Source organism: Colletes latitarsis, chromosome 4, assembly GCF_051014445.1.
Source record: "Colletes latitarsis isolate SP2378_abdomen chromosome 4, iyColLati1, whole genome shotgun sequence".
Lineage (NCBI taxonomy): Eukaryota > Metazoa > Arthropoda > Insecta > Hymenoptera > Colletidae > Colletes > Colletes latitarsis.
The window spans coordinates 35,868,017-36,012,195 of NC_135137.1; the positions used below are offsets into that span (position 1 = coordinate 35,868,017).

General features: G+C 41.6%; 1 protein-coding gene across 4 annotated transcripts; it reads right to left on the minus strand.

Moving 5' to 3' along the window:
• Positions 1–26,401: 26,401 nt before the first annotated feature.
• Positions 26,402–73,758, minus strand: LOC143341014 (uncharacterized). 4 transcript variants are annotated; one of them, XM_076763517.1, is made up of 4 exons: positions 73,687–73,758; positions 68,686–68,913; positions 46,815–47,239; positions 26,402–30,642 (listed from the first exon to the last, which is right to left on the minus strand). In XM_076763517.1, the coding sequence occupies exons 2-4, from the start codon at positions 68,822–68,824 to the stop codon at positions 30,463–30,465; spliced, it is 744 nt and encodes a 247-aa protein (XP_076619632.1). In that variant the 5' UTR covers positions 68,825–68,913; positions 73,687–73,758; the 3' UTR covers positions 26,402–30,462. The 4 variants fall into 4 exon arrangements, with proteins under 4 accessions (XP_076619632.1, XP_076619631.1, XP_076619633.1 ...); XM_076763516.1 differs by lacking the exon at positions 73,687–73,758 and adding an exon at positions 69,662–69,931; XM_076763518.1 differs by lacking the exon at positions 73,687–73,758 and adding an exon at positions 67,759–67,902 and having other exon boundaries at positions 68,686–68,821.
• Between the last annotated feature and the right edge of the window lie 70,421 nt (positions 73,759–144,179).

The window sequence follows — 144,179 nt, forward strand, 5'->3', positions numbered from 1 at the left end:
GGAGTAAATGTAGGCTCGCGTGGGCCCCGGGGGTGTCCGCGTGCCCCGGGACGCCCCGGCAGATCAGAAACGTCCGTTCCGCATCGCCGAGGGCTAATTCGTTCGCGGGGACGAGCCGAGTACAGCTACGTTTCGTCCATTTTCTTGCGTCGCGATGCGATCGTTTCTTTACGCGCGGTTTACGGTACGAGTCGCTCGTTTCTGCTCGCCACCACGCCGGGAAAAACCTGATACCCGCCACTTACCGGGCGCGGAGGCAACGCGGAATACGCTAGGAAGCGGCCGGTTTTGCCACGACGCACGGAATCGTCGCCGGTTTTTTGGGGGAATTACGGCGATTATGTAAAGCGCGCCAGCTCGATGGTTTTGTCGTTCCCTCGCGGTTTGCTACTCCGCGAGTCGGTTTCTTGCCGGCGACGATACCCGCGCTGCGATTAGGAGATCGGACTCGCAAAGAAATCGGTGCGTTCCTCGTGTTTATTTAATTTAGTAGCATCGAGCGTTTCTGGCGCGAAAAACTGTCGTTCGGTTCTTTGGCTCGCTACGACTCGTTTCTGACTTGGTTCGTTCCGGAGCTTTTTGTGGGGAGATTATGATCAGCTAACAGGTTCAAAGAAATTAGATTTTTACGATAAATTCCATTTGCACACCTTGTACCTCATACGTAGTGTCTCGTAGCATGAAAACGATAAGAAAAGTTCATATCAACGTTGTTCTTTTCGAGCTGTATATTGGTGTAATTATTTCGAAAAATATTCAGGAATGCTTATATGCTTGTCTCACTGTTTTTGCAAATAGTAGAAACTTTTTTTTATTGTTTTCACGTGTAGAATCTAGCCCTGAAGTTAGTTCTTTGCAATTTTATTTTGCGATACGTTTTCCCTTCTTTCAAGTACGACATAAATAATATCACCATTTTTCTTAATATATTATCAAGCTCGTTTTAAGATAGATGTCAGTTTTAACAAAATCGTCCTTCGTGGAGCATTTGCACGAAAAATGTGCCTAGAAGTAAATGTTTCTAAAGATCATTCAGAAGACACTCTCCTTTCCGTAGTTGTAATTACATCGCTCTTCTCGTAGCAAGATCGCAATCCAATTCGCAGCAATCAACACGGAATTTTGACGTGAGATTCTATCGTCTCCTACAGCAGTTTAGTTTAGAGTAGTTTGCTTTACTCACAGTTGTTTACGTTGCTTTCAGGTATAGAAGTAATTGCGTACACTCGATGTTTACCAAATTTGCATCACTTCGGGCCGTGCAACCATTGTGAATTTTACTATTGTAGCGTACTTCGCTAATGAAACACGCTGTCTGAAGGACAGCCAACGAGTATCTCTGTTTATCGATGCACAGAGTACACTCGTCTTTCGTAACAGCATTATGCAATTCGACGGAACAATATTTGATATTTTAATTAGTCGTGTTTGCACGTTCGGTCGTGCAGTCTTTGGAAATTGACACATCGATAAAACCTGATTGCGCGTCTTGATATTTCAACCGTATAGCAGTAGATCTTGCTCGAAATTTTATTCGAATAAAACGATATTTTTTAGGGGAGTGACAGAAACGTTTAACTTTCCCTTAACCGTTCGATTATTCGGTTAACCTGGACTAATAGCGGGGGTGAACCGAAAATTTCGATAACACACCCGTCAGACGTCGAAACGAAACTCATCCGAATGTGCATTTCGCATTACCGCCCTTCTGCCATTATTTTGAAGTCGGACTTCCTGTGGATTTCTTCGTCGCCCGTGGGTTTCCACCCTTCGCGGACAGTTCGTCACGGAGAATTCAACGAAAAACGTGCAATTATCGACGTTTCCGCGGCCTCCCCCGGCGCTCGACGACCGTTTGCCCCGTTTCCCAGTATTTGTTGTACGTAACGCGTATGAATCATGGCTGCAAGGTATGCCGAAATGTGATTATACGGTGTCAGCGGCGTGTACGGGCGCAAGGAGTCCCGACACTTTGCACGACGGTGTATCATTAAGCCCACAATACGAACTGGCTTGGGGTCGTTGTGGCTGCCCAATGGGGGTCGAAATTCAACTCCCATGCATCACAATAGAGAGACGCGTGCGACGCGGTACCTGCATGTTTTAAAAAAGTGCTATAATTATACGCCTCTCGTTGTCAATGGCTCGACGAGAATCAGCTTCGTCGCGTCCCTCGTTGCCCATTCGAATCAAACGGGCGCCACGCGAGCCACGATTACGCGCAATCTTGTTCAAACAATAGCAAACCGGATAAGACCAATTCGACAATTTATTCGTCAACTTTACTTTCTCGATAAAATATTTTTTTTATTTTTAATTCGTCTTTTTAATTCGTACGTCGACTTGGAACTGGATTCTCTTCTTTCGATGTGGTAGATGTTGGTTTCTTTTAGATATTTCAGGATATTATACAAGGTGTTCGACTGACCCTGGCAAAAATTTTAATGGGGGATTCTAGAGGCCAAAATAAGACGAAAATCAAGAATACCAATTTGTTGATGGAGGCTTCGTTAAAAAGTTATTAACGTTTAAAGTTCCGACCGTACTGAATTTTTTTCTCGAAAATGCGCAAGATTTCGGGGGTATATCTATTCACCAAAAATGATTATAATTACCTCCTACAACCAAAAGTAATTTTTCTAAGACGATTTCAAATTTTCTTTTTTCGTTGAAAAATTTCACACCTCGAATTTTTTTCTAGAAAGTGGGTAGAATTTCGGGGGTATGTGTATTCACCAAAAATGGTTGTACTTACCCCCAGAATCCAGAAATAATTTTTTTAGAACGATTCGAAATTTTTGTTTTTCGTCGAAAAATTTCAGCAGCTACCCCCCTGTCGATTTTTCTTAAAAATTCATTTTTCATTTTTAATAATTTTGTTTGGTGCCCTACAGAAAAGTTGTCCAATACTTTTTTGTAGGTATCCATGAGCACTACTTCAGAAGAAAGTTTCATTGAAATATATTCACAATTGTAGGAGTTATGGCTGTTTGAAAATTTTACCACTTTTATGAGGTTTTTCTCATTTTACCGGGTCAAGGACCAACTTTTCGAATATTTTTGCGATTTGTACATATTCTCCATCAAAATACGCGTAGTTTGCTTTTTTAAACATCAAAATCCGTTCAGGAGTTATGACGTTTTAAAGATACGCGTGAAATTTTGGAGTGTCATTTCTGGCTTGAAATTATATTTTCGGTAATGAATTTTTTTCTCAAAAATGGTTCGGATTTCGAGGGTATGTCTAATGACCAAAAGTGATTGTAATTGACCTTCGCAACCGAAAATAATTTTTCTAGAACGATTTGAAATTTCTTTTTTTCGTCAAAAGACAGGCACCTATCCGAATTTTTTTCTCGAAAGTGGATAGGATTTCGAGGGTATGTGTATTCACCAAAAATGGTTGTATTTACCCCCAAAATCTAGAAATAATTTTTTTAGAACGATTCGAAATTTTTGTTTTTTGCAAAAAAATTTGCCCGCCTTCCTGAATTTTTTTCTCGAAAGTGGGTAGGATTTCGGGGGTACGTGTAATGACCAAAAATGATTGTAATTGCCCCACGCAACCAAAAGTAATTTTTTTAGAATTATTTGAAATTTTTTTTTTTGCCGAAAAATTTCAACAGCTACTCGAATTTTTTTCTCGAAAATGTGTAGGATTTTGGGGGTACGTCTATTCACAAAAAATGATTGTAATTAACCCCCACATCCGAAAATAATTTTTCCAGAACGATTTGAAATTTTTGAATTTAATTGTTAACAACTTTTCAACGAAGCCTCAATCAAAAGATTGATATTCAAGGCTACAGGTGGTGTTATCTTGTATTTTGTTCTTCTGCATTCATACAGTAGATGGTTGGTCGTTATGATTTTGTTGCATTACAGGTGGGTGGTTCGATTTTTCCCATTAGGTACTCCTGCCTGAGTTTACAGTGTCCTGTTAGTAGTCACGATTATTCTGTCTTTCCTTTTCATATTACTGGCGAGTAATGGTTGTTAAAAATCTTGTGTTTTGCTTTTCTGAACGAGATCCACAATGTGTTCCATCCTTGTCGACGAAATATTTTTAAAATCGAATATAATTCCAGGAAAATTCTCCGCGACAACGTTATCAGCCTTTTCCAATTTTGTTCGCTTTTGGCCTCGTACGAAGGCAGGTTTGCTTGACATTTTTGCCGTTTCATGTGGGTGGGAACATAATTGCAGCGTTTGTACGGCGACACCTGGGCTTGAGGTGTGACGCGGCCAGTTACCGACTTTGCAAACGCGAGAGTTCGAACGGGTGTTTCGCGAGTTAAACAACGAGGTCCAGCCCTTTGAACCGTCTGTACGGGGCAGGTTGGCATTAGATACGCCGGTGTTTGTTGTTTCACTCGATAGTTTGTCGCACGGAAGCCTTGCCTATTGTTACAAAATACGACACGTCGGCCGGAACAGGGCGACGATCTAAACCCAGGCGTGTCAAGCTCATTTTTTCCCCCGTGGGGGCAACTTGCACTTTGTTACTATGTCGCGGATGTATAATTATTCTACAACAGCCAACCGTTGTAGTTTATCCTTCAGTCCACAAACGTTAGTCATTACGTCGTTACATAGCTGGTTGCCATTTTCATAGAAATGGGGTGCTTTTAACCAAAGAAAGATACACAAAAACTGTCACGGTAATCACTACTGAAAAGGAACTGATTCTACCAGAAAAAATTGATTCTAGATGCCGAAATCAAGTGTTTTCTCAAAGACGATTGCGTTGTGAGATCAATGTAATCGTAGCTAACATCGTTACGATCAAAAGATTGCGGTACGTAGCGGATAAGCACGATCGCCTGGGCGTCAAACATGGACAATTGGTGGCGGTGGCTAATTAAGCGTCACTATCGATGGATAATGCGTTGCACTGGATGAAAAGGAACGAAGAGGAGCGAAAAACTGTCGCCGCGAGCCCAGCGAACCGCGAAGGATAATCGGCTTATTTGTTCGAGCCGAATACGAGTCGAGCGTTTGTCATTCGCGCCACGTGCTATCGTGTGTCCTGGTTCTATTCGGTTCGCGCGATTATCCGCTATTTAACCGTCCGCCTGTAAACCCATGCCAATTTTAACACGTACCATTTTGATCAGAATTAAAATTCAGGAGCTTTCCGAAAAAGACGCACAAAATAAAATAACTAAATAGCTACGTTTAGTTTAGTTTGAATTGATAATTAAACCCTCGAGCAATTTTATTTTTATCATGAATTGTAACTTATATATTTCAACAGTCGTATGTCAGAATACGAGTTTAATATTTGTCACATAAAACCGAAGGAACGTACGTATTTTGTTCGCGTATGTTCTACACGCAACCATCGAACGAAACATTATTTACGTTAGAGTTTCACGCGTATGTTCTGTTCCCCTTGGCGTAGTAACAAGCAATAAGTCGATGAAAATCGCGTATCAGATTGAAAACGAGGTCGAGCGTGCGAGGAGGAAACGATAAACATGTTGGGAGCCGGAGAAGAGTATCGATATTTTTGCGCTTCGTATTTTAATTGGACCGGTAGCAATCGGCGATCTTGTTAACCGAGTAATTGCGACGAGCTGCCCCTTTTCTGTCGATTTTCATGCGATGGCTTTCGAGGGAAACGCGTCCGCGAGTGAAAACTGCCGAGTAAACGGGGAACACGGTAATAAGGAATCCGAAGGAACGTCTCCTTCGAAGCTTTTTTACGATAAGTTACGAGTACACGTTCGCGCGGATATTTCAGCGAATATATGGATATTTTAATACCCCCCTTTCGTCTTAATAATTGCACTCATCCAATCGAACACTTAATAATTGTGCAAAGTGTGGGTCCTGAATTTCTATTAACGTTCGCGGAGTTCCACTGGACGCGAAGAAATATCGCACACCTGTTGAGGATGGAACCTCTTATATCGAAGGATAAGTTATTCGCTGAAAACCCCATAAGTTTCGCAACCGTATGGCCGTTGATCGATAAAAGACCATTGCCCTTTTCACTTCTGGAAAATTACCGAAGACAAATTCTTAACGTACAACCGAGCGATCACTTCCTTATCTAATCTAATCTGCATTGCCGCGGGTAATATCGACGTTTATTATTTGTCTAAAATGCACAGTATCTATCGCGATTGAAATTTTCACGTTTCAACGTTTTGTACCATCGGTTTATTTCGCTCACTGGGAAATTAACAAAGTTGCACTTTCAAAATTAATTCAGACAAGTCATTCTTGTACAGGGTGTTCGACCACTCCTAGAAAAAATTTTAATGGAAGATTCTTAGATAGAGGCCAAAATAAGACGAAAATTAAGAATATCAATTTCTCGATCGAGGCTTCGTTAAAAAGTTACTAAAAAATTAATTTAAAAAATTTCAAATCATTCTGAAAAAATTATTTTTGGTTCCGGGGGTCAATTACAATCATTTCTGGTGGATAGACATACCCCCGAAATTCTACGCACTTTCGAGAAAAAAATTCCTTACCGAAGATACAATGTCTGACCATGAATGACGATTCCCCTGAAATTCGGCGAAATTGAAAAGTTTCAAATCGTTCTGAAAAAATTATTTCTAGCTAGAGGGGTCAATGACAATCATTTTTGGTCGATAGACATACCCCCGAAATCCTACCGATTTTCTAGAAAAAAATTCGAGAAGGTGTGAAACTTTTCAATGAAAGTATGATCGGGTGTCAACCCTTTGCGAAAGATGATTTCCCCGCTTGGAAGAGAATCCGTGAAGCGTCTATTGCACGCGAACGTCACGCATAATTGCTCCGGGCAACAGGACGAACAAATCACCCCTCGCCCCTCTCCTATTCGCGCTTTTTATCACGGCAATTAATATCACTTCATATCCCCCGCCAAGTCGCGGCCATCGCGCATAAATTCGACGCTCGAATAATTTCGTACATAATTCAACCCTTTCCGTCGTAACTCATCGGGTCGGGACGAGTCGTTTTACGGTGACTCGCAGCTATGCTAACGACAACCACCGATGCAAATTCGGGGCGTGAAACTTTCGAGAGAGAAACGAAGGTCTATTTATTGTTCCAGAATCAACTCTCACTTTCATGTCACTAGCTAGCCTTGAGCAGCTAGTCTATTACCCTTCGACTCTTTAGTTTTAATATTTATCTTGCAAAATTTATTTTATTACACCTATCCCTTCGTGAGACATCTCGGATAAAACTACAATTTGCTCCAAAACAGCGATTGCAATGAAACGAAATACCTCGTCAGGAAAGAACAAAATTAAAGATAAGATTCTCGAAAACTTTAAGTTTGAATTTCCTCGACGGATTTATCTTTCGTAGGAATTTACAACCGCTTGGATCTTCGTCGTGTACTCGTGCGCGAGATAAACGACGCGCGATCCGAATCACGTCTCCGCTCTATTTCTACAAAGATTTCGAACTTCTCGCCGTGGCCACCTGGGATACGAGCCGCGTTTTATCGATAACTCTAAGCAGAACGAACAAAGCAGGCAATATTTTCCACGGAGTTTCCACGGGCATTTGTCCCGAATCTGGTCGCGGCGACATTGGCGCAGCTGTTAAACCTCTACCAAATCCCCAGCGATTTTTCCATCGGCCGGGAGAACTCTTGGCAACGTCCTTGGCCGACGATGAGCAAACACAGAGCACTGTGCACTGGGTTATTCATGCTACTCCGTCTTTACAGCTGTGCCAATGTTCCCTGGGTAGACCGTGAAGAGTTATATCCGCGGCGTTATGCAACGATTATTGCGCGACGCGATTATTGCATCTTCGTTTCGTTCCTTTTCGATCGAACGGGGACGCGTCGAGCCCGGATTCTGGATAGTTTCGATGAAAAATTGTTGATATTTGCCCCAAACTCATCCATGTCTCGCGTTCTTCCGCCTATTTTTCTTCATGGATAATTCGTCCTATTTAATTTATTTCTCTCTGGTTGATATCGTTTCTCACCGCGCTAAAATTGTTTTGATTTTCCGAGAAACTAGATGTATTTCGGGCTGGAAAACCGGAACGCGCAGTCACCGCGAGATTTATGGTACGGGAGCGCGAGCAATAATACGTCAAGTGTCATCAGGATAGCGAAAGTAATGAAGTTGTTCTTGCGTGTAGCGACGCTGGGTGTATGAATCTCTGTTTGTACAAGTGTGCTATTGAAATGCATTTCTTTGCTCGCGAGGCAGCGCGTATGATGTAATTCCCGTGGAAATAAATTCTTCAATGGGTTCTTCGAGAATGATGCTCGAGTTTGTACAAACGTTCGTTAGATCTGGTTCAAATTTTGACATAGACTTTCCAGAAATAGTATAACTTTCATTTGAAGAATGCTTGAATAAATATTTAAACAGAATGAGAGGCCAAGAGGGTTTATTTTCCCTTGAAAGTAAAAAAATAGCAAGAACCAATTATGATTAAATTCTTAGTTAAGGTTTTAAGCTTCGTAGAAACCGGGGAACCTTATCAATAACATTCTAGAGATAAACTGAGCTATTATAACTGAATAAGCGGTTGATATCTCATGTACAACTTGACTGACTACTTTATACGCCTCTTCAGAGTGTTGCATGAATCATTCTTTGCCCCGATAAACGCAATACGCGCAGAAACTTCTCATTACAGTCTATAAAACGTAAAACTAAACACACGAGGCTTTCAACTATTTTCCTATCCACAGTTTTAATCATGCACCCACGCTCTCATTCGCAGATACATATATCTTTCATTATTCTCAGCTATTCACCTGACAAAAGAAATCATGTAGATACGAAAACCTCACGAAATGGTTCGTAGTATACTTCAGAAGCGATTTATCAGGAAATACGTTTATGCATAAGACATTATTAAATATTTCCAAGTACGTGTATGTATATGTTTGCCTCTGTTTTCCTTCATATCTCAGTTTTTTCAAAGGAATCTACAGGATCAAACGTCTGTTGCAACAGGTTTGAACCGCTCTGAAATCTGCCAATTTTTAATCGATGGTCGAGAACCTTTTCTCATTAATAAACGTGTTTGGAGACGTGTCTTTCCGTGTGAAAGGGGTTACAGAAATTTTTGTCGATCGTGAATATGTATTTTTGGTCGCAATTTAAAGTTTTATCGAGCAGTCGATGGGTCGATCGACGGGTTCGAGTCGGTTGGGAGCTTCTGGTTCGACAGGAGTGGCTGAACGATTCGAGGGCACGGGCACACACAGGTGTAACTCGGTTACACACCGGTGACACGCGCTAGCATGATCGCTCGCTCGCGCGCGTTAACAGAGACGTACGAGCCGTTTACTCGCGTGTCTCGGTGTGCGGCGTACGGTATCGCGCTAGACTGCCTGTCGCCGTGGCTTTATCGCCTTTTTCTCTGTCCCCTGCTACCTCGCGACGATAGTCGCGGCAGCCGGCCGGCCGATAATGTGATTCATTCCTCACGGCGTGCGGTAAATCAGCCGCAACCGAGACAGGTCGCGACGTCACGACCCGCGAAAAAGTTCGGCTAACCGACGGGAACGACACCGACCTACTGAATTTTTTAACGCCAGACCTTTCGATAGGCCTTTCCCCGCCGAAACGACACACGAGAACAGCAGCGACGAACTTTTTAACTCCGAGTGCTTCCCGAAAAACTTGGAACAAATATGCAAAACATGGGAGACACCCCATTTTTTTAAATTAAATTTCAGATAGACACTTGACACAATTTTTTATATTTTCAATATCTCCTATGCCATCAGATTTACCACCATGGGATTTTGTTTTAAGAGAATATGAGAAACACCTCATTTTTTTTAAATTAAATTTCAGATACAATTTTTTATATTTTTAATATTTCCTATGCCATTAGATTTGCCATTGGATTTCGTTTTAAGAGAATGTGAGACACACCTCATTTTTTTTATATTAAATTTCAGATACAATTTTTTACATTTTCAATATCTCCTATGCCATCAGATTTACCACCATGGGATTTTGTTTTAAGAGAATATGAGAAACATCTCATTTTTTTTATATTAAATTTCAGATACAATTTTTTACATTTTCAATATCTCCTATGCCAGAAGAGTCACCATTGGATTTTGTTTTAAGAGAATATGAGACACACCTCATTTTTTTAAATTAAATTTCAGATACAATTTTTTATATTTTCAATATCTCCTATGCCATTAGATTTGCCATTGGATTTTGTTTTAAGAGAATGTGAGACACACCTCATTTTTTTTATATTAAATTTCAGATACAATTTTTTACATTTTCAATATCTCCTATGCCATCAGATTTACCACCATGGGATTTTGTTTTAAGAGAATATGAGAAACAACTCATTTTTTTTAAATTAAATTTCAGATACAATTTTTTACATTTTCAATATCTCCTATGCCAGAAGAGTCACCATTGGATTTTGTTTTAAGAGAATATGAGACACACCTCATTTTTTTTAAATTAAATTTCAGATACAATTTTTTATATTTTTAATATTTCCTATGCCATCAGATTTACAATTGGATTTTGTTTTAAGAGAATATTAGAGCCGAGTGACGACGTTACTGTAAAATTTAATTTATAGAATAAAGTGTATAATTTTTGTAACTCGATGCTAATAAATACACAGGGGCTGGCTACGACAATGAGACCATAATTTCGCTGTTACGGATTGAGTAACGCTGCAGTCGGTCTCCGAAACCGAGCAGGTGGTGGATCGAGAAAGTTTGGGAACTATTGAAACGGACAGTAATTACGAACCACTGGAACGTACCTCGAGAGTGCATAACCTAGAAAGATTTCCCTCTTTCGCCACACTCTCGGGATATACCGCTTTGACACACAATAAACTTCAAGACTCTGACTCAGACCCTCGATATCACGCTAACTGGGTCAGCTATGCGTCGAAACGGATTTTTGACTCGGTGGTTTGCGGTATCGAGATTTGTATACTCAAAGATTTACAACGAATGCGTAACATACTCTAGAATATAAGGTATAACGATAATCTTCAGATATTTTGGGGGCTCTATCTAAAATTTATAGCAATCTATCACTAAATCAGACTACTATCCAAACCCTCAGAAGATTGAATTTTTCTACCAGCGGTATCCAAATTTGTGTACTCAAAGATTTACAACGAATGCGTAGCATACTCTAGAATACAAGGTATAACGATAATCTCCAGATATTTTTGGGGGCTCTATCTAAAATTTATAGCAATCTATCACTAAATCAGACTACTATTCAAACCCTCAGAAGATTGAATTTTTCTACCAGCGGTATCCAAATTTGTGCACTCAAAGCTTCATACAGCGAATGCGTAACATACTCTAGAATATAAGGTATAACGATAATCTCCAGATATTTTGGGGGGCTCTATCTAAAATTTATAGCAATCTATCACTAAATCAGACTACTACTCAAACCCTCAGACGATTGAATTTTTCTACCAGCGGTATCCAAATTTGTGCACTCAAAGCTTCATACAGCGAATGCGTAACATACTCTAGAATATAAGGTATAACGATAATCTCCAGATATTTTGGGGGGCTCTATCTAAAATTTATAGCAATCTATCACTAAATCAGACTACTACTCAAACCCTCAGACGATTGAATTTTTCTACCAGCGGTATCCAAATTTGTGCACTCAAAGCTTCATACAGCGAATGCGTAACATACTCTAGAATACAAGGTATAACGATAATCTTCAGATATTTTGGGGGGCTCTATCTAAAATTTATAGCAATCTATCACTAAATCAGACTACTATTCAAACCCTCAGAAGATTGAATTTTTCTACCAGCAGTATCCAAATATGTGCACTCAAAGCTTTATACAGCGAATGCGTAACATATTCTGGAATACAAGGTATAACGATAATCTTTAAAGATACTTTTGAGGGCTCTATCTAAAATTTATAGCAATCTATCACTAAATCAGACTACTATTCAAACCCTCAGAAGATTGAATTTTTCTACCAGCGGAATCCAAATTTGTGCACTCAAAGATTTACAACGAATGCGTAACATACTCTAGAATATAAGGTATAACGATAATCCTCAAAGATATTTTTGGGGACTCTATGCAAAATTTATAGCAATCTATCACTAAATCCGACTACTATTCAAACCCTCAGAAGATTGAATTTTTCTACCAGCGGTATCCAAATTTGTGCATTCAAAGATTTACAACGAATGCGTAACATATTCTGGAATACACGGTATAACGATAATCTTCAGATATTTTTGGGGGCTCTATCTAAAATTTATAGCAATCTATCACTAAATCAGACTACTATTCAAACCCTCAGAAGATTGAATTTTTCTACCAGCAGTATCCAAATTTGTGCACTCAAAGCTTTATACAGCGAATGCGTAACATACTCTAGAATATAAGGTATAACGATCTTCAGATATTTTTGGGGGCTTTATCTAAAATTTATAGCAATCTATCACTAAATCAGACTACTATTTAAACCCACAGAAGATCGAATTTTTCCACCATCAAGATCGCAATAAACCCGCGTGAGTCAGCCAATGCTTTCAGACGGATTTCCGCGGAAAACCCTCCAGCCAAGAGGGAAATTTGACATTATCGAGGCTGTCTCGATAAACGCTGCAACGGCGCTTCGGTATTGTTTGCGATGTCAAAGATACGCACGTGTACGTGTTCGAGAAACGACGTGACTCATAAACGCGGCTTTATCGCGTTCACGGAAGCCATTTGCGCGTTCCTTCGATATTTAATAAACGTACGAACTAACTACCCCGTTTCGGTTCGCCCGTTCCACGGAAAGTTTCGACGTTTCTAAACACCGACGATGACGGATTTCCACCGCGAGAATATTCCCGCGCAATTAAACTTTTCCACGTGGCACAAAGGCCGAGATCAAAGGTCGACCAAAAGTGCCTTTATCGGCGCACGTTACTCACTATATTTTAATGTTACGGCACGTACAGCCACTTTGAATCATTGCCCGAGCCTCGTCGACGCGGCCAACTTCTCTGCTTCTCGAACGACGACGCAAAACGTTTCCACCTGACGTCCGCGGGAAACACGTAACCACGCGAGTGTACTATAAACAGTTTATGCCAGGGATTTCCGAGCTGTGCTCCACTAGCCGCGAGTTAAATAGAACATTCTTCCTTCCACTTTTAACATAGACAAACCGTTTTTCTTTATTCTTTGACAAATGTCTACTTACGTAATTTACAGGGGTGGAATTCTCGATCTCCAAATTTTTTATCTCGATTTTCTGCGAGGTTGATACGTATGAAATTGTTACTATGAGAAGATTAACATCAGTACATTTTATTTAATACAAATTTCCTGAAGATAGCTTTAATTTTCCTTCATAAAATTTGACCAACCCCCCCCGACAGCGAGGGAGAATGCAAATCAAGTACGAGATTTTTTTTCTCGTTTCGCCGTTTCGCTAGAGGCAAAAATACATACGCCGGGGTATATTAAAACCGCTCGTACGTGTGCAGGATTGTTTTTATTTGGAAACGAGACTCTCGAGAGGCGCGTGTAGCCCCGCGATATTCGTTATACGTTATTAAACGTCAAGTTGCATTAAACGAACTGTGTTTAACGATGTCCTGCTTTGCCCCCGTACGAAAACAATGTACGGCGAGTCGTGTATCTTTGTTCTATTAATATTCGACGGACAATACGCTCGCAAAAAATGAGACTCGATCCACGGTTCGTTTGACACACGCGCTCGACTGTTTCACGCCCCCGGAACGTCGCTCACACATTTCGCAGCCATTCCCGGAGTCGATTCGAACCCCCGATCGCTATTCACGGCCACTTGGCGCATTCCCTCCGACAAAGACGAAACAAAAAAAGGAAAAAAGAGAAAGAAAAACACACGCGCGGAACGCTCATCGACGAACAAAAAGCGAATCTCCCACGCGAGCCAACGAGCCGCGAGTTCTCGCAACCAAGGAACAATTAACGCAAACCCGGGCCCCATTCTTAAATTCCGAACCGTCGAACCGAGAACGAGACTCATTTTCCAGCTGGTCAGTTTCACCGTTTTCACGAAACTCATTGTATACATTCCTAACACGATATTTTTACAATTAACGCGAGTATTCTCGTTTCACAAGTGTATATTGTTTTAGTAACCTCTCTGATAACGATATTAATTATGACAGTGGTGCATTTTTACATTTATTCTACGCATTGTAATACGTGTATATTTATTAGTATTTTTCAGTAGTTAATTTAAAAGTTTTTTGGTTTAAATATATTCACGTCGTATAGGAAAATTTTAATAAAAATGTCCCGTCGTTCGTGCGTCAACATCGATTCTTGAACAAAACTCGTACATCGTGATAGAGAAATGGTACATTGATTTTTAATAAAATCGTCGACTAAAAGCACTCACTTTTGATTGTAAATACCAACTGACACTAGTTCGTTATCTTGTATATAAAAACTATGATGTACGTCAATGTTTCGATGACATTCTTTGCATCGATTAAATTTAGGTATCGATTAGGACCAACATAATATTATTTTTATTCAACGTGAAGTAACATGAATTTCGATAATAAAAACTTTCTAATGGATTACGACGTATACATTATGCTGTAGCGTACAGAGAAAGAACAGTGCCTCCAGTAAGGGGAATATGGACAGACAGCAGTCAGACAGAGAACTGTCTGACGCAATATGCCCAACAATTCCTGCCACAGCTAATATTCCCCGCTCCCTATTATACATTTATAATACTCTCATAGAAATATTAATAATCAACATAACCAAATGAAAAATAGAAAAAAATAAATTTGCTTAGACTATGCTCAAAATGAAAGAATTTCTATATAGAAATAGTCACGACGAAGAAATTACAGATCACCATAGTATTTCGAAGCCTTTTACTTTTATTACTCTCACAGAAATATTAACCCTTAAGTAGTTTAAACTAATATTCTATAATATATATCAACCTAATTATTTGAAAATTTGTGTAATCCTCCATTACTTCACTATTATTTAAATGCTTCAAAGAAATTTACAAATTTCGTAAGAATAATTAAGATTGAGAGTCCACTTAAGGGTCAAAAAGAAAACTGATGATCGACAACTACAGGAGCACATAGATTTTCCAGAGAAAGCAGGCCCTCTCTCGTACAGTGCCTTTCAAACTAATTGTTCCCGCCCTTAGTCTCCCACGCGAATCAACAATTAACTCGAGCGTTGGGGCCCGCGCCTAAATTCCGGAGTCGTCGAACCGAGGCCGTGGCTCATTTTCCAGCTGGACGACGCGATTCGCGGGCTGAATTTCGCCTTTCCCCGCTGAATATCCGCGGCCGGGTTCGTTCGCGGACAATGGCGGTGCGTGCGTCCATAATTCACGGGCCAGAGGGTCGCCGATAAAGGGCCAACCGAGCCCGCTAACGCTCGACACGCGCCCCCAATTTCGCGCACGCCCGCTCATTGTTTCTTCCGCGGAGCGAAAGAAACCGCGAACAACCGTGCCCCGTTTCATTTCGCGGCGGATTTCCGCGCGCTGGAACCGCGCGAGTGAAAGCGTCGCGACGCGTGCGCTCAATGGGGGGACTCTCGATTTAATTTCTGTCGCCCGATGGATCCTCCACCGACACGGATTACGCGTTATTGCGCGCTCTATTTACACCGACCATTATATCACGGGAGTTTTAAATGCCCCGCGCCTCGGGGTCGCGTATTAATAACCGCGAGGATTATTGCCAACGATCGCGCTTCGATGCTTCCCGCGCGAGCCGCCAGGGGGCTACGCTGGACCCTCACCTTTCTCGCTAGTGCTCCATCGACGATTCTTAGAAATACTTTTATGGGTTATTGAACAGCTTAGTGTTTGACGAGACTATTTGCAAGTTACCACAATCCCAGAGAACGTATTGTAACTTACTGTTTGGACTGCGTGATACGAGGGTTGATTTATAACCAAGGGCTTTTCAATATGTGGTTCAGGTGAGAGAAATTAACCCCTTTACGATTTAATGTATTGTGAATGTAAAAATGTGATGTGTAGCCTCATGATTGTGACACTTGACTCGTCACAGACTCGTCATTAACGAAATTGGTCTTCAAATAAAGTAAACTTATCGTACTTCAAACGTTAGTTAAAAAATTCCAGACTCTGCGTTGCAGAAACAATTTTAAACGTCTCTATCGCCTTAATAGCTGCAACTCTGACTCTCGCGAAACGCATCTGTCGAAAACACGTTCGACTCCCCCAAAAACGATCCCCGTTTTTGCGTCGCGCGGAACTAAACCTGTCAGTTCGATGATCGGGTTCCTCGAGAATCGTCGTCTCCTGGCGGATTCAGGCGAGGGGGTGGCAGACGTAAAAACCAGGAGGCAAACAGCGAGGAACGAGGGGGGGTGGACGAGGGACGATCGCGCCGGGATCAAACTGGTCCGCGAATGTATGCAAATAGAAATGTAATCTGGTGTCAGCGGCGCGACCAATAATGTCAATCAAACGCACTGGTGGCCGAAAGCCAACAATGGGGAATTGGCGAGCGAGTATATGGCCCAGAGCGAATATGCAGTATGTAAATGTTGTCATATCAATGGGGATCTGCATATGGATGCACGGCCAGATATACCATGGATGGCGCGGTGACACGCGCACTTTGGCGACATGTGCACTTGGTTTAACCCGCCGCGACGGATCCTTCCTCGTTTCTGCCCGTCCACCTCCACCCACCCGTGCCCAACACCTTTCCCGCCCACTTTCATAGTTCGCGCTAAACGACATTTGCTGGTCGCGCACGGACCCGTTGCGTCCAATCTCGCCAATTTATTTCGCTCTCCAAAAGCATTTATTTCCGCGATACGTCCTCCACTATCGAGATTTTCAGGAGAATTTAGGATATTCCGCGATTCTATCCAGCAGCTACACGTGGACTCTTACCGATTAATTTGTACAAAAGAGTGATGTAGTTTGTGCTAGGTTGAAGAAACTTTTCTTTAGTTTTGGATTCAGACCGTCTGTCTTTTATTTACTCGATCAGGTGTGAAATATAATTACCCTTCGTGAATTGATGTTCTCTGTAGCGAAGAAGCCCCTCAAAATGTGACAATCCAGAACCTTTATTACTGGTATCTAGATTTAAGGAAAGTCACTGGAAAATCATCATCGGGGCTGTAAATATAACTGAACTACTACGTGATTTCTGGATGGATACTCGTAATAGAAAGTTCCCTAAAACTATAGAGGCATTTTTATTTCCAGAAACAGGAGAATTAAAAATATTTCTTCAACTAGACAAACACACAGCTTTTTTATCCCTGATAAATATACAGGGTGTTCGACCACCCCTGGGAAAAATTTTAATGGGAGATTCTAGAGGCCAAAATAAGACGAAAATCAAGAATACTAATTTGTTGACGGAGGCTCTGTTAAAAAGTTATTAACGTTTAAAGTTCCGCCCGTTCTGAATTTTTTTCTCGAAAATGCGCAAGATTTCGGGGGTATGTCTATTCATCAAAAATGATTGTAATTGACTCCTGCAACCGAAAATAATTTTTCCAGAATGATTTGAAATTTTTTTTTCCGTCTAAAAATTTCACACCTCGAATTTTTTCCAAGAGAGTGGGTAGGATTTCGGGGGTATGACTATTCACCAAAAATGATTGTAATTGACCCTCGGAACTAAAAATAATTTTTTTAGAACGATTTGAAATTTTTTTTTTTCGCCGAAAAATTTAGGCACTGTCGATTTTTCTTAAAAATTCTTTTTTCATGTTTAGTAATTTTGTTTGACGTCCTACGGAAAAGTTGTCTAATACTTTTCTGTAGGTACCCATAATCTCTACTTCAGAAAAAAGTTTCATTGAAATATATTCACAATTGTAGAAGTTATGGCTGTTTGAAAATTGGATCATTTTTATGGGGTTTTTCTCATTTTACGGGGTCAAGGACCAACTTTTCGAATATTTTTACGATTTGTACATATTCTCCATCAAAATACGCGTAGTTTGCTTTTTTAAACATTAAAATCGTCCAATCCGTTCAGAAGTTATGACGTTTTAAAGATTCGCATGTAATTTACTGGAAGCATTTTTGGCCTGAAATTATATTTTCGCTAAGGAATTTTTTTCTCGAAAATGGTTAGGATTTCGAGGATATGTTTATTGACCAAAAATAATTATAATTGGACCCTGCAATCAAAAATAATTTTTTTAGAACGATTTGAAATTTTTTAGTTTTGTCGAAAAATTTCACACCTTCTCGAATTTTTTTCTCGAAACTGGGTAGGATTTCGGGGATATATCTATTCATCAAAAATGATTATAATCAACCCTTGCAATCAGAAATAATTTTTTTAGAACGATTTGAAAAATTTTTTTTTCGCCGAGAAACACCACCTACCCGAATTTTTTTCTTGAAGGAGGGTAGGATTTCGGGGATATGTGTACTCATAAAAAATGATTGGAATTCAGCCCCACAACCAAAAATAATTTTTTCAGAATGATTTGAAATTTTTTAATTTAATTTTTTAGTAACTTTTTAACGAAGCCTCGTTCGAGAAATTGATATTCTTGATTTTCGTCTTATTTTGGCCTCTAGAATCCCCCATTAAAATGTTTCCCAGGGGTGGCCAAACACCCTGTATAATTTCGAAGAGTCTTCCCATTCGCTATCAACCCCATGACATACGATTTAATTGCAAGTAATTTTTCAAATGTATGTTATTTATCTTAGTTTAAAGTTCTCTATACATGCAATGCTTGCAAAGAGAACAAATACTCGTAACAGAGGATCCTACAACGAGTCGAATTCGTAATTGCAGTTAATAATTTTTGGAGTCGCGGGCAAGGCAAATGGGGACTCCGGTTATTTGGATGGAATTGGCTGTTTCGGGGTAGATAACCGCGGAGACAATTCGTTCTTATTAACGCGTGGTGATATAGGTATCCTCGCAGACGGTTTGCCAGCATCTAATCTACGAGCCTAGCACGCGACAGCGTCTTACGGCCACCACGAGACTCACAGAGGGCGTCGTGTCGGACAGGCATCGGGGGTTGATTGGTTTGCGGTCGCATCCCTTAGTAATGAGGTCCGCAGATGGCACGTCTCAGGAAACCCATTAGGCCGATTCTAAACACCGGAACCACTCCGCGCTGATCGATACAGATTAACCGGAGCTTGGAGCCTCTGGAGATGCTCGAAGATTATCGAAACAAATTGTCGACGACCATCGATCTTCGTAATCGAATGACAGCGCTCCCCTCCCCCGCGATCCGGGTCGGTTTTATTCAAATTCATAGACGAACCGCGTGAAATTAAATTGATTGAATTTCTACGTGTCAAATGTTTGTTTACTGGAGAATATTTCCTTTTATGATTTCAGTTCTGATATTTGCGACGAGAAATAGATAGACGGTTTATATCTTATCCGTTATTCGATACTTTTACGTAGATAAGAATGTTGATCTTTGCGCGTACGTATGTTTGGTTTGTCAGAGTTACCGTGCCTGTGTGGGTAAACATTTCTAATTAAATTTTTTAGATCGATCAATGTCGAGGCTGATTTAAACTGGCAAGAATGTACTTTTTTAAATTCGACGACCAATAACATTGATAGAAATATGGTTACAGTTGCACGTTTTATTTCAGAGAATACGTAGATTCCTTCAGATTCAACTCGAATCTCCTGTTCTCGTTTGTCACAAATGCTGTTCAAAGTATCACATTTTCTACGTTAACGTTGCGCCTAGCTCACTGTGTTGAGTCGCAGATAACTATAAATTACTATCAAGTGGGATTTTTTACTGACAGCCGCTAATATTACGAGGTGACTCACTTTAAAAGCAGTTTGTCTTCGCTCCTTGAGATTTTAAGATAACGAGAGCAATGTACGTAACGCGAACGTGTCACTCCACTTATCGTAAAACTTTGCCACGTGAATGTGAATCACTCGGAACCATATATCAGCGAACGTTACACAAATCTCCGCAATACTGATTGATTTCACATTCCTGTTACTATGTTTCCTAATCTACACGCGCTTTCGACTCGAATATCGATATTCCAATTACCATACATTCTACCGTAAGATTAAAACATTTTTACGTTTTTAATCCGAGGCATTTCCACTTCTTTGTGTTTTCTTTCGAAAAATTAAAAACCCCATTGGAATCGCGATTATCTCAAAAAATATTCGTTATCCGACCAACGTTCAGAATTTCAATGAAATCTCTATTACGATTATTAAATTAAATATAATTGAATATATACTTACTGAAATCGTTTCGATCGAACGGTACACGCACGGCGGAGCTGTAAATGAGTGAAAGATCGTCGACGGATAGGAAAGAGACAATCGAACTACGCTCGAAGAATCACCCGAACGTCCATTATTATACTTTCGGTGTGTTCACATTTATTCAATAATAAAAAAAATCAAGTACAATTATGGTACGGCGACACATAATGACACCGCCGCAATCAACGTTGCATAACGTTACGATATATCGATAACTATATAAAAGTGAAAAAATCTGTACAATGAAAGACATGCGGGTAGCGAAGAGATGCTCCCGTCCCTTTGCGAACTCCCAATGGTCGACGCCACGCCTAGCGAAGGGCGTCGTTGCGCGAGAACCCGATGGAAAACAAAGATCGAGAGTTCAAGGACAGAAAGGGTGGTGAAAACGTAAGAGCCTAAGGGGTAGAAGAAGTGAGCCAAAGAATGGAGCGCCGCGACGTCTTCGAGGCGCCGCGTCGACCGACGGTCGGGGCAGCGGACGCGAGAACAATTCGTAAAAGTAATCGACCATGGGGAGTGATAATAATTACAGAACGTTAAGATTACAGAATAATAATAATAATATTAATAATAATAATATTCAGATAATAATTCAATTATATAATAGATAATAGATAATAATAATAGATAATAATAATACACGTTCGCGTAGCACTTAAAATCATAATCAATAAAATTAATAACATAAAAAAATTGTCATAAACTAAAATCAAAAAAGTAATCAATAACGTATGATCTGTAGTGACTTAAATAACACAGCATCGTATGATCCGGCGCGTCGTTCTTGCCCGTCGGTCGTTGGATCACGATCGTCGCGATTTCCAATCTCGAACGAACCGATGTTGAAGACGGACCGCAGACGACCGTCGGGCAAACACGCGGCCGTACGTTCGTTTAGAAGTAAAGTAAAGAACCTCGACGGAAACGAAGAAAGGAAGAGCGGAGAGGAATGGAGGGCGGAGAAGGCGCGTGAAAGGAGAGGAAACCAGAGATTAATCGAACCGAAGGGAGCGCGAGACGCCACGGCGGTTCTTCGCGTTTCGGCATTCTTGTCGAAAGAACAGCGAAAACAGTGGAAGAACGCGGGCATCGCGGTCGGGAAGGATCGAGACGAGAATTTCGAGGACGCAAGAACAGAAAAAGAAACGAAGAGAAAAAAAAAAAATTGAACGGTCGAAGAAAGGAGAAAAACAAAAAATAAATTAAACGGGTACCGTTTCATTTCTCGCTTACATTGTGACCTAAGGGCGGGTAGGGGGGGGGCGGGGGGAGGGTCCTGTTACATAATACGATATACGCTTGTAAATAACATATCACGTGACCGCCGTACATCTTCCGTCCTAATCACTCGCATCGGGACAGTCGTCAAACGAAAAACGCAAAACTCTAAAAGGAAAGAGAGAAAGAAGTCTTATTACACACACGTACGATACAGTAGAAAAATTGTTTAAGCACCTCAAGCGTTGTGCAACGGCTCGCATCGTTTCCCTCATCATTTATTTGGTCGCTTCTTTGGATTGGTCAGCTGGACGAAATTTCATTTCAAAATATATGTCTATATACTTGTATTACTTTACCCGCGGTTATCGCGTCGAAATAAACGACGCCCCTAAGCATCGCACGATATAACGTATATATTTATCTCTGTGTGTTTCGTTCGCTGTTCGTTCCTTCCATTTTTTCCCAACGTCGTGTTCGTTTTTCACATGTGTTTGTTTGTTTTTTTTTTTTTTTTTTTTTTTTTGTTCGCTGAAGCGTCGAACGCACGCTGTCTTTTCTTTTCTCGATTGCTCCTCGGGCAGAAAAAAAGAAGGAAAAATATTAAGTGTGAACAAGTTTTCATCTACGTGTCCAGACTCTATCACAAGGTGGCTGCGAGCTTTACAAACGGCTTGAGAGACGTCGCGTTATCCTTTTCTGTCTACTTTTTCGATATATAACTTTTTCTTTCCTTTTCTATTCTCCTTTCGTTTCGTTTCGCGAGATTTCCCCGAACGGCACACACTTCACTCTTCCGTCGCGCTGGGCATCCCAAAAAAGAAAAAAAAAAAATCTTTTCTCTCGCACACACGCTCACGCACACGCTCGCCAGCTTTCTCCGATCCCTCTCTCTCTCTCGCAATTAATGATACGAACAGATCGCGGCGGTCTATATGGTCCACGGGACATTTGGCTACAGGTAACGTATTTTTTTCTGGCTTTTTTTTTTTTGTGTTTTCGTTTAATTACGCATTTTACGGGTTACGAACATCGTATCTTACTTTATAGCGGAGCACATCAAACAGTTACACAGAGTCGAATACGTCGAATATTTCATAGACGGATGCGGCCTCTCGGGCGTGACTCGTCGTTCCTTGACAACGAGCACCAAAAGGGAGGACGCGAAAACCAGGACTGGGATCACTTTTTCGAATTTCCACTATCTACTCGGATATAAACAATAGTAAAATCAAACTATGATATTACATTTTCCAAATCCTACCAGACTCGGTGTTATTTTCTAGTAAAATGAAACAGTCTCGATAAATTTTTCAGAAAATTTGGAATAATTCGAATAGTCCCAGTCCTCCGTGTCTGGCGCGAAAAATAAAAACCGTTTTAAATCCAATTGACTCTTCGATCTCGTTTCGATCTGTCTGGTTTATTTCGAACACAAGGTATACAATAAATAAAACAAAATAAATATTCAACCGCTGTGGCTCGACGGACGAAACTCAGAGTCACTTCGAGAGATACCGGTTCGGAAGCGGAATCGAAATGGAACGTCGACGCAGCTCTGTATCCGGCGACGCGACACGCAAACGATCGTTTCGAGCTGTTCGAGACCCACTTGTTCCGCTCGGACAAACGAAATTCTCGTGTTTTAATTATCGGTTGGCACCTGGAATGCACAATGGCTGTAGCGATGAATAAATCGCAGTTTCTTAAACGTTACGTTTATACTTCACGATCAACGGTAATACACATTCGGAACAAAACGCGCAACGGTCGATCAGCTTTATTCGTTTCTCTGCTGTATATATTTGTTATTTCTTTTCTTTTTTCTCGTCTCTATGGCAAAATTAGACAGTCTGAGCAAATGAAAACACATCTCCCATTGTCTTTCTCTTCCGTTAGGTCTTACGCGACATTTATACGTCAATTATACTTCGATATTAACATTCATGTTGTGTCTCGTATGTTTGTGTGTGTCTGCGTGTGTACGTGTACATTTGTGTAGAATACGCGTGTACGTGTAATCAAGTTTCTTATACGAATTTTTCATATTTTTTCGTTTCGTTAAATACATTCAAATACATTTCATCTTCGTACCGTCTTTTTATTCGAAACCGAGGCTCGATCGTGACCGCGAACGAACAGAAAGACGGATGAATAAAAAAAAAATCACGAAACACGAAGGAGGAAATATAGAAACTCGCTCTCGACGGGACGAGCCCCGGTTTAAATACTGTCGGCAAACATCAAGTTTATCTACGGTGTGGTTACGTTAATTTAATTGCTGAGTGGGTAACAGAAGAAAGTAGAAACGTAAATTCAAGCCAAGCGTCGCCTCGTTCGAGGTCGAAGGTTCCCGCAAGTTTCGACCTCGATCGACGTTCCAACAACTTCATACGCGATTCATCGGAACCGGAACTGCTTCCAGAGACGAGCAGAATTTTAGACGCAACGTTTATTCGATAGGAAAAGCTACCGAATTATTATATGCCTTTACTCGTTCAACGCGAAACAATTTTTCTTATATAATTCAGCTTGTACTTTTCATCGAACGAATAAAAGTTGCGTGTCTTTTAAAGTTTCGAATGAAACTTTCATTCGTTCAACGCGAAATATCCAATTTTGTCTGTAATTACTGCGTTAGAAATATTGTAGATCATGATCCACGTCAGAATTTCGCCCATCTCCGGGCACGATCCAAAAGTAAGAAACGAGTAAATCTCGAGAAAGGTTATCAAAAGAACGAAGAGAAAAAAAATAAGAAATCGATAAAGACTAGCTCGATTATCTCTGTGCAGCGCAACGGGGGTGGTTATATCGAGGACCTCGCGAGCCGACAGATTACGACGACGACGAGATACACGGTTAATAATAATGAATGATCGATAACGATAGGCTCGCGGGCCAATGGAGCGCGTAACGCGCACAGCGACAATCAATCTTCGTTGCCCTAAACCTGGCTTGCGATCGCGTAGTTTTATCCACATCGAACAGTGATTCCACCCTCGTACTTTAACGTCTCATATTCTTCTTTAAAAAAAAAAAATATTCGAGCGGTGACGATCGGGAACGATCGTCGATGGGATCTCTGTTTCCCGAACGAACGACGAGGAAGAACAGGGGAAAAATAGCCGCGAAAGCGAGAAAGTGGAACGAAACGTACGAAAATGAGAAACAGAGATCATCGATCGACTCGTTCCTCGACACCTGCAGAGATCATTTGAAACTTTCGTTACAGCGCGCATGTAACGTACGATTACGAGCTAACGTTTAAAACGGGAAAAAATACCTTGAAAATGGGGAGGGGATTCGAAACGAAACGAGATTAAAAAAAAGAAAAAAAGAACCGAGAGATTCGGGACACCCGATCGACAATCGGGTTTCGTCTCCGCGCGGATGGATCTTTCTCTTTCTTACTCTCGGTGGGAGGGGATAAAGGGGTTTCGGGGATACATTACAATATTCAATACGATTATTCGTTACGATAATCAGATATTTCATTAATAATTACGAGATCACAGTGACGCTTTGACGTGCGGGGATCTCGGACGGGGGGCTTGCTTTTCGTTCGTCATCGGTTTTGGGCAACGTTTCGCCAGCTAGGCTCCTTTCCTTTTCCTTCGATCGCTGGAGACGATTTCGGCTCGCTCTTTGGATTTCGTAACATCCGGATACTGACTCGTTACGGTCAACCATCCGGTGAAAATGATTCTGATCCGTTTGGGAAATTCGGTTAGAACGAAACTTGTATCGGCTTAACTTGGAATGCAATTCAGTCGAATCGAAATCTTTTAGTTGGAAACGTTTGAAATTTTGCCTCTTATAAATTATGTATCTGAAAAAGTAAGGATTTGCAATCGTTTTGTCTGAATGTTTTGAAGTTCTATTGTAAAGGAGAAGTATCAAAAGTCTGTAAAATTTCTCGAGCAAACGTATACAGTAAATTGTTGGTTTCCCGTACAGTCCAGCGGAGGGTTGACAGTAATTTCGCCCGAATCTCAGAATTTTGTTGTTCGCTCAACGGAATGGAAAACTCGCGATACAGTCTGCCCCTCGCGATCCACATAGTCACAGCTACAGCTTTTATGTCCCAGCCTCGGCTGTCGTTCTCCGATCTTCGTGAACCTCATCGATGAAGAAATTATCGTCTCTAATCGAGAAACACATCCTCCGTCATTACTAGTTCGCGTTCTCCAGCCCTAGCCCTTTCGAGATATACGACTACCACTATAATTTTATATCGCACACGGTACGCCTCGAAACAGCATTTCGATAATAATATATATATATATATATTTCCAAATATACCATTTAAAATATATATATAAGTGTTTTCCATTATACATATATATTTTTATTCATATAATACGTTCTCAAATATGGCTGACTACTAGGCTACGTAAAGAATGCTCCTACAGGGATTTTATCGTTTCTAAAGCGTGGTAAAAATTAAACCGAAAACGAAACGAACGGAGGCTACTGAAAAACGAAAAAAAAAAAATCAAAAAAACTGTAAATAGAAAAAAAGAAACACCAAAACAAACGTTGGACCGGGGATTATGGTATTATCGTACGGGTCCACGAAGATACGGCTATATACAATGCACGTTTCTTACGTGGTTCCCGTGTTATCTTAAATTCCGCGCGTAGGCGTCTATTACTTTCGTTCTAATTTACGTTTTAGTGATTTATTTGTTTTAAATCACTAAAGGACGAATGTACAGGGGATAAAATTTGTTTTGTGTCGGTGCTCTATTTTCTTGTTTCCTTAAATATATCTATCTATATATATTCTTATATATATATATATATATATCTCTTTTTTCGTTCGAAATTGAAAAACAAGAAAATGAAAGAGATTATTAAGTAGCCGCGACTACGACCTCACAGGCCGTCCATTTGGGCGCTGGTTTCACCGCGCTGCAGGAAAACAGGAGTTCATTCTTTTCGTTATTTCCTTCTTTCTTTTTTTTTTTTTTTGTTTGTTTCATTCGTTTTTTTTTTTTTTATTACTATTCTCTTTCTCTTTCTACAAAGTCCACACGTCGCGTGTTTTCCCTCCAATTCCTTTGGTCGGAATGCTATTAATAATATATAACTTTTCGTGTACACGTGCCGCCCGTCACCAGGCGACACGTCACGATGCCAATGGCAATTACTATCTTATTAAATCACAATTGTACGACGATCCTGCTCGCTCTCTCGTTTACCCCCTCCTCGAGTAAATAGAGAGGAGTGAAGAAAATTCAATCGAAACTTAAGAGATCCTAAATGACGAAAGCCGGAGACAAGTTGCTGCTGAACCCCATGGAACGATTTTCTGTCTGACGAGGAGGCTAGACTCTCGAGGGAACCCAACAAACGCACAGCGGTATAACCTTTGGAATATCTCTTTAGAATACGACTAAAAGTACGATCATAACCTCTGATTTTTATGTAAACTATACCTAGTAAACGCAACTCGTATAAATCAATGGAAACGCGATGAAAGAAAGTACGAACGATCCCTAAAGCGCTAAACTTATATGTTACCATCGTATCACAAAGCCGATCGGAAACGCAAATAAGAATGGCTCACCGCAGAACTTGTGCTCCCCAGAAATATGTCCTATTTCTGATCAACGAGTACTATCTCGTGAAATAATACACTACTTTCTACTTACTATATTACTACGTGAACATCGAGACTCTAGTGATTCGTCCGTTGATCGTTTTCGATCCGCGAGACGATGAAAATCGGTTCGTAAAAACTTTTCCCCTTGCTTGTTTTGTTAGTTTATTCGAAATTCTCGGTCAACTATGGGTCAGTTTTTATTGATCCTGGATAATCTACGGTTGGACGATCTATTCTGTTTCTAGGGGACTTGGAGCCTCGGCGACGAGGACGCGCGTAACATCGACATTCTGTGGGGGGGGGTAAAACGAAACGGGATGCGCGTCTACTCGATTTTCGCTTATACAGACACACCTTACGCGTTTAGTTTTAAGACGAATGGCAGTATTATATCTCGCGAGAATTAGTCCGCTGGACGACAGACACATGTCTATATACGCCGTCAACTATAAATAAATACTATTACTTTCTACACGTTGAAATATTCTGACGGAGTACGTCACGAATACCTTATCCGTTATTTAAGGTGGAAGAGACAAAAGGCAAACAAACAAAAATAAAAAAGTAATAATGATAATAATCATAGCGATAATAATAAATGATCGATAATAATAATAATAATGATCGTAATAAACAAACAAAAAAGAAAAAAAAAAAAAAAAAAAAAAAAAAGGTAATTAATAATTAAAAGAGAAGTCTTTACTCGGGTAGACAGAGACAGATAGAGAGACAGATAGAACGGTTCACGGGAATATACTATCGTATCGACAGCCTTATGATGATTTTGGTTTCATCCCTCGTCGGGGCCCAGCGCTGACGCCGGGACCCCGGACGGGGACACTAACTATCCTTTATTTATAAATTCCACTTCGAACTTCCAAGAACGTTCTCGGCACGCGAGAATCCCGTTTCGAGTCGCGAACACAAACAACGAGGGACCCTAAAATACGCTAATACACGAGATCAAACGTTTAAATTACAGATTCGCAAGGATCGACGAGTAACGAAAGAAAGAGAAGATAGAGAAGTGAAACGAGAAAATAGAAGTTGTGGAGAGAGAGAAACTGAAGATCCGGAAACGAGGTGCGAATTTTGTTCAAAGGGGGCGAACGTCGAAACAAAGAGAACGGAAGGAATTGGCAGAGAAAGAGAGTGAGAGAGAGAGCATCGATTGAAAAGAAGCAAAAAAAAAAAAAAAAAAAAATAATTCGCAGGCACGAACTGAGGGGGGGTAGAAACAAGCGAAAGAATCGACAGACGGAGGCATTAGAGACAGAGAAAGAGCGACACGCGGGAGAAAGGGTTGAAGTATCCACCCACCTCCGTTTCCGGCGTGCCGTGAAAGGCGTCCTTCGTGGACGAGGGCGCCACTAAGAGCTAAGCTACCGGAGATCATTCGAAAACTGTCCACGGGAGTCGCAGCTAGCCAATTAAGATGCTGCGATCCTCGACCTATCGATTATCTACTTTAATTATAAAAAACGTCGACTTATTACTGAATTTTATTATTTTAGTTTAAATCCTCTATACAATACGGTTACGTCGCTCCTCTCTCAACGTTACGTGTCCTCGCCCGTTTCCCTACCTGCTCATCGACAATCGTGTTTCTCTTCTCGCTTACGTCATTTTTTTTTTCATTTTTTTTTTTTTTTTTTTTTGGAATACACTGTGTGAGAGACTCCCCGCGAAATACTATCTATGTACAAACGACTCTACTATCGGCCAACCAGGGTGTCCAGCGACTCCGATCGCCGTCGAAAGCTGAGATGAACGGACCCCAAACGCTCGAAACTCGTTCCGGACGGGGCCCATGGAAGCAACGATCTCTTCCACGAGTTGCAATAATCGCCGTAACTAGACCGCGTCTTACGACGGATTATACAACTCCATTTTACACTTATCGAACGTACGCGATAGTTGTACAATCGTGGAAGAAACCCTTCCGCCTATGTTCCCCCGTAACACTAATCATCCTTACCGGGTCTGTTCCCATCAGCTTCCCACGGCACGTGTCTCGGACATTCGCTTTTCACCCGGTTGAACGGCTTAACAAATTAGCCTGATCCGCGCCCCCTTCGAAATGCTTTTTTTCCGGACTTCGCGAGACGATATAGCACGGCGTCATTATATCCCAGACAGAGTTCTATGTTTTGCCAGTATCGGCTAGGTAATCGCGTTATCTACAAGCACGTCAATATACTTCCTACCGACGGCAACGGGACAGATAGGTGTACCTGGAGCAAGACTAACGGGCGGGGGGGTAAAAATGAACGATCGAAAACGGAACAAAACACGCAGAGCAGCTGAAACGTAAAGAACGAAAAAAAAAACGAAAATAAAAACGACTACCTATTTGTCCCGTTCCCGCGATCGCACTACTTTATTTAATTCTCTTTATTTTTATATCCATAATGAGATCATCATTTGATTATTCGGTTAAGTCCTCTTTGGATCTCGTCCTTAGCTCCCCGTCACGCTCACCTGGACCCGTGTCGCGATCCGATCGCCGGGCGGCGAGATTTCCCCGGGGAATCGTCGCGCGTCTTACCTTCGCCGCGTGGGCGAAACAGGATGGCGACACGTATCGCGTCGAACTCGTTCGACCGATAAGCATTCAGCCCCCGCGGCCGATAATGCACTTGGACTTCCCCTACGAGACTGCGTCGCGCGTCGATCGATCGTTCGGCGATCCTGAGTATCGCGAATAACTGCGAGCAAGGAGTCTGGACGACGGTCAAGGACGTCGAGGATCGCGCCTGGAACCGTCGCCGGGTCAGAGCCTCCGCGATCGTCGAGGCTGTAGGAAACATCAAATAGTAATTGGCTTCAGGTAACTCTGACTCTGCGACGGGCGAGAAGCCAATGCGCTTTCGTCCTCGTCGTCCTCGTCGTCGATCGTGCCTCTGTCCGAACCATCGCGTTCGTTTCTGGCGCCATCGACGGAACCTTCGCTGCCCTCCTCGTCCTCGTTGCAGACCGTAGGATGCCGGTCGAAGGGCCAGAAACGAAGCGGCCTCGGTGCAATCTCGACCGTGATACGCGTAATACACATAGAAAATACGGAATCGTAATGCAGATCGTGTTGGTTGCTGCGACAGGACGTTCTCCCGCGACGACCGTTCGAACCGAATAGCAGACTCGAAACGGTTAAACGATGATGTTTCGCGCGTGATCTTTCTAACCGCGGCACAGGTCTTGGAAGAACCTCCGAAAGCGTCGTAACCTCGAAGAGAAATCCCCGACGTGCTGGAAGGACCAGTCGCCGGCTCACCGGACGACGCGGCGTCGCGACGGCCGTCCACGGTGCCGTTCCAAGCGTCGATGATCGTTCTTCGTGTACTGGCATCGCCTTCGTCGCCGGTGACGACGACATGACGAAACCGTAACATCTATCGAAGACGGGACACCAGTCTCCAACCGAGGTAAAGAGCCACCGTCGTCCACAAGGTCTCGCGTAGCGGCGCTGGGATCAACAGCGAGAGGAGGCTGTCCGTGGTGCCGCCCGAGTTGTTGGTGTTCGCGAAACCGGAGTTCAACGCCGGCAGTCTTGACTTCTCGATCTCAGCCGCCTGGAACACGCAATATCGACCGATTCGTAAGCACAAATCCGAGAATAACGGGGACTTTTCGATAGCAATCTTATCGTTTTGATGGATAAAACCGCGAAGGAGGGCTTCGAGATAAGAGAAAGTCGGATGATCGGATTATCGAAGATCGTAGAATTTAAAAAATCAGATTTATCGTTCGATTGAAATGAGAGCTGAAATTATTAATCCAACCTCTTGTAATTTTCTGTGAAAATTTTATCTAAACATAAATATAATAAATCTTCAAATTTGGTGTTCCTATAAATTACAATTAGATACGAAATGTATCGCAGGAAGACGGAAAGATTATTTTGTGATTTATTCATGAATTCCAACATTGAAAATTTGTTACTAATTAACATTAGGTTTCCGCGCGAAAATGCAGTGTAAATCAATTTGTAAAGGAATTCTCGCAGGTACTTCTTAGTCTTACGGATGCTCAATATGCACCCCTCGTGGCAAACAGCGTAATGTAATCCTCCCTAATTCGTTCTAGACCCTTCGCAGCTTGTCATAATGCATTCATTCGTTTCTGTCGAGGTACGACTCGATGCTCAATAGGCCAGCCAGAGATCACGCCATAGGGCGTGAACCGCTATTATGATTATTTACTGGATACGCGTATATCTATTGTCGTATCTCGGAAATAAATCTCATTAACGCCTGGAAGTTATATTCCCAGTAATTGCGTCGACTTTCTGGCATAGAAAACCACCATTTGCGAAAAAAATGCACCCTATATACAAATTTAAGCCCATTATCCATTAAATAAATAATCTAGAATCCAGTGTTCATCGTATAACGGTCATATAATCCATAAGAAACTAAAACTAAACTAAAACTTTTTCAAGTACATAGCGTCAAAATAAATGTTAAAATAAACATAGAAGATAGCAAAAATTATAGTAGGTGATGTGATCATTAGATAGAGGATGAAATGCCCTTTAAAATGAGCGTTCGTACGAGCCGATAGCGTAATTAGTTCCGGAGATATGAGGATTTTAGTTTCAAGTCGATGCGGTGGCTAGTTTCGGAGATAGTATGTAGCGTCAAAGTAAATGTCAAAATAAACATAGAAGATAGCAAAAATTATAGTAGGTGATGTGATCATTAGATAGAGGATGAAATGCCCTTTAAAATGAGCGTTCGTACGAGTCGATAGCGTAATTAGTTCCGGAGATATGAGGATTTTAGTTTCAAGTCGATGCGGTGGCTAGTTTCGGAGATAGAAGCGTTTGTTTACGTTCCGCCGTTGCGCTCGCGCGAGTTCATTGATCTCGCGCGCGTAGATAGTAGCGCGTAGTAAATTCTTGGAAATACTACGCGGAACTAGGTCACGAGAGTCACGTTCGTAGGGTAGGTCAGCGCGACGCACGAGCGACTGCGAGGTCCGACGCGTTAGACGGAGACAGAGATAGTCGGAACTTAAAAAATTACCTTTTACATAAATTGCGATATCTCCGAAACGGGAAGTCGGATCGACAAAAACCAAAAACCGTTTTAAAGAGGAAGGTTTGCCGCCGCCAACAATGGCTTAATTATGGCAAAAGCACTAGTAGTTTCGGAACTGCACGCGTCTAAACTTTTAGTATTTTTAATACGCGTCAATAGGCCTTCGTAAGGCGGAGAGAGCGTGGATAGCGGAATCTAAAAAATTACCTTTTACATAAATTGCGATATCTCCGAAACGGGAAGTCGGATCGACAAAAACCAAAAACCGTTTTAAAGAGGAAGGTTTGTCGCCGCTAACAGTGGCTTAATAATTAATAAAACGCTAGTCGTTTCGGAACTGCGCGCGTCTAAACTTTTAGTATTTTTAATGCGGAGAGAGCGTGGATAGCGGAATCTAAAAAATTATCTTTTACATAAATTGCGATATCTCGAAAACGGTAAGTCGGATCGACAAAAACCAAAAACCGTTTTAAAGAGGAAGGTTTGCCGCCGCTAACAGTGGCTTAATAATTAATAAAACGCTAGTAGTTTCGGAACTGCATGTGTTTAAATTTTTACTACTTTTAATTCGCGTTTCTATGTTATCTAGACTGTTTATTAAAATGTTACAACTCCTAAATAAATTATTTGGGTAATTTCACATTTGCAATAAGTCTATTAAATATTATTGACCTTAGTGACAACGTTATCTCATACGATTTCGATTTATTTTTACAGAAAGAATCGATTATTTTATATTTTGTTCCCTGGATAGAAATCTACAATTTCTAAGAGTCTAAGAAGCATATTTGTAAGACCAACATTCGCAGTTTAAGTCGAATTAAATAATATTAAAGTCTGTGGGAGGTTCCTTCGCCTACTGTAAACTACGTTCTCACGTAAGACTTAATTATCGAGTAATATTGATTTCTAAAATCCGAGTCGTATCGCGAATAATTTTCTCCTCGTGGAATCCGATCCGGTTCCCCAGATTCTCGAAGATTTGTCGAAGGCTGTCGTGCTCCTCGAAGCAAGAGTCCGTGACTTCGGGGGGGTGAAATGGGGATCGGAGAAAAAAGAGAACGGGGCTAAGGCTCCTAATTGGGAGTGTCCTAATTGGACGGAATTACCGTCGATTCGACGCTCCTTGTGGCTAAGCCTCGGGCGCGGAGAAAGCATCACGGTCTTTTTATCGAGTTCCCTTATCCCTTCGAATTTACACGAGAAGACGATACGCTCGAGGGGAACAGTGGCGCGATTAAGGTCCAAACCGTCGCTCCCCCGAGAGTCGTGCCACTCGCGCGAAACACAAATCGGAAGCCAGCGCATTAATGCCGGTTAATTGTCAATTAATTTCCACTTTTAAGAATTCCAAGGATCCTAGCCCGCGAACTCTAACCGTCCCTCCAACCTCCCACACCCGTCACAAAAGGCCTCCCATTATAACTTCGACGAACGATTCATTATCCAATTAGTCATTAAGAACGGAATCGGGCTCGATCGTTCCATCGCCGCTGCCTGGAGTTATTAATTCGTCGACGGGCAAATTGAGTCCAGTTCGACTCGTTAAAGTATTTAATCGGCCCCGGATCGGAAATCTTTACCCTCCACCCTATAGACCACTCTCGTTACACATGGTTCTCCGAAAGACTGCAAAAAGCAGCTTCAGAAAAATCCTCATTTACACAAAATTTTGTGAATTTAATTATGTACAATTAAATTAAATTAAATAGGTGAAAGTCAAAGTTCAATGTAAGGCAAGTACAACGACGTACTTCTAACAGAAATGTTTAGCTTCCAATCCATGCTTGACGAAGTTTGAGAAACACTGACACATATATAGCAATATTACTCCAGCGAGGCAATGGTTTCGGTTCCTGACGTATCAGTTCGCGCGTATTTCTCCGATTTCGAGGGTTCCGTTCCCTTTGTTTCCCCGATCGCACCCCCGGCGCTCGGGGCGCGACTTCCGATCCTCGTTTCGTCTTAATCCACTCGTGGTGGCCCGGACGCGCAATAATAAACGGCGAGAAACGGGGAAAGCTCAATCTCCGAGCGGAGGCTTTTACGGGGGGATGGCCATAATATCTGGTCATCGTCGGGTTCGATCCACTCCCGACGGCCTCTCGTCGGTTTCACAGGGGGGGTGGCGCGTGTGTGGACAGAGGAGAGAAAAACACTCGGACGCGAGAAGAGATTACGCGCGGAGAGCACGAGGGCGTCGGGTGAGAGAGCAGAGGAAAGCGTCACATTAAGAAAGAATTATGGTCTATGGACTCTTCTCGTGGGAGTCCTCCTCGTCAATTAATACTGTCCCTTTCTTCTCGCCTCTTCTCGCGGTTCCTCCCTGTTTCTTCCCCCCCTCCGCGACGATCTCTCGCCCCTGTTCGCGTTTTATCCGATCTAGCCTCGAGAGGAGGACCCCGAGAACAGGCCGCGATGATACTTGGATTGCAAGACGAGTTTTATTAAATTTTTGCTTCATCCAAAGTGATCCATGATGAGCTTCATTGGAAAATATTTCACCCTAACCGGAGGACCTCGTTTCGTACAATTTTTACTTATTCTGTATATACAAAAATGTTTAATTGAATAAAACAATGAGATAGTTTGGAAGGACGATTTTAAATATGAGCTATCAAACGTGACTGGAAAATATTTCACCCAGAACTGGAGGACCTCGTCTCATTCAATTTTTACTTATTTTGTATGTACAGAAATTCTTAATTGAGTAAATCAATAAGATTATAGAACAAAATGGTAAGAAGCATTAAGAAAGAATTATGGTCTATGGACTCTTCTCGTGGGAGTCGTCCTCGTCAATTAATACTGTCCCTTTCTTCTCGCCTCTTCTCGCGGTTCCTCCCTGTTTCTTCCCCCCCTCACGCAACGATCTCTCGCCCCTGTTCGCGTTTTATCCGATCTAGCCTCGAGAAGAGGACCCCGGGAACAGGCCGCGATGATACTTGGATTGCAAGACGATTTTTATTAAATTTTTGCTGCATCCAAAGTGATCCACGATGAGCTTGATTGGAGAATATTTCACCCCAACTGGAGGACCTCATTTCGTACAATTTTTACTTATTCTGTATATACAAAAATGTTTAATTGAATAAAACAATGAGATAGTTTGGAAGGACGAATTTAAATATGAGCTATCAAACGTGACTGGAAAATATTTCACCCCAACTGGAGGACCTCGTCTCATTCAATTTTTACTTATTTTGTATGTACAGAAATTCTTAATTGGGTAAATCAATAAGATTATAGAACAAAATGGTAAGAAACATTAAGAAAGAATTATTGTCTATGGACTCTTCTCGTGGGAGTCCTCCTCGTCAATTAATACTGTCCCTTTCTTCTCGCCTCTTCTCGCGGTTCCTCCCTGTTTCTTCCCCCCCTTACGACGATCTCTCGCCCCTGTTCGCGTTTTATCCGATCTAGCCTCGAGAGGAGGACCCCGGGAACAGGCCGCGATGATACTTCTGCTCTCCGTTAACGTTTCGCGCGTCTCGAGGGTTATCGAGCCACCTGCGAGACTTTCTCTCTCGACGCCCAGCCGTATGAAAAGCCGACCGTCGGGTTTTATTGCTCGAGGCCCGGAAGAGAACGCCCGCTTGGGCAACGCAGCGCGGTTTCGCTCGCGCCTCCAACGCCGGTAAACGTGAAATTTATGCGCGACCCGGTCGCGGGAATTACGTTCCCGGAGTTCACTCGGCGAAGGTAAATTTTAATTGTCCGGGACCGGGATTCTTGCGCAAGGTAGCCCGGAACACTCCCCGTCGATTATTTAGGGGCAGTTCCCCAAGTACCGAACACTTACGATCTTTTTTAAATCGTTAAAATATTTTATGCCCTCTGTACTGTTTTATTCATAATTTAGCAATATCAGAAATCAATATAAAGCAACAGAACATACAGGGTGTTCGGCCACCCCTGGGGAAAATTTTAATGGGGGATTTTAGAGGCCAAAATAAGACGAAAATCAAGTGTATCGATTTGTTGATGGAGGCTTCCTTAAAAAGTTATTAGCAATTAAATTCGAAAATTTCAAATCGTTCTAAAAAAATTATTTTTAGTTGCAGGAGTCAATTGGAGTCATTTTTGGTCATTACACATACCCCTGAAATCCTACTCAGTTTCGAGAAAAAAATTCAAGTTGATACTGAAATTTTTAGATGAAATTAAACAATTTCAAATCATACTAAAAAAATTATATTTAGTTACAGGGGTCAATTACAATCATTTTTGGTCATTATACATACACCCGAAATCTTACTCAGTTTCGAGAAAAAAATTCCTTACCAAAAATATCATTTCTGGCCAGAAATGTTACCCCGAAATTTCGTGCGAATCTTTAAAACGTCATAACTTCTGAACGAATTGGACGATTTTAATGTTTAAAAAAGCAAACTACGCGCATTTTAGTGTAGAATATGTAGAAATTACAAAAATATTCGAAAAGTTGCTCCTAAATCCCGTAAAGTGAGAAAAACCACATAAAAATCGTCCAATTTTCAAGCAGCCAATACTCCTACTATAGCGAATATATTTCAATGAAACTTTTTTCTGAAGTAGTGCTCATGGATACCTACAAAAAAGTATTGGACAACTATTCTATAGGGCACCAAACAAAATTATTAAAAATGAAAAATGAATTTTGTAGAAAAATGGACAAGCCTAAATTTTTCGGCGAAAAATAAAAATTTCGAATCGTTCTAAAAAAATTATTTCTAGATTCTGGGGGTAAATACAACCATTTTTGGTGAATACACATACCCCCGAAATCCTACCCACTTTCTAGAAAAAAATTCGAGAAGGTGTGAAATTTTTCGATGGGAAAAAAAATTTCAAATCGTTCTGAAAAAATTATTTTCAGTTGCGGGGATTAATTACAATAATTTTTGTTTGAAGTGTTCATGAAACTTGATCATTGATCGCGTAGTGTTTCACACTTTAAAGATATCGTTACTGTACGATTTTAGAACTATTCAAAATTTAAATATTAACGAGCGCCCAGATTCTGCGAGTGAAATACGTATGAACCTCTTTATGGATTATTTCCAGAACATCAGACATCCGTCAGAAATGCATGATTCGTAAACTAACACAATTTCCTAATCCAAGATTCGGATAACTGTCACTCCCGATTCGAAACGGTCTCGAGGATAGTTCGCGAGTTCGGTGAACCGAGCAGCGATTAAAATTTCGCAGACGGTGCAGGCCGCGAATAACTCGCTCCTGAATCTTACAACACTCTGCCGATTAACCCTTAAACGCGATCGCGATATTTCGCCAGGTGTGGTAATTGCTAGAAAACTTTTGCGGCCGATCAAACGTGACCGGCTATTAATAATGTTTCGATTCCACCGGCAAGTCTCTAATAGCAGCGCGAGGCTGCATTAGACAGCTCAAACTGTAATTAATTCTTTTTCCTCGACGACCGGCACCGATATGTCTGCGTAAAATATGTTTCCCCGACAAACGAATTATTAACCTCGGGAAGAAAGATTGCAAAAATTCGAGTTTGCTTTGTCGGAATTTACGCAACGAACGGCGTCAAATAAATTTCATCGAGCACTTAAAATCGTACAGTTTCGAAATATTCCATTCGATAATGGAAAAATCGAATTTTTATCGGGCGAGTGACCCACAAACGACTTCGAAATTCGTACTCGAGCAATTTCATCCCCCCGTTCTCGGTATCTTCGCGTTCATCGGTGTATCGCGCGTAGGAAAAATCGCCGCAATTACCCGTACTTCTTGGCGATAACCGTTCCCGCTCCAGGTGTGTACACTGCGCAGCAACGACGCGAAGGATAAATAAATGCCTCTCGGTATCTCTGGTGGAAGCCAGGCGCAGTCAGCTCGCGACTACTGGAAGCCAGGAGGGATTATTGTGCAACGTAATTGCGCTGCGCGGCGTTGAAACGGCCGATCGGGGCCCCGAGACGCGTTTCGTCGAGCCGCGTAAGAAAAAGCCAATGGAAAACGGAGGTTTGCGGTCGGGACACCGAGAGACTCGAGCCTCGACAGGGAACGCGCAACGCACCGTGGAACTGAACGATAAAATCCGCTGCCAGTCATCGCGCTGGACGCTCGAAACGGACTCGGTGTTTCCCAACTTTTTTCCCTTCTAAGCTCCCGGTGCCTTTTGCCCTTACGCGTCATGGCCTACTGGCGATCGCCACTTTTTGAAATTGACCGCAACTTCGTTCGATTTACGAGCATTTTGTGGGAGAATCGCCCACGGAGTACTTGTGCACAGATTATATGCGTGCAAATTTCTTCTATTTTTCATCCGATGTTGATTATTAACCCAATAAATTGATTGGACTCTCGATCTCGAGAGAATTATTTTACTTAATATTTTGTTCTAATAATCGAAGTGAAATCGAGGAATTGGATATTTCTTGCAAAAGTAAATTCAAAATATAGAGAATGAAACTTTTTCGTGTGATCTTTCATTGTTGAAAGAAATAAGAGATTCCGATTTAATATATACATACTTTAAGTCTTGAGTGAACTCACAATTTCAACTGAATTTTATCAAATTGGTAAATGGAAATCAACTTTAAAGCATTCTTTATCTTTACACTACAGCATGGTGTATATTTTATTCAATTTAAGCAGAAGGCTTCGAAATACTACGGATAATTGTTATACTCAAAATGAAAGAGTTTCTATATAGAAATAATCACGACCAAGAAATTATAGATCGAACCCATTTGAGTATAATAATTACACGTGGTATTTCGACGCCTTTTGCTTAAGTAGAATAGAATATCATGCTGTAGTGTAGAGAGAAAGGATAGTGTCTTCAGTAAGGAGAATATGGACAGACAGTAGTCAGACAGCAATTCCTGCCAGAGCTAATATTCCCTGCTCCCTACTGTACATTTATAATACTCTCATAGAAATATTAATAATCAACATAACCAAATGAAAAATAGAAAAAAATAAATTTGCTTATATTATGCTCAAAATGAAAGAGTTTCTATATAGAAATAATCACGACCAAGAAATTACAGATCGAACCTATTTGAGTATAATAATTACACGTGGTATTTCGACGCCTTTTGCTTAAGTAGAATAGAATATCATGCTGTAGTGTAGAGAGAAAGGATAGTGTCTTCAGTAAGGAGAATATGGACAGACAGTAGTCAGACAGTAATTTCTGCCAGAGCTAATCTTCCCTGCTCCCTACTGTACATTTATAATACTCTCATAGAAATATTAATAATCAACATAACCAAATGAAAAATAGAAAAAAATAAATTTGCTTATATTATGCTCAAAATGAAAGAGTTTCTATATAGAAATAATCACGACCAAGAAATTACAGATCGAACCTATTTGAGTATAATAATTACACGTGGTATTTCGACGCCTTTCGCTTAAGTAGAATAGAATATCATGCTGTAGTGTAGAGAGAAAGGATAGTGTCTTCAGTAAGGAGAATATGGACAGACAGTAGTCAGACAGCAATTCCTGCCAGAGCTAATCTTCCCTGCTCCCTACTGTACATTTATAATACTCTCATAGAAATATTAATAATCAACATAACCAAATGAAAAATAGAAAAAAATAAATTTGCTTATATTATGCTCAAAATGAAAGAGTTTCTATATAGAAATAATCACGACCAAGAAATTACAGATCGAACCTATTTGAGTATAATAATTACACGTGGTATTTCGACGCCTTTTGCTTAAGTAGAATAGAATATCATGCTGTAGTGTAGAGAGAAAGGATAGTGTCTTCAGTAAGGAGAATATGGACAGACAGTTGTCAGACAGCAATTCCTGCCAGAGCTAATCTTCCCTGCTCCCTACTATACATTTATAATACTCTCATAGAAATATTAATAATCAACATAACCAAATGAAAAATAGAAAAAAATAAATTTGCTTATATTATGCTCAAAATGAAAGAGTTTCTATATAGAAATAATCACGACCAAGAAATTACAGATCGAACCTATTTGAGTATAATAATTACACGTGGTATTTCGACGCCTTTTGCTTAAGTAGAATAGAATATCATGCTGTAGTGTAGAGAGAAAGGATAGTGTCTTCAGTAAGGAGAATATGGACAGACAGTAGTCAGACAGCAATTCCTGCCAGAGCTAATCTTCCCTGCTCCCTACTGTACATTTATAATACTCTCATAGAAATATTAATAATCAACATAACCAAATGAAAAATAGAAAAAAATAAATTTGCTTATATTATGCTCAAAATGAAAGAGTTTCTATATAGAAATAATCACGACCAAGAAATTACAGATCCTTTTGCTTAACTAGAATAGAAAATCATGCTGTGGAAATCGAACCTACTTTACATAGAATGAAATCAGTTACGAACTGTGCATATTCGACTTTCGGGCCCCAAAGCAACAAAACTCGAGTATCAAACCAGATATGAAACACCGAAATAGCGTAACACCGAATCGTTTTCCAAACTTTGAACGAATCTACTTATTTTCGAAGCAGGTCTGACGCTAATTGGGAATCCCTGAAAAGAAGACGTAAAGTCGGAACGAGGATCGCGATCGCGTGCTGTCGAAGAAAAACGAGGGACTTTCTTGCGGGGCTCGCTGGCGAAGAAGAGAGGAGGTTCTTGCTCGTCGCTGCCAAGGGATCCGTTATGGCTACCGAGTGGCTCCGGCGTCTAATGTATCAATTTGCGCGTCGGCCGATCGTTTAAATAACTGATAAATGTCGGCGGAACGTTTCATTAGCCGCGCGCCGGGCAAATTGCTCCCCGTTCGCGGAAATCTGTTGCACGAGACCCGAGGAATATTTTATCCTGTCCGCGGCGCGGGCAATTTTCTGCCCGTCGCTACAAATGGCTTTCGTTCAGCTCCGCGGAAAGAAAAGGCGCCGCGAAGATACGCACGATCCCCTCGGACCCGGAGAGTTTAGCGCGCGTTTCTTTTCACCGCCGCTGAAGCCTCGCGGATTTCTTCAAACGAGACACGCATTGAAGTTCTTTGGACCGTCGGGGTCTCGCGGGACGCCTCTTAACGACGTTTCCAAGAACGTTTCCCCGTTTACGTATTTCTCACGGAATTCGAGAAACATTCGTGTCAGACTTTGATGAAACTCTCTTTAAAAAATTATCAAATTAATAATTCACGAGTATCGCGATTTAGAGTTTTCGTAACGGAGAAGAGTGTTCGTTAGAGGCAAGAATCGTCTAGCGAGGAGGAAGGAGGCGAGAGAAAGGGGGCTACGATTGCACGAGATAATTGAAGATAATTTTCTCGGCCCGTGGCCACGGCTCGTGCTGCCATGCCCACTTAACTTTCACGTAAGGGGATGTGACCACTTAGCCGTTACATGCTCGCTTGCTCTCCATGCATATGTAAAGCGGTGGCTTCCCATGACGAATGGGGAAAGACGGGAATCGCGATCGTAACTTACGCGCGACGACGCGCTCCGCGTTCGATCTCGGCCTCCGGAGCAGCGAGACGCGAGGAACGACGTTACAGCGTCCGGTAAAAGGAGCCTGAGAAGGTATACCCAACGAGCTACACGCGAAAACGCGCTCGGGGAACACCTGTTGTCGATGGAAAGTTTCCTTTGCGTGTCGTTCATCAGCACGATATTTTTAAATTTTATAAACGATGTTTGACTATGTAAAACTCACATTTGTAGTTCCTTACATGTTACATCTTTTGTACTAAAGGGTTTATTCTCGTTAACAAATGAATAATAATAATAATGGAAGGGCCTCAAAGAATTTTTTTATTTCTCACGAGAAAATGTCAAACGAATTTTCGAAACTCGAAGTTTTTAGATAGATATTTTCTGGGACACCTTACCGTGTAAATGCGAGGATCCTTTCTTACGCCTGGAGCCATTAAAAATTCCTATCAACGATTTCGAAGCAATATCGCGCGGTAATTGGAGGCGGAAGGTGAAAGTATAAATCAAAATCTTACGCAACGCGTCGTGTTGCAAATCGATTTTAACGACACTTCGCGAAGTAGGGAAACCGATAAATATTTCTTCCCTGTCCGAGCGTTCGTGTCAACACTCGATAGTTTATGAGATATTTGACAATAAAGACCGCCAGTCGTTCGCTAATGCATGAAAACCCCGATCGGTTAAATTATCCTTTCGCGTCGGGTAGAAGCGCCTCGCGAAGCTGGAAACTATTTTTCTATTTTACGCTTAACGTGAAAAAAGTATCACGGACAATGAAAAAAATTCGCGAGTGAAGCAACCTTGTGAACGATGAGGAAATAATGCATTAGACTGAGCTGGTGAGCGATTAAGGCTAAAAATTACATAATGGAATGCACACGTTCGAACAACGTTCTACAGAATTATATCTTTCTAATCTTATTGGCAACTGGCGAAACGACTCCGAGAAAAATGGCTAAGTAGCTGCATTGTATTCGTCTCTTCGAATTTTGGGATTTTATTGGATTGCAAGACGAGTTTTATTACATTTTTGTTGCATTCAAAGTCATCCATGATGAGCTTCATTGGAAAATATTTCACCCCAACTGGAGGACCTCATTTCGTATAATTTTTACTTATTCTGTATAAAAAAAAATGTTTAATTGAATAAAGAGATCGTAGAACAAGATAGTAACTATTTAATAGTTTGGAGGGACGAATTTAGACATGAACTATCAAACGTGACTGTGGAAAATATTTCACCCCAACTGGAGGACCTCATCTCATTCAATTTTTACTTATTCTGTATAAAAAAAAAATGTTTAATTGAATAAAGAGATCGTAGAACAAGATAGTAACAATTTAATAGTTTGGAGGGACGAATTTAAACATGAACTATCAAACGTGACTGTGGAAAATATTTCACCCCAACTGGAGGACCTCATCTCATTCAATTTTTACTTATTCTGTATAAAAAAAAAATGTTTAATTGAATAAAGAGATCGTAGAACAAGATAGTAACCATTTAATAGTTTGGAGGGACGAATTTAAACATGAACTATCAAACGTGACTGTGGAAAATATTTCACCCCAACCGGAGGACCTCATCTCATTAAATTTGTACTTATTTTGTATGTACACAAATTTTTAATTGAATAAAGAGATCGTAGAACAAAACGGTAAGAATTCAATAGTTTGGAAGGACGAATTTAAACATGAACTATCAAACGTGACTGTGGAAAATATTTCACCCCAACTGGAGGACCTCATCTCATTCAATTTGTACTTATTTTGTATGTACACAAATTTTTAATTGAATAAAGAGATCGTAGAACAAAACGGTAAGAATTTAATAGTTTGGAAGGACGAATTTAAATATGAACTATCAAACGTGACTGCGGAAAATATTTCACCCCAACTGGAGGACCTCATCTCATTCAATTTTTACTTATTTTGTATGTACAAAAATTTTTAATTGAATAAAGAGATCGTAGATCAAAACGGTAAGAATTTAGTAGTTTGGAGGGACGAATTTAAACATGAACTATCAAACGTGACTGTGGAAAATATTTCACCCCAACTGGAGGACCTCATCTCATTCAATTTTTACTTATTTTGTATGTACAACAATTTTTAATTGAATAAAGAGATCGTAGAACAAAACGGTAAGAATTCAATAGTTTGGAAGGACGAATTTAAATATGAACTATCAAACGTGACTGTGGAAAATATTTCACCCCAACCGGAGGACCTCATCTCATTCAATTTTTACTTATTCTGTATGTACAAAAATTCATAATTGAGTAAATCAATGAGATTATAGAAGAAAATGGTAACAATTTAATAGTTTGGAAGTACGAATTTAAATATGAACCATCGAATATAACCGCAAACTATCAAACGTGACTGTTAATCGGTTCTCAAGGTACCTGAAATTCGAGGTGGAAGTTGAACGAAGAACGAAGGTAATACCTTCCCATTCTCCATAAAGCGAGCAGTAACGCTAAGCTCCGGCTTTACGATGCTTCCGTCTTACGCAACGAGACAAATATATAAAAGTAGATGAGAAGAGGAGTCGCAGGAAGGAGAGTTAACATCCGGAAACGTAGGAAACAGGACGTCTCTCTCGACCATCGTCAGATTAATCTGACACTTCGATTCCCTCGTAGGGAGGAACGCAAACAGGAGGAGGAGGACCCGTAGAGACAATCCCGTCGAGAATTCGCCACGATTCGTATTATCAACAAGCCGGTCCTCGAGTTACCGAGCCGAAGAGCCGATCGGTATCCGATCTCTGACGAGCATCCAACGTAGGAGAAGAGATTTCTTCAATTTCACGGGTCTGTTCGCCCCCCTTCAATTACCAACACTTAACCAGCAATAATTAGACGTTCCAGGATTGGGTATCACGCTGGCGCGGACCTTTAAAGCGAATAAAGTCAAGACGGGATAAAGGAGAGGACGCCCTTCCGCCTTGTTCATCTTTTTCTCCTTGTTTCACAGACTCCGGGCTGTCTCCCTCTCGCGCCGCCCCCGCCTCGCCACCCGAGGCTTCTTTCTTTCAATCGGCCGCGGCAAATCACGGGGAATCTCGTAAAACCGTGAAAGGACTCTGCTTTTGTCGTCGACGCGCAGTGAAAAGAACGGCCGACCGTAATAATCGTCCACGGGAGAAACTATCTCCGCTTCACGACGAACCTGCTGGTAAGTGATTGCGTCGGGGATTAGTTCTGTTTTTATACCGGTTAACTGTCCATTACGAACGAGTGGATATTGCTTCTCGATCGTTCTTACCAACAAATTAGTAACCTTGTTCCACGAACGGGTGTATCGGCGACGACACGCGGGATCGATTGTACCGAATCGATCAAGCGAGACTATTTCTAATGGAGGAAATGAATTGTGCCCTGCTGTGCAAAGTACAACGTTAGCGACTGATGAAGATAAAACGCACGCAGTCTTCGAATTTATCGCTCGACGTCTCGGTTCGAAGATCGGTTGCAATTTCACTATTTAACTATCGGGTACTGAATTATTCTCTGTTCCTAATTCACGTTCACGTATGTTTTATTCAAGATTTGGCTGGAGAGCGTCTTTTCTACTTGCAGTTTAAAAATTTTATTTTCTGAAAAACGTCAACATAATGAACCATTACACGAGCTACATTGACCTGCCAACATGTACTTTTTCCAACGAATAAACTGTATATTATTTCATTACAAAATTTCACATATTTATTTCGAAATCCTACACTTTCTATGGGGAAAATTATATTCTCAATTTCAAGGAGGAACCTGAGTGCGTTAAGCTGAGTTTAGGTTTTAACAAAAATGGTAGATTTTCGAGCGTTTGCGTTGGACAAACAACGAAGGGCGTCGTAAAATCAGTGGAACCGTCGCGTTTGGGTGGCCGATACATATTTGATCGAGCGATCGGCGTGTTTTGGGAGACCGTAGAGGAGAACCGTGATGAAGTGGCGGCGGCGTACACACTGGGAGCAATACTAGACGTCTTAACGGTGGCGGGTAGATATTTATTGCGCCCGTGGGACATCGACGGTGCCACCGATATAACTAAATTCGCGTTTATGGCCCCGGCTGACCCACTCCAAGCCGCCAATTTCTCTCTTTCTTCCGAGATACGTGCCTCGAAACACCGCGGCGAAATGAGAGATACTGAATCATTCGTGGGACCATTAAATCGTCGGCATCGCGACCGGAAGGGACGGGGCTACTCCGGTCCAATCGATTCTCTGCAATTGCTACGGACAGCTTATCGAATTCTGTATCCGTGCAGCAACGAAGAAACAGCCAAAGAAAATTTTTAAATAATCGTTTCGAGCGTCGCGCGTGAATTGTTCATTCTCCGGAGGCAACAAAAACCGAGCATTCTTTCCTACGACGTTATTCTCGCGCGTCGATATAAAACAAGACGTTCCAGGTGCGTCGGTGTAAAATTAATTTAGAAATTAAAGGCGTAAAAGTGCCCAGGACCTCGGTTCCACGGATCCGCGGCATCTGCGTATTCCGAGAGAGGGGGGTTTTTACAACAGCCACGGGTGCGAGGGTGGCTTTACGACGAATAAAAGGGATCGCGGGGGTGGCTGGATATCGCGACAGGCGGCGCGAAAGCGTACCCAACGCAATTATTTTTATGCCGCGTGCCTTACACCTGTACTCCTCGCGTCGTAAACACTTCGCGCCGCGGACGAACAAAGTAACGATGAGCCCCATTCTACGGGCCGGGATGCCTCGAAACAAAAGATCGCGCCCGGGAAGAAAGGAGAAAATAAAATTACCGCCCGGGAGCATCAAATTTTTCTTGATGGGGGCGTAAAAAAAAAAATTCTGACGGGCGTTCTTGGTCTGCTATCGGGCAAGAGATTGCGTTTAATTTTCGAGGAGATTGAATTTTCCAGTGATTATTTCAAGTATGGTCAAATTTTAAACCTGATATTTGTAAAAAAGTACTATATTTTAAATCTTAAGTTTTTATAAAAATTCTGCAAGTGAAACATGTGTATAAAGAAAGTATTCCATATTAGAGGAACTGACCCTAGTTACTTATTAATGGATAAATTGGACCGGTGAATCCTCTAAAAATTCTAGAAATATTCACTTCGAAGAATTATTTAGCAACCTCGCCCCTATTAGATCGAATGATCAATACACTTTCGTGTAAAAAAAGTTTGCATAAATGGGGGATCGGAAGCATAGATTCTTTTTTATCCAAAGATTGCAAAGTTTTGGGTACCAAGATCGGAATCCCGGTTGCCACGAATTCGAAATCGTTAAGCGGAGAGTGGACTGACCTTGGTCTTGGATGCGTGGAAGTCGTCTGCGATGTTCCTAAGGTTTGCACCCACGCTCACCCACTGGTTCTCGTTGAAGGCCTGACCGAAGCGGCCGCAGCAATTGTTACAGGCCGGCTCGGCGACCGGTGGCTTCTTCATGGCCGCGGCGCCGCCATTCTCGGAGGCGAGCCTGCGTCTTCGCGGCCGTGGCCTAGGACTAGGCACCGGTGCCTCGTCGCTGCTGCACTCCGGAAACTGGAAGGCCGCGTCTCTCGTCGGACTGCTGGGCGCCGACACGGTCACCTGCGGCGCCGCGGCCGGAAGTTGCTCCACCGCGGACAGCACCAGGTCCGACAGAGGCAACCGCGACAGGTCAGAATCCACTAGAACCACCGGGTGTTCTCGGGTACCGAAACCCTCCCCCACGCGTCGCGGCAATCGATCTGCAAAAACAAAACAACACTGCCTTTCAAAACTGTACTCTCCAACGATTTACTCTGCACGAACATCCGCAAGATCAAGATGCTTCGCAAAGAAAACAAGAAACGAACACATCTCACACGCAGCAAGCGAATAGACAAATCTTGTGTGTTAATATCTTAACTCTGTAAATGTCCAACCGATACTCGAATTTAATTTACTCAGAGTGTTTCGCATTTTAACGAAAAATCCATGAATGCTTTGTTAAGAAGTTATGTTTGTATTTTAAAGTGACGCCTGTCTTTGTTGAGCCACTTTTGGCATCGACGTACTATTGAATTTATTGTTGACTTCATATTGTATATGAAATGAATATCTGTATTCATTTTGAACACTCTAATTCGTTCACAAGACACAACAAAATTGAAATTACAGTATATAACTTGACGTCATAGAGACTCATATTATAAAAACAGTAAACATATCTTAATTTACATGTTTATGCCACTCGACACTGCATCTCGTATTGGCCTGTGTCAAACTGAGAGAAACAGCGTTATCGTATCTTTCACAGTTCATATTTCTGTTATGACTTCTTAACAAATCATTTATGGATTCTTTGCTATACGATATTTTAGTCTTAGTTTTGCTGGTAGAATACATTTGGGACGCAAGTCTTCGAATATTCGACAAATAATTCCAGTAATTCCCGTTATTTTATACCGTTTAAAAAATATCTTCCGTCAAACCAACAGTTTCGAATGCTTTGGGAAGATTTAGTCTAATTTGCGTGTGACGAAACGCAGGCTGAAATCCCCCGCGACAGACGATATCCTTGCTCGAGCGCAAAGGTTTCGCCGGATCATCTTAAAGAGCAATCTCCGCGCGATTCATCACCGTTTCGATCGCTTCGAGCGATCTTCCCAACTCTCGTCTAAAAACAGATGGACGCGAGATACGGCCAGCGGGCCCCGGGATCGACGAAATACGTATTCGAGCGATTCGTATTGAACGTATCTGTATTTGCCATCGATAATTAATCGTGGACGGAGAACCAACGTTGCGTCACAACAATGGAAATGCTACGATCTACGCACACCGGCGAGCCGACCACGTCGCTTATAAGGTTTAATGCCACTGGGCACAGACAACGGCGAGGCAACCAGTGCCCTGTAATGGCAGCGAACGACATTGTTGGCTAATGATTGTTCGAAAATTTACAGCGGTCGATCCGACAGCAGCCTTCGTTCCGCGATTTCGACACTGATTTTTGCCTCTACCTCCCTTTTCTCGATCCCTCTGTTTCCTCAAACCCCCCCCTCGAGTACAAAATAAATCTCGTGAAAATTATACCTCGTTACAGTGAGTGTCTTTCACTTCCTCGAATAATGTTACAATAGAGTCAAATAACGTGTAAAATAAAAACTATTATTTCTCAAAGAATCAAAAATTATAAAAATAAACGTTATCTATTAAAAATTGCCCGTAACAAAGAGGTCTAAAAACGAGTCGAAGAGTTTCGTAACAAAGGACGAAATACTATGAACGACATTTTCGTCGAATAATTATTTTAGCGACGTCGTTTTCCGTAAAGGGGCAACCGCTGGTGCACTTACCTCATGCAACGCGACGTCGCGCGTTCTCGGTTCGCCCAATCAGAACCGATTAAACGAGAGTCATACGGACTGCGTTCCATCGAGAAGAAAAGAAACGTCGAGCGAGCTATTCGAGGCTCGTTCGATATCTGACGAGCGATACGAGAGACCAGCCATGGCAGACTGCCTGTCTCGTCGCGCGCGCGCTTTTATCGCCCAACAGTAAGCACGAAGAAGCGTTTTGCGGTTGATAAGTCCCCGACGTTGATTGTGGTCTCTCGTGTATTTTACGTAGACGCGAGATAAACGCCGCGCAATTTCGCCCGTAAACCCGGTAAACAGAAACGCGTTCGACCAGCTCCCTCGTTTTTATGCCCCTCCCGGTAATTAAGAGCGGGACAAGAGGGGTCAGGGTCACTGGAAAACTAGTTTTAAACGAGCCACTTTCGGAGCTGACTCGCGCGCTGCTCCGTTCTTTATTCCACTCGAGTTTTACGATGTGACAATGGGGGCTCCGCAAAGTGGACATTGTTATCGATATACGAAACCGATTGCAACGAGTGTCGTAAAAGAAATATGGAGAGACGATTAAACTTTAATTTAGTTCCAATGGACGATAAAAGGAGAGACACTGAAACGTTCTTGTCTGAGACGGGAAGGATAAAATTGTTAAAATTCTGGGAGGATCGTTGGCTACAGTTGTCAAATGTACGACGCCAAGGAAACAGACAACTTCGCAATAAACTGTTGTACATCGTATCGCGCAAACGTATGAATAATAGCGCTTGTATCACTGATTCATCCTCCAGTTCCATTATACGTTTCTCTACTTAACTCGTCAAGGACTAGTTTAATTATTTTAGCAGAGCAATATTCAAAATTTAAAACGCTTAGCGCAATAGGCCCTCTTCCACTGTCTGCGCGCTCGAGTGCTCGAAATTTAATTCCCATTATCCAAACAAAATGATTGTTCGCGGAACTCCAGTTCCCTCGTTGAATAGGATTTCTTCTAAGAAGATTGAAACTAATGCTGAGCATAACAATTTAGTACGGAACATGCAGCGCACGTGTTCACGTATAATAATAGCATCAAAGCGGAAACGCGTAGCGCTAACTATAGAAATAAAACACGAGATCATTCGAAAGTTGGAAAGTAGCGAGAGTGCCGTAAAATTGTCAGGAATACACGGTGATATCGAAGAGTCGAGCGATTACTAGAATTAAAAATTGATTTTTCAAAGATCCTCCGAGCACCGATGAAAAATTTAGAAAAACTCGGCTCCGCACGATCGAGTATGAAATTTCAAATGTACAATGTTCGAGGGAAACGTTATTGAAATAAATTGTTGTTGTCGGCAGGTATTATTATTTTATCAGATCCACGAGACGATCGACGTTGTGAAAGCGAGTGATCCGTTGCTCGATTCGTCGTCATTATTATTATTAAACGTCTTTGTTACATAAACGTGAAAGAATCTGTGGTAGCTTGTATAAACAAATAAAAAAAACGTAATAGATAAAACAAATAAAGTAATACTGAAATAGAAATCGCGTGGATAATATACCGAACTACCTAAAAATACTTTGAAAAATTATCAATATTTTCCCCCAATGGTTCCCAAAAGTTTCGAGACTCGAGATTTCGATGATCGAGGATCGCGCGATCTAGGGAACGCGACTGGAATAGGATAATGTCCGTGGGCTTGGAGGAACATTTGAGCAGGGATATTTTTCGCATGTAAATGCAAGCCGATGCGTGACAAAATAACAATTCCTCCGCGCCTGGGGCCGCCATTGTCTCGGGATCCGCTCGTCGTCGTGCGCGCGAGCGCGAGCGAGTGCACGCGGTTGCATCCTTGACATTTCGAGTAAACGTCCGCGGAGGCACACAGGCCACTCGAGGCTCTTTCACTTGTGCAACTCGAGCGCGTGCGCATCGGGCCACACATCGTCGCCTACTCGTTCGATTAGCCGTGCATGCGATCGCGAAATCTCGCCGCGACGTAAAAGCGAGCCCGAGAGACCCGATGCACTCTCCCGGGCTAGCGATGGGACCAATCCAATGACATACTCGTCAACCCTTTCTGTACCAACGATTCCATACATCCTCAACTTTAACCCTCGTCATTTCAAATAAACTCCTACGCGATTACGTCCAACGCGTTCACTGTCACAGAGGGTCACTGGACGTTTCAAACTTACGTGGACTTCTGCTTGGGGAAATTTTAAACATCGTATATGGTAACAAATACCAATAGTCGAGACATTTCGATTCCTTAGGATCATCTTCAGAGTATCAAAAGTGAATCGAAATATTATGAATTGCAAATATGCAGAAATGTACGAGGATAAATTGTAGCGTTTCCGAAGGCTTTCAAGATATTTAATCGCAGCAGCGATCGACAACGTGCCAGCAGTGGACAGTTTCCGGACGAAACGTAAAAGTTGCTATCATAAGACAGGTGGTCGAGTTTATATTCTCGAGACAACCAGCAGAAAATATCTGATGAACAGAAATGATAGCTTGTCTATCTAATGCGAATCAAGGTATCCAGTTAGTCCTGTTATCGTTGAATCTTTTATTCGCGGAATTAAAGAGCTCGTTCAAGAAACTATGACATATGACGCCTATTTTCTTACGACTTTCCCCAAGTGTCATGAAACATGTACTGCAACTTTCGTTTCCTTAATGTATTAATTACTGAAACAACTTTTAGGAACTGGGAAAAATCAGATAGTATTTTTTATCCTATTTTTGTGAAATCTCGACTATGCGGATAGACAAAGAATCCAATAAGAATCGAAGGAAACATATTGGTCCCTGAAAATTTAATTTTCGAGTCATTTTTTATTAAAAATTTGTATTCGAAACGTTTTCAGACTTCGATATAAGGGGTGGTTTCTCTCTAAAAGATTTTTTCAAAGTTTGTGTCGAAATTGGAGCCTGACTGTTCGCAGAGTGAATTCGTCAGTCCCATCGCTACTCGTAGGACGCGGTTGCCGCTTTTCACCGCTTGCAAAACAGCCTTTAGCTTATCCGAAGACATCGAGAGACGCCCCCCGTTGGCTGTTCGCGCTTTCTACCGCGATTTTCCTCTCGCCAAATGTCACTACGCCTCGAGAGAGCTGCGTGAGAACGAACCTTTCCCGAAAGCGATTTATATAATAATCGGCCAACGCTAATTATTGCCCGGTCGAGCCCACCTATAAAACCGTTGCGCGGATTCTGTCCCGGTTAGGCGTAATTTACGGCCACGTTAAGCGTGATAAACGGCGAGCCTAATTCTGATTTATGCCGGGATTCAATTTGTTTCAATTTCAATCCGGTATCCGCCAGGAATTTCTCCGCTCGCGACTTCAAGGCAGTCCGCTTCGACTTCTCGTTGACTCTCGACCCCGACTTCAGGAAGCAAATTGAAATCCATCCCCCCCCCCCCCCCCGTAACTCGATTTGTAAAACATTTGTTGGAAGAGTGATATATCTTTGCAGAATACTTTTCAAGAATTCTAACTCAAAGGTTTCGAATTGAAATTCGTGGCTACGTTTCGATCGTTCCCGTTGATACGAGGGAGGGACAGAAAAGGGAATAGCGGCGCGCGCGTCCCATAAAAGCCGCGGTTCCCGAGCAAAAAGTGCATCGCGCACGTGGCCGACACCCGCGCGCACTCCTCGCGGTCTCGTGCATGCAGTTTCGTGCATCGAAGAAGCGGGAGAGAGAACGGTCGAAAACAAGTGTACGAGAGCGGGGTGAGCGCGTACACAAAGAACGAGAAGCTCCAGAGCGAAAGGAGAACGCGACTACGAAGAGAGAGACGAAAAGGGAGAAAAAAGAGAAAATCGTTCGAAAAACGGACGATATACGACGGGGAAAGAAACGAGCGTTAAAAAACCGAGTTCCACTCGAAAAGGAGAAAACGAACGAGGAAGCAAAAACACGGAACGAGGAGTGGGAGGACTGAGGGGGAAGAAAAAAAAACCGAGCAGAGCAAGAAAAACGCGGTTACGAGCGGAGAAAATTTTCGAGGGAGACAACGAGACAATGCGGAGTACATTATGTACCGGTGCGCGTTATGTCAAAGAGACTGAGACTGAAAAGGGCGAGAGGGGAGGGGAAGATCGAGCGCGCTGTGGCAGCATATGCGAGCACGTGAGTCACATGGAGCGCCCTTTGTACATAAGTGCAACGCAACTTGTTACAGTGTACGTAACCGTCAACCCTGGCAGAGCGCGCGAGCGCGAGCATCGATGACAACGCGCTCACGTAGGTGGTACGTATCGCGAGTGTGCACGGATCTCGGGTACGTGTGGCGCAGTGAACGCTCAACTGCACAAAGAACCCCTCTCAAGGCCGCCAGAGTCGCAACACACTCTGCACGTGCGTGCGTAAACACACTGCGGTGTGTGGACGCACGTACAGCGTGTGTATGTGCGCGCGAGAGAACCGAGCTCTCTCGCCGCTGCAGTCGAGTGCAGCGCTTTTTATCGTTCCGCGCTTTTGCCACTTTTCCGGGACAATGAGACACGCACCGCGGGAGACACAGCCGAACGAACTGCGTCGTTACGACGATCGCCTCTTTTCCTCGATGCCGACACGATCATGGACCAATTTTTACGCGATTAAGATGCTTCTAATAGTGTCATTTCCCTGTTTTTTTGGTATTCCGTGTCAGCTGCAACACCGAGACCGAGCATCGGTTTCGATGAGTTGTTTCGCAGATGTTGAGAGTGTTGATATCTCAAACGCTGATACGAAGATACGTCCATAGCGCGCGAACGATGACGCAGTGTTGAGAATGTTGGTATCTCAGACATGTGTCAAGAATGTGTCGATGTTGACTAATGTGTGTTGATATCTTGCCTGAATACAGATACAATGGATTCCGTCAACGCGTAAACACATATCGTATCGTTTCATGGCGACGTCAACGTGTTGATGATGCCCACGTTGATAGCGTCAACGCGTAAAAACATACTAACATCTCGTTAGTGTCCACGGACGAAAGACGCGCTGATGGTGTTATTATCTCCGACACGTGCCGGTAGCATGTGTGGTTGATGTCTCAAGGCACGCAAACAACACGTTGACGGTGTGTCTGAAGAAACGACGATAACACGTTGTTGATGTTTTTAACGCGCCCCGTCGACGAACCACGTACGAATTAACTTGTTACCGTTCACGGGATAAATATTCAGTTCCTCGACGCGCACGGATTTGAATTTTTCCTTCGAAAAGACCATTATCCGCGAGCTATTCCTAGCGTGCGATGACAAATCATCGGCTACAAGTTAACAAGTAGGACAACCAACGCGTTACAGACGCGGCGACGACATCCTGTTGGCGTCAACGTCTAAAGACGAGTCGACAGCATAATTACAACTTCTCCAATCATTTTTGAAAGGCAGTCGTTAGACATCGAACGTGTAGAACGACCGAAGATCGATTATTCTTCGGTCCGCTGTCGAGAGCATCGCTGTTTTTAGAATAAAAACTGATTCTGAACCGCGTGTACGCGTCTAATTCAGCGATCGGCGTTTCCCAAGAAGCTACGGTAGAAATTTCAATCGGGAATATACTCGTTCTCGTTCGAAGCTCCGGCACGGAACACAGCCTCTTATCCGCGACACGGAATCGCTATCCAAATACGCTATAAAAACGTATAAACGATAAACCCGAGTGGACGATTCGTTCCCCCGTTGCGTTCGTGTGTCTCGAAAGGAGCGCAATATTCTATCTTTGCTTCTCGCGCTTTCGAGGAGTAAAATATAGACGATAAACGAGTCTCTGGAAAGAAACGAAATAACCTTTCTCGACTCCGGCGCGTATAAAAGTCCGTTCCACGCTATACTTATAGAGAATATCGCCAGGGTTTCTTCTCCGTGGCCGGTTCGATGAAACCAAAGTCGTAAACGCGCCAAGCTTTCTCGCGAGTGTGGACGATCGTTCGTTGTATCGTTGTCGGGTGCTATTCCCATGGGCGAGCGCGTCCCGGGACAAAAAAAAAACCGCGGATCTCGCGTTCTCGAAATCGAGCACTTTCGAACGCTTCGTGGAAATCTCGTAAAACCTTCGAACTACGGTCCATTCGCGGGAACGCATCGGGGGACAATCGATTCGAGCGTGGTCCATTTTTTCCCCTCCCACCCGTCGATCGAAACGATCTCTCTACCGCCTTCGCGAGCAATTCCTCTCCGCTACGGCAGAAATCTCGCGGCGATTGTTTAGCGGTAATTGCCCCGGCGTGGAAACGACCAAGGCAGATACGTTATCGCGATACAGGCAAACGGTGGAAAATGGTAAAAATGGAGGAACAAGGTTGCGCCACACGACACGACCGGCCATCGATTTCCTACGACTATATCTGATTACCCAATAAATTCACCGCGCCGCTTCTAGCTCGCGACTAGCGTTAAATCGGATTCTGCGGGCGCAGAAGTTGTATCGGGAAATGTTGGCGAGGGCTCGCTCGACCGATTGATTACGCTTTATGGGGCTACGTGACTCGCGATTCCGCGATAGATTTAATCGCGACTCCGAAACCGAACGACCGCAATGTCCCGCGTGATCTGAAAGTACTGTCGTGTCGCCGTGGAAACGAACTTCGCGGAAAAAGCACTACGAACTGTTCCTCGGAACAAGCACACCAGGATATCGAGACACTTTTGAGACAATTCCCATCCAAGTGCATCCAAAATTTAATTACAAAGTTAAATAGTCGAAGAAAATATTAATTATTTGGGACCTAGAATGTAGAAGATATCTCGAGATAAATTTTTATAAAAAAATAGATTGAAGAATATTTGAAAATTGCACGTCGCTTCGTTGGATAATATCGAGCGTAGTCGAGGCTCGGAGGATCGATTCGCGAGGCACTTTTGAGACAATTCCCATCGAAGTCTATCCAAAATTTAATTACAAAGTTAAATAGTCGAAGAAAATATTAATTACTTGGGACCTAGAATGTAGAAGATATGTCGAGAGATAAATTTTTATAAAAAAATAGATTGAAGAATATTTGAAAATTGCACGTCGCTTGGGTGGATAATATCGAGCGTAGTCGAGGCTCGGAGGATCGATTCGCGAGGCACTTTTGAGACAATTCCCATCGAAGTCCATCCAAAATTTAATTACCAAGTTAAATAGTCGAAGAAAATATTAATTATTTGGGACCTAGAATGTAGAAGATATCTCGAGATAAATTTTTATAAAAAAATAGATTGAAGAATATTTGAAAATTGCACGTCGCTTCGTTGGATAATATCGAGCGTAGTCGATTCTCGGAGGATCGATTCGCGAGACACTTTTGAGACAATTCCCATCGAAGTCCATCCAAAATTTAATTACAAAGTTAAATAGTCGAAGAAAATATTAATTATTTGAGACCTAGAATGTAGAAGATATCTCGAGAGATAAATTTTTATAAAAAAAATAGATTGAAGAATATTTGAAAATTGCACGTCGCTTCGTTGGTTAATATCGAGCGTAGTCGAGGCTCGGAGGATCGATTCGCGAGGCACTTTTGAGACAATTCCCATCGAAGTCCATCCAAAATTTAATTACAAAGTTAAATAGTCGAAGAAAATATTAATTATTTGAGACCTAGAATGTAGAAGATATCTCGAGATAAATTTTTATAAAAAAATAGATTGAAGAATATTTGAAAATTGCGCGTCGCTTCGTTGGATAATATCAAGCGTAGTCGAGGCTCGGAGGATCGATTCGCGAGGCACTTTTGAGACAATTCCCATCGAAGTCCATCCAAAATTTAATTACAAAGTTAAATAGTCGAAGAAAATATTAATTATTTGGGACCTAGAATGTAGAAGATATCTCGAGATAAATTTTTATAAAAAAATAGATTGAAGAATATTTGAAAATTGCACGTCGCTTCGTTGGATAATATCGAGCGTAGTCGAGGCTCGGAGGATCGATTCGCGGCGCTGAAATCCTGTCCGGGGCAACTCATCCGACGGCTCTATTTACATCGAGCGACAGGGCGATGCACGGCTTCCGTTGGCGGCGTAATCGCGTAGAAACTACACATCGCTGATTACATCGTTAGCCGACGGGCTGCTCGTTGCGTTTTACAAGGCAAGTCGGTCATATCTCGCCACCGTTATTCGACGATTATAATTACGAGCGCGTTGCGCGCCTCCGTCGAGCTCCTTTTCCTCTCTTTCCGTTGCCACAGGACCGCGACTAATGATCGAGAACACAGAACGGAAATCGATTCCTCGAAGCTGACCGCGGCACCAGCCTTTCTCGAACGCTATGCGATAGGGAACTTCAACCACCGATTTTCATACAATTTTACAAAATCTCTTTCACCTGTATAGTCGTGACATCGATAAAATTACTTGAAAATATTTTCTTTGCAATGATTTTAAGAAATATTCAACGACAATCTACAGGGTGTTTGGCTAGCACTGGGAAAAATTTTAATAGGAGATTCTAGAGGCCAAAATAAGACGAATTGATCGAAGCTTCGTTAAAAAGTTAGTCAAAAATTAAATTATAAAAATTTCAAATCGTTCTGGAAAAATTATTTTTGTTTGCAGGGGTTAATTACAATCATTTTTGGTGAATATACATACCCCCGAAATCCTACTCAGTTTCGAGAAAAAAATTCCTTACCGAAAATACAATGTCTGACCATGAATGATGAATCCCCTGAAATTCGACTAAATTGAAAAGTTTCAAATCGTTCTAAAAAAATTATTTATAGCTAGAGGGGTCGATTACAATCATTTTTGGTCATTACACATACCCCCGAAATCCTACTCAGTTTCGAGAAAAAAATTCATGAAGATGGACAAATTTTTCGACAAAATTAAAAAATTTCGAATCGTTCTAAAAAAATTATTTTCGTTTGCATGAGTCAATTGCAATCATTTTTGGTGAATACACATACCCCAAAATCTTACGTACTTTGGAGAAAAAAATTCTTTACCTGGAGAGGATCTGATAGAAGTAGCCCAAGAGCAATGGTTGATAAAGTTGCTTCTCCAACATATAAATATTATTTTACCTTCGATAAAAGTATTAAATATTCACCGTTAATATGCTCGAGTCAAACGATAAGGAGCACGATCTCGAAAGCGAACGTCTTCGCGAAATTTTCTCGGAAGTTTGCGGAGATCATTTTTCTTGGGTTCTCGATCGAACGCATTATGCAACTCCGAGTCAAGCTATCTTCATCCAAGCTAATAATCGAACGGAGCGGAAATCGATTCCTCGAAGCTGGCCGCGGCTCGATTCCGAGGAAAGCCAACGATCGGAACACGTGCGCCACGCAACGAGTTTTCGCGGCGCGCGAATTTTCAAAGACCCCGCCGCGTTATTTTCGGAGCCACGCGATTATCGCCCCATTTTCTTACGGTCTTTCCCGCGACCGTTCGTTGCTATTTTTCGACCCTCGTCGAGAATTATCGAAACATTTTGCAAAGGGAACGGAGACGGAAACAAAGAGCTGATTTTACGAACTCGAGAACGCGAATGGTACAGTTTCGTTCCTTTCAGTGTCTGATTAACTTAATTTCTGTCTAATTAAATCATTTCGAATAGTAATGGGGAGAATTGGCGAATATTTTCGAAGAAGTCAGGAATAATTTGAGAAGCTTATATTTTTCGAATCCACGGACGATTTTCATGATTTTCTTGGGTGAACTCGAATCGCGTTTCGGTTCGAAGCGCCTCGCGAAGACGATCCGTGCTCGAGGCTTCACGCTCGATAAAATCCCCGATGACGAGCCGCGATAAACGAACACCGGAGCCGTGGTAATCAAAGGAAAGGGTGGCGCGGATAAGATCTGCCGAAAATTTCACGTACGACCGCGGACGCGTGTCCGTAGCTAGGAAAGAATGAGCTCGCGGGAGCGTGAAAATGTCCTATCGAGCCCCTCGGTGCTATCAAGAGGCTCGCTGCAGACTTTGAAAGTATAATGACTGAGAAATTACGAGTCAGTGTCGGTACGACGATTAACACCTAACCCTAACGCTTTGTACAAAGACGCGATTTACATTCTGACACTATCACGTTGATGCTAGCAGAGGCGTAATTAATTTTTTACAGTCGCGAATTAATTCTCGCTCGATGCAATCGTTTACACCGAAAGGGATGTAAATTTAAGATTGAAACTAATATAATATACCTATGTTTGTTCGTTTCGATTTTGCAAGTCGCTAGTATTCAAATTAACAAGAGTTTTATCGTATGATTTTAATTTTGACTTGACGAACAACGAGCGAACACTTGATAATCTTTTACTCGTTATCCGAAATCACCATCCAGATAAGGAGCTGCATTTAGCACGGCGGAATCATGCTACAGATCGTACAACAACCCCAGATGCTTGGCAATTATCGTTCGAACAGTTGCATCGACGATAATTGTACAAATCGTTGCATCTGCGCACCGGCGCGAACGTATTTCGTACGTAACGAAGGGTATGCGCGTACTAATGGGCACATACAGTGTAAATAAATAAAATGTTCGACGCGGACGCGCCGAGTGCACTCGTTTCGACGAATACTTAACGACTCGGGGTAGGTCGAGCCAGTTCCAAAATCCGGGGAAAGTATGCGAATCTTACGGCCGGCGCAATTAGTGTTTTAATTAAAAACGGCGCGGACCGCTGATAAGAATCTACTCGTCGAGAAAACGTTAATTGGCCGGAACTGCGAACAACCAAGCAAAATCGAGAGGAATTCGCGACGTTCAAGGTATCGTTTATGCCCACTTCATGGAAAATGATTCGAATCTTTTTTTTTGAAATTTATTTATTTCAGAATATGTTTCGTCATAAATATGAAAGACTGTTCACAAAGTTACTTTGCTCCGAAAACGTAGGCTTCGAATTTTTCATAATTTTAATTACAGTGGCCGTAAGATCAGTGGAAGAATGGAGCTTCTTTGTTTTCTGTTTGCGCAATTTTACAACTTTAAGTTGAAAGCAGGTCGAAGGTGAGCAGGAAAATTCGATAAGTTCGGAGGATGGGATAGATAAGAAAGGTATTCTACTGGAGATTCGGTTGTGTCTCCTTGCAGGGAGATAAAGTGCGGCTCGTCCACGATGATAACGTACCGAGGAGAGGGGATCGGAGACAAGGAGAGGAGAGTACAGATTCGATGAATATTTTAAGAACTCCAACAATGCTTATCTTCGAATGAAATGGATGGAGACCGTAGGACTGGACAATCGACAATGACGAATTCCTTTCAATATTTCATCAGCTTCATAAACTTCGCTGGTAGTTCGTCTTCCCATCTACCGAGAGGACAGTGACTAGGCGAATTCAAAGCTGAACTGATCGCGTAGAAGATCGGGAAATTCGGAGAATTCGGAAATTCATTCTCGAACTTTTAGTCACCGGTGACATTGGTATAGCTCGAGTTAATGATTCTTAGACTTTGTTCGAGGTAGAGCCTTGTCATCAGAAGACACCTAATGGTTGAACTATAGGCATGAACTCGTAATAACTCTCCGAAAATGGCTAACTAATTGCAAGTGGAATTAACGTTCTCGCGTATACAATTCATAGATCTGGATTTTCCACGAGTCCAATTATTACTGTCTCAGGAAATTTATCCCATTAACATTATACTAAAAGTATATTAAGAGATGAAATATAGAGACATTTTTCTAAAAATACTTGATTTCTGATATTTGATATTTTAGATCAACATGTGTGAATCGAGAGCGATGCAGAAACGCAAATCTGGCTCCAATAATTGCGACGCACGTCTACTCGGAATCGTTCGTCACCGAAATTCGGTGCATCGATACGTAACCGAGGCTCCGTAACAAAGTAACATAATACGAAGTTCAATGTCGTAGGGCTATCGTTTCACTTACGATACCCGATCTCTGGGATACCGAGAAATTAAATGCCTCCGGTTAGAGCGCGATCGAGACCAGAGTTCGACTTTTATCGACTCGGTGTCGTGGGAAGAAGAGCAAAACAAGTACCATACCAGAGATAATGAAAATTTCTAATTTTATTCTGAATGCAATAGAGTACGATTTAGAATTCAGCACAAGTAGAAACAGTGGGTCATAGACTTCAGAATTCTAAATTTCAATGTAAGTTGAAAATTAATGCATTAGACTCTTTCTATCGTACATTGAGAATTATTATAGTTTCTATGGCCATGGTAAATCATTCTTAAAAGTACCATACCAGAGATAATGAAAATTTCTAGTTTTATTGTGAATGCAATAGAGTACAATTTAGAATTTAGCACAAGTAGAAACAGTGGGCCATAGACAGTCTCAAAGAATTCTAAATTTCAATATAAGTTGAAAATTAATGCGTTAGACTCTTTCTATCGTACACTAAGAATTATTATAGTTTCTATGACCATGGTAAATCATTCCTAAAAGTATCATACCAGAAATAATGAAAATTTCTAGTTTTATTCTGAATGCAATAGAGTACGATTTAGAATTCAGCACAAGTAGAAACAGTGAGTCATAGACTTCAGAATTCTAAATTTCAATGTAAGTTGAAAATTAATGCATTAGACTCTTTCTATCGTACATTGAGAATTATTATAGTTTCTATGACCATGGTAAATCATTCCTAAAAGTATCATACCAGAGATAATGAAAATTTCTAGTTTTATTGTGAATGCAATAGAGTATAATTTAGAATTCAGCACAAGTAGAAACAGTGGGCCATAGACAGTCTCCAGGAATTCTAAATTTCAATGTAATTGGATAATTAATGCATTAGACTCTTTCTATCGTACATTGAGAATTATTATAGTTTCTATGACCATGGTAAATCATTCTTAAAATTACCATACCAGAGATAATGAAAATTTCTAGTTTTATTGTGAATGCAATAGAGTACAATTTAGAATTTAGCACAAGTAGAAACAGTGGGCCATAGACAGACTCCAGGAATTCTAAATTTCAACGTAAGTTGATAATTAATGCATTAGACTCTTTCTATCGTACATTGAGAATTATTATACATAGTTTCTATGACCATTGTATATCGTATATTGTACAATGTAGTATTTAGCACAAGTAGAAACAGTGGGCCATAGACAGACTCCAGGAATTCTAAATTTCAATGTAAGTTGATAATTAATGCGTTAGGCTCTTTCTATCGTACACTAAGAATTATTATAGTTTCTATGACCATGGTAAATCATTCCTAAAAGTATCATACCAGAAATAATGAAAATTTCTAGTTTTATTGTGAATGCAATAGAGTACAATATAGAATTCAGCACAAGTAGAAACAGTGGGCCATAGACAGACTCCAAGAATTCTAATTTTCAATGTAAGTTAATAATTAATGCACTAGACTCTTTCTATCATACACTAAGAATTATAATAGTTTCTATGACCATGGTAAATCATTCCTAAAAGTATCATACCAGAGATAATGAAAATTTCTAATTTTATTCTGAATGCAATAGAGTACAATTTAGAATTCAGCACAAGTAGAAACAGTGGGCCATAAACAGACTCCAGGAATTCTAATTTTCAATGTAATTTGAAAATTAATGCATTAGACTCTTTCTATTGTACATTGAGAATTATTATACATAGTTTCTATGACTATTGTATATCGTATATTGTACAATGTAGTATTCAACACAAGTAGAAACAGTGGGCCATAGACAGACTCTAGGAATTCTAATTTTCAATATACGTTGAAAATTAATGCATTAGGCTCTTTCTATCGTACACTAAGAATTATTATAGTTTCTATGACCATGGTAAATCATTCCTAAAATTACCATACCAGAGATGAAAATTTCTAGTTTTATTGTGAATGCAATAGAGTATAATTTAGAATTCAGCACAAGTAGAAACAGTGGGCCATAGACAGACTCCAGGAATTCTAAATTTCAATATAACTTGATAATTAATGCATTAGGCTCTTTCTATCGTACACTAAGAATTATTATAGTTTCTATGACCATGGTAAATCATTCTTAAAAGTACCATACCAGAGATAATGAAAATTTCTAGTTTTATTGTGAATGCAATAGAGTATAATTTAGAATTTAGCACAAGTAGAAACAGTGGACCATAGACAGACTCCAGGAATTCTAATTTTCAATGTAATTTGAAAATTAATGCATTAGACTCTTTCTATCGTACATTGAGAATTATTATAGTTTCTATGACCATGGTAAATCATTTCTAAAAGTATCATACCAGAAATAATGAAAATTTCTAGTTTTATTGTGAATGCAATAGAGTATAATTTAGAATTCAGCACAAGTAGAAACAGTGGGCCATAGACAGACTCCAGGAATTCTAATTTTCAATGTAATTTGAAAATTAATGCATTAGACTCTTTCTATCGTACATTGAGAATTATTATACATAATTTCTATGACCATTGTATATCGTATATTGTACAATGTAGTATTCAACACAAGTAGAAACAGTGGGCCATAGACAGACTCTAGGAATTCTAATTTTCAATATAACTTGATAATTAATGCATTAGGCTCTTTCTATCGTACACTAAGAATTATTATAGTTTCTATGACCATGGTAAATCATTTCTAAAAGTATCATACCAGAGATAATGAAAATTTCTAATTTTATTCTGAATGCAATAAAGTACAATTTAGAATTCAGCACAAGTAGAAACAGTGGCTCATAGACAGACTCCAGGAATTCTAATTTTCAATATAACTTGATAATTAATGCGTTAGGCTCTTTCTATCGTACACTAAGAATTATTATAGTTTCTATGACCATGGTAAATCATTCCTAAAAGTATCATACCAGAGATAATGAAAATTTCTAGTTCTATTGTGAATGCAATGGAGTACAATTTAGAATTCAGCACAAGTAGAAACAGTGGACCATAGACAGACTCCAGGAATTCTAATTTTCAATATAACTTGATAATTAATGCGTTAGGCTCTTTCTATCGTACATTAAGAATTATCGTGGTTTCCATGACGTCGAGGAAAAGTGATGAAAAAGGAGGACGCGTAGGAAGGCGAGAAAAAAGGAGCCGCCGTTATCGGACGGCGCGCGTAATCGTTATTACCGTGGTCGCGTTTACGCGAACACGATGACGAGGGGGAAGTTTTCTGCAAATGTCACGGGAGAAGTCTCGAACGGGGCTGGCCACAGCTGTTTCTATAAATAACCACCCCCGATTCGATGCAACAGCACGCGAGCGCGCGCCAGATTCTGTATCTTCTCTCGCGAAACCCGCGGCTCACGGGCGAACTATGGTTATTGACCCTCACACACGCGCCGCCCGCTAACTATTTCCGTTCGAGAAAATAATGAACCGCGGATCTCGGCTCGTAATTTAACTTCGTAATGAGGATTCTCCGCGAGTCTCCGTCCGCTTCTTTGATTTATGACACCCGACGTCGGAACTCCGCGCGACCACGGTTTATTGCGCGGGTCGATCGGTCGTCCCGTGATTTCCTTCCTTCGACCGATCTTCAAACGCCATCAGTCGATGACCATTGGGGTCAAAGGTAACAAAAAAAAAGTCAACAAGTTACTAACAAGCTTCGTTTGAAAGGAGATTGATAATGCATGGGATCGTATGAAATAGTCTTCGAGTTTGACGCTGGCCAAAATGGAGCATTTTAGTAAGTTTTTATTCTTGTAGGAATTGGTTTCTTTTTAATATGATGCACGTTTGTTTGCGACAGTGTAGAGGTGTTTGTGCGACGGAAAAATATGTTTTGGAGTACGTTTGACGTTTGTGAGACAATTGTGTACAGTAGGAAAGTGTAAATTGTAGCTAGGGCCGAAATGTGTTTGACAGTCGTGTCCCAAGGGATAGGTGGCGGCGAGTAAACAGCAAAATACTTCGCAGACTATTGCGTCACTCCGAAACAACAGCAGCGCGACGACCGGATGCAATTTGCGGTTTCGTTCGGGACACTTCCACGCGCGCTTCGGCGAGATCAAAGGCTCGTTAGCAACCGTATTGCCGTAAAACGGCGGCAAAATGGATACGGAGCGTTATCGGGGTTTCCTCTCGGTTGATCGAGCGACTGGAGTACGCTGACCTTCGATTAAGAGCGTTTATAGCGGTAATAACATCGATTCGTGCCTGCTCCCGCCTCTGACCCGTGTATTTTATCAATTACTGCTAAACTAATACCAATAAACCGATGTTGTGAATATCATCCTTCGAATCGCGTCGAACATCCCGTCTTCGATGTCTCATACGCTAAATTTCGTAACCTCTTATCAACGAAACACTACCTTCAAATTTATACAAATATATTTTCTAAAAAAAAAAGGAGAAACAATTTTCTAATTTTATATCTCTTTACTATAAATTCATCCATTTCTATTTTAGATCTGTGCAGTCAAAGATAAAAAAAATGATCAACCGTAGATTACCTTTGAAACTGACCAGAGACAAACAAAGAACTTTCCAATTTACTTGCTACTCGCTGGTCACACGTTAGAATCAAGACATTTTTACATTCACGAGGCATTCGTAAAACAAATCTGTTCTTTCTCGTGGCCATGGTATACGCTTGGCGAATTATTCGGAATTAAATCGTACGTGAAGGGGTCGGAGAATCAATTCGTTTGGAAATTGCCGCGCGGAGTGATAAAATGGATTCGAATCGATGGAATCGCTATCGAGGCTAACTGGTTGGACATTGATTTCTGGGGTAAAATTCTACGAGACTGCAAGCGTCGGACGTCGTCTCGGCCACCGAGCAACGGTCGTTACGCACTTTGCGGTTGATACTGCAATCTCTGGACGCGAACCGGACAGGATCGACATCCGAGATTCGGGGAACGGGGCCGTTGCATCGCGTTTTACGGCGCGTTTTACTCCCGGTGTGCCTGACCATCGGTCTTCTCCTCTCTCTGTTCCTCTCGTTCCTCTGCCAGGTCTCTCCTCCTACTCTCCTGTCGATCCGACCGACCGTGCCGTCTCTTTCGCCGTGAAAGAGGCTCGGGCAGCGGTGCAGGGTCATGGCCGGACATCGTCTGCCATACTCTCGACTCCTACACCCACGCTACATCTGTTATACTCGCCCCCCTTTCGCTCGCTGCACCCTCGTAAAGTCGCGTTTCATTATGCGCCCGAATATAAGTTACCGCAATTTACGCCTCTCGCAACTTTGCCTCCCTTCCCACCCTCCCTACGCGTCTATTTTCCAGCACAATACCTAAACCAAAGTCCGATCGTTTCTCGTTCGCGGATTTACAGGTGGAAACGAGCTAACTTCCGAGATAAATTTTATTCCTACAATTTACTATTTACATTCACGATTTGAGATTTTAAATTTAGGTAAAACTAGATTTTTAGGTAATCGAGATTAACATTTATGTAAGAGGACCCGATATAAGGGTGAAAACGTTTGTTCGAAGAAACGAATTATGTTTGGAGTACGTGTCGCAGTGGCAGATAAAGCTCGCTGCGATAAGAGTCACTGATATATCGGCTATCAGAAATAATCAGTACATTATTATTATACAGTACAAATACTACAGTAGTGCTGTAGAAAATGCTATTTATAATTTCTTTTCTTTTAACGTAAATACATATAAATATTATCCATTACTTACTGGTAGAAGAATCGTGGATTTGTAGTTGGGTTACTAGCTGTTTGAAATTCGAGTTTCAGTTAGTCATTTTTACGAGTCGTTCAGACCTGACCATATTGTGCGAGTACAGTGATATATTCACGCATGCATCGACATATATATTAATATATTTTACACTGTACATTTGAAATTTAACCGTATCAAAGAAGTTATCAGGTGGCGAAACTCTGCTAGAAATTAAGCATCATCGTCAAGGCATTAAAAGCTTACGTTACAACTATTCATGCAGTTACAAAGTTCTACTACGAAAGTTCGACAAGCAAGTTAGTAGGGAAAGAAAGTTAGACGCCAATGATTCAAGCACCACTTCGAAATCACACGAAACGGTAGTCGAAATTAATTCGTCGAGTGTTTCTCGCGTCGAGGCGAGATGCGTGGTCACGATGACTCGAATTCGCGAAAAAAGGAGTCGGAACATCTCGCAAGATCGAATGGACCGACATTTTTCGACGGTGATTCACGGGGACGATGACCGTCGTCCAGCGTATCGAAATTTTCGACAAAAATTGTGCAACCGACGCGTGTCAACGACCTCCGCGATTGTCGATCTTACTCGACTCAACTTTATACCTTATTACACCATATACAATCTGAACAAGCATAAACTTTTATATCAAACAAAACCCTCTACACTTAATCTCTAAACTTCCATTATACGGACATTTGCTTTAAAAATTAATTACGAATCAAGAAATAAGCAAATTCTGTCACATCGAATAAAATAAAGAATAGGGTGTTTTAATGCTCGTTCACACTATATATGCTACAGAATTCGTTTCGAGTACGCGCTTATACCTTTGTACCTTATCGTTTACGCAACATCGTCGAGGTGACTCGTCAGTTTACACGACTTACGGGACTTCTGACGACGAATTCGACGTTTCTCGTGGAAAATACGTTCCCGTAGAGTCTTTCCTCCTCGACGGGGAATCCGGAATTTGAATCCGCGCTTAAAGTGGTCCGCGTTGTTGCGCGCGACAACCACGTGTTGCACTCCTAGTCGATACATACCACACGCCGACGTGCGCGTCCTACTTTGCGCTCGCGTTTCTCGAGTGAAGTGTAAATCAATGGTTCGTGAGATTTTAACGGATCACAGTTTATTCAACAGCTTTCACGGTATATACGTGTTTTACAAGATACCAAAATCGTATGCGAATAGAAAAAGATGAATAAATACATAAATAAATAAATACAGAATAAAAAAAATCAGAGGAACAACACCGACATTTCACCAATGCGCGTGACATTGACGAAATTTACAATCTTTCCGAGCGAAACAGCACAATTTTCACAGAAAAGATGCTGGACAACAAAATCTGCTAACAATCAAGTTACTTTGTCGTTTTAGGATAACTACCAGTTCCGTTGACTACAATTTGGTATTGCCATTCGATGCAACCAGCCCTCCCAACAGAGGCAAAGCAACGTCTCGCGGACGATGTCATCGTTCTCTCATGCAACCGCGGCTAAACGGTCCCTCGTCTCCTGATCACACGTCTTTCTGGAAAGCCGTTGGGACCAATTTCGTGGTAAGAGCGAATCTTCTACCCGAGCGTGAGTGGGAATTGTGGGCAGGGAGAGAAAGAGTGAAAAGTGCGCTCGAATCACGCGACGAACGAACGATCTGCCGATTCCCTCTGCGTACAGCGACGAACAAGTCATTGCACTAACCGATTCTCGGGACAAAATTGCTCGTAGACGGGACACGTCGTTATTTATACGAGAAGCACATTTTCAATTTGTGATTTCAATATTTAAATAGAAGAATAATATCTTCCGAGATCCCGTATAATCTGGTGAAACAATTGGATTTCGTTTGGCCATCTGTCACCTTTTTAAAAAAATACTTTCTTTTTTCGATACTCTACCGTTGAACTGTTTCATACTGTTCAACTTGTATAAATATATTTTTAATATCTAGTGCTTGAGTAATCACTGAAAAATCTTAAAATCATGTTACAGAGTACAGTGTGCAAAATCAAAGCTTGACGAAATCTGCTCCAAAAGAAAGGAGCTTCCAACATTTTCAGCTTTTAAGACGAGCTAGAAACTTGCCATGAAATATATATTTTGTTCTATACTCGAATGGAATATCTCGCGTCTCCGAGAACTTTTCTACCGAAAATCGTTCGGTGCCAACATCTGCGTTCGACGCGCTGTAATTTCGAGCCGACTTACGGGGACATGCAGGTCGTTCATCGCGGGTAGTTCGACAGCCGTGCGATGAGTCGCAGTAAAGCCACGAAACCGGCGAGGACGAGCGTTAAAAAATCGTACAACTCACGATTTCGTGACGGATGTTGGACAGTCCTGCTTCGAAGGACCTGTTGCAGGACGGCGTAGAGATCGAGCATGAGCTGCTCCAGCTGCTGGCTTTGAGCCTCCGCGTCGTTGTCGGTGGGCAGCGAGAACGGGATCGCCATCTCTTGCTCGTAACAGGTGCACCTGACGGTTACTGTTCTTCAACGCCGTTTTGCTTGAGACCTCTTCGTAGCTCGGATCGTATCGGCCACTGCAATCGAACCAATGTCCGTGGATCAAGCACTAACCACTTCAATCGCCCCTCTATCGCACGCACAACGTAGCAACGTCTTTTCGCGTATTTATCGCGAAACAGCGATCGAACGGCGATCGAAGGTGAGTCGAAAAACGGACCTGTCCTCGCTATCGGCGCGTCAACGTCTATATTTTCGTGGCACACACGTGGCCCTCGGGATTCGACGGCGCACGCTCCAATGTTCGTCGCCGCGACTACCAACAAGCTATCGCCGCCGCGTATTTGCCCGTAGAAAACGCACGTGGCCCCGCGAGCAACGCGGCAACTCGACCGAGGATTCGACGACCCCGACGTGTCACAACAAACCGTCGAGATCACCTATCTCCCCGTCTCGAGTCTGTCAATATCGTCTTCTGAAGCGCCTGTAGGGTGGATCCTCGAATGGATCACTTTCCATAGGTGCTGAATACGGAATAAACTGTCCGTTCTCTCTGTCAACGACACGATCGACACGATGCTCGCGTGTATCTCTTCGACCGTGAACACCGATGACAGTTCGATATCGTATCGCGCGACACGGGCACAAAGAGTTCAATGTTCTCGCAGAAAGCACGACACACGATGCACTGGGAGTCTGATTCGCGAATGCGTCAACGACGTTTTCGATCTCTCTCCTCTCGCACGGGGGATTTACACAATAACGAAACTTAGACGCGCAACGAAACAACCAACAAAAACGATCTCTCTACGGGCTCGATTATACCTTTCCCTTTTCCGTTATTCGTCGAATTCGCACGCACACGGTCAACGGGGGTGGTGTAACACGCTGCGTCTCGACTGGACTCTGTCCTCTTTGGCGCGACTGTATCACATGCGCGTGCAAAACGCAAGAGAGAAAGCAAAAGCAACACGAGAACTCTCGACTGAGCTTAGGTAAACGAGAAACACGTCTGTACTCCTCGAGGTCTGGCGTGGTAATGATTCTGTGCTTTCGTTTCGCAGCCACTCGGCCCGCACGTTCTGCCTCGCGGCGGCAACCGACTTCCCCCACCATCGTCAGCCCCGCGCGGCCGGTTCGCCAGGCGGTGGGGGCACGATGCGCGCGCATACGGACTCAAAAGACGCAGGGAAAGGGACGAAAGAAACAGTCATCGGCGGGAGGGGGTGGAAGTAAGGGAGAGGGTGAACGTGCGTGAGCCTCGACGAGACTGTGTATAGTTGCTTGCGCGTGGTCGCGGCGTTGTAAATTTACCGGTTAGGGTCAAGCGGGGTAAAAAGATGGAACCGAAAATCGAAACTTTTTTTAATCGAACGCGATTCGGGGAATCCCTGAACTAGTTCGTTTCCTATGCACTATAGAGAGACCGCGGACACGAGAGTTTTCGTGCTTCGTATTTTTTCTCAATGTTCTTTCGATACGATTCTTTTTTTTTTTTACTCGTTGTGGGGGGGAAAACGCTCGAGGATTTTCTTCTCGAACGCGAAGCACGCTCGTGGGGGCTCGGGCGAATCGTGTAGCATGTAGTAAGATCTCCGGCGAGAGAAAGAGCGAGAGGGAACGCTTGGAAGCGATTCGTGGAGGCGCGTGCGACACGACCGAACGACACCCGAGCGTAACTGCGTAGTTGAAGGAGTTTCGCCGATACGACGTTCCTACGTAGCGGGATATTATCGCGTACGAAAAATCGTCGAGTGTTGCTTCGACTATCTCGTCGGTGGCGCGACGGGGGACGGAGTGAAATTTAGGGGGTGTACGAAGAATATTTTTAAATTCTATCCGGTGGACTGCTCGTCGAATTATTCTATATCCAAATATTCGAACGCTTTGGGGGATTCAAATTCGAATAGTGTGACGTGGACTGTACACACTTTATTTACATTTTTTTGGAGTCGCTGTATTTTCAACGTTCCTCTACCGAAGCTTTCGGATTTAGTGATGGTGATATTTGCAATTTTTATGACAATGAGACACGCGACAAGAACTCGCGTTAATTTAGTCGACGAGAGATGAGCGCAAAAGTACAGACGCGCCGTGGCGTATGAATAAAGGAAAGACGTGACGGTGTTTAATTTCGCGGTAATTCGCGTGGACGCGGACGATATTCATGGGATCGCAATACTTGGCTAACTGACAATTTTTTATGCGGCCAATGAATGGGTAAACAGGCAGAGAAACAAGAATACAATGTGCTCCTACTGCGAGCGCTGATTCACAATGCATACGGTGCACCAGCCCGCTGGCTACTGGTCGTACAATGCAATCACATAAATAAGTATCGGCATATTACTCCGTTCGGGGACAATGGGATCAAAAAGAAAAGATCGGAAAAAGAAGATCGAAAACTCATAAAATGGAATATTTCAGATAGCCGATCATAAATGTTTAGTTTTTTTTTTCTCCTCGCTCCTCTCCCTTCCTGTCTTCGTATTCTTGGTCGAAACCTTTCGCGGTATCGATCTTATCGATAATTTATTGCAACAAACGACTGGCAGATCGCACAAAATAAATCGTCGATCGTTCAATTAACGACCTCGATTCGAAAGACTATTTTTCATCAGAGCCCCCCTTGAACTCTTCTAGCTCCACCACTGCGGTCGTTTATTAAAATTTATTCCATGATTCTTTGTCACTTATAGAATTATACATAAACGCGGAACATTCGATTCCGTACGTACGCTACATTTATTCAAAGTCGCTCCAGGCACATTATCACCGGTGGCAACCGCTTTAAATTTACAATGTCACTTTAAGACGCTTACATCGAACGAATCCTCAAGTACATCGACGTATCAAATATTTCAAATTTCCCTCCAGAACTCGACATGGCGGACTGGCGTGGCAATAAACGCGTTGGCTAATAATATCAACGTTTCCACGATCGTGCGAAACTTTATCGCGCGGGAATTCAGTAATAATCGTCCGGACGACCACCCTCGGCAATTGGACTTGCAAATTGCTCGCAAGACAAAGAGTGCAACGAGTCCGACGGACGCGCGAAATACACGGCGATGACCTAGGTACGATGCACCGATTCGCTCGAAACAACGATCGTCGAGGGCTATATTTGCATTCGCCCGGGAGCAGGTTGACGACATGGCGAGAGGAGAATAGATTAATGGCAGGAACGGAGCCGATAGACATTGTCACTGGATATCAGATGAGAGAGTTAAAGGCCAGGTGAGTCCTCGATGCATCGGGGATGACGTTACAGAGAGATGACATTACCGCCGCGAACGATAGAAACTGGAGTCGACGAGGAGAGATGCTGTCCATCCCGACGGAGAATGGCACATCGATATCGACAGATCGATGCTTAATGTCGGCCAGACCCGCTCGACGAACGTTCGTCCGCGGCAATTTCGCGCGTGCAACAGCCTAGGACAGTGGTGCACAAAGTTCTGACTCAAACTGGCCCACTCGTTCGGGTCGTACGACCCACGAAATATAAATTAAAAACGAGTCGAACGAATGCAGGCGTAGAGATATTTGTTTCTCTCTTGGGTTAATGTAGTATCGAGTGTCCACGAACTTTTTGGCAGAGAAGATAGGCCCCACTGGATGTTTCTGATATACTGGACGATGATCTAATTCAATCCGTCGGCAACTGACGACCGTTGCATAGTACGAATTAATTCAAACCTGAAATTACAAGTTAAATTTTCTCTATAAAATTGAACCATATAAAATCTATTTAAATAGGAGATAGAATTAAATAAATTTACTTTTATGAAGTTATATTTTGGATATGAAAAGGTTAATGTTTTCGTATCAGTTACTTTGAGCGTTGCACGACATTTAGATAGAGGTGTACGTTATTTTACTTTATTTGACCTACTAGCGAGAAGGGTTGTGCACCACTGGCCTAGGCAGATGCACTTGGTGCCGTTAATCAAATTCGTCCGCGTGGACGTAGAAAGATATTAATTGACTGGATACGAAACGTCGATCGCGCGTGCATGCCTCGAACTACTTTTCCGCATCGCGAACCGTCCGTCCGCATGATTTATGGCTCGTGTGCCGATTAGATTTTATTGGGGTCTTAATTAGCTGGTAATGGCGTACCGCGGCTACCGAGCTTTACCTCCGCAAACGTGGCTGCTTTCGTTCCTTTCCATGGCGATTCTCCTGCGTTTTCTCTTTTTATCCCCAGCACTCGAACGACGATCGATACGAACGAGATGGTGCAACGTTGGGCTAATTTTAATCAAAGCAACGATCGACGATCGCGATCACAATCGTTTATCACTCGAAACGAGTTACGATTTTATTAATCCTGTCTGATCGAGAACATCAACGTTCTATACCTGTATCAAACTTAACAGAGAACGAATCATAATTTGAAAACAAATTTTTGGAAATGTATTTTTAAATAGTCAAATTTACCGAAATTGAAATATAAATTTCACTCGATCAATCGTTGGGAGCGGATAGCTTCGATGATCAACAAACATAAATCGTGATTAACTCCGACGACATTTTCAGTCGATTAATTAATTGAGAACTGGTCGATCAATACCCAACTCTGATACGATTATCGTCCAGAAAATGAACGTTATCGACGTTTGAAAAGATCGAAAGGCAAATATAGTTTCTATCCCGACTCTGTGTAAGCGATAAGAATAATCCGCTTTGTCCGACTTCGTTTCTTTCCAACGAAAGCGGGGCTGACTTCTTCCATATACCGTTCGAATACCGTTAAAAATCCGGATCCTTCGCTTAAGCGTAAACAGAATCGAAAAGTTATCAGTACACTTAAGACCCATTGTTCGTATACAGTTCCAACTTACGTGAAATGGTTTCTGTGAGCTAATATATCACCCGAGAGTTTCACGCTCGTATTTGGTTATTCCCGGAGCTATCGAATGCTTACTAACGTCTACCGAATCTCCTCCACTCTTTATACAGAATCTCACATGCTTATCTTATCTCTCAGAAACGCTAAAGTTCAATTTATCAACCGAGAAAAAAAACGTAGATTACTTTATTCATCGATGAAATAATTTTCATAATCGCGATCACGGTAAATAAAAACTCATTTCTATAAATATCCGTTATCTAAGATCTCGCAGGTGACATTAACGATCGAACGATGCAGTCGTCGGTTAGAAAATTGGAGGTTTTTCAAATCACCGTGACGCGAAAGCTCCTCGACGAAATTCGCGCGAACGTTTTTACGTAACTGCCTCGAACGATGATAAACGTAAACGATTCGCGAGTTTAGCGACACGGAAGCACCCGTTGCGACCACCCCCATCGCTCTTCCTCCTTTTTCGCGGGGCCACTTCGTTTTGTTCCGTCGGAAAGCATCGAATCGGTTCCTGGACGGTAGCGGCGAGATTTAAAACCGGTAGCACCGTATGCACGGGACCGGATTGTATATTTTTAGAACGCGCAGCGTCCTCGCGTGGGCGGACACCGCTGGTCACCGGTCCAGGAACCTGCGCCACTTTTCTCTCCAGTATGCACGATGATCCCCCGCTTTGTTGGCGGATCAGACGCGTCGATTTTTCGCCGCTCGAATTTCACGTTAACTCCAAAGTACCAAGCTCGGGTCCGACGGGCTCCAATATTCCCTCTCGCGTTCGCGTTTACGTCGAAACAACCTCGTCTGATCTTTACTTATTTCGTACGTTGATAAACTCTGTGGAAAATCGTTCTAACACAGTGGAGAAATATCTCTGGGGGTTTGTAGGGAAGAAATATTTAAATTATGGAAAATATGTGTGGCACACATGTTATTGATCGATTAGAGTCTATTGGCAATATTTAGATAAAGAAATACGAATTAATTTGTTACATAGTTTGATATTTTTCAATTTTTTAGTATTCTTTAAGGGAAGATAGTGGTTATGGTCGATGCAAAGGTGGGTATAGTATTCTGGGGTGAATCGTGGACGACTCGCGATCGGTGGCGCTCCCAAGCGGGGTGCAAGGAAGCAACGCACCCTCCTTGCTGCAAATATCCATGTTTCAACCACTGAAACTCTTTTATACACCACGAGACAAGAACAATCCGCTGTGCTCGATGATACATCGTTAAAGTCTGTCAAATTGAGTTTTGTATTTTTGGAAAATAGTAAAATAGTAGATTTCCAGAGCAAAAAAGGACACATTTAAATTGTTGCAACATCCTGCCTGTATATTACTATTTCACGACCGAAACTAACCCAGACAGAAACGATGAACGATGATAAAGTCTGTCAAATTGAGTTTTGTATTTTTGGAAAATAGTAAAATAGTAGATTTCCAGAGCAAACAAAGGACACATATTTAAATTGTTGCAACATCCTGCCTGTATATTACTATTTCACAACCAAAACTAACCCAGACAGAAACGATAAACGATGATAAAGTCTGTCAAATTGAGTTTTGTATTTTTGGAAAATAGTAAAATAGTAGATTTCCAGAGCAAAGAAAGGACACATTTAAATTGTTGCAACATCCTGTCTGTATATTACTATTTCACGACCAAAACTAACCCAGACAGAAACGGTGAACGATGATATATCGTTAAAGTCTGTCAAATTGAGTTTTGTATTTTTGGAAAATAATAAAATAGTAGATTTCCAGAGCAAACAAAGGACACATATTTAAATTGTTGCAACATCCTGCCTGTATATTACGATTTTACGACCGAAACTAATCCAGACAGAAACGGTGAACGATTTCGAACGTGACTCAGTGTATTATAGACTGAACAGTGTCCCGTTTGGAGCAACGTTTCCGATCTCGTGCCCGACGTCTGAAAACGCATCGAAGGAGACGTTTTATCGTACGATATTGCTTTCGAGAGAGTTCTGAAGGTCCGACGGCGAGTATTCCTTTGTCGATGGAATCGAGGGAGGAACTTCGTTTCGAAGCAAACCTGTTCGTGATCTCGCGCCGTTTCGTTACCGAGCTTTAGAAATCTGTCGAGGAAGGAACACTCGCGCGATATTATTCTCGAGTGTGTTTTAAAGGTCTAGACAATCTGGAATTACAGGTTTCTTTCGTCACTCTCGGGCCAACGGGACGAAAATTTTGATCCTCGGGCGATCGATTCCCGGGTCTCCCACTGTTTCCCTTTCGAGCTTTAAACGCCAATCGCAAGGGGAACGATTATTAAGGGGGTTTAAAAGTCTCGTTGATTTTCAAATTATTTTACCTAATATTAAAAATATTGAAATAAAGTGAACTTTGTTATCGAAATTTGAAGTAGATCAGCCAATTACTCAGACATCCCACAAAAAAAAAAATAGTTTACAAATTGCTTCGAATAAAATGGAAACCCCCCTTTTAAAATCCCATAACACGGCGAATTTTATTTAAATTAATTCACCGGTGATTATCATGCTACCTTGTATTATTTCTAAAAATGAGTTAAAAGATGCACGATTTTGCGCAAAATTTAAGCACTCGTAGCGTCCAGGAAAAATTTCAGAAAAAGACGCAACACGCTGGGAATAATCTGTGAAAACGAGACTCCGTTATCGCGCGGTCCGTCTTTTCGAAGATTGCACGTGCAGGTGCTTCAGATAACGCGCGTTCGCGGCTTAATCGGTCAATATGTAACGGTGACGAATTAAGCTCGATAACGGAACGCGTTCGAGCGTCGAATACACCAGGCGACGAATCGATAATAAATCGCAACTGCGTGCAGCGAGACGGTGGGTATTTTTCAATCCGTCCGTTACGACGTTCGTCAAATTGTCCGCAGGAAGAGGAGAGAGAGGTCGAAAGTTTAGTCTTCCCCCGATTAACGAAGCCCCTTAATTATCGGGGCAATTATCGTGGCGGGAAAGAGTGTTATCGCTCGTGTACGTCGCGCGACACGCGTCCACCGTGAACATGTCCGAACGGGTTTCTTGTCCCTTGCAGCATTTACGGATACACTGTTGCCGTCGTTTACGAGGTTAACGGCAAGAGCAGAGTTATTAAACGACGCTTCTACCGGGTGTCACGCAAAAACCTACTCGTACGACGACCACGGCGCAAGGTTACGAAACGAGGCCACCGACGGACCACTGTTCGGCCAGGTCAGCGTTTTTCGAACGTTTTTAGTCGTACAATTTTATGCTCAAACTTTTTAAAAATATTTGGAGCAGAAATAAATGAATCACTGGAATATTAAATTGGTAATATCTGTATTCAGATTCGGTAAAAATGAATTTAACGAGGGAATATTTTTAATTTCTTTCTTGCTGTGCGTCTATTGCTCGTCAATGTTTGGTGATCAATAGTACAGCATCGTGAAATAAATTCAGAATTACTTTCTGACGAACGTGTTAACTCGATTTGTCGGACACCCGTTGTGTGAACGTAATTGACAATCGAGGGTAAAAATGCGCCACGCTTCTATTAGAGAACTTTTGCTTATATTCCTCTTTACAGTAGCACGGACGTTCCCTTTTCAGAAATCGTAAATGGAATACGTGTCCGTGTACTCTTCGCTCGCGATTAATCGCGGTAATTAATTTCACGCCGTACAACGTACTGACAGTTATGGATATTAAGAGAAGTTGCGTTGATCATCTTTTACGATTTCAAATAGTAAACGCAACTTGAATAAAGATTAGATAAACCTGTACCGACCCGTTCTCGTATCGCAATGTAAATACAGAGAGACAGTTGCATTGGTTCTTTTATTTTCAAAATTTTGTCACGGTTTTTTAATAGCTTCGAACCTAGTTATACCACAGACGGAGCCAACTTTATTTTACTATGGAATACACAGTATGGAAGATACTGAGTATAGCTCTATCCCTCGTATCTTTCTAATTTTATTGACTGCTCGTTACTTTCGCAATTAACCTACTATCGCCATTCACTGTTATTTATGTCATCGTTGCGAGTTTACATCGACGTGGATGAGCATGAATTTCTTGTTACGGAATGATTGAAATTTCTAATGGTTTCGAGCGCGAATTAAATTTTACAACGCTTCGCTCTGCAAATCCAACGATAAAACTTCAAGAGGTTAATTATCAGATATGTAAAGCGTCGAAACAAGGCGAACGAGCGACAAACGGCTCGATGTAGAGTCACAGGGCAACTTATCACGCCGATGTTACGAATTGCATTTCTTATCATTTTTATCGGGCCATCAGTGCATTCACCCTTCCCGCCGGTTCATCGAACCAGATTTATTGCTTATTCTGTGCAAATGTCCACCGGGCTCGAATCCCACCGCGAGAAATTATTAACCCGTATCTGACTAGCGTTTTACCCATAATCTTTGAAAAAAAACCTTCAAAAAATCGTAGAAAATAGCTCAGGGCCAAATGTGTACACATAGGAAGTCTTTGAGGATAAAGTAATCAATATTCGTTCATATCCTGTGATATTAGGCTGTTCCTGAAAACAACGCGCAATTTTAGACGATGTGCTTCCTGTTATTTTCAAACTGTTTTCATATTAAAACTATTAAAAGCTCTATTTCTGCTGTTTACGAAAAATATTGCCTCTCCCGAATGACGGAGAATGTTTCGAGCAAAATAAGTGTAAACACTCTTGCGTTCAGACTGAATATTTTTAATACGCTTCTCAAACTTCCGCGACACTCGAGACAGCAAAAATTAAAATATAACCAAATATTTAATTTCGAATTTCCGAAACGTTTCGTTCCACGTTATCGTGGAGCATCTCCAAACACCGTTCACGATTTGTACTTTAACCATAAATGGGTTAAGCCGCGTTCACGCGTAACAGGCGGCCTTACGCGGCAGACAAGGCCATCGATAACGCGGAGAGGAAAAAAAAAACAGAGTGTGAATAATAATAACCGGAAAACTGCGGCCGTGTATTTTTCGCTGGCGTGTCTAACGCGAGTGTCCCGCGTTATCCTTCCCCGGCGAGGTTTATCGGCTGTTGTTCGCGAACATCGAGCACCGTGTCGAGGTGACGTTGTTGTTTATCGCGAATTCGCGAACACTTCGACGAACGAAATAATATCTCGTGCAAACAAAGCAGGAAACGATCGATCCTCGGGCTGGGTATCACGAGCAAACTGCAATAAAATTGCGTTTCGTCGTTCTCGAAACATCAAAGGTGGCCCATCTTCCTCTGCAAACTGTTCTTCGATCGTCAACGTCGAAGTAATCATCGCGTACGTCGAAGTGTAATTACGTATTCCTGTCCTTTTTTCGCGTTTCATTTTTTTTTTACGAGCAAGTGCACTCACGCAGCACGACTGTCTGCAAACAAATGCGTTCTCCCTTATCGCTGATAACCGCAACAGAGAGAAAGAGAGAACGGGGGACAGCGAGGTCGGAGAAAGCGATAAAGACGCGAGTAAACGTCTCGAAACGCGCCGGGCGCGCTCCAACGAACGACGATTTATAGATCGGTCGCGCAGGTGGTGAAATACAACTAACATCGTCTATTTTTTCATTTCGAAACCGGGATACATTTTTTAAAAGCGTTCAGAGATTTATCGTTCGTAATTGAATCCGTTTCGTCACGATTCGACAGTAATACGAGGTTGATTTCTGAAAATGTCCAGTCTTCGATATCTTCAATTTTAATCGCACTGATTAATTTCGAGATTTATTAGATTCGAAATATAATCGGGAATAATTTTCGTCGAGCTATCTATCTTTCACTGTCCCTGGAAATATCGAACAGGGGTTCGCTAATATTCGAAATTTCATACCGTATAAATAAACTTGAAGTGTTCGCGTAACATCATAAATTTCATGATTCACGAAATCAGAGAATGGAAGAAAATTGATAAGTTTATCTCAAGGAATAAATTTTTTTTCATATATCTATTCGAAATATTGTAATGTATCAGAGTTTGGGAAACCCTGATCCACAAAATATCTTCAGATGTTTTGATACTTCAGTTTGAATTGTGAAATATGTCACTTAAAGTTGATAAATCTCCTGTCAATAAACTCGTCGACGATTCAATTAGATTTAGAAGAGTTTGCGGATATAATGAAGAAGACAAATTTGACAGTAGTAATCAAGCGTCTATTAAGGTCCTGATTCTCCACTTCAACTAATGAAAATTAAGCATCGATATTATTTATGCGAACCAGTCATTAATCTCAGTCTTATCAGTTCTGTTGCACATGCACGGTTACACTTACAATTAATTTATATATACAGGGTGAAAAATTTTGATGAAGGGTTCTAGAGGTTAAAATAAGACGAAGATCAAAAATACTGATTTGTTGATGGAGGCTTCGTTACAAAGTTATTAACAATTAAATTCAACAATTTCAAATCGTTATGGAAAAATTATTTTCGGTTACGAGGGTCAATTACAATCATTTTTAGTCATTACACATACCCTCGAAATTCTACCCACTTTCGAGAAAAAAATTCGAGAAGCTGTGAAATTTTTCAACAAAATTAAAAAATTTCAAATCGTTCTGGAAAAATTATTTTCTGTTGCGGGGGTTAATTGCAATCATTTTTGGTCATTACACATACCCTCGAAATCCTACGCACTTCCGAGAAAAAAATTCCTTACCGAAAATATAATTTCTGGCCAGAAATGTCAGCCCAAAATTTCATGCGAATCTTTAAAATGTCATAACTCCTGAACGGATTGGACGATTTTAATGTTTAAAAAAGCAAACTACGCGTATTTTGGTGGAAAATATGTACAAATTGCAAAAATATTCGAAAAGTTGGTCCTTGACCTCCTAAAATGAGAAAAACCCTATAAAAATGGTCCAATTTTCAAACAGCCATAACACCTACAATTGTGAATATATTTCAATGAAACTTTTTTCTGAAGTAGAGCTCATGGGTACCTACAAAAAAGTATTACACAACTTTTCTGTAGGGCGTCAAATGAAATTACTGCCTAAATTTTGCGACGGAAAAAAAAAATTTCAAATCGTTCTAAAAAAAATATTTTTCGCTACAGGGGTCAATTACAATCAATTTTGGTCAATAGATATACTCTCGAATTTCTATCCACTTTTGAGAAAAAAATTCAGGTAGGTGATGAAATTTCTTGGCGAAAAAAAAATTTTTCAAATCATTCTAAAAAAATTATTTTCGGTTGCAGGAGTCGATTACAATCATTTTTGGTGAATAGACATACCCCCGAAATCCTACGCACTTTCGAGAAAAAAAATACCTTACCGAAAATCTAATTAGGTGCTTAAATTTTTTGACGAAAAAACAAAATTTCAAATCGTTCTAGAAAAATTATTTTCGGTTTCGGGGGTCAATTACAATAATTTTTGGTGAATAGACATACCCCCAAAATCTTGCGCACTTTCGAGAAAAAAATTCAGTACGGGCGGAACTTTAAACATTAATAACTTTTTAACGAAGCCTCGATCAACAAATTGATATTCTTGATTTTCGTCTTATTTTGCCCTCCAGAATCCCCCATTAAAATTTTTCCCACGGGTGGCCGAACACCCTGTATAATTCCTTTTTATTTATCGAGACGTAGGTCACTTTTCTCGATTCATCCACTCCATTGTCAACTCGCTCGGATTCCGATATTAATTTCCACGCGAACGAACGACGCTGCACTTGGAGCAGTCACGGTCAAACGAACCATAAAGTTCGTACGAAACGGACCGATCTCGACGATTGCGTAACAGAGTTACTTGGAAGCGGATCGCTCTCCTTCCGGAGAAGCAATTATATCAATCGCCGTTGCGAAGGACGCTAGGCTACTCCATAAACGCGGGATCGTAAATCGAAAAGCGGAAACGAGACGCTCGCGAGGGTGTTTGCGGATGCGATAACGAGGTGGCTGCAGCTTAGAGACCAGCCGCAGAAGCTGCTCGTTTGTCTGTCGCCTTTTGCAGAATTACCTATATTCACAGTCGGGAAAATACTGCTCGAAAAACGGGAAAAAAATTTGGATTTACTCGCGAATTCATTCGTGAAATTGTGGACAGGACTCACGAATAAATCTGATAATAAATTACACGAACTCCTGTACTCATGTTTCTTCGATTCGATGTAAAATTTAGGGAATGATAAAGAATTGGCTCCTAATCGTTCCGAAAAAAGAGCTCTCGCGGCGATCGGAATCCAGGTCGTGCCGATTCGGCGAATTACGCTACTTCGGGACAGAAGCATAGTGACCAAGGTCGACCGTAGTTTTTGCCGAGAAACTTGGGAATTTCGACCTTGGTCCCGTGCTTCGACGTTTGCCGTGAAAAGAGAAAACGAACAGGGGGGAAAATAAGAACGAAAGGGAAAAGAAAGACGAGTCGCGAAGAGAAGAATGTAGGCGAGGAGGAGCAACGAATGATCGCGTTGTGAGTAAGCCTGTGCACTCGCAGGTGCATGGTCGCGCATTCCCAGCTGCGAGGGCGTAATATGCAGGTAGACGCGCGGAAATCGCAGATAACCGAACGACGTTAGGTGTATCATCAAGGTCCGATAGATAGGGATACGGTTCGTTTAGACAGAACAAAAAGAGTATGATCAGCGGGCTAATCGTGGGACACGGCGTCCTCTAACGATAACCTCGGAAAACCGGGAACCTGCCCTTGCCAGCTAATAAACAGTCTATCGTTTTCAGATAAGGGCTCTACGTGTGCTCCGACCGCGGAATATTGCAACGTTCACCGTCCACGCGTCTTCCCCCAAAGGATAGCTACTGCGTCGCGGTAGATAACGGATTTCCTTCGCTCGACCTTGTCTAGGAACGACCACGTTTCAACCGGAAACCTGAAACGAACGCGCTGGAATTCCCATTTAAAAACCAGAATTTTTGAAAACGATGCTATGTCGAGTTAATTCACAACGGGGCATTTCTGGGATAAACGTCACTCAGAAGCATTTAGCTTCTCGTATTGGTAACGATGATGTTAGAAAATGTTTAAAAATGTTCCATGGCTCGTACTGGAAATTATTCATCACATATTTTTTTGGTAATATTGACAAGAAAGCTTGATACGGTCGGACCTCGATAAAGAAGCTTCGTTTTATCGAGGTGTCAGTAGAGAATCGACAGACGAAGATTTTTCTCTGATCGCGGATATGTCTATCGTGTCTTGCAGTAGAAACGCGCGACGCAGTTTTTGATCGGGGCATTCCGCGAAATCGCGACAGAGGCCTTGAAAAACGTCCTCTAACCGGTATTATGGAAGCTCCGTTTGCTTTATTTCGTGCTCGAATTTTTAATTGGGCCACGTTTCTTCGCGCTGACGAAATAGGATCTACGAAAACATTAACGCGCTCTGCGATGTTTGTACGAACGAAGATAGATCAATATAACGTGCACTGTGCGATTTCAAATGTACGTTCGATCTATTAAAAGGGCCACGTATCACTTAAAAAATTCGATCTTATCGTGTGGTAAATAGGACTCTTCATCATGCAGACAGTTAAGGTTTTAGCAGACATATTGCTAACATGCAAGTTTGACAGTTTTTTAAAATAATCTACGGTCCTCCGTTTGCCAAACACGTCGACTTCGCGCACCCCCTTCCAATTATTTTAACGTCACAATCAGCGTCGGGGGGAAATGCAACAAGTTCACTAAGTATTAAACCGAGTATTACCATCGTAATTACACCCATCGATAATTATTCGCGATCACGACTACGCGCCAATTTTCAGAAGTAATCCTGACGTACGCGAATCGATTACAACTTCGCCGTCACTCCCGAAATCACCACGTACGCGGAGAAAATTCGCGTTTGGCTTTTATTCCCGTCGATGCACGTGCGCGGTATCGCGTACACGCCGCGAATTTGATCGATAAGCAATCGTCGCGTAAGAGTACACGGTAGACTTACCGAAATTGCAGAACCCAGATAAGAGACGGTGTCGAGCTGGTGGTATCAACAGGCAGAGAGCACCGAGGGATACGAGGCAGAGGCGGATCGAAGGACACGCTGGCAGGCTAATTGTTAAACTGACTATCGTGCCCGTGGCGCGTTTAATCTCGAAAAGATTTATCGGGTCGTGTCGGTGGGAATCGGGTGCGAAAGCGGGGCACGCGCCTTCGCCATTCTCCCACCAATGGCGACGCGGTGTTCTGCGTCTGCTATCTTGGTCAGCCAATCCCCCTGTTACCTGTTTTCTGCGTACGCCACCATTGGCATATATCAGGTCGATGAGTCACGTCACTTCCAACCGATGGATGTCTGCGACCGCGTATATATTTATTTCATATTTTTGCGACTGCCCCCTCCGCGTTGCCAGGTGATCGGGAATCTCCGTACTGCGCGAGCCCGCCTATCTCCAAAACACGGAGTGGGGAGAGGCGCGAGCGAGATTCACGATCACCGCGACTGATGCTATCGTTGAGGAATTTCAGCTCCAATGTAATTAGCTGATAAGAAAGCGCTTCTCTCCGAAACCACTCTCCCCACCTTCGTTGTTTTACGGTTGCGTGACGTCGCACAACAGCGGAAAATTTCCCTCGGATTCGTTCCCGGCGGAGACGGCGGAATAATATTTCAATGTTTGCGGGATTTACTAAAGGTCGACAGCAATGGCACACCATCTTTGTTAAATATAAATCATTAGTATTCTTGTATCTATCTTACGATACTAATGGAATAAGAGTATTCGAGCTATTTGTTTGCGACAAACGATTTCTCAGCAATCTTGTCCCTTTTTCCACGATTCACAGGAACAATCTCGTGCACGTGGTTTATCATGTGCGGCGGTATCGCGTGTAAAATACAGGTGACAGCGAACACCATGGATCCCCAGATCGCATTGTTTGTGTGTACGGTCCGCTATCTGCGACCATTGACTCATCAAGGCGAAAGGCATCGCGGGGATTCAGCGAAATATCAGGCAGGTTAGTCAGAAGCGAGATGAATCACGTGATTTTTCGAAAGAACAGGTTCGTGCCTAGCAACCGTCCAATCCCAGGCAGTTTTTTCAGGCCTCGAAACGCGGTCCTAACTCAGGGGGGGACCCTTTCGTCCTCTTTCCCGATCCTCCCCTCCGCCCCCGAGCGACACCGTACCCCAAGGAGTCGTCTCGAACGGACTATGACTGGTCGACAACAGCAGGAAACGAACCGGATGACTCACCGACGCTCCAAGGAACGAATCAACGTATGTGAAGACGACGAACTCTTACCGCACTTACGTGCATCGCGTAACCTCGTTACCGCCGCCGCTCTGCCCACCCCAGGGGGCGGTCACGCGATCCTCGACGAAATTCACGTGCATCGACCTTCGCGGATCCCGATGCATCCTTTGTGCTCCGTCGGGCGCGTATTATGCGCCTTCCGTTATAGACATTAATCGATTCTATCAAATAACAATTTAAAAACGAATAGAAATTAATGTGACATTAATTAAACGATCCACTCGTTCATGTTGCGGGTTATTTCTTCCCCAAACAAAATAGATATTGAGAAATATCGTCAATATACACAAACGACTGCACGGTATTTTATAAGCTGGTACTGTATGCCAGCACCGATGCATAACTGCTGATTCACGATGCAGAAATTATGCAGAATGCGTTACAAATATGTCAGCTCTCTGAGGAAGTTCAGGAAGCACAAGGATTTCAAAAAATTCAGAGCTAACGATACTAGCGAAATTTCAAGGATAGCAACGAACATAGACGCTTTCTACAGGCTGTTATTAACTTTTGACACATGTCTGAAATTAGATTACATGTAAAAAGCAAGTAAAACCATTGGATACAGAAGCAGAAGAGTTATTATTATAATTTAATAAAAAATAAAACAATATATTGTATATTATTTTGAATTGTATCTATAATATAATAAATTATTATTGGTAGATAATTTTTCTTTAATCTAAGTGCTATTTAATGTCCCTGCAATCTACAGGTCAAGTTTCATGTCGATATTTCCTATAGCTGTAAAGTTATACGAATATATCACTGAAGTTAATCCGGACCACTGAAGCTGGGCTCGAACTATCGAGAATCCAATCTATACCAGCTAAGTGCAACTTAGGAACGCATCAAATATTAACTCGATAGCCAATACAGCGAGTCGACTGTAATTTTATTCGGAAAAGTCCATGCAATATCCCTGAAAACAACCCTTAACGATGGCTACTAGAGATTTACTATTTTGGTACTAATGAGTATTCCGGATTATTTTTTAAATAGAAAACCATGGGATGCTTTGAATTGGGATTCCGTGCATATATTTACCAATATTTGAAGTAGACATAATATTTTTTTAAAGCAGAATTAATGAAAATTATGCGAGCTATCATCGAAGTAAAACCTTCTAAGTGTCCCTCATCATGGCTGACGCTAATTGCTCTGTTAACCTGAAAAGGAGGGGCGTATTTTCACTACAAAATATAATGATACAACCAAAGAAGAGTCCAAATCATAATAAACAATGGTCAGTCAATATCGGAGCAGCAAAATTAAAAATTTGCAGTTTTATTAAAACGAGTGGGGGAGTCGGTTCGCGGATGTTGGCCGTCGGTTCGGTTGAATTTCTCAGCTTCCCGCGGAAATGACCGTCAGTTTCGGCTGCCGAGTGGACGAGAAAATCTTTTCCAAAGAAGCGGAGGGCTTCGACCCCGTTTTTGTCGGTCGGCGTTCACCGGTTAACGAGCGCCTGGCCTGGCGGGGGCGGATGGATCGCGGCCGGAAGTCGGCCAGAGAATAATTTCGCAATAAGGTGTTTCTAATCGCGCGCGATCTGCGTTGCACGCCAACGAAAATCTTATTAACTCCGAAACATCGCACCACGTTTTTAAAACGAAATGAGATCGACAGTGACAGCTTAATTTTGGGGTATACTTCTTTTGGAACTATTACGATTGTAGAAAATTTATATAGGACTCTACATATGAGAACAATAAAAAAAGTTTCAACCTTTTCGAGCTGTATATTGGTATAATTATTTCGAAAGATATTAATGAATGAGCTTATCTCGCTGTTTGCAAATAGAGCTCAGGATCTCAGTATTTATCGATGATAAAACGTTTCCAGGCCTGTGTTCAGATACGAGGAGCTTATTTCGAACATTTGTAGGTTTCGCGTGTAGAATCTAGTCCTGAAGCGGGGTCCCACACGCTACGGGACACCCTGTACATCGCGTGAGAGTGGTACCTCAGTTTTGAAAATTAATAGATACGGGTGATAATGAATACCATAGCAGTTTCTGTGGAGGCAGGAAAACGGCGAAAACAATTTTTCACGGAGGATGCTCGGGGGTCGCATCGGTCACGATAAAACCGATAACGCGGCGGACGGGTTATGAATGTTGGACGATAAATTTCGCGGGCCGCGGGATCTTTTTTCCCGGAGAAACGGAGAATAAAGGGAGCCGAAGTGGCAGCGTGCGACACGCCGCTTAAATGGAAGCCGCCCGAAAATTTACTCGTTTATCAAGCGTTATGGGCATCGTCGTAATGCATACGATCTATTGTCCCCGAGGCATGAGAAATTTCGCCGTATTATGCCACGGCGTGTTCCGTCGGATTCAATCCTTTTAATGGCAACCCCGTGTAATTTAAATCTCTCGGGGACGCGAACCTTGCTAAACGTTTAATCGAGAAACGAATTCACGAAACATAGATTTTTATAAAAATTTCAAGCATTCATTTCTATAACAGTGTCCCATTTTATTGTCGGTAGTGTATTTACAAAATTGAGATCCAAAGGAAAAGTCCTTTGCAACTTTATGGAATCTATTGTAAATACAAATAATATTAACGTGGTCTAGATACTTCTTTAAAGGGGATCACTGGAGATGATCATCCATATACAGGGTGTTCGGCTAACCCTGGGAAAAATTTTAATGGGGGATTCTAGAGGCCAAAATGAGACGAAAATCAAGGTTTCGTCAAGTTATTAACAATTGAATTCAAAAATTTCAAATCATTCTGGAAAAATTATTTTTGGTTTCAAGGGTTATTTACAATCATTTTTGGTCATTACACATACCCTCGAAATCCTACGCAATTTCGAGAAAAAAATTCCTTACCGAAAATCTAATTAGGAGCCTTTTTTCGACGAAATTAAAAAATTTCAAATTATACTAAAAAAATTATAGGTAGTTACATGGGTCAATTACAAGCATTTTTGGTCATTAGATATATCCTCGAGATCCTATCCACTTTCGAGAAAAAAATTCGAGAATGTGTGAAATTTCTCGACAAAATTAAAAAATTTCAAATCGTTTTGGAAAAATTATTTTCGGTTGCGGGGGTCAATTACGATCATTTTTGGTGATTAGACATACCCCCGAAATCCTACACACTTTCTAGAAAAAAATTCAGTACGAGCGGAACTTCAAACGTTAATAATTTTTTAACGAAGCCTCCATCAACAAATTGGTATTCTTGATTTTCGTCTTATTTTGGACTCTAGAATCCTCCATTAAAGTTTTCCCCAGGGGTGGCCGAACACCTTGTATTTCGTTTTGATATAATTGAGACTTAAAGCTAAATTAAAGCTAAATTCAGATTCTGAGGTTCCCAAGAGTTCAGTGTCCACACGAATTCGAGTAATGGAAGAATTTTTCCGTTAAAAAATTTCTGTACTCGCGATCCCGGGATCGAGTATCCGTCTATTGCCGCGAAAGAGTTGCAAGTAGATCTATAAATCGCTGGGACGGCGGCTTGGATCGCAAGGCGGACGGGCATAGAGCCAGACAGTCGCCAGGCAGACAGACACCAGACGGACGGTGAGAGCGTTTTTTTTCCACCTCTTTAAGGCCGACCTTAATGCTCTTATTGGCATTGACATTGCCGGCGTCTTCGTCCCCAGCAGCACGTTTCGTCCATCGTGCTCCTCCTTTTTCCACGTTTTGTCATCTACGGGGGCCCGGAGCTTTCGAAATTCTACTTTTTTATACGCGACCAGTTTTTAAACCACGCCAAACTCCCGTCCCGGTGTTTACACTTGGATCGAACTAACTTCATAAATAATTCAACTCGAAGTTTCACTGATATCCCTCCCATTCACCTGGACTTCACAATTTTTATATTCTTGCTTAATTGCACACAGTATGGACAATATTCTGTGAAAGTTTCATCAGAAAATTCTGATGATCCATAAAGTTACAATTGAAATTGCAGCAAACGTGTATTGATCTATCCCAGCCTCCAGTTTCTATTTTCCATAGGGGTTGAAGTATTTTCCAAGCAAAATTGTCTTTAAATAATTGACTAATGTTCTCAGAACCTTTCTACTCTCTCACAATAAATTTCATACTTCCCCTTTAATTGATAAAGTCGTTTTAATCTTGCAAAATCCTTGCAAAATTGTCAATCTTCTAGAATACTTTGTTTCAACGAGTGTTTTGGAGTATACGAATGGGTCTGTCGCCGGGTCCCAGGTCGTTTTCACTTTTTAGGCCCATATTGGCCGGTTGACGCGTCCTAAATGGGCAATCAAGGCGACACAAGATGGCGTCCGGGCGAACCGGAGGATTTCCAACGGCGCAAAAGATGCACCTCCGGACCTCCCTTTGTCCTTTTTCTCGGTCGAGCCGCGTGTTATTTTCCTCTGCGGGCTCGGACCCGGATCGGACGTGTGCACCTGCGACTGGAACAGGTCCCAACAGGTCCGTGCACGTCGGATTCCCCTGGCTCCACGGTTCTTACCTGTTCCCGGTTCGACGGTCTATTTTCGTGGAACTCGTCGGTTTTCGAGAAACGGGGGAAACGCAGGCACGAACGCGTGCACAGTGATTTCCATTTGCATTCGAGGCCACCGATGCGTAAAAGAACACTTCGTTCGAATATTACGGATTTTTATAAAACGACGAGAATGATTTCAACCGACAATTTCAAAAAGAGAAGCACGCGGTCACGACAAAATAGTCTCTCGAAAGTATTTCTTGGAGATTATTTTTAATTGCTAAGTAGGTTTCATGTAAGTTTACGAGCAAGTGATGAATCGATCTTGATAGCATATATTCTATCTTCGGTTTTAATCCGAGGCTTAATTGCACGATACGACGATTTACATAAGCAATTAAAAATAACTTCCAAGAAACGTTTTCAAGAGCATTAGGCTACTTCACGTACAGCGTCGCCTGTTAATTAACGCTTCAATGTAACCTTCCGAATAAAGTACTTTTTCTGGAAGCTTCGTTTCGCTCCGTCAACCGGCAGGTTGCGCAACCCCGCGGAAGAATATCTTCCCCGTTCGCAATCGATCCGTTATCTTTTCATTGCACTTGTAAAAAAAAAAACCAGTTTTCATAATCCTCTATAATGGATAAAACCGGGAACGAATCTCGCCGTTCCGCGTTGATTCACGATCGAAAAGTCGCGGTGAAGAACTCTGACTAAAGCGTTCGCTATTCGATAAAAAGTTCCCACGGCCGGGAAAATCGTCGTCGAGGAAGAAATCCAGAAGCCGCGTCTCCGCTCCGCGGCGCGGTAGCGGCGGAAGGTCGCCCAGATAAAGCTAATCTACAGATAACAGTGTAAATTTGCGGCAGCGAGATTTATGGAGTTGGATCAGCGCCAGAACAAACCGTGTCGAAGAGCCCTTATATTGACCGGTAATCCGTTGTAGCCGCACAGGGAAAGTCGATCAGTGGCCACCGATCCCCGTGACCTATCTAAAAATCTCGTCCGGAGTCTGTAATTTCTCAGAACAATCCCCAAAAAATTGGTCGAAACGGCAATTTCGACGTTTCTTATCTACTTGTATTTACCAGAGAGCGTCGAAAAGCATGGTTTCTCCGAGTCAGCCATTTTGGGAGAATTTATTACGAACTGTTAAAGCATCGTCAAATTGTTTATGTATAAAATGGTATGTTTCAGTATTACCGAAGTCGTAATATCATCGAAAGCATAAAATACGTTTTTCATTCGATCGTAACGATTTGATCACTCGCTATAATTTCAAGCACGATGATCTACGATCCTCCGCCATCGTTCTGGAAGCAATTTCATTCCACCGCGAGATCATTCTGGTTCTTTGAATGCAAAAACTGCGCGCGTCCGTGTTTCATGTAATAATTGTCGAATCGCCTCTCGGAAAGTAATAATCCGACGGAACAAAGTCTAGACCAGGCGTACACTGTACGAATTACAGTTTTAATCATAGATTTACGATCTACAATTTACCATAAAAATTCAATGTTTCGCTATAATTATAATATCGGTGACACCCACTGCCAAGCTCGCTGTTTCGTGCGTCAGTGTTCGAAATTGAAAGGGACAGTTTCGTGGAGCCTTCGGGGGATTTTCGACCACAGTGGCACCGAAATATCACCCGAGCCGTTTTACAGGTCTAATTTCTTTGGCTCCCCTTGTAGTTCGGTCGTGAACACTTGTGTAAACGTGACCCAGAGAGAAGCTGACCAGAAGGGAAAGGCGAGTGTCCCCTTGCAGGGAGGGAGAAGGACGGCCCCATCACGGGAGATCGTTGGGCCGTAAAAGCTTTGGCGAGGATATCTTTCCAAGACGGTGCTGGTGGTTTCTCGCATCTGGCCTTGCCTTTTCTGCTTCGTTTTCATAGGATCCACCACGTGAAAAGATCCTACGGTCGCGTCACGTAATAAATGGCGTGCAGGGGCCCCGAAAACTGGTCCCTCGACGCGCCTGGTGCCCCTATCTTTATGGGATCTCCTCGTGAAGGTGGACAAAAAGGCTTCGCCCTGCCTCGTCTGCACCGGAGGGGACCCGGGTTCCTGGAATTCGTCGAGGTTTTCTGAGACTTTCGGGCCCCTTACCTCGAACCGCCGACGCTCGAACGGAAAAGTCTCGAGAACGGTCGGAGCCTCCGATGGGTTTCTCTTTACCCTGTCCGACATGGCTGTCGGCCGTTCGTCGAACGAATTGTGGCAGGTGACGGGGGCCTTCGTGGAAAAAGGAATGCAGACTCGCGACGGGGGGAGAAACGCGAGACGCGTTTCCTCGCGAGAGGACCTTGCGGACGATTGATTCTCTTTGTGAGAAACGTCTCTAACTTCGCTACTCGTCTTTCACGGTGATTAATGAATCTAAGGAGAGCCTCGCTGGTAACGGTTTCGTGATGTATTTTTTGCCGTCTGCCTCGTTAATGAGACGTTACGGTAGCATAAGCTGCTACCAACTTTGTAGCGATTTAATAGAAATTTGTCCGGAACGATACAGATTATTCTGTGCTTGGAATATACAGTAGCTTTCGTCTTTGAGAGAGATTGATATTTAGTTTATCCAATTTTCGTGCAAGTGTTCTGAAAATTATAACTCGTTAACCCTTTGACCAGGGAAAGCGCCTATAGACGCTCGATCGATCGACTGCGTGCGTTGGACGGCTTGTGCTTTCGTCGAAATTGACCGTAGTCAAAAGGCTGCAAGCAACAAATATATTCACCCCAATAGGAGGAGTTTCTCTAGTACCTAGTGTATTTGTATGCCTTCTATACTGTTTTATTTATAATTTAACAATATTAGAAATCAATAGAAAGCATCAAAATAAATAATATTATTACAATAGTCAAGTGAAACTTTGATTGAACTTTGGTATAGAATTTGAACAGATCATTAGATGTCCTCCTAGTAATGGACATAGAATAAGTACAGAACGTAACTCGAAACAGTTTCAACAAATAATATTATTATAATAATCAAGTGAATCTTTGATTGAACTTTGGTATAGAATTTGAACGAATCATTAGGTGTCCTCCTAGAACCGGACATAGAATAAGTGCAGAACGTAACTCAAAACAATTTCAACAAATAATATTATTATAATAGTCAAGTGAATCTTTGATTGAATTTTGGTATAAAATTTGAACAGATCATTAGTCCCCCTAGTAGCGGACATAGAATAAGTGCAGAACGTAACTAAAAACAGTTTCAACAAATAATATTAATATAATAGTCAAGTGAATCTTTGATTGAACTTTGGTATAGAATTTGAACAGATCATTAGGTATCCCTCTAGTACCAGACATAGCATAAGTGCAGAACGTAACTGAAAACAGTTTCAACAAATAATATTATTATAATAGTCAAGTGAATCTTTGATTGAACTTTGGTATAGAATTTGAACAGATCATTAGATGTCCTCCTAGTAATGGACATGGCATAAGTGTAGAACGTAACTCAAAACAGTTTCAACAAATAATATTATTATAATAGTCAACTGAAGCTTTGATTGAATTTTGGTATAAAATTTGAACAGATCATTAGTACCCCTAGTACCGGACATAGAATAAGTGCAGAACGTAACTAAAAACAGTTTCAACAAATAATATTATTATAATAGTCAACTGAAATTTTGATTGAATTTTGGTATAGAATTTGAACAAATCATTAGGTGTGTCTCTAGTACTGGACATAGCATAAGTGCAGAACGTAACTCAAAACAGTTTCAACAAATAATATTATTATAATAGTCAAGTGAAGCTTTGATTGAACTTTGGTATAGAATTTGAACAGATCATTAGGTATCCCTCTAGTACCAGACATAGCATAAGTGCAGAACGTAACTAAAAACAGTTTCAACAAATAATATTATTATAATAGTCAAGTGAATCTTTGAATGAAGTTTGTTATAGAATTTGAACAGATCATTAGATGTCCCTCTAGTACCAGACATAGCATAAGTGCAGAACGTAACTCGAAACAGTTTCAACAAATAATATTATTACAATAGTCGATTGAAACTTTGATTGAACTTTGGTATAGAATTTGAACAGATCATTAGGTGTCCTTCTAGTACCAGACAGAGAATAAGTGCAGAACGTAACTCGAAACAGTTTCAACAAATAATATTATTACAATAGTCAAGTGAAACTTTGGTTGAATTTTGGTATAGAATTTGAACAGATCATTAGGTGTCCGGACATAGAATAAGTGCGGAACGTAACTCAAAACAGTTTCAACAAATAATATTATTATAATAGTCAACTGAAGCTTTGGTTGAATTTTAGTATAAAATTTGAACAGATCATTAGGTGTCCCTCTAGTACCAGACATAGAATAAGTACAGAACGTAACTCGAAACAGTTTCAACAAATAATATTATTATAATAGTCAACTGAAGCTTTGATTGAACTTTGGTATAGAATTTGAACAGATCATTAGGTGTCCTCCTAGTAATGGACATAGAATAAGTGTAGAACGTAACTAAAAACAGTTTCAACAAATAATATTATTACAATAGTCAACTGAATCTTTGATTGAACTTTGGTATAGAATTTGAACAAATCATTAGGTGTCCCTCTTGCAGAACGTAACTCAAAACAGTTTCAATGTAATTTACTTGTATTAAACTTGATTATTCTATCCCTACAGCGTTTCAGACTTTAAAGATATCGCTACTGTCCGGTTTTAAAGGAACTCCTACTATTTCTTTCCAAAAAGTGTGTTTAGAAAAAGTATTTCCCCGTTGGATCGTGGATCCGGGCTTGGATGCAGCGCGTAGTCTCGAAGGGTCCCACATAAATTCCGGCCGGCGACGGGGTTCGCACGAAAGCAAAAATTAGGCCATTACGGAGGATCGGCCGGAACGACACGCGGCGGCGTCGTTCCGTGCTGACCACGTAACCTTGGGTGCCCCGCGATCAAACAGAAAAACAACGGGGAGAGGGTTCCGCGGGGGTAGAATTAGGGCAAGTTAGAACGGTGGTTAGCGTGGGAGGGCGAACGACTAATCACAGTAATTTCGTTATGGGAGCCACCAGGAACGGGGCCCGAGTCCGGTGCTCCGCCGCGCGGCGCATTTTAATAAACGCGAGAAGAGAGCAAGAAAAGGGAAGAGCCACGGAGGAGAGAGAAACCAGGATTCGTCTTCGCGGTGAAGACGAAGAGGAACGACTAATGGGAGGGGTGGTGGGAGAATCGAGCCCCATGGTGTTGCCGTATGGGAAATCGCCCGCAGGCATGGTCAACGCGCGCATAATCGGTGGGCGTTGCACGGATTATTACGGGAAGCCAAAAAGTAATGATGAATTATTTCTAACTCCGCGCAGCACCCGCAACGAGGAAACCTTCACTCGTAGCCCGAGAGACGTTCTTTGACCCCTGGGATTGCAACGGATGAGACGCACAGGTATAAATGCATCCCGAGGAATCGTTTACACGCTCTTCCTCCGAGAAGAGTACCTTTCGAGAGGGCCACCCCGAAATTACGGGTTCGCGATCCCCCCCCCGGTTTCCACCTTCTTTCCTGGAAAAGCTTTCTTAGCCTTTTTCTCGAGGATCCCTCGCGGCGATCGGTGCCAATTTTCTTGAGGGGTTCGATGAATTTTTCGTCAGGTCGGAAGGAGACTGACGATTTCAAACGGTGGACGGAAGGCGGGAGCGTTTGGGAGCGGAAAAAGAGTACAGAGGCAAATAAAGTCCTCGTTAATCCTCTTTGGACGAAAGTATTAGCGGAGAGGAAACGAGCGGGCTCGATTTTTGTTTCTCCCGTTCGGACACGATGATGAATAATTAGAGAGCCATCCGACGGCTCGTTCTTTTTCCAACCCGTCGTCCCTGACCCCGGCGGAATCCGCAAAATGCGTACGCGTCGCGACGCGCGCGTCCCCCGCCTGCAGGGCTACGTGCACTCGTTATCTCGTTGTTTCGGGGAGCCTGTTCGACCAGAAAAAAACTTTTCTTTGGCCCGCGGGACACACTATGATACGAGACGCGACGGGGAAACCTTATCGCGGTGCAAACAAGCTCGACAGGGACATTATTTTCATAAAAGCACAACCGACGACGGACGGCGACGCTCTGCCCGTCCGATGTTTCACATTTTTTACCTCTATTTTTCGGGACGCGCGTCACCGTCGCTACGAAATTCGTATTCAGACACAACGAACCGAAAGTTGAACGACAGCGTTAATATTTTACGGAAATAATACCTTCGTCCTAATGGGTATCGAAATACCAGTGGACAAAGTTGGTACAGGGTCAGTTGCTCTGATATGGAACACTGCGACATTAAAGAATTGTGATTTCATCTTTTATGGACGATGAATACGTGTTCGTAGAAGAATATCGAAGAAAATATCGCAGTTTGAGTTTTTGCAAAGTGATCGTAATAAGGCAAGTGCATCAGCCTTGTGTTAGCTCGATTATTTCTTCAAATACAAATGTAGTAATCCATATTATGAAAACACTGAGAAAATGAGGACCACAGTAAAAAGAGTAAACATTTCCTAAACCGTTATTATACTTTAAATTTTACTATCACCAGTCAAAAGAGTATCATTAAGTATTTATGAAAGTTTTGCAAGTAAGTGAAACATGTATATAAAAAAAAGTATTCCATATCAGGGCAACTGATTTCAATTTTCGTGGGTGAGTAAAGAGAAAATGTCCATTCGTAACTCGAGTACCATGATTTAATAAAAATGGAATGAATCATTGTTGTTTGTGTTTCTCGCTTGTTCAATTCAACTTGCGACAGATTGCACGATAACTCGGAGCACTTTGCAATTATCGGTCAAACAATCGTATCGGCGATGCACTTATTATTTTACGAAGAATTCCGACGGCTTCGACTCTCATTATCTGGCGATCCTACGAGGTTTACGATTTTAACGCGTGCTCCGCGGTGCCCGATAACCTCGATCGAGGTATAAATATTTAACGCGGTCCCGTTAACTGGTGCCTTCCCGATTCCGTAAACCGACCAGTGTCGACAACTGATAACGCCGTTTACGCCTCGAGATATAAATAACGATCCGCGGAGTACTCTTTCGTGGGAAGAACTGGGAACCCCCTAAATAGGAACGCGACCTATATATCGAACCGTCTTATCCCTCGTCATAGACGAAAGACAGCTGTGAATCACTATCGATGAATCGTCATAACCTGGGTAGGTGGCCAGCTATTAATAGAAATACACGACCATCTTAATTCCCGCGGTCTTTGTTCTCGAAAATCGCGATGATCCATCCTCATATTTACATCCTTCTTATCGTACACTTTATTCTTTAACACTAGAACTACCAAAGTGGTCAAAATGTTCAATTCGTAATTTCTGATAAGAATTTTTCTATGAGAAAATTCTTCTTATAGAGTATCTATCGTTTCAATTCCATTGATATAAATAAATACACCATAAGATTTTGATAGCAATAAACAAGCTTGCCAGCGTAAGAAACAATGGCGATTCTGAGATCGAATTCGCTGGAAACGATCCACGCGTGTTAAAATTTTCGTAGAGACGCGAAGGAGGAATGATTCGCGTGGAATTCGCGGGGGCGAAAGTGTCTGGGCCCGTTCTCGCGGATGTTGCATACCAGGGGCCAGGTGGTTGGACGATCAAGGACGCTGGCGCGAAAGCAGGGATTTTTTATCGTCGGCTAGACAACGTCGAATCGCCGCGGAATTGTGTCACCTGCGCTTCTGGTCGACTCCGTGCGTCACGATTGCTGTTCCGTCGTGCCTTTGGCGGGGGCAACGTCTGATTGTGCAACGGTCCCCATTTTATTAAGAGGCTCCGGGAGTGTTCGCCAAACGAACACTCGGCTAGTAGTCCCTCTTGTTCGTCGGGACTGGAACGGGGAGAGTGCAGCCAGGGGCGAGGCAAGTGGCGACGAAGAGGAAGGATTGGACAGTGAATCATACCTCGGAAGACTCCGGGTGCAGCAATTCCCCCGACAGTAATGCAGATTTCGTAACGCAGAGGAATCGAAACAGGAATTTTCAGAAAAAAAAAACGACGAAAAATGAGAAATTTTTAGCAACTCCGTCGTGTTTATATTACATAAATATTAGTACATGGCTGCCCGTCGCATGTTGTTTTTCATTAGGGTGAATTGTAAACCCCATCCTTCGCGTGGAAATAAATCGCGTGATCATTTAAGGGTTACACTGCTCGAACGTGGTCAAGAGCGATGCACGCTCATCCCCAAACGCAGTTTCCATTAACTCGTACCCTTCCGACGGCGCTTCGTTCAATTTAAAATACAATTTCACAGCTGCTCTCTGACTCGTGGTAAAATTGCAACAACGGGAAGCGTCGAAACAATTTTACGTGTTCGCGTACGAGATGAAACAATTGACCGTACAAAATTGTGCATACGGTTAATCGAAATTTGAAAGGGTCCGTGACAATTACGGTCTCGAGCTCGACGAGAAAGAAACGCGGAGACGCGAAAGAAGCGACGCGGAGTAGGAAAGACGCCAGTACAAGAGGCGTCGTCTCGACCCATCTGAACCATTCCTCCGCTCTTGTCGCGAAATGATATTAATTTGCTCCCGGTCGAGTTCGTGGAAAGGTACTTTGGGTTTGGTTTACTACTCGGTTTGGAGTATCGGCCCGCTATCGGGCAAAAAATGTTATCCTCGGCCACTGGCTTTCGGTTTCCGCGACGTCCGCGCCGCGATGAACACGATTAACCAATTAGCGGTGCCGTTCTCCTTGTTCTACGCGCGGCAACTTTATCGTCCACGCTACGTTTTACGAGGCGTTATTTGGGGAACGGCCACTCGGAATTTCAGCCGGCGAACCGACCACCTTTTTGCTACCGTGGACCTCCGCGATCATTTACGCAACACTACTTTCCTTCTTTCCTTCGCGTCACAGGCGATACGACGTTCAATTCTTCGTAAGATCGATTTAGAATACTTAGAGGATAAATTAAAACAAGCTATCGAGAAGTTATAAACGTATCGTGTATCGTGAAAATACGAATATTCACAGTTTCCTTCTCCCCTGGGTTTCCCCATCCCTGTCGAATTTCACGGTCCCGCCTTCGAGCACCTGAGGTCACAAGGGATTTTTGACCGACCATTAATTCTCGACGTAGGGTCGGTTTGACCCCAATCGAAAATTAGATGAAATATGTGAGTACATGGCGGTGCTTAAGTTGACGTTAAATTAGTTTCCTGCGGTCCTATAAATTTTTACACGATAACTACAATAGAAACCGATATTAACCCCTCTTACGATTTAATAACTACAAAAGCCAAGAAACTTCCAAGAAAAAATTTAAATATTTATCTCCAAGAATCGAATTGCAGTTTCCTCGATACGCGTCGAGTGTCGTTCGTCGACCCTTGCATTAATCCGCATTCCCCGGACACTATTCTGCCGAACGCGTCGCCTGGTGACTCACATGATCGGTAGCAAATTCACGCGGTACGTTGACCTAGACACCGGTTTCTCTACTAGTCGACTATTTAACACGTGCGTCGATCAGGTGAACCCACGACGCTGGCAAAAAGGAAGGGGCAGAGCAATTGGAAAGGTAGAAAGAAGAGGAGGGAAGGAAAAAAGAAAAAAAAGACGATGACTAAGAGACGCGCACGTGGAGGAGCGCCGATGCACCGTTAACGGGGTGGTTCTGGAAGGGGCTGGTAACCACCATCATCGACGATCATCGTAACCACCAGCGAGGGCCCGATGAGTCATCCCGACCGTTGGTCTACCCGAAGAAACAACGGAGGGCACCGAGCAGGGGCGCTTCCTTCGTCGCGGGGCCCCCAGACTAGCTAATCTTGTTAGACCTCGTATACATCTTGCACGATGCTGCTAATTATTCCGTGTACAAGACACGCCGTGTGTCCCGGATCGACTGGCGCGAGGAAACCCTGTCTGGTTGCGATGCTTGTAAACAACGAGTCCCACCGGTGCCGATGCAACCGCGGGAATTCGATCGCGTTCGGAACTAGACGTCGCAGAGCGTGGAAAAATAACACGGTGTGATTAACAGAAATGCTTGTATCGTCGATTAAAGATCTACTTTTAATTATAGAATTGAAATTGCGCAGCTCGGAGGGTAAAATTTGTACGTAAATCACAGATCGATCTATCCTCCATAGAGAATACGAACCGTCCATATTTCCATGCTCCAAATAGGATACTTAACCATTTGAATTTAATTACGTCGCGTTCAATTTATATATCGCGCAACAACGTATAATTTTACAAGGTCTAACGAGTCGAACAAATTGCTGCTGCCTCTTTCCTTTAACGACCGTTGATCTGGAACTGGCTCCATTAATTTTGCGAACTCTTCTACGACCACTTATCGTACAGCGTCATCGTCCGGGAACATGTTTTCCGCGCATAACGTCAGTAATAATACTAAGTCACTCGGGCGTACTGATGGCTCGAAGACTTCATTCGGTACAGGATTTCGCAGAAAAGTTTTTTTTTGATGGAATCATATCGCATCGAGATATCGATATAAAATGATACGCTGTCTTTAGCGATACCCATGCTATTAAAAACGTGTTAACGAACGGAGATATTGGCATTTGAGAGAGGCAGTTACTATTAATATCGCCTGAATACTATCCCCCGTTGGTATTGTTGGAAACGAACCTGATAAAATGGCGAAAGGAATAGCCAATCTACCGGCAGCATCTTATGATCTTTTAATGCCAAACAACCTGACCTCTCTTGTAAAGCTGAAAATACAAGAATGGAAATCCACTGCTTCTCTATATCCGCGATCAATTAAAGAATTTTATGAGGGAACCCTTTCAAATAATATTCCAAGTCGAGATCAAGTTGCCATTTCAATTATCCAGAGTTGCTACCAACTTTCTCTCCCGCAACTTGTCCTAGTTTCAATAACCACTCCGAAGCATCTTCTCAGGTTAAATTAAAAATTTCTGGGTCTCAAAAAATTTCTTAGGGCGCTCATATCTTTTCCTTTGTAGATAGTTTTTAAGTGGTCGAAGTTAAATCGAAATTATTCGAAATATCGTTGCTCAACGGAGCCTGACGTCCACGCACGGTCAAAATAATGGATCGTAGAAACGTGCCGGATACTGCAACAGGTGAGATAAGGGTGGCCAAAGATGCAATCTAGCGAAATTAGAAAGTAGCCATAAGCCCCTGATGTCCCGATAGGAGCGATGCTATTTTTGTCCCGGCCGGTAGCGGGCATTTTGTCCGGCTACTTGGTGAATGCTAATGGGCGCGAAACATGACTCACTGTGTTTACTGTTCTATTATCAGGTAATGGATTGTAGATCTATCACTTTCTATTTGAAGTCGATGCGTATCTGAAGCCGGTACGTGGCTCGCGTTACACGGTTCGTTTTATCGTTTCGATACACACCGAGCGATACCGAGCGATTTAATGACGAAATAAGTAACCGCTCGCCTAAAACAATGAATCCGCCAGGGAAAGAATCAGAATGAAACGTACCTCGCGATCCTATCGCCATCGCCCACCTCGTGTATCTCCCGATGTTACTTTCATCCCGTCATTGTTATGCAACGCTTTATTCGACGAGTACGCGTACACAGGGTGTCTCGATTCTAATCGTTCAACTCGTAATCACAAACTACTTCGAATTTAATAACCGATAGTTCGAGTCTACGCATTGGGTCCTCTTCAATAGTTACTTACCAAAAAAAAGATACATATTTGATGGGTTTTCATTCAATTTTTTAACAGAATACTATTACTATCAATTTTCACAAATCTAACTCTGTCTATTCTGTTAAATCTGGTACAAAAATAAATTAATCTATTTCAATATACATAAGATTTTAATGAGAGATTTTAGAGGCCAAAATAAGACGAAAATCAAGGATACAAATTTGTTGATTGAAGCTTCGTTAAAAAGTTATTAACGTATAAAGTTCCATATCGATCGGCAAAAAAAAAAGTTTCAAATCATCCTAAAAAAATTATTTTCAGTTACAGGGGTCAATTACAATCATTTTTAGTCATTAGACATACCCTCGAATTCCTACCCACTTTCGAGAAAAAAATTCGAGAATGTGTGAAATTTTTCGACAAAATTAAAAAATTTCAAATCGTTCTGGAAAAATTATTTTCGGTTTCGGGGGTCAATTACAATCATTTTTAGTCATTAGACATACCCTCGAATTCCTACCCACTTTCGAGAAAAAAATTCGAGAAGGTGTAAAATTTTTCGACAAAATTAAAAAATTTTAAATCGTTCTGGAAAAATTATTTTCGGTTGCAGGAGTCAATTACAATCATTTTTAGTCATTAGACATACCCTCGAATTCCTACCCACTTTCGAGAAAAAAATTCGAGAAGGTGTGAAATTTTTCGACAAAATTAAAAAATTTCAAATCGTTCTGGAAAAATTATTTTCGGTTTCAGGAGTCAATTACAATAATTTTTGGTGAATAGACATACCCTCGAATTTCTATCCACTTTCGAGAAAAAAATTCGAGAAGGTGTGAAATTTTTCGACAAAATTAAAAAATTTTAAATCGTTCTGGAAAAATTATTTTCGGTTTCGGGGGTCAATTACAATAATTTTTGGTGAATAGACATACCCTCGAATTTCTATCCACTTTCGAGAAAAAAATTCGAGAAGGTGTGAAATTTTTCGACAAAATTAAAAAATTTCAAATCGTTCTGGAAAAATTATTTTCGGTTTCGGGGGTCAATTACAATAATTTTTGGTGAATAGACATACCCTCGAATTTCTATCCACTTTCGAGAAAAAAATTCGAGAAGGTGTGAAATTTTTCGACAAAATTAAAAAATTTCAAATCGTTCTGGAAAAATTATTTTCGGTTTCGGGGGTCAATTACAATAATTTTTGGTGAATAGACATACCCTCGAATTTCTATCCACTTTCGAGAAAAAAATTCGAGAAGGTGTGAAATTTTTCGACAAAATTAAAAAATTTCAAATCGTTCTGGAAAAATTATTTTCGGTTGCAGGAGTCAATTACAATAATTTTAGGTGAATACACATACCCCCAAAATCCTACGTACTTTCGAGAAAAAAATTCGAGTATGTGTCTACATTTTATTAATGATTTTTAACAATACTTTTGTTAATAACTTTTTAAGGAAGCCTCAATTAATAAATTGGTATTCTTGATTTTCGTCCTATTTTGACCTTTAGAATCTCTTATTAAAATTTCTCTCAGGGGTGGCCGATCACCCTGTACAATATCATTTTATTAAAATAGTTATTGAAGAGGATCCAATATACAGGTGCACAAACGATTTAATAAAACTATATCATTTTCACCATGAAAGTACAGTACTCTTTCGAGGTGGTAAAACGAGTAGCAATACTTATGATCAATGAATGCTTTCTAGGCGCTGGAACCAGCTACCGTACTGCAAAGTGTTAAACCATTAATAATATATAACAGAACAATGCTTCTGGAACGTTTTTCAAACGCAGTTCAAAGAATACACACGTGCACACAGACGAGGATAGTATCTTAGAATTAATGACGTTATACTTCATTAAGAAAAAAATAATTCCAACCTCCTCGAGATGATCTTCTAAAGAGTGTCTTTTGTAATTTTTTTTTTCTTACGAGGGGACTCGATCTGCGGACGATGGAAATTCTAAAGATGAAAGTGAGACACTCTGTATGCCTTTCTCGGCCCCGTGGATCGAGAAGCCGCGAATTCATGGCTGCCAATAGTCTCTCGACGCTCCCGCGCAAAAGGAGAAGCCATTGCGTAAAAGACGGAGGACTCGGGGCCGACGACGATGGAAAAATCGGGGAAAAAGGAGGTCGTAGTCATTCAACAATGTCACACGGCCGGCCCCGGGAAATAAATGAAATGCATTTCCATGGAGTGCATACTTCGATACTCGCGGGACTATTAATATCTCTATGACAGTTTGACTAATGATCCGCAATACCGTAGCACGGCTTTGACATTACGAGATTAAAATCCCGCGGATGAAGAAAAAAATGATCGCACGGGAGACGGGAAGAAACCTTTAGGGGCTTCGATACAATTGAGTTGCCCGATGGAAAAGCAACCCGCGTGTCGTACGTATATTTATAAGAAAATAAATTTTACCAAACCAGTCACTGCGTACATGTTTTACGAAGTACAATTATCTCTGCATAATTAGAAACAATTACGTATTTATAAGCGCGTAGAATAACTGAACTATGCACTTTGAAGAAGACCAAAACATAAATACGCTTAATAGACGCGCTAAATTATGCTTGCATAGCTATAAATTATTGGATTCATAGAATTTCCTGCAGCCTGGAGTAATGACTGAAGTGTGAATAATTACCTCTTACTACTGGTGGTTTCGTCATTTTGAAGCTACCATAATTACGACTACGTAATATCCGAGCAAAAATGCCTAATTCTACCTCGGGCACAGTGAAAGCGTCCGTACCTCGAACGTGAGTCCGACGTCAAGATATTAATAGGAAAATAACGTAGTATTATCGACGCGACAGACACGAGTGGGTTATTTTTATTTGTCGGCGGATTCTAATTCACGAATGAAGCGTCAAAGGGTAGCAGCGTTGGGATTACCCAGAATTCCCTGGCGCTTGTAAAACGCGCGCGCGATTCGAACGGATCAATCTGGCGCGAATCCGCGACGACCGCTCGTCAATATTTGCTTTATCGTTTCGCGTATGCCAGGGCGAACAACAGCGACGAATTAAAAAAACAAAACGGGGCAAAGCAGTTGTTTATTCTGAATAAATATCGAAAGTAAACTGACCTAATGCATCGACTTTTCCGTCGAATCTAACGACGACCAACGAAACGACAGGCGAAAAACGAACGAAATTACCCGCGGAGTCGATCGCCGCGCCGATGAGGGGGTAGTTTACCCCGATACCGAACGAATCCACCGGTGCCGGCGGGGACGGGGACGGAACGGGGGCGGAATAACAATCTCGCAGAGTGTTTCTGGATATCAGCCTTAATGCGGCCTGTCTGGTCAACCAGATGCTCTGATAGGCCGATACGAATTTTTTATTCATGACCGTCGTTCTGATGGGATTTTCATCGCTGGCCTCACCTGTCCGCCGCCGACGATCCACGCCGCGCCCAAAATCCGACGCGTTTATTTATGCAAAACGCGATCCCGCCGCTAGTTTTAATCGTGTCGCGCCCAAAAATCGATGCAACACCTCGCCGAGAATTGACACACGCTGCTCGTTTCAACACCTATCAATTCTAATAGTAGATCAATGCCTAAATCAAAGGAAACAATTTCCTCCAGCGTCGTTTTCAACTTGTTCCCATCGCAACCGAGAGTGGCCCAAGGCGAAGCGTCAACATTTGCATTTCTCCGGGTGGTTTCGTCCAGCATTAGACGCACGGAGATTCCAGGACACCCGATTACGTGGTTCGAAACGAAAAAGGGCAAAGAGAAAGAGAAAGAGACCGACTTTGACGCGACGGCAAACATTCGGATGAATCACGCTCGTGCTTCCTCACGCGAGAAACCATCCTCCAGCCAGGAAGCCGCGTTTCCTGCTGTCCTCGCGTACGAGGGAATTAAATCGCGTCGGTTAAGGAACGGAGTCGCGAGAAATCGAATCGAGTGATCACCGAGCGAGGCACGCGAAACGGGGGGTGGGTCGAGGAACGGAGAAAAGAGGACGAAAAAGGGAATCTGCCGAAATTATCGTTCATCAACGGAGTGCTCGCCCCCGCGCCCCCCACGGGAATTCCGCGTTCATCCGCTCTTTGTTGCATAGCAATTAAAATTAGCGCTGTTAATTACGCGATGCCACGACGCTTGTTAGCGAACGGCGAAAACTGCCAAAATTAAACGCGGAACAAAATGTAATGCACCGCGTCTAATGGCGCGACCGTAACGCGCGCCACTCCGTTCTTTTATTCTCTTCCCCTTTTTTTACGACCGCCATCCGCAGATTTTTTTCGAAACGCGACGACCGAGGATTTAGTCGACGATTTTTTTCCACCCGCCGCGCCCTGGGTTAATCGGGGCTCATTTTGGGGGAATTTGTTCGTTGGCCGCCTGTTCCCCAACGCAATTTTGAATACTTTTTTGTTTTCCATATTTTTCGATCTTTTAATCTCGGGGCGATTCCGCGACGAGTTTGTGAATAATTAAAAAAATTTACATTCTCCATTTACGATGGAACAAAGATCGATGTTTATCGTGTCTTGTGCAGGTGTCTTTTAGAAGAATTCATACGAGTCACGTACCTTTCTATAAAAGTGCCCTTAATGCGACTGGTAAATAAGTTTGCAGTGCTCTGATGATATCATCGTCTGCTTTCTGCAACTTAATAGCCCACTGCTATGAATAGGTAGGTTTTTGTACAATAGAACAGAATTTCCCAACGAAGAATATGCGTACCACATGTGGTTACACTGCTACGCTACATGTGCTGCTCATTGTAAGTGGTAGATCGAGTGTGCCACATTACCGTCTATAAATGTAATCGCACCTGTGGGCGTTGGTACACACAATGATAATCCTCCGAAAAAGCGAGCATTGTTACCTAATAAACTACTTGTTAAAAAATAGCAGATTTCACCTTCAAGATTTTTAATTTCCCTGATGCAAAAAACAGTATTACCAGGATCTTTGTTTCCCTCATCGATTTAATTAAATTATATCAAATCATATGCTAGATCTCAATTTATCTATGTTCTCCCGAGTTCACCAGAATATTAATTTCACGTTAAAAAGAATATATCGAAATTCCTCAAGATCCATAGTAAGAAAAATATACAGAGTGTTCGGCCATCTCTGGGAAAAATTTTAATAGGGGATTCTAGAGGCCAAAATAAGACGAAAATCAAGAATATCAATTTGTTGATCGAGGTTTCGTTAAAAAGTTATTAATGTTTAAAGTTTTGCCCATACTGAATTTTTTTCTCGAAAGTGCGTAGGATTTCAGGGGTATGTGTAATGACCAAAAATGATTGTAATCGACACCTGCAACCGAAAATAATTTTTTTAGAGTTAATTAAAATTTTTTTTTTTCGTCGAAAAATTTAGGCACCTACCCCCTGTCGATTTTTCTTAAAAATTTTTCATTTGTAGTAATTTTGTTTGACACCCTACAGAAAAGTTGTCTAATACTTTTTTGTAGGTACCCATGAGCTCTACTTCAGAAAAAAGTTTCATTGAAATATATTTACAATTGCAGAAGTTATGACTGTTTGAAAATTGGACCATTTTTATAGGGTTTTTCTCATTTTAGGATGTCAAGGAACAATTTTTCGAATATTTTTAGAATTTCTACATATTCTACACTAAAATACGCGTCGTTTGCTTTTTTAAACATCAAAATCGTCCAATCCGTTCAGAAGTTATGACGTTTTAAAGATTCGCATGAAATTTTGGGCTGACATTTCCGGCCAGAAATTATATTTTCGGTAAGGTATTTTTTTCTCGAAACTGAGTAGGATTTCGGGTGTATGTGTAATGACCAAAAATGATTGTAATTAACCCCCGCAACCGAAAATAATTTTTCCAGAACGATTTGAAATTTTTTAATTTTGTCGAAAAATTTCACACCTTCTCGAATTTTTTTCTCGAAAGTGGGTAGGATTTCAAGGGTATGTCTAATGACTAAAAGTGATTATAATTGACCCTCGCAACCGAAAATAATTTTTCCAGGACGATTTGAAATTTTTTAATTTTGTCGAAAAATTTCACATCTCGAATTTTTTTCTCGAAAGTGGGTAGGATTTCGAGTGTATGTCTTATGACTAAAAATAATTGTAATTGACCCTCGCAACCGAGAATAATTTTTCCAGAACGATTTGAAATTGTTGAATTTAACTGTTAATAACTTTTTAACGAAGCCTCCATCAACAAATCAGTATTCTCGATTTTCGTCTTATTTTGGCCTCTAGAATCCCCCATTAATATTTTTCCCAGGGTTGGCCGAACACCCTGTATATGAGATTTGGTACAATGTCAATTTGTATTCTATATCCGATGTGCTGGCGTTTCCAAGCCACTGGAAGTGCCAAGATAAACCAAAGACAAATTCATGGTTGGAAATGGGTCACCGTGTACGTGACAGGGACGAAGAAACCCCGAGACGTTCGATCCCCCCCCTCAGGCGGGGGAGAGCATTGTTCCCGAGGAAATAGATTCTCTTCGCGCTCGATACTCTGTGTTCGTCCAGCCCGTTTTACTTCCCCCGACGATCGCCGGCTGTAAAGCGTCCGGGATGAAGAACGAGAGGAAAATAACGGATCGACAACCATCGGAATTAGGTTTAAGCGTTCGAGTGGCGCCGTTCCTAGACATTGTTACTCCGTGGTTCGGATTTCCCCCTTGGTAATCTCCGACTGGCATCTGCATCACGTAGGAGTCGACGTGTCGTGGAGACCACTGCCGGATTAACGTGGATCCGGTTCGGACAACTTGCCACGAAAAGCTGTGAAAAGTTACCGCCGGGTCTCGTTTTTTCGTTACTTCGCCGATACACGGTGGATTGCAAGTGACGCGATTGGGGATCGAACGTGGAAACTTGTACGCGAATTGCTTCGCCCTCGATAGGGGGATGAATCCTATTTCTCGTTTTCGCGAACGTGCTAAAGTATCGTAGTACTCTCCTCTTCCTTTCGAGTCTGATAACCCTTCTTCCTTTAAAATAACTATCTTTATTCCGCAGTTGTTGCTATCTAAAATGTTCGATCTATAAACAGGTGTAATTTAAATCGAGCAAAACGCTTTGCAGATCATTCGATCACTATTTAAAAAATTGGAGAACATTGTACGGGTATTAGGACTTGATCAAACGTGCCAATTAGCGCGACAGTAGCTTGGTATCGTGTGCAAACGTTCCTCGTTAAACTTAATCCCCGGTTTGCATGTCGAAGCTGAGACGGAAGAGTCACCGACGTACGCAGTCACAGTGCTCAGTCGGAATTGCCAAATGCTCTCCGCCGATGCGTCGACAGCCTCGTCCGGCAAAATTGTATTGTTTGCAACGGTAATCCGTGGAAGAGCACGAAACGGAACGCACGCCCCTCCCGTATTTGTTAAACAGTTGTGTAAGTACCCACAAACTGCGCGGTGATTGCGGTCACGTGGCGGCTCGCATCGCTCAAACGGAAAGTAAAACAGAGACTGTACACGCCCCGGAGGGTGGTTTCTCTGAATGGCTGTTGATTGTAATCATCGGGTGTAAGTAATGCCCGCGCGACGCCGTTACACGCAGACGTAAATCCAACGTACGTCGAACACTGTTCAAAGACGCCTGTCGTCCACCAGAAACATTGGAAATTCGATAAACGGACCTCCTATTTATTTTCTCAACGTTTCGATTATGTGTCAATCTTCTATTATCAAAGAAATCTATCAGATTGTCTTCTGAAACGTGCTTACATAAAATTTCCAGTCTTTTAGTGTTCCAGTTTTCGAGATAGAAACGGTTAACACTAGGTTTACGGAATACGTAAATTAGACGCATTAAGATTCTAAACCTAACGTTACAGAACTCATAAATATTATTTGTTAGCAATTTATATTGGATTTAATTGATGTAATGATATGAATATACATTCTAATTAAAAGAAAAATTGCATCTTAATGTAACTATTAACAGAGCGAATTACAATAAAAATATGCGCAACGAGTGTCCGTAAACCTAGTGTTAAAGACGCATCCTGAGGTCTAAAAGTAAAAACAACTAAATTCCAATCTGTTTCTTAATCTTTGAAAAAGTTTGTGAACCTTTCCGAAAAAGACGCCTGTTGTCCACGAGAAACTTTGGAAATTCGATAAATGAACCTACAATTTCTTGTGTCAAGCTTCTATTATCAAAATAATCTATCAGATTATCTTTTAAAACGTGCTTACATAAAATTTCCAGTCTTTTGGTCTTCCAATTTTCGAGATAGAAACGATTAAAGACGCATCCCGAGGTCTAAAAGTAAAAACAACTAAATTCCAATCTGTTTCTTAATTTTCGAAATAGTTTGTGAACCCTTCCAAAAAAGACGCCTGTTGTCCACGAGAAACTTTGGAAATTCGATAAATGAACCTACTATTTCTTGTGTCAAGCTTCTATTATCAAAATAATCTATCAGATTATCTTTTAAAACGTGCTTACATAAAATTTCCAGTCTTTTAGTCTTCCAATTTTAGAGATAGAAACGATTAAAGACGCATCCCGAGGTCTAAAAGTAAAAACAACTAAATTCCAATCTGTTTCTTAATTTTCGAAATAGTTTGTGAACCCTTCCAAAAAAGACGCCTGTTGTCCACGAGAAACTTTGGAAATTCGATAAATGAACCTACTATTTCTTGTGTCAAGCTTCTATTATCAAAATAATCTATCAGATTATCTTTTAAAACGTGCTTACATAAAATTTCCAGTCTTTTAGTCTTCCAATTTTCGAGATAGAAACGATTAAACACGCATCCCGAGGTCTAAAAGTAAATACAACTAAATTCCAATTTGTTTCTTAATTTTCGAAATAGTTTGTGAACCTTTCCAAATAAGACGCTTGTCGTCCACGAGAAACTTTGGAAATTCGAAGAACGAAGCTACTATTTATTTTCTCAACGTTTCGATCATGTGTCAAGCTTCTATTACTAAAAAAATCTATTGGATTGTCTTCTAAAACGTGTCTACATAAAATTTCCAGTCTTTTAGTCTTCCAGTTTTCGAGATAGAAACGATTAAAGACGCATCCTGAGGTCTAAAAGCAAAAACAACTAAATTCCAATCTGTTTCTTAATTTTCGAATTAGTTTGTGAACCCTTCCAAAAAAGACGCCTGTCGTCCACGAGAAACTTTGGAAATTCGATAAACGAACCTTTTATTTATTTTTTCAACGTTCCGATCATGTGTCGATCTTCTATTATCAAAAAAATCGAACAGATTATTTTTTAAAACGTGCTTACATAAAATTTCCAGACTTAGTCTTCCAGTTTTCGAGATAGAAACGGTTAAAGATGCATCCTGAAGTCTAACAATAAAAACAACTAAATTCCAATCTGTTTTCTTAATCTTCGAAAAAGTTTGTGAACCTTTCCAAAAAAGACGCCTGTCGTGCACGAGAAACTTAGGAAAGTCGATAAATGAACCTACTATTTCTTGTGTCAATCTTCTATTATCGAAATAATCTATCAGATTATCTTTTAAAACGTGCTTACATAAAATTTCCAGTCTTCCAGTTTTCGAGATAGAAACGATTAAAGACGCATCCCGAGGTCTAAAAGTAAAAACAACTAAATTCCAATCTGTTTCTTAATCTTCGAAAAAGTTTGTGAACCCTTCCAAAAAAGACGCCTGTTGTCCACGAGAAACTTTGGAAATTCGATAAATGAACCTACTATTTCTTGTGTCAAGCTTCTATTATCAAAATAATCTATCAGATTATCTTTTAAAACGTGCTTACATAAAATTTCCAGTCTTTTAGTCTTCCAATTTTCGAGATAGAAGCGATTAAACACGCATCCCGAGGTCTAAAAGTAAATACAACTAAATTCCAATTTGTTTCTTAATTTTCGAAATAGTTTGTGAACCTTTCCAAATAAGACGCCTGTCGTCCACGAGAAACTTTGGAAATTCGAAGAACGAAGCTACTATTTATTTTCTCAACGTTTCGATCATGTGTCAAGCTTCTATTACTAAAAAAATCTATTGGATTGTCTTCTAAAACGTGTCTACATAAAATTTCCAGTCTTTTAGTCTTCCAGTTTTCGAGATAGAAACGATTATAGACGCATCCCGAGGTCTAAAAGTAAAAACAACTAAATTCCAATCTGTTTCTCAATTTTCGAAATAGTTTGTGAACCCTTCCAAAAAAGACGCCTGTTGTCCACGAGAAACTTTGGAAATTTGATAAACGAACCTTCTATTTATTTTTTCAACGTTCCGATCATGTGTCGATCTTCTATTATCAAAAAAATCGATCAGATTATCTTTTAAAACGTGCTTACATAAAATTTCCAGTCTTTTAGTCTTCCAGTTTTCGAGATAGAAACGATTAAAGACGCATCCTGAGGTCTAAAAGCAAAAACAACTAAATTCCAATCTGTTTCTTAATTTTCGAAATAGTTTGTGAACCCTTCCAAAAAAGACGCCTGTCGTGCACGAGAAACTTAGGAAAGTCGATAAATGAACCTACTATTTCTTGTGTCGAGCTTCTATTATCAAAATAATCTATCAGATTATCTTTTAAAACGTGCTTACATAAAATTTCCAGTCTTCCAATTTTCGAGATAGAAACGGTTAAAGATGCATCCTGAAGTCTAACAATAAAAACAACTAAATTCCAATCTGTTTTCTTAATCTTCGAAAAAGTTTGTGAACCTTTCCAAAAAAGATGCCTGTCGTGCACGAGAAACTTAGGAAAGTCGATAAATGAACCTACTATTTCTTGTGTCAATCTTCTATTATCGAAATAATCTATCAGATTATCTTTTAAAACGTGCTTACATAAAATTTCCAGTCTTCCAATTTTCGAGATAGAAACGATTAAAGACGCATCCCGAGGTCTAAAAGTAAATACAACTAAATTCCAATTTGTTTCTTAATTTTCGAAATAGTTTGTGAACCTTTCCAAAAAAGACGCCTGTCGTCCACGAGAAACTTTGGAAATTCGATAAACGAACCTTCTATTTATTTTCTCAACGATTCGATCATGTGTCAATTTTCTATTATCAAAAAAATCTATCAGATTGTCTTCTAAAACATACATAAAATTTCCAGTCTCTTAGTCTTCCAATTTATCGAGATAGAAACGATTAAAGACGCATCCCGAGGTCTAAAAGTAAAAACAACTAAATTCCAATCTGTTTCTTAATTTTCGAAATAGTTTGTGAACCCTTCCAAAAAAGACGCCTGTTGTCCACGAGAAACTTTGGAAATTCGATAAATGAACCTACTATTTCTTGTGTCAAGCTTCTATTATCAAAATAATCTATCAGATTATCTTTTAAAACGTGCTTACATAAAATTTCCAGTCTTCCAGTTTTCGAGATAGAAACGATTAAAGACGCATCCCGAGGTCTAAAAGTAAAAACAACTAAATTCCAATCTGTTTCTTAATCCTCGAAAAAGTTTGTGACCCTTTCCGAAGAAGAAGAAATTAATTAAAGCTCGAGGAGCCGTGGTAACGAATTCCAGAAGCAAGTAAATTCGTCGCGGAGGCCGCGTCGGGTACTGTTTACGCGCGAGACGACGTTTAATTAATAAAACGCGCCCCGGCGATATCAAACCGCAATGTTTGAAGACAAGTGTCTGAGCAGGATGGGAAACGGATCGAAGCTGTTTGTCGGGGCTAGAAACACGTTGTCAAACCGGGTACGAAATGGCTCGGAGCGCACACAAACGCTCGATTCTAATTGGCTGCCGGCACCGCTTCTGAAGCGCGCTGTACTCCTTGACGCTTCTCGCTAAATTGAACGTGTATGCTCGCGCGGCAAATTGAGGAATTGAATATTCATACGGTTCCAACCCTCTCGCACAAAGGTGAATTCAATTACGCATGATTGCCCGGCTCTCCACCCCTCCCCCCTCGTTCAGCATCGTCCCCCCTGTCTTCCAGCGTTCACTTTCCAACGTCCTCCGACGTGTCTTTCCCATCTCCTCCGCGTCCTCCTTCCAACGCGTCGACGCTACACGGTGCTCCGTCCTCTTCCCGTACGCTTATCTATCCATTCGTGCCTCCTCGTTTCGCCCAACCCTTCTCCCCCATTGCCCGCTCGCCTGTCTCACCGAGCAGTTAGGCCAATTTTACGCTTATTGGTACGTAAATACGGATTCACCTGGAGGAAGCTGTTGGTCGTCGAGAGGCGCGACTCCACGGCGAGAGAAAACCCTTCTGCTCGGGGTTACGGCGACGAGAAGAGGAAACCAGGTGAGCAATCTCTCGCTACGCCCATCTATATCGCGCCTGGTTGATTCTGTACGAAAACCACCTTAACCGTTACCCACCATCGGAGGAATGCTCGGAACATCTCAAGTACCAACGTAAAATTAGACTTTGATCTCTTAGAAAATGTCAATTATCGTCTGCGACAGTCAACGTGCTAAATCGACGAGTCTTCGTCGTGGAAGACGATTCATAGACGCAGCCGAAATAATGGTGCTCGCGAGATTAGGAGACAATGACGAAAACAGGGGGATTAAGTGTTGGGCTAGACGAGGATAATAGGTAAGACAAAGGGTACGAGGCAATGGGTGTCGCGATAATGAGAACGCGAGGATAAGGGAGACGGAGCAAGGGAGTATGCAAACAGAGCAGGTGACGAGCAAGAGAAAATTTTGGTATACAAATGGCTAGAAAAAGGCAGACAAATAATAGTAAATATGTAGTCTACGCACCCCCTATTGTAATATTATAAACATTACAGGAATTTCGAAACTTTTAGGGGTATTTAACTATTTTGAAAGTTTGATCGAACAACTAGAGGGTGAAATATAGAATCTCGGTTCGCCAAAATGGCCGAATCAGGCGTAGACAATGCGAAAGTTAGCATATCGAAAATAAACGGACAGCCCGCTCGTTAACGGGCTAATAACTCATCAGTTTTACGACCGCGAAGGTCGACAAGGGTCTCGGATTTTAGGGCGACATGCACCGCTGATGGTGCAGGTGTTGCTCGAGCGGCGCGAAAACGCGCGTTCTCGCGTCGTTTTCCAAGCTGTCGCCCTTCCAACCGAACGCCTTAATGGGGGACCACCAACCTCTCTACCCTCCCAAACAACATTGTCTTTTCTTAAGATTCGACCCGAGAACAGCGCCCTGCGCGAAGGAGAAATTTCTGTGTTCGACGCGACGCGACGACCGTCAAAATAAAGTCACTTCGAGCGCGGGTGAATCACGAAATTGAGCAACGAAGTGCAACCAGAGGAGAAATGAAACGGAATAGCGGAGAGTCATCGGGGCAAAATCTGACCAGTTGAACAGGTAAAGTAGCTATGACGCATCGCACCGTCACGCTCGAACCTTGACACATTTGATAAACCAGCGTTATTGCGATCGATACATCGTTTACATCTAAAAACAATCGGAATATTGAATTTTTATGCGACGACCGTGCTTCTGCTGGCTCGGTGTACTCGGTGTACCGGGTGACCCATTTCGTTCTATGAATAGATTTATCTCACGGAGTACGTGGAACGCAGAAATGAAAATAAGGGCATCGTATATTTCCATACGAATGACAGAATTTCGCGAAGTGGAAATCGATAAGTGTGTCAAGACACTCCAAAGTCTTCCTTATTTGAGATTTTTAGTTTTGAATTTCGATTCGTGGAACAAGTCGCCCCATAAATTCCAGTCGAATTTTCTACCAGAAAATACAATTTAAACAAATGCACTTTTTGTGCATTTACACTTTCCCTATATTCCTAATAGTTTGCGATATATTCGAGTAAATACGTTGTACTGCCCCTACTCTGGAGGGTCAATTTCACCCCTTCAACGTGCAGGATAATTTTTGGCAACTCTACCAGTGCACCAAACCTCGTCGAAGTCCGTGATTGACACTTCAATATGTTCTCTTTGAAGTCACAAATTTCATCCCCCGTCAATTCGAGAATGTCGACCTGACGTAAATAAATAATTGCACATCGGAGACTAGTCAGGATTCCCATGCGTAGCAAGTTACGAACTACACGGAATTATTAAACTATCAACTACATTGCCGTACGGTCGCTCGAGGCGATTAAGGGGGGAACCTCATGTAAAATGAAATTTTTGAGCATTTTTTTTTTTTTCCTTAAATTGATAGGAAATTTCCTCAGGAATACGATAAAAAAGTTAGAAACTGATCAGAGATTTCCTTGTACCTTATTTTAAAAATAAAGTAAATAGTTGTATTGGGCGCAACGCCTTGGGTAGTCGAATGCTCGTCGAACACTTGGTCTTATGGTTGTATAAGCGATCACCGCAGTCGGGCGACGGATGTTTAGGTTTTAGAGATATGAGGTGTCGATTTCGGAAAGAGAGGAGAGCGAAATCTTCCCGAAGAGAAGCAAGCGTTCTGCTGGCGGTCGAATAAAGACTTTTACGAAAGAAGCAGCTCGGAACGCTCAGAACGCTTAGAAACAGACATTGAAGAAATATAGAAGTAACTCCAAGAGACCGTGTAATCAACAGTGAAAATGAGTCGATAAGTGCAAAATCATCTGTGTTCAACAAATGAAAAACTGCAGCACGACGACTGTTCTCCTGGTACCGATTCGTGGTGTAAGTGGTGCGTTGCATAGGCCTTGGGACAAGAATTTGACCATCCACCTCCATTACATGAAGATATGCAAAAACATATTTGTCCAATTTACAAAGATTTGTCACGAGATGATTTGTTGGAGAGATGTTTAGGTGGCCATACACAAAATGCTAACGAGAGCTTTAACGCCATCATTTGGCGTTTAGCTCCTAAGCATTTCAATTGTCGCATAAAAATTATTGAAATAACTGCTTTTTTGGCTGCCGGCATATTCAACGAAGGATTTTCGTTCGTCCTTCAAATACTGCAAGAGCTCAGTATAGTAATTGGACAGCAGAGTAAAACATTCATTGATCGTGAAAATAAACGCCGTATTAAATAGCAGTAGCGCCGCAGTCTTCATTGCACAAAAGAGGCTCTCGCTTCTCTAAAAAAAGAAAAAATGGCTAAATCACAACTTTTCGAAGAAGAGGAAGATCTGTTCCATGGCCCTGGAATCGTAGATTAGTAAAAAACCACGGTAAATTGAAATGAATTACGAATTTTTCACGATTTTTCTATTACTCAAACTTTAAACGCGTTTTTCTCGAAACGCAAAATTTCGCACGCCGTGCAACAAAGCTCAAAAACTAATCACTCGATCTTTATGAAACTTGGCACAAATATTCTATAAATAATTGGCCTCAGCATGACGAGCTCCGATTTTTTATTTTTGTATTTAAAACACTGATATTAACAATTATTCGTAACAAAAAAATCCTTCTTTTCTTCATAACTTCGCCATTTTTGCAATTTTGCAAATTTTAACAAAAGAAAAACGTCATGCTGAGCGTTCTTCCATAAACTAAAGAATCCATCTTAATTTTTTGGTTTCGGATCATTTTTGAAACCTGTACGCTGCACGGCGCATTTACAAAATGACATTTTCAAGCCGCCATTGTACCGTCCTTATTAACAATTACGGCTTAAAAAAAATACTCATGTTACATTATAATATTAATAAATGATACCTAAAATTTTAAATCAATCTATGCATTACATTTTTCACAAAAAATTCTTGAAAAACAGGCCATTTACATGAGGTTCCCCCCTTAAATACGACCAGAGTATCGATAAATGCTTCGTCGCAAGTATCCCTAACGCGGATTTACGCAAGAAACGGGGCAGTACCGTACGGTGTCAGCTTCAGCTCGCGATCGACAGTTTAATCGGGCGGCAATTAAAGAATTCCCAAGCGGGAAAGCATCGCGAACAAAGTGACTCGTCGAATGGGGCACCAGGAAGAAAAAGATTACGATAAGCGAGATAACGGGGCGCGAATCGTCGTAAATCGGCACGGATCCCGCATTAGACGCGCCGATATGCCCGATTAACGACGCTTCCGCGCCAGCACGAGCCTCGGTCTAGGAGCGATCCGTAATTCTGCCGCTTAAACGCGCGTAACGGACGGCTGACAGTGGAAAGATAAATCGCCGTCGGTTTCAGGGAAATTGCGGACCCGGAGGCCTGGGCGAGCGCGCGCGCGACAATATTGCGCGTCGGCCTCTTAAATTTTAAGCCCTCCGTTCGCGCGCCAAGAGATCGCGGGCCGGATGCCAGCGTTTAACCGGGAATTAAAATTCGAGGGAATTCGGGGCGTTGCGTCGGTGGAAAAAAAAAAAAAAAAAATACGATCGACTGCGGCGCGAAACGAGTCGTGAAATCTGTTGCAGCGTCCAACGACGCGAGCAGCAACGATGGCTCGGGCTTGGCGCGTTGCAGTTACCCTAGACGACGCCATTAGCGCCGGATTTACGGAACCATTTTTACGTTTCATACTTGCGACAACGCGGAAATAGTTTTTTCGTTATTTATTTGGAATTTAATCGTCGGATCGCCGCGTCTCGAATCTCGTACGACTAAAATAAACATATTTTTTTTTACGATCTTCCCAGGGTTGAAATCGATTCGTCCGTTTTCGCGTGCGGATTCGTGCCACAATTTCCTCTCGAATCGAGCCCCTTCACCGCGATTTCACGCGCTCGTTCCGCGGAGACACGGCCGCTGGAAATTGCCGCTCGATCGACGCTCGGCCGTGAGTCATCGCGTCGAAAGTGATAAATAATTTCGTTTTCAACGATCGAGACCGATATAACGTTACCTGAGCGAGGAACGCGCGTTCCGCTCCCGAAGAGGACCGAAACCCAGCGATCGAAACATGGAATTTATAGTTTATTTAATTCTTCAAATTACATCTGCAAGGTGAATCTCACATTCTATATCGTTTCGAAGCACCGGAGGCTACAGGATCGCAAAAACTAACGGTATGGCTGTAAATTTAAACGACGCCAAGCGCGCCAACAGTCGAAAACGCGTAGAAACGACGCAAAGTGGAACGACGAGATTATTTTCGCGTTGAATAAACACAGGGATGAAAGGTAGGAAATGCGAGACGCGTTTCGCGAGCGTTGAAGTATCAGGTCCCTGTGACGCCCATAGAAGAAGAGTCAATAGAAGCGACAATAGGATGGAAACGAAACAGAAACGATAGTGTTGGAGCTTCAACGACGCGAAACTGACTTAGAGTCGATTCATTGGAGCAGCGATGCTTTTGTCGTGTGTTATTTCATGGCCCTACGAGCCCTGGCGTAGGGGCAAAGTCGATCTTGAAACGTTAGGACTGTTTATTATTAATCCTCAACGATATTACCAATAATTTCACATTTTCCTTTTTATCTCGTGTTCCACGCCTTTTGTGTACCTAATTGGTTTCTCGAACGAAGCGTTTCATCGCGTTTGGCGAATCGCGGTGTTCCTCCATCGATGAAATTAGAGGGCGAACGCGTTTAAGAGGAAATCAATAAGCAGAGATCCTTATTTCCGCTGTGAAACAATTGTGTCGGAACGATACGCAGATTGCAGGAAGTCGTTGGAATTACCAACGCCACGGAAATTGAATTTACTACGGTCTTCGGTAAACGCGATCATCCGACGGAACGTTTGTTCCGTGGATTTAATTGAAAGTAAATGAAAATAAAATTTGATAAAAAATCACCGCAAACGATCGAGCCAGGCTGTTTTCCGTATGAGGGAGGGACGAGAAAATTTTTAATTAATTTTACTTTTGTTCGAGCTATAAACACTCTATTATAGTTGATGTTGCAAATGAATTGTCGCTTTTGTAGAGATTAGGAAGGTCTTGGGAATAGAGTTTGAAGATGGTCGACCAATTACGGAGATACGACAAAGAGGAATGCGAGTTACGAGCTTCTTTTTATGCTCGAAACGAACGTTTAACACGCAGGGGAAGAACGCGACAGCGATTTAACGACGCGCATTGACGCTTGACCTCTCATTGTCAGTAGTTGATACTGACCTACGTTGTCTCCATGCCCATACGATTAGCGATATGATAATTTTGATTGTGCCGCTTTACGAGTGACACGTCATTCTTAATATTCGTGCGTTAGCTCAATCAGTGTCTTCGTTCGGTATTAAGTTTATTTATACCACGCTTATCGGACTGCGAATTGGTAATATCTTTTCCATCGATTCGGGCTCTGCACGAAAGTAACCTATTCAAAATTCATCACTTATGGCGTGCTTTTCATGAATTCTCATCTAAAACCAAGGTATCAGAGAACGATAATAATAGACTAATTTAATCTATACCTACAAATTTTAAAATAATACAGTTTCTTTTAGACTTATAAAAATAAATAAAGTATTTACAAATATAATAACGTAAAGCTTGTACAGGGAGTACGAAATAATAAAATTAAGATCCGGGTTAGTAGGGACACCTATACCTACAAATTTTTAAATAATACAGATTTTTGGAGGCTTATAAAAATAAAGTATTTGCAAATACAATAACGCAAAGCTTGTACAGGGAGTACGAAATAATAAAATTGAGATCTGAGTCAACTGGGACACCTATACCTACAAATTTTAAAATAATATAGATTTTTGAAGGCTTATAAAAATAAAGTATTTACAAATACTATAATGCAAAGCTTGTACAGGGAGTACGAAATAATAAAATTGAGATCCGGGTTAGTAGGGACACCTATACCTACAAATTTTAAAATAATACAGATTTTTGGAGGCTTATAAAAATAAAGTATTTACAAATACAATAACGCAAAGCTTGTACAGAGAGTACAAAATAATAAAATTGAGATTTGGGTCAGTTGGGACACCTATACCTACAAATTTTAAATAATACAGATTTTTGGAGGCTTATAGAAATAAAGTTTTTGCAAATACAATAACGTAAAGCTTGTACAGGGAGTACGAAATAATAAAATTGAGATCTGTGTCAGCTGGGACACCTATACCTACAAATTTTAAAATAATACAGATTTTTGAAGGCTTATAAAAATGGAGTATTTACAAATACAATAACGCAAAGCTCGTACAGGGGGTACGAAATAATAAAATTGAGATTTGGGTCAGTTGGGACACCTACGCCTACAAATTTTTAAATAATACAGATTTTTGGAAGCTTATAAAAATAAAGTATTTAAAAATACAATAATGCAAAGCTTGTACAGGGAGTACGAAATAATAAAATTGAGATCCGGGTTAGTAGGGACACCTATACCTACAAATTTTAAAATAATACAGATTTTTGAAGGCTTATAAAAATGAAGTATTTACAAATACAATAACGCAAAGCTCGTACAGGGAGTACGAAATAATAAAATTGAGATTTGGGTCACCTGGGAAACCTATACCTACAAATTTTAAATAATACAGATTTTTGAAGGCTTATAAAAATAAAGTATTTACAAATACAATAATGCAAAGCTTGTACAGGGAGTACGAAATAATAAAATTGAGATTTGGGTCACCTGGGAAACCTATACCTACAAATTTTAAATAATACAGATTTTTGGAGGCTTATAAAAATAAAGTATTTACAAATACAATAACGCAAAGGTTGTACAGGGAGTACGAAATAATAAAATTGAGATCCGGGTTAGTAGGGATACCTATACCTACAAATTTTAAAATAATACAGATTTTTGAAGGCTTATAAAAATAAAGTATTTACAAATACAATAACGCAAAGCTCGTACAGGGAGTACGAAATAATAAAATTGAGATTTGGGTCAGTTGGGACACCTATGCCTACAAATTTTAAATAATACAGATTTTTGGAGGCTTATAAAAATAAAGTATTTACAAATATAATAACGCAAAGCTTGTACAGGGAGTACGAAATAATAAAATTGAGTTCTGGGTCAGCAGGGGCACCTATACCTACAAATTTTAAATAATACAGATTTTTGGTGGCTTATAAAAATAAAGTATTTACAAATACAATAACACATCGATCCCAAAGCTTGTACAGGGAGTATGAAATAATAAAATTGAGATCTGAGTCAACTGGGACACCTATGCCTACAAATTTTTAAATAATACAGATTTTTGGAGGCTTATAAAAATAAAGTATTTACGAATACAACGTAAAGCTTGTACAGGGAGTACAAAATAATAAAATTGAGATTTGGGTCAGTTGGGACACCTATACCTACAAATTTTAAAATAATACAAATTTTTGGAGGCTTATAAAAATAAAGTATTTTCAAATACAATAACGCATCCATCGCAAAGCTTGTACAGGGAGTTATGAAATAATAAAATTGAGATCTGAGTCAACTGGGATACCTATACCTACAAATTTTAAATAATACAGATTTTTGGAGGCTTATAAAAATAAAGTATTTACAAATACAACAACGCAAAGCTTATACGGGGAGTACGAAATAATAAAATTGAGATTTGGGTCAGTTGGGACACCTATACCTACAAATTTTAAAATAATACAGATTTTTGGAGGCTTATAAAAATGAAGTATTTACAAATACAATAACGCAAAGCTTATACAGGGAGTACGAAATAATAAAATTGAGATTTGAGTCAGCTGGAACACCTATACCTACAAATTTTTAAGTAATACAGATTTTTTAAGGCTTATAAAAATGAAGTATTTACAAATACAATAACACATCGATCGCAAAGCTTGTACAGGGAGTACGAAATAATAAAATTGAGATCTGTGTCAGCTGGGATACCTATACCTACAAATTTTTAAATAATACAGATTTTTGGAGGCTTATAAAAATAAAGTATTTACAAATACAATAACGCAAAGCTCGTACAGGGAGTACGAAATAATAAAATTGAGATCCGGGTTAGTAGGGACACCTACACCTACAAATTTTAAATAATACAGATTTTTGAAGGCTTATAAAAATAAAGTATTTACAAATACAACGTAAAGCTTGTACAGGGAGTACGAAATAATAAATTTGAGATTTGAGTCTGCTGGAACACCTATACCTACAAATTTTTAAGTAATACAGATTTTTTAAGGCTTATAAAAATAAAGTATTTACAAATACAATAACGCAAAGCTCGTACAGGGAGTACGAAATAATAAAATTGAGATCTGGGTTAGTAGGGACACCTATACCTACAAATTTTAAATAATACAGATTTTTGGAGGCTTATGAAAATGAAGTATTTATAAATACAATAATGCAAAGCTTGTACAGGGAGTACGAAATAATAAAATTGAGATCCGGGTTAGTAGGGACACCTATACCTACAAATTTTTAAATAATACAGATTTTTGGAGGCTTATAAAAATAAAGTTTTTGCAAATACAATAACGTAAAGCTTGTACAGGGAGTACGAAATAATAAAATTGAGATCCAGGTTAGTAGGGACACCTATACCTACAAATTTTTAAATAATACAGATTTTTGAAGGCATATAAAAATAAAGTATTTACAAATACAATAACACATCGATCCCAAAGCTTGTACAGGGAGTACGAAATAATAAAATTGAGATCTGAGTCAACTGGGATACCTATACCTACAAATTTTTAAATAATACAGATTTTTGGAGACTTATAAATATAAAGTATTTACAAATACAATAACACATCGATCCCAAAGCTTGTACAGGGAGTACGAAATAATAAAATTGAGATCCGGGTCAAGATGGACCCACAGTCTACGTTTGACGGGAGCGAAGGATCGTTCGCTATTGGAGGGTTAAAGGCGAGACGCGTTCGTATCAATAGGCATTCCTGGTCCCGAAATAAAGGCGAAAGAACGACGGTGGATGGCGGACAGGACTGTTCCGTCGGCAGAAATGCGAAGCATTTCCTCGTCGCGGACGAATTCCTATTACGAGGACCGAAGGCGGACGCGGGAGAGCGGGGCGAAACGGGAAGAAAGAAGTTGGGATAGTGTTTTGTTTTGTCCGGCGTGTAGGTGGACATCATGATGACAGGATAGAACATAAATGCGGGGCTCCCGAGGGAGTTACGGGACATAAAATCCCGCGTCGCCCCCTTCTACGCTTGGCGTCGAGATGTCGGGGCTTCCCCGTTTTCCCATATAAAACGTGGCACTCGTCCGCCCTGCCCTTCTCGGCCCTTCCTCATCAGCCGCTGACAGTCGATCCCTCCCTTCGCCCACGATTTCGTCCCGCGATCGGACGAACAGATTGAATCGAGCCTCGTTGCTCCTCGATTTCGATAGGAATCGAATCCTTTCTCCGACCGAAACCGTTTTGCGTTCGAGACGCATTTTCTTTTCCGCGATCTCGAGTCCCTTTCAGAATCCTTTCTGTTCCGACTTTATTGGCGAAAGGTTCGCGCGGTTACGATTACGTACTCGCGAAGCAGATGATGCATCGATCGTTTCTTATCGTAGGAACGAGATCGAAAGAACCGTGGATAACAACCGCGATAGTTTTTTGGGGCAAAACAGAAATCTTATTCGATCGTTTCCTATGACCAGAGTTGCACCTAGATATTCGACCCTCTGATAAATAAATTGTATGATTTTTGAACGAAGAATATGGAATCGTAACGTAATCAAATAAAAACAAGTAAACGTCAGTTTGCAGGCCCATACTGGCGTAGGTTATTCACTGGTATTAATTTTATTGATTGTATCGGCGTTGCATTTCGACATAAATAATTGCTTGAATTATTATTTTTAAATACTGAAGTACTCGTTCCTTTTCAGTACCCAATCTCGAACGATTTATCTTAGAAGCTCAGGTTGAACGTACCACCAGTCATCCATCATCCGTCGAGGTGCGTACCTGGGTGACCATGGTCTATCAAAACAATCGAATTTTTTTCAAAAAGCGTAAACTGTCGATCCTTCCTTCAACCGCGACTGGTCTCGTTACAAAAAAATATTATTCACTCGAACGTGTCCCCCGACAGACACCGTACGCGCCCTTCGAGAGCCATAAATCAACCGAACTAACAGCTCCGAGCAATTAGAGCGCTCGCGTCTATTATGGCAGGGGTTAAACAATACGGCGACCCTGATTTCATTTTCCACGACGACTTTCGGCCGCCTTATGTTCCGCCAGGGCCTGGTAATGACTTTGTTTATCGTGTCATAAGGCGTCCAGGTGAAATATTGCATCGGATCGAGGCTCTCGCCGGGGCTTAATCGACTCCGCGTCCAATCGTTTTCAAACGACTTTACGCAATAACGATCATCGAGACCCGCACAGGTGTACGCGCGGACGCATGAAATTACGTAGTAATACGCGTTTCCGCGTCCCCGCGCCTAACCGGTCAGCGAATCGGGATGACTCACGCGTTCCCGTTACACCGCGACAACGTTTGTTTCTCTTGCTTCGCGGAGATGATGGCACGCGTTCGCCCTTCTTTTTTTTTTGTACCACGCACCATCCCCTCCCGCCGCTCTTAATATACAGAACCTGCTGCTGATTCAGAGACCCCGGTAAACACGATCCTGACCCGAGAAACTATATCCACGGTGGAACAAAATCGCCCAAACGAGTGGCCCACATTACGAAGATTCGCGAAACTTTCAACCCTTCGCTCTGAAAAAATTATTTTCATTCGAGCTATCGGAAAGGAAAAATTGAACTTGGCCACTCCCCGATGACGGACGACGTGTTCGAGGGGAAAGTGAAGTTTTAAGGCGAGCTTTTAACGATTGAGCAGTAAAAGATGATGCCTTTGTTCCCGTTGCAACGTTTCCTGGCTACGCGAGGAGTTTCTCCGATTTGAGGTAAACGGAAATGTTGGATTTTAACGAGCGATGCAGTAAAATTATAATGGAAATAATGAGGAGGCATCTACTGGACCTAGTTCAGGTTTCACAATTATTGGGGCTTCATAAGCGTCCTTTTACATTTCACAAACAAATATACATCCCTGAACTCATCCAATAAATACGAAATTGAAAGAAACGACGAGGAACCGTTGTAAATCAGACTAATCGTGACGTCGCAGCGAACAGTCCAAAGTGTACAACCTAGACCATATTAAATGTAATACTTTATTATAATAAGAAAATACAAGGAACGAATTCGTTTCGATCGTAAATGTTTTCAGGAATAATCGAACGCGATCGCTGTTATAGATTCATCTAAAATGGCCCCTTCTTCTTCTCCGTGCAACCGGTAATCCACAGCTCGGTTTAAATACCGTTAGCCTATTAAACTTGGGCATCGCTGGCCGTCATCGGGCGTAAGTGGCTCGGAAATTTATACTCGAGCATTATTATCTTCCGGCTCGCTCGATCGGACGAAAACGGATTCCTCGCCCTCCGTGATTCGATCTTAACGAATTAAATACGGCCCTTGTACGGGTCGAGAGAATCGCGACAAAAAAGATGGGGACGAGGATCGAGGAAGCGGTCCTCGACGATGGACATCGCGCTTGTCGCGAGATCGTATTTGTCGATCGAGAGGCCGCGAAAGGATCTAGGATCGGGTCGATTGCACGGTAGCCTCCGTAGACCCTTCGTCGGGATTTCTGTTCAACGATCCGTTTTATGAGTCAGCCTGACTCGCCTTCGCGGAAGGGACCGTGGAGATTCGCGGCTTCGGGAGCATCGCCACCCAGAGAGAGAGAGAGAGAGAGAAACAGACGGGAAAAGAATACGCGGAGACTCGGAGGAAACAACGGAAGGGTGGGACGAGGATCGATCTGCTAGAACGATCGCGAAAGAAATTATTGCGGCTTCGTTCCGGCCTGATAAACGACCTCTACACAACGCGATTTCGATGTTTATGCGTTTTTCCTTTTTGCCGGTATTTTTTCTGAAACTAGACCGCCACGAACGAATGGAAACGACGATATTAGCGTGGAAAAAGTGGACCAACAGTAAAAGTGCGACATGAGGGGAATCCTCGGTTCCTGGATCGTTTATGCTTCTTTTAAACCTGGATACGGTTGACTTGGACTGTCGAGAAGCAACGTCGAATGGGGAAATCGAAACGTTTATAGACGAAAGTGGAGTAATGGTCACGACGATCTTTGGGAATCGCTGGATTATGGGTTAATAAATTGCAACTCTGTTTCTGGGGGAATGAAATATTTGTATCATATTTCTTGATTTAATAAACAAGCAGGGTTCAATTACAATTATTTTTAGTCATAAGACATACCCTCGAAATCCTACTCAGTTTCGAGAAAAAAATTCGAGATGTGAAATTTTTCGACAAAATTAAAAAATTTCAAATCGTTCTGGAAAAATTATTTTCGGTTGCGGGGGTTAATTGCAATCATTTTTGGTCATTAGACATACCCTCGAAATCCTATGCACTTCCGAGAAAAAAATTCCTTACCGAAAATATAATTCCAGGCCAAAAATGCTTCCCGTAAATTACATGCGAATCTTTAAAACACCATAACTTCTGAACGGATTGGACGATTTTAATGTTTGAAAATGCAAACAACGCGTATTTTAATGGAAAATATGTAGAAATTACAAAAATATTCGAAAAGTTGCTTCTAAATCCCGTAAAGTGAGAAAAACCATATAAAAATGGTCCAATTTTCAAACAGCCAATACTCCTACAATAGTGAATATATTTCAATGAAACTTTTTTCTGAAGTAGAGCTCATAGGTATCTACAAAAAGGTATTAGACAACTTTTCTGTAGGGCGTCAAATGAAATTACTAAAAATCAAAAACGAATTTTTAAGAAAAATCAACAGGGGGTAGTTCCTAAATTTTTCCGCCCGTATTGAATTTTTTTTCTCGAAAATGCACAAGATTTCGGGGGTATGTCTATTCACCAAAAATGATTATAATTGACCCCCACAACCGAAAATAATTTTTCCAAAACGATTTGAAATTTTTTTTCCCCGTCGAAAAATTTCACACCTTTTCGAATTTTTTTCTAGGAAATGCGTAGGATTTCGAGGGTATGTGTAACGACGAAAAATGATTGTAATTGACCCCTGCAACCGAAAATAATTTTTCCAGAACGATTTGAAATTTTTTAATTTTGTCGAAAAATTTCACATCTCGAATTTTTTTCTCGAAAGTGGGTAGGATTTCGAGGGTATGTCTTCTGACTAAAAATGATTGTAATTGACCCCTGCAACTGAAAATAATTTTTTCAGAACGATTTGAAATTTTTTTTTTTCGTCGAAAAATTTCACACCTTTCCGAATTTTTTTCTAGGAAATGCGTAGGATTTCGAGGGTATGTGTTACGACGAAAAATGATTATAATTGACCTTCGCAACTGAAAATAATTTTTTCAGAACGATTTGAAATTTTTCAATTTCGTCGAAAAATTTATCCACTTACTGAATTTTTTTCTCGAAAGTGGATAGAAATTCGAGGGTATATCTATTTACCAAAAATGTTTGTAACTGACCCCCACAACTGAAAATAATTTTTTTAGGACGATTTGAAACCTTTTTTTTGCCGAAAAATTTTCCGGTCGATATGGAACTTTAAACGTTAATAACTTTTTAATGAAGCCTCAATCAACACCCTGTATAAAGCCACATGAAAGCAAAACATGTCGAAACATATAAATCTGAGTCAATTTATTCCACCAAATGCAAAAGTTTCTATGACGTAAATCTGAAGTAGCGTCGAAGAATACAATGTTCAAATTTTGGAAGATTTTACTCGTTCCAAGAGCTTATCAGTTTCTTATCTGGACTCAGATTGATCAGGTTATTAGGTTTTCTTAAATTTGAGTTCGACTCGGAGCACACGGGTAGAATTTGCATCTTTCTGCGAATCGGACCACGTGCAAGCCCCGGTTACTCACGCGGAAATTTATGCGCGCTCCCTTTCCGATCGTAACGCACCGTCCACGATGAATCTATGCTAATGGAAATCATTAATGCGTCCACGAGGATCCTAATCGGCGTCGATAATCTCGCGACGGGATCGCGAAATTAAAATGCACGGGCGCACAGGTGGGCATCGCGTGTCGCATCGATCTCGCTGGCCGGACCAAAATGCGTGTTACGTCATCGGTTGCAGGACCACACGGCGTTTCCGGATTGTATTTTTCCTTCGTTCTCGCTTCTCGCGCGGAGGACCGATTCGCCGTCGGCAGAGTGCCCGCGATGAATATGCATCGACGTATCAAATAAACATCCAGCTTTTTAAATCTGCCCCCGAACCGTTCCTGTTTGTAATTGTAAATACAGAGGACCCCGGTGTCCGTACGAAATATTAACGAACCCCTCTCTCTTTTTCCCCGTCCCCCATCGAAATCAAAATTCAATAAAACATTCCGGGGAATAAAATGTAGTTCATTTTCATTCGATCAACTTTTATCCAGATTAAGAGCTCGATTTATTTTGTTACGAAGCCCCGAATTGGTTTCTCGATAAATAAAATGTTTGCAATCAATCTCGTAGGCGTGGACTCGAATTTTTATCACTGCGCATTGAACACGCGAAGGCAGAGTTTAAAACGATGGCCAATGAAATATGCACGCCTCTCGAGCGTCGATTTATTCGCAACAATTATTTAGACACGCTTTGATTCGTCGAACGCGAAAACGTTTAGCTTACAGTAGTGCTCGAGCAAATTCGTCGCAAGCGTTCGATCGTCGATATTTGTAATTGTAAACGCGTGACGTCCGCGAGCGTATGAAATATAAATGAAGCACGTTTTTCCGTCTCTGTCCGGTACCGTTCGCGCGTTTCGATACGGAACGGCGGATTGATAAAACGTCCACGTCGGGCGAGAGCCACTCGTACCCGAATCGATCCGGCGGAACGTTGTTGCGAATTGGGGAAAAAATTATGTTCCCGGAAAATTGAAACTTAATTTGCGACGGACCGAGAGAAAATGGGCAGAATTGGAGAGTCGTTCCAGCGAAATTCGTCTGAAATCGAGGTACATTCGAATTTATCGAACTCTGTCGAGCAATTTTTGGTTGATGGATTTATTTATTTATTCACGGGATTAAATACCCATTGGTACAGAAAGAGATACGAAATTGAACGATACGAAGTATGAGACTAACTCTGAATAATTACAGGATGTCAAGTAAAGAACATTTGAAGTTATTCGCGTGAATGAACAAACGATTATAGGGGTTATAGAAGCCATAAAGTATTCGATGGTGCTCTATGTGAAATAATTCAGAACGATGCAGTATTTTGGAAGGAACATTAAATCCAAACATTTCAGTGAGATCAGAGATCAGACCATTAAGTACTCTGTTATCAAAGAGTAAATCAGCTACTTTTCTGCGGTGTTCAAGCGTGGTCAAACGTAATGTAATCAAAAAAAATTTGTGTTGTGGTCCTTCATATTCCAAAATTGATTTAATCAGTGTGCAGTAATCATAGTCCAGCAGTTCTACGAATAATACCTAAACACCTAAAGGCACGAGGGATTATAAATATTATAATCGTAAAAGTTTGTTAAATTGCGATGAATATTTATTTAGTGGACGCTAGTTGGAGATAGGCGATCGCCAGGGGGGTACCTGTTCCCCGAAACCGTCGAATCATGCTCGAAATAATAAATCCGGTAAACGACGTAAATCCCGCGGCACATTAATGTAAATTCATGCCGAGTGGCTCCTAATCGGCCTCGAGTACACCTGCGCGCGCCATATGGTGTTTTCTATTCCAGGAGCGCGTTGTGTTGTTGTACGAACAGCGTCCAACGGGGTGACGGGGCCGCGACCCCATCGTAGGTGAGCTCCGAAGCGACTCCGAGCCCTCAACCCCGATTATTATGTGCTACGGATTACGGAGCTATTATCATTCCAAAGTGGAGGGATGTCCACCGCGGTCTACGAAAAACAGACGGCATATGTTTAATAAGTTCGTGTCGAGTTTTTCCTCCGCCCCCCCGACGCAGCCGTGCGCCGACACGACGGATGATTAAATTTCAATGGGAGTAATTGGAAAGTGTGTCTCTGTAATGGGCGTTTGATCGGTGGCAATTAAACAACCGACGAAGAGTGCTTCGAACGCGGGCGGAACGAGAATGTTTTCCATCGTTCGATTCGAAATATTTTCGGGGGATGTTTCGCCAAGTGCGAACACGCGGCTTACAGGGTAAACTCGACGCCCCAGGAGCGACGATAAAGGCCCGTGCAAATATTTCTCTTCCGTTCGAGCAAGAATCCCACTGAATCTGCGTAACCGATTCCAACACGTTATTTTAACTGGACTATTTAAGATAAATTTAAATGGAATGAGAATAACTTAAAAGCTCTTCTGTCAGAGGGCTGTGAAAATCTTGCAAGTATATTTTTTTCATTTTCACGATAATACGGTGAACAGTCCACCGTTCGAAAGTGAACATGTTGTTATTTCAACTTGACTATTTAAGATAAATTTAAATGGAATGAGAATAACTTAAAAGCTCTTCTGTCAGAGGGCTATAAAGATCTTGCAAGTACATTTTTTTCATTTTCACGACAGTATGGTCAAGAGTCCACCGTTCGAAAGCGAACGCGTTGTTATTTCAACTTGACTATTTAAGATAAATTCAAATGGAATGAGAATAACTTAAAAGCTCTTCTGTCAGAGGGCTGTGAAAATCTTGCAAGTACATTTTTTCATTTTCATGATAATACAGTCAACAGTCCACCGTTCGAAAGTGAACATGTTGTTATTTCAACTTGACTATTTAGGATGAACTCAAATGGAATGAGAATAGCTTAAAAGCTCTTCTGTCAGAGGGCTGTGAAAATCTTGCAAGTACTTTTTTTTCATTTTCACGATAATACGGTCAAGAGTCCACCGTTCGAAAGCGAACGCGTTGTTATTTCAATTTGACTATTTAGGATAAACTCAAATGGAATGAGAATAGCTTAAAAGCTCTTCTGTCAGAGGGCTGTGAAAATCTTCCAAGTACATTTTTTTCATTTTCACGACAGTACGGTCAAGAGTTCACCGTTCGAAAGCGAACGCGTTGTTATTTCATCTTTACTATTTAGGATGAACTCAAATGGAATGAGAATAGCTTAAAAGCTCTTCTGTCAGAGGGCTGTGAAAATCTTGCAAGTACATTTTTTTCATTTTCACGACAATACGATCAACAGTCCACCGTTCGAAAGTGAACATGTTGTTATTTCAACTTGGCTATTTAGGATAAATTCAAATAGAATGAGAATAACTTAAAAGCTCTTCTGTCAGAGGGCTATAAAGATCTTGCAAGTACATTTTTTTCATTTTCACGACAGTACGGTCAAGAGTCCATCCTTCGAAAGCGAACGCGTTGTTATTTCAACTTGACTATTTAGGGTAAATTCAAATGGAATGAGAATAACTTAAAAACTCTACTGTCAGAGGGCTGTGAAAATCTTGCAAGTACATTTTTTTCATTTTCACGACAGTACGGTCAAGAGTCCATCCTTCGAAAGTGAACATGTTGTTATTTCAACTTGACTATTTAGGATAAACTCAAATGGAATGAGAATAACTTAAAAGCTCTTTTGTCAGAGGGCTGTGAAAATCTTGCAAGTACATTTTTTTCATTTTCACGATAATACGGTCAACAGACCACCGTTCGAAAGTGAACGCGTTGTTATTTCAATTTGACTATTTAGGATAAACTCAAATGGAATGAGAATAACTTAAAAGCTCTTCTGTCAGAGGGCTGTGAAAATCTTGCATGTACATTTTTTTCATTTTCACGACAATACGGTCAACAGACCACCGTTCGAAAGTGAACATGTTGTTATTTCAACTTGACTATTTAGGATAAATTCAAATGGAATGAGAATAACTTAAAAGCTCTTCTGTCAGAGGGCTGTGAAAATCTTGCAAGTACATTTTTTTCATTTTCACGACAGTACGGTCAAGAGTCCATCCTTCGAAAGCGAACGCGTTGTTATTTCAACTTGACTATTTAGGATAAACTCAAATGGAATGAGAATAACTTAAAAGCTCTTCTGTCAGAGGGCTGTGAAAATCTTGCAAGTACATTTTTTTTCATTTTCACGATAATACGGTCAAGAGTCCACCGTTCGAAAGTGAACGCGTTGTTATTTCAACTTGACTATTTAAGATAAACTCAAATGGAATGAGAATAACTTAAAAGCTCTTTTGTCAGATGGCTGTGAAAATCTTGCAAGTACATTTTTTTCATTTTCATGACAGTACGGTCAAGAGTCCACCGTTCGAAAGTGAACGCGTTGTTATTTCAACTTGACTATTTAAGATAAATTCAAATGGAATGAGAATAACTTAAAAGCTCTTCTGTCAGAGGGCTATAAAAATCTTGCAAGTACATTTTTTTCATTTTCACGACAGTACGGTCAAGAGTCCACCGTTCGAAAGCGAACGCGCTGTTATTTCAATTTGACTATTTAGGATAAACTCAAATGGAATGAGAATAGCTTAAAAGCTCTTCTGTCAGAGGGCTGAGAAAATCTTGCAAGTATATTTTTTTCATTTTCACGATGATACGGTCAAGAGTCCATCCTTCGAAAGCGAACGCGTTGTTATTTCAACTTGACTATTTAGGATAAACTCAAATGGAATGAGAATAACTTAAAAGCTCTTCTGTCAGAGGCCTGTGAAAATCTTGCAAGTACATTTTTTTCATTTTTTCGACAATACGGTCTAGAGTCCATCCTTCGAAAGCAAACGCGCTGTTATTTCAACTTGCCTATTTAGGATAAATTCAAATGGAATGAGAATAACTTAAAAGCTCTTCTGTCAGAGGGCTGTGAAAATCTTGCAAGTACATTTTTTTCATTTTCACGATAGTACGGTCAAGAGTCCACCGTTCGAAAGTGAACATGTTGTTATTTCAACTTGACTATTTAAGATAAATTTAAATGGAATGAGAATAACTTAAAAGCTCTTCTGTCAGAGGGCTGTGAAAATCTTGCAAGTACATTTTTTTCATTTTCACGACAATACGGTCAAGAGTCCACCGTTCGAAGGCGAACGCGTTCCGTTAATTTTTACTAGAGAAACTTTTTCCCCGTGGAGGTTCAAAGGAATGTCTATTTTCGTCCGAGCCCGCGGTTATCTTCCTCTAGAAGGAGACGGAGGCAGGAGAAACGGCTGGAAGCTCGCGTCAAGATTTTAGAACGCATTACAGTGCGCGACAGTTTATTATCGCACATGTGGGTTTAGTCTGAGAGTTGTCTCCAACTCTGAAAGTAAGTCGGCAAAGAAGCTTTCTCGGCTCCTCGGTCGGGCGATCCTCTTCCTCCCTGCGCCTCCGAATAAAATGAGTTTCTTCCGACCGAGACGAAAGGGGGGCGTCGAGAAAGGAGCCCAGATTTGACCTGCTACAGTCGGATCAACGTTCTTGCTTTGCTCCACGCTTCGCGCGAACCTCTCGCAAAAAATCACCGTTAAACTCGAGATCGCGAAATAATTAATTCGCCGTATATTCCAGACCAGATCCGACCGATCTCTGGAAAATGGGAGAATTGAAATTTACCGACCCCGTATTTGCCACGAACTAAAAACTCACCCAACTCCATCTAAATTTAAAGAAAATGTTTCGATCGACGATGAGAAACGGAGAGAGTCGGTCGAGAAATTGAACGTCGGTGTTCCGTTCACCGATCTGGACGCGCGTGAAACGGAATCCGCGTGAACTCGAGAAGAGGAGAGAGAAGGGGGGGAAAAAAAGAGGAAATCCCAGTTGGAAATTTACATCAGAAAGGATTTTGTGCGTGTATTAACGCGCGAGAGACGCGTTTCTAGAATAAGTCTTTAGAAATTCTGATCGTTGGCCGCACGATAAATAACGAAAGTCCAAGTATATCTTTCGAAAGATCAGGTTGGGATAATGAGAGGCAGGGTCTGACCCGCAGGTGTGGGATGGGGACCTGCTACCGGGCTACGCGTCATTGGCGTAGCCACCAAAAAATCGTTTCCTGCCAGGCTCACCGGAGGCCTGGGCTCGGCTACTCCCGGCTGTTCATCCTTCCCCAGGCCCATTACCTTTTTTACCGGAAATTTTGATTTGCTGCCGCAGGTACAAAAACATCGTTCCTCAATATTCGATCTTCCATTATATCATTGAAGGAGCGGCGCAAAAAGCGCGACGACTATCTGTCGAGCGTTGAAGAAGCCTCGTACAAAACGACCATGGAGGCCAACGAGAGCAAAAAATCTCGCGAACATTTTTGAACGGAGACGAACGGAATATACAGTCGATGCAACGTCTCCTGGCGTGTACAGCCTCGCTAATAGGTTGTGTCGGATTATTTACCGTGACTAGCAACAGCCTTCCTCTCGAAACACATTCCTATTGAAAGTTTATCCTGCAAAAATATTTTTAGAATATCGTTTAAACTACGGCAAAATACTCCGGTAACAGTTTAGTCGTATAGTCCACCTTTTTAATTCACGACACAATATGCATACAAAAATATTCTTTGGAATATGGATGTAGAATAATAGGTCTCGCGTCAAGAAATTTGTATCTCTCCGACCGTGGATTAATGGCGTACGCGAGTTTATAGCATAAAAGTTAAGAGTCATTGCGATTGCTTGATAGGTTGCGACGGTAGTATAATAAATTTAAAAAGACCGGACAATTTTAGACTCGTTCGTCGTCTAACTGTGAATAATAATAGTCGTGTATGACGTACTCGTTGCATCTACTGCCTCGTAGAGTAACTTGATCTAGCATGACGCAATTTATGAGGCTGTATAATGGATAAAAGTGCGAGGAGTAATATAAGTACACTACGGGGAGTGACAATTTACAATAAAACGCTTTTTCAGTTAACAGTCACTCGCATAAGTCTACGGCGCGTTTATATAATACGACACGGAAAAACCAAACGAAACGAATCGAAACTATACAATTGATTATCTTTGGAACACAGGCTCCCCCGAATGGAATATTAACTTAACCCCAGGAACCAATTTCGTAAACTTTAATAATCTCCTAATACGTTTGCATTTATTTCTCTGTTCGTCTACGTTTATTTTTACTCGAAATATCAAAAGTTCGTAGGATAAAATTATACTTTTGTGGCCGACTGTACACTATTGGCTATGACTCGAGAAAATGCCAAACATGGCTTTTAAGCGAATCGTGTGTGAAATCTAAATGCGCTCTGCGTGAAACTTATATGCGCTCTAAATCTACGGATAAATTGAACTTGCGGAGGTTTGTTTCGCCAAACAAATAAGGCGGTGCAATTTCAGTAGAAAATTACTGTACTCAGAGAACGTAATTTCTAATACGTCTAACGCAATCCTCAAAATTTACTCGACCTTTCCTTAAAATTCCACGCGTTACTCTCGTTACCGAACCACCCCAAATGACCAAAATCCCCCAATTTTCGGGACACACGAACGCTCAACAGTTCGAGAAGCACAATTATCCGGCTAATAAACGCGGCTACCGTATAAATTCCGCGTCGAGCAACAAATTCACCGTCGAGGTTCCAGGCGCGGGGGTGTTCGAGGCCGGATCACAATTTACAGCCGAATCGTTCGCGGCATTCGAATAAATTTCCCGAAAGCTGGAAAGGCTCGAAGCCGGAAAAGAGAGGGGGGAAATAAATTTCCGGGATCGACGACGTTCGCCGCGACGGCGAGGAAAATCGAGTCGGCTAATTGCGGCCGATGGCGGATCCACCCCCGGCGCTACGAGCCTGGAAAATCCTCGTCCGCATTCCGCGTCCACGACAGTACGTCCGGAAGGCCATCGACGGATGGCGGAATGTAATTTCGTCTTGGCTGAATTTCTGCCGCGAGACGTCGACCGCCTTATTGGCCCTTATGTGCTTTGGTCACCGCTGGGCTGCCGACTGCTGCACCTATAAAACTCGCTCGGCCATTATTGTGAGCCCTGCCACCTATCCACGGGGTCCGAATGTGCCGTCAGGATGAGATTCTGTTTCCCTTATATACGGGGTGTCCACTGACTGGCGGCGATATTACGAAAGAAAATTCATCCAAAGTGCGCGATCCGTGAAGATAACGCGACTAAATTTTCATCTCGAAAGACTGAAAACTATTTCTCAACCCTATCTTTGGTGAAGATTTTAACCCTCTAGCTGGAACACCCCAGGTTCTGTAGTCTGTAGACTAAACTTTCATCTTGAAAGACTGAAAACTATTTCTCAACCCTATCTCTGGTGAAGATTTTAACCCTCTAGCTTGAACACCCCTGATTCTGTAGTCTGTAGACTAAACTTTCATCTCGAAAGACTGAAAACTATTTCTCAACCCTATCCTTGGTGAAGATTTTAACCCTCTAGCTTGAACACCCCTGGTTTTGTAGTCTGTAGACTAAATTTTCGTCTTGAAAGACTGAAAACTATTTCTCAACCCTATCTCTGGTGAAGATTTTAACCCTCTAGCTTGAACACCCCTGATTCTGTAGTCTGTAGACTAAATTTTCGTCTTGAAAGACTGAAAACTATTTCTCAACCCTATCCTTGGTGAAGATTTTAACCCTCTAGCTTGAACACCCCTGGTTTTGTAGTCTGTAGACTAAATTTTCGTCATGAAAAACTGAAAACTATTACTCAACCCTATCTTCGGGGAAGATTTTAACCCTCTAGCTTGAACACCCCTGGTTTTGTAGTCTGTAGACTAAATTTTCGTCTTGAAAGACTGAAAACTATTTCTCAACCCTATCTTTTGGTGAAGATTTTAACCTTCTAGCTTGAACACCCCTGATTCTGTAGTCTGTAGACTAAATTTTCGTCTCGAAAGACTGAAAACTATTTCTCAACCCTATCTTTGGTGAAGATTTTAACCCTCTAGCTGGAACACCCCTGGTTCTGTAATCTGTAGACTAAACTTTTATCTTGAAAGACTGAAAACTATTTCCCAATCCTATCTCTGGTGAAGATTTTAACCCTCTAGCTTGAACACCCCTGGTTCTGTAGTCTGTAGACTAAATTTTCGTCATGAAAGACTGAAAACTTACTCAACCCTATCTTCGGGGAAGATTTTAACCCTCTAGCTTGAACACCCCTGATTCTGTAGTCTGTAGACTAAATTTTCGTCTTGAAAGACTGAAAACTATTTCCCAACCCTATCTTCGGGGAAGATTTTAACCCTCTAGCTTGAACACCCCTGATTCTGTAGTCTGTAGACTAAATTTTCGTCTTGAAAGACTGAAAACTATTTCCCAACCCTATCTCTGGTGAAGATTTTAACCCTCTAGCTGGAACACCCCTGGTTCTGTAGTCTGTAGACTAAATTTTCGTCTTGGAAGACTGAAAACTATTTCTCAACCCTATCTTTTGGTGAAGATTTTAACCCTCTAGCTTGAACACCCCTGATTCTGTAGTCTGTAGACTAAATTTTCATCTCGAAAGACTGAAAACTATTTCTCAACCCTATCTCTGGTGAAGATTTTAACCCTCTAGCTTGAACACCCCTGGTTCTGTAGTCGTTTACGTGAGTGAGAGCTATTTTTGAATCCTACCTTTGGGGAAGATTTTAACCCTCTAGCTTGAACACAGTTTGATATCGTGAAAATGGAAACTATAAACTGGCAATAGTGGTATCTGATTTGAGTATTGTGTGGAAGTGAAAGAGAAAGATGAACTAAGAAATTGAAAATGTGTTTGGGGGGATGGTCGAGAAAACAATGGAAATTACACTGAACGAGTGAATTACAAATTAACGTTCAAGGTGTGAGGATCAACGTTTGATAGTACAAACCATAGATGAGTAACCCAATTGTTTTATTTTTTAAAATTTTTGTAGGTAGAAGTAACCCTCTGGTCGATCGCGCCGCGAATAACGGGACACTCTGTATAGAGAAGAGCGGAAAAATGAGGAAGACGAATATGGGGGAAGAGACGGCGTCTAGCAGTTTATGAGACATCGTGCAACGTTTCGTTGCTTTCATTTCGATATTGAAAATTTATTGCTACAAATGTGGCGGTAGTCTGACTCGCGAAATAGGGGGAGGAATCGCTTCAGAGACAGAACGTTTCGCGAATGGGAATACGTGATTCGCGAGTTTCCAAGCAACGTTTAATACATCATCGATGTTTCGTATTCCGACTGCTGCTGGCGCAATTAGGAAAATGTACAGGATATCTCGACTTAGAAATATCCCAGGCTGAACTTCGTGTTCATTTTATCGTACCTAGTGCAATAGTTACCAAAAGTATATTGTCAGGTACGAAGAAAATTATTATCTAAATCACACACGAGTATAAATATCTTTGAACATTATTCGGGTGGAAGTTCGAGTCGAAAGTTCCTCGTAGACTTTATATCGGTCTCTGGACATGTTTCCTTTTGGGAGAAATAAGTTACGAGGTCATAGACACGTAGGTGGTAAATTTCAGGAACCGAGTATGACTGTTGTGACATCCACAGTTACCATTCTATGGGTACTATAAATTCAGCCACGATAATTTTTAGTCAATCATTTACAAAACACGATTCCCTTTCTAATTTTTGTCTCTGCGAAATTCGACTTGATACAGATACCACGTATCTCAATTTCAGCTCTCCATAAAATGGAGCAACGATGAAACAGGTTTCCCTCCGAGGGGTAAATTACGAACACCCCCGAGGGGAGAAATCGGTCGTCTAAGGGTTATCGAGTGTCCCGTTTGATCCCGCTGGTCCAATCGAAGGAGGATGCAATCGAAAAGAAATTGAAAAAGCGAATATTGGAAATTAGACGCACGATGGGACGCGAAAAGCTTTTCGGTGCAGTCAATGGCGGTTTAGAATCGAATACCCCCAATGAACGGAAATCGGCGATCGGGGGGGAGCGGGAACGGTTTGCTCGAGTTTTCATTTTCCCGGTAATTACTTTAGAGGCTTCGTACGGTTGGGGGCGGACGGGGAAAATATCGGAGAATTTTCGCGTCGCGTTTGGGACCGTCGCGCTAAATCCCGGGATCGGACGGTATAAAATTCCACGGAACGACCGCGGGAATCTGTCGGCAGTCCGCGATACGCGTAAATAAATGCAAAAACGTTAAACAAAAATATCGCGTCGCCGGTGACGCCAAGGGGTTGGTCGAGGCGCAAATATTTGCGTTGCAGAGTGCCGTCGGCGGTAATAACAAAGGAAAATAGAGGATGGCACCGAAGTTCGGGTTCGGTTATGCACTCGCGTGACACGTCGGGAATACGCCCTCCCCATTAAGGCACTGGACGCTCGAGTTTTTAACATTGTTAAATGCACCATGCGACCTTAACAGGTGCAGCCCTATGCGGAACGCGACCAACTAATTTTCCCGACGTGGAATTCCCTCGATGCTCGTTTCCCATTCCCCGTTTCTCTCTTTCGCTGTATTTGACACAATTCCGGCCGTCAGATTTTCTCCATTGATATTTCGAATTTCGGTATTTACATGAAACGAAAAAAGGGCGATGTCGAATTGTATGAAATTAATATTTTATATTCGGGCAATTGGATGGCGCTTAATTTAAAGTTTATTGCCATCCAATCTGGTCGAAATTCGTAAGAATTTATTTAATATGATTCCTTCTTTATGTTTCTGCAGATTGTAACTTTTACTGAGCAAACAATGGATCGAGAGAGCGTATCTTCCAAGCGTTATTCGGTGTTTACGCAAAGTTTTCGACCATATCTCCTAGCGCAAGCGAGTCACGGTCTCAGCGCACGGCGCGGTGGTCGATTTAAATTAATAAAGCTAATCGGGCCATAATCTATTAGAGCAGAGGCGGTCAAAGCCGCGCGCCGGTCCATTGTTGATGGCGCGGTTCGAAATATGCAAATGAACGGGGGTTGAAAGCGCGGCAGCGTTGTCGGGGCCGTCATCACTCAGACGGCCACCGCGCGACGAGTTTTCCCTGCCTGGACACGCCGGTGATAATGAAAATACCGCGATGCCAGCGGGCTCGCCGATCATTATGGTCATCAGCTAGATGACCGGCTCGATAGTCGATCAATTAAACGACCCTGGCGCGAACCGTGGATGGAATCGATGCCCGCGACGCGTAACGTTGTTCCCCGGGTCTTCGAAAACGTGTTCAGCTCTGGCCCCGCGGCCAGATCGAGAGGGAATAATTATTTCGAAAGGTGTGGCATCGCACGCCACGTTCCTGAGGGCTTTCCGTCGGTCATTATTCTCGCCGGTTCTCGCCCACGCTTACCAAACGAAATTGATTAATCGCTCGAAATCACCGAACGACTGCCCCGCTCTATCCGTCACAGATACTATTCTACTGCTCCGCAGTCTTTTCTCTAGCTACTCTTTGCAATATTAATTATTTAATCTTGTTTAGGAAAGTCATTAATTCGTTAACTCATCGTTGGACTGTAGAAATTTTAATTTGTAATTCTCGAGAAATTACAGAATTCAATATGCACGAATATAGGAAATAGTTTAAAATACAATTTAGTGTATTTACGGGGTCAGATAACCCTCAAAGCTCCCCATTTCATTAATTTTATTGATAAAAAATATGAATTTGCACGAAGATCATGATGTCACACTGACGAATAAATTCACTCTTGAATAGTAGGGATACTGTAGGGGGATAGTTAAATTAATAGAAATCCGGCTTGTTGATTTGAAATTACTGGGATTTATAATATTGAATTGAAAGTTTTTATGCACTGCGTTCTTTTGCACGTATCAGGAGAAAATATTGAACGTTAATAGGTGTTTTTATTTTCAGTATTCGATTGCCAATGTTCATTAAAATTTTCGTCGTTCGATTCCCCGCGTACGAACATGTGTTATTCGCGTCACAACTCATCATAATATAACGTTATGTTTATTTCATGGAATTTCATGTATATTTCGCGAGAGTGGTAAAAATAATAAACATTACGTTATATTGCGTTCAATCGTAATACAGGACCAAGTTTAAAGTCCTCGAGTACGTGTAATAAGCGATCCGTAAGAAGAAGAACTATTAAACAGCTTCTTATATGCGGAATTTAATAGTTCTCCTTCTTGCCGGATCCCATATTATACGAATTCGAGGACTTTAAACTTGGCCATTTATTACGATCGATCGTAATATAACGGAATGTTTACTATTTCAACGGCTACCGTGTACAATAAACGTAACATTACGTTATGATGAGCTGGGACGTAAAAGATACTCGAGACATCGTATTGAAAATCTTGCATACTTTGCACGAATTAAATTTCGTACTTTCGAAAGCCACCCGTAAATGGAGTGGAAGGGATTTCCATTTCTTTAAATTATTATGAGAATAAATTTGTTAAAGGGGTCTCGAGCGACCCGGTATCGGAGGGTTAATCGACATTTGTGGCGGTGGTTTATAATCGATCGTTGTCGCAGAAAACGCGATCGCCTTCGCCGTCAATCAAGACAGGTACGCGGAAGTTCACCTAAGAATAGTACGCTAAATGGCACATGCAGCAAAAATACAATAGAGACGCGTGCATCGGTACAACGGTCACGGATCAAATACGTGCGAAACGATTCGCACGATCGGTCCTCGGCGATATACGCGCGCTATATAAATTCTGTCGGGCGCTGTTTTCAACCGGTGCGACGTCCGATTGTTTTCGTCGGTCGTTTCTCACGGTGTTGGGCCCAGCGTACGAGACATCCGCGAGGAAAAAGACCGGCTAATTCGATTTTCCTAAAAAGGAAAGACGGTCGATCGAACGCAGGCCCTCGATAAATTAATTTCTGTCTCCAAAACTACGAATCGTATTAATTTTCTCAACTTGGAATCTCTACGTATTCTACGCCAAAATACGCGTTGATTGCCTTTTCAAACATTAGGATCCTCCAGTCCGTTCAGGAGTTATGATGTTTTAAACATGCGCATCAGGGAAACATAGTCAGACATTAGATTTTCAGTAAGGAATTTTTTTCTCGAAACTGAGCAGGATTTCGGGGGTAGATGTATCGACCAAAAATGATTGTAATTGATCCCTGCAGCAGAAGATAATTTTTTCAAAATGATTTGAAATTTTTTTTTTTTGTCGAAAATTTAGACACCTACTCGAATTTTTTTCTCGAAAATGGTTAGGATTTCAGGGGTATGTATAATGACCAAAAATAATTTTAATTAACCCCCACAGCCGACAATAATTTTTTCAAAACGATTTGAAATTTTTTTTTTTTTTGTCGAAAATTTAGGCACCTACTCGAATTTTTTTCTCGAAAATGGTTAGGATTTCGAGGGTATGTCTATTGACCAAAAATGATGGCAATCGACCCCTGCAGATAAAAATAATTTTTTTAGAACGATTTGAAACTTTCCAATTTTGCTGAATTTCAGGGGAATCATCATTCATGGTCAGACACTCTATTTTCGATGAGGAATTTTTTTCTCGAAACTGTGTAGTATTTCGTGGGTATGTCTATTCACCAAAAATGATCGTAACGAACCCCTGCGACCAAAAATAATTTTTGTAGAACGATTTGAAATTGTTTAATTTCGCCGAAAGATTTGTCCACCTTCTATTTAACTTTACTTTATTTACTTTTCTAATAAACTTTATTACGTAGACTGGTATCAAGACTCAGGCTCGGCCAATGTTTATGATTTATTCAATTCAATTTTCGCCACCGTTGTCCGGCCGTAAACAACAGATTATTATTTATTCGCGCGGGGCCCTCGACTCGAACACACGAACGAGAAGCACGGATTAATATTTGTCGGACGGGTAGCTGTAAAACTCGCGGCGGCTCGTCGAACGTCCTGATGGTAGCGCGCACACACGGAATAATATCGCAGCAATCATATTACGAAACAGGCAAATACGTCAACAGAACGTGTATGCACTGAATAATGCATTGTTGGTGCAGCTAATGCATGGTCAGCTACCGGCAGGGATAGCATCCCCGTGTAATTGGGGCCCGTGTTTGCGAATCAAAGTCATCATCGACCGTCATCATGGCCCGTCGCTGATGAAATGACCAGACGACGCGGATATCGCCAGTGGCACCACGAGAAAACTACCCCTTTACTTACGTACGAAGCGGTAAAAAAGTCAAATCGACTACTGGAAATTGGTAAAGTCAACAAACTTAGAGAAGTCCACCTTCCCTTATATTCAAAGAAACTACAAGTGTAACTAAAACTCACCACGAGGAATACATGGTACAAAATCTCGAAACATTTTGGGTACACACACACTGCACGAAAGAAAAAAGTTGCAATAACAAATGCGTCACCGATAAGGGGGTTATTTGCACTGTCACGTAATTGTCATTTCATGTAGTTCGATGGGAATATACTCGATGAATTGATAATAATCGGTCGAATTGCACCGGTGCAAATACCTCGTTATCCGATAAACACATTCTTTTACAGTGACACTGCGTTCGTGATCTTTTATTTCACTACGAAATTCGACGTGCAGAAAACTTGTTTTCATGACTGAGCAAGTACGCGTGGCCGTTGATATCCGGTTTGGAGGCACCGATCCGCGCCTCGGAAGTCGTTTCGTTCGCGTAATCGTCGAAGGGTTGAAACGATGCGACGCTGTCGATTGCGTGGCGCGACGCCATACACGCGAGCCCCGTTTACGCGTTTCGTGCTCGGGAATTTCTGTTCCGGATGAAATTGTATCCAGAAAGAGGGGTGAACGGAAGGGTTGAGTCACTCTATTCCCCCCGGGAATTTTTCCAAATTTCTCCCCCATCCTTTCGTCGCTGCTTTTTGCAAAGAACACCCCCAAATAAAATTTCCGCGCTCGTGACAGATTGTCACAGTAATTCATAGTTAAACTTTTGTAATCATACTTGTTAAGCGTGTACAAATAAAATTCCAGATAAATGTGTAATTCGTAGTAAATTACCACCGTAATTTATAGTTACACTTTTGCAATTATAAACGTTAAGTGTGGGCGAACTATAAATATCATCTGCCAATTTTTGCGAATCATTCAGGCGAGCTGTTACAAATAAAGATTGCGTATTTCCGTTCGAAGCGTCGATCTCGTTTCGCGATAGCGCGATTTCCATCCGGTTAAACGAAACCGATCGCTTTCTACGCGCGGAGGAAACTTATCGATGGAATCTCTCTCGACGCGATGTTTTTGTCGTCAATTTGCTCGATTGGCGCGATATCGGCGTGTATGATCGAAGAATAACCCGTGTATCTGGCGATTGTTTGATTTTTATTTTAACGACCGGTTGCGAAAGAGCGTCGCGCGCCGATAAATTACGACGGGATCGAGCGTCGAGTAAATAATACTTCCCCGAACGGTTTCCATTACGGCGCGCGCCGAGTAAAACGCCGTGTACTTTTTCGGTGTAAATTATTGCACCGGCGAGTACTCGAGGGATCCTAGGCCATCCAGGTGCTGTAAAAAGCCCGGCAATGAGTGGCTGGTCGCGGCTATCGCTCCTTTCTATGCAACTTCTTCGGCGTTACCTTGAAATACGAGCAACGAGAGAGCTCCGGCCAGGCTCTCGCTGTTGTAACGCGATTGTAACGGGCCACGTGGCCTC

Bases quoted from the DNA above. Each gene is read 5' to 3' on its own strand.
- LOC143341014 (XM_076763517.1), bottom strand. From the start codon at position 68,824: ATGGCGATCCCGTTCTCGCTGCCCACCGACAACGACGCGGAGGCTCAA. The intron at 47,240-68,685 runs GTGAGTTGTACG...TTGTTTTTGCAG, and splicing joins CCAACATCCGTCACGAAATC to ATCGATTGCCGCGACGCGTG. The intron at 30,643-46,814 runs GTCAGTCCACTC...TGCGTGTTCCAG, and splicing joins TCCACGCATCCAAGACCAAG to GCGGCTGAGATCGAGAAGTC.